General features: G+C 37.7%; 1 protein-coding gene across 1 annotated transcript; it reads left to right on the plus strand.

Annotated features, from left to right (window-relative positions):
• Positions 1-24,180: 24,180 nt before the first annotated feature.
• Positions 24,181-104,122, plus strand: STARD3NL (STARD3 N-terminal like; the record flags this gene model as incomplete). The annotated part of the gene is made up of 8 exons (XM_090286889.1): positions 24,181-24,375; positions 68,760-68,837; positions 71,467-71,544; positions 73,336-73,389; positions 73,504-73,621; positions 75,424-75,519; positions 101,958-102,030; positions 103,660-104,122. Coding segments are annotated over 7 exons (675 nt in total), but the record flags the coding sequence as incomplete, so codon positions are not given.
• Positions 104,123-108,778: the final 4,656 nt, after the last annotated feature.

Here is a 108,778-nt window from a genome sequence, read left to right on the forward strand (position 1 = left end):
TTTGTATCCTGCTACTTTACTGAATTCATTTTTCTCTTTTAGTAGTTTTTTGGTGGATTTTTAAAGGATTCTCTATGTACAATATCATGTCAACTGTAAATAATGACAGTTTTACTTCTTCCTTTTTAATTTGGATGCCTCTTATTTCTTCTTCTTGTCTGATTGCTGTGGCAAGGACTTCTAGTACTATGTAGAATAAGAATGGTGAAGTAGATATTCCTGTCTTGTATCTGTCTTAGTTTTTCCTAGTTAAGTAGAATGTAAGCTGTCTCTGTCATATATGACCTTTGTCATATGTTACATTGCCATATGTTCTCTTTATTCCCAATTTGCTGAGTTTTTAAAAACTTATAACTGGGTTTTGGATTTTAGTTAAATACTTCATCCTCATATATTGGCATGATTATATGATTTTTATTCATCATTTTGTTTATAAGGTATATCACATTAATTGATTTCTGTATGTACTACCAATGTTACATCACAGGAATACTCATAAATACCACTTGATCATGGTATGTGATCTTTTTACTGTTGCTAGATACAGTTTGCTAATATTTTGTTGAGGATATTTGCATCTATGTTCATCAGGGATATTAGTCTGTAAGTTTCTCCCTTTGTATTGTCTTTATCTAGTTTGGAATTACAATAATTCTGATCTTGTAAAATGAGCCTAGGAGACATCCCTTCAATTTTTTTAAAAAAAGATTTTATTTATTTATTTTAGAGAGAGGGGAAGAGAGGGAGAAAGAGAGGGAAAGAAACATCGATTGGTTGCCTCTCACATGCCCTCAACTGGGGACCTGGCCAGCAACCCAGGCATATACCCTGACTGGGAATCAAACCAGCATCCTTTTGGTTCACAGATCAGCGCTCAATCCACTGAGCCACACCAGTCAGGGCTTCTCTTCAATTTTTTGAAATAGCTTGAAAAGGTTAAATGTTAGTTCTTTTTTGATTATTTGGTAAAATTCACCTGTGAAGCCATCTGGTCTAGGACTTTTGTTTGTTGGGAGTGTTTTGATTACTGCTTTGATTTTATTGGTTATAATTAATATGTTCAGATTTTTATTTCTTTTTAATTAATTAGTTAATGTTTCCAGAAATTTATCCATTTCTTCCATATTGTCTTATTAGTTAGCATATAGTTATCTGTAATATTTTCTTATAATCTCCTATTTTTTTTTTCCCTGTGGTTTCAGTTGTTACTTCATCTTTTTCATTCCTGATATTGCTTGTTTGGGTGCTCTCTCTCTCTCTCTCTCTCCCTCTCTTTTTTTAAATTGATGAGTCTGGTTTAAAATTTGTGAATCTCATTTAATTTTTCAAAGAACCAACTCTTGTTTCCATTATTATTTTCTATTGATTTTTAGACTCTATTTTATTGATTTCTGCTCTGATCTTTATTTCTTTCCTTCTAGTATCTTTGGGTTTTGCTTGTTGTTCTTTAAGCATATTTTATTGATTAGGTTGTTACAGTAGTTCCAATTTTTTCCCCTTTGCTCCCCTCTGCCCAGCACCCTCCTTCCCTCCAGCAATCCCACCCCCCTTAGTTCATGTCCATGGGTCATGCGTATAAGTTCTTTGGCTTCACCCTTTCCTATATTATTCTTAACTTCCCCCTATATATTTTGTAGCAACTGATTATGCTTCTTAGTCCCTGCACCATATCCCTATTTCTCCCACTCCTCCCTTCCAGCTGATAACCCTCCAAATGATCCTCATACCTATGATTCTGTTCCTATTCTGGTTTGCTTAGTTGGATTTTCTTTATCTTTTTTAGATTCAGTTGTTGATAGTTGTGAGTTTGTTGTCATTTTAATGTTCATAGTTTTGATCTTCTTTTTCTTAAGTCCCTTTGACATTTCCTATAATAATGACTTTGTGATGATAAACTCCTTTAGCTTTACCTTGTGTTGGAAGCACTTCATCTGCCCTTCCATTATAAATGATAGCTTTCTGTATAGAGTAATCCTGGTTGCAGGTTGCCTTTCCTCACATTGAATACTGCTTTCCAGTCCCTTTCTGCCTGGAAAGTGTCCTCTGAGAAATCAGCTGATGGTCCTATAGGCACCCCCCACCCCCGTAGGCAACTCTCTGCCTCTCTCTTGCTGCTCCCAGGACTCTGTCTTTATCTTCACCTTTGGCATCTCAACCATGATTCATCCTGGTGTGGTCCCATCTGGGTCCAGCTTGCCTGGACCCCCCGTGCTTCCCAGACCTGTATGTCCATCTCCTTCGCAAAATTTGGCAATTTCTCATTTTTTTCAATTCTTGCTTCCTTATTCTGCAATGGTTGACTGTTTTTTTCTTCCTTATGTTTCAAATCATTGATTTGAACCCTGCTTTCCTTCCCTTCACCATTGGTTTAGTGTGGATTTTCCTTCGTTTCACTTAGCATAGCCTTCACTTATTCTCTTATGCATTTGCTGTACTCAAACATATCTGTCAAGGCTGTGAGCATCTTTATCACCAGTGTTTGGAATTCTGAATCTGTTAGGTTGTCTATCTCCTCATTGTTTAGTTCTCCCACTGGAACCTTGATCTGTTCCCTCTTTTGGGCCATACTTCTCTGTCTCCTCATTCTGCCAGGCTCCTGTTTTGTTTGCCTCCGCATCCCAGGTAGAACTGTCGCTCCTGTTACATTCTAAGGGGCGAAGCCTTAGGGATTCATCAGTACAGGGCGACCTGTTTCACCACATTGTGGCACTGTATGTGAGGGAGGGGTCCGAGAGATAACAATGCCTCCTGCCCAGCTCTCGCCCCTTTTCCAGGCATCTCTCCCACTTCCACACCAGACTGGAGCCCCTCTAGCTGCTGCCCTGGCCATCATTCCCTGAGTGGGTGGGTCTGTGGACATTCTAGAACTTTGGGGGTCCTTTAAACAAGCGGACTCCGCTGAGAGACAGGCAGTTTCTGCCTCCACCTCAACCCCCAGTGGTCTGGACAGTCAGTAGCAATGAGGCTTGATTGTCCCCAGTGCTGGGACCATGAGCTGTGAGGTTTGGTGAGGAGCTGGGAATGCTCCCCAGATGTCCCTCCTGACTTTTTAAAATGTGTTACTGCGCTTTCTGCTGGCCTGCCGCTGCCACCACTGCTGCCACCCCCACACCACGTCCTCTCTGTCCCCGCTCTGCCCCTCCTACCTGTCTGGGTGAGTATTTCTTCTATATATCTTTGTTTACTGGACTTCCATGCAGTTTGATTTTCTGGAACTTCTGGTTGTTTTTAGTTTTGAGGTAGTTGTATTCTTTCTTTGTTGTGGAGGGAGATGCAGTGTGTCTGTCTACTCCTCCATCTTGGCCAGAAGTCTTTTTTTTTCTGATTTCTTCAGGTACAATGTTAGATTGTTTATTTGAGATTGCTTTTGTTTTTTGAGGTAGACTTATTGCTGTGAATTTTTTTTTTGGAATGCTTTCACTGTGTCTCATAAATTTGGGGTTGTTTGTTTTCATTTTCATTTATCTCAAGGTATCTTTTGATATCTTTCTTGATTTAATTTTTAACCCTTTTTTTGTTTAGTAACATACTATTTCGCTTCCATGGGTTTGTGTGTTTTTCTGTTACTTTTTTTCTAATTGATTTCTAGTTTTATATCATTGTGTTTGGATTAGATGTTAGATATGATTTCATTACTTAAAAAAATTTTGAGACTTGTTTTGTGTCCTAACATGTGGTCTATCTTGGAATATGTTTCATGTGCAGTTGAAAATAATGTATATTATGCTACTTTTGTGTGAAAAGCCCTGAAAATATCACTGAAATCCATCTGGTTTAGTGTGTCATTTAAGGCCACTGTTTTCTCTTTGATTTTTTATCTGAAAGGTCTACCCATTGGTGTCCATGGAGTGTTAAACTCTTCTACTATGACTGTAATTCTGTTGATGCCTCCCTTTGTGTCCTTCAAGATTTTCTTTATGTATTTAGGTGCTCTTATGCTGAATTCATAAATGTTTACAAGGATTACATCTTCTTGCTGGATTGATTCCTTTATCATTATGTAATGTTTCTCTTTGTCACTTATTATAGCCTTTTTTTCAAGTTTATTTTGTCTGATATTAAGAATGGCAACCCCAGCTTTTTAAAAATTTTATTCACATGAAGTATGTTTTCTCCCTTTACTTTTAGACATTGTGTATCTTTTGTTCTGTGGTGGATCTCTGGCAGACAGCAAGTATATAGGTCTTGTTTTCAATCCATTTAACTACCCTATGTCTTTTTATTGGAGCATTTAAGCCATTTATATTTAAAGTAATTATTTTTTGTAATTGCAATGTATTTTTTAATTGAACCTTTGTTGTATTTTTTTCCATTACTATTTTTCCTCTTATACTACTCTCCCCCAGCAACTGCCACACTGTTGTCCATGTCCATGAGTCCTTTTTTTCTTTTTTACACAGTCTTTCCACCCCCTAACCTCCCCCCACAACCAGCTGACATCCTGCTTTCCATCTATGAGTCTGTCCCATTTTCCTTGTTAGTTCAGTTTATTCATTAGATTCCACATATGAGTGAAATCATATAGTATTTGTCTTTAACTTAGTGGCTTATTTCCCTTAGCATAATGTTCTCCATGTCCATCCATAGTGTCACAAAGGGTAAAATTTTCTTCTTTTATATGGCCAAGTAGTACTTCATTGTGTAAATAACCCATAGTTGTTTTATATACTCATCTACTGATGGACACTTGGGCTGCTTCCATATCTTGGTGATTGTAAACGATACTGCAATTAACATAGAGGTACTTATGTTCTTTTGAATTAATTTTTGGATTCCTTCAGATATACTCTTAGAAGTGGGATCACTGGGCCTAAATGCAGATTCACTTTTAGTTTTTGAGGTATCTCCATACTGCTTTCCCAGTGACTGCACCAGTCTGCTTCCCCACAATAGTGCAAAAAGGTTCTCCTTTCTCAACATCCTCGCCAGAAATTGTTGTTTGTTGATTTATCGATGATAGCCATTATGGGGAGCCAGGGTGCTTGGTGGTGGCAAATGTAGCTCAGTCCCAGATTTGGAAAACCACTGAGAGTGTGGCAGCACACAGGACCCACTCCACACACCGGTTCTCCCATGGGGAACCAGGCCTGCGCTTCTATAGTATAAAAGCTTGCTTTCTGCTAAATGACTCCCTCATCCTGGGCTGAGAAGAACAGATGTTCAAGGTATAACCTTGAAGCAGGTTCTTAGGGCCTATTCTGGGCTGATTTTTAAGAACAGGATGAGGCTAGACGAGTTATCCTTATCATCCATGTATGTGTAACGTTCTTTTCTCTGTTATATAAAAGTAATAATCATAAGGCAATAATTGGCACAATGATTCATAACTTTCTTGGATGTAATCCACCTAAAGAATTCATAAAAGGCTGTTAAACAGGGGCAAACTGCGCTTTCTCCTTTAGAAAGTGTCCAGTTTTGTCCCCTCTTCTCCACATGATTCTTGCAGTCCATTTGCATTTTTTCATTTCATTCACAATGCCGTGGACCCTGCTGGTCAGAGGTCCAGGATAAGCCATACTGACAGGTTGAAGATAATATTTCATTGTGGTTTTAATTTGCATTTCTCTGATGGTTAGTGACATTGAGCATCTCTTCATAGACTTATTGGCCAACTGTGTGTCTTCATTAGAAAATTTCTATTTAGGTCCTTTGCCCATTTTTTAATTAGGTTGTTGATTTTTTTGATCTTGAGTTTTGTAAGTTCTTTATTAATTTTAGATATTAACCCCTTATCAGATGTATTGGTGAATATGTTCTCTCCTTCTGTGGGTTGTCTTTCATTTTGTTGATGATTCCCCTTGCTGTGCAAAAATATTTTAGTTTGATGTAGTCTATTTATTTTTTCTTTGGTTCACCTAGCCTATAGAGATATATTCTATAAATTATTGATTACTAGAAGCAATGTCTGAGATTTTGCTGTCTATGTTTTCTTCTAGGATTTTTACGGTTTGAAGATTAACGTTTAAGTCTTTAATTCATTTTAAATTTATTCTTTTTTAAAATCTTTTAAAATTGTTTTTCAATTACAGTTGTCCCATTTTTCCCCCATTGCTCACCACCACTCAGTCCAGCCCTTCCCCCATAGTAATTTCCCACCCCGTTGTTCATGTCCATGTGTGATTTACACATGTTCTTTGACTAGACAGTTCCCCTACTTAACCCCCTTCTCTCTCACCCTCCTCCCCCCTGATAACTGTTATTCTGTTCCTTGTTCAATTTTGTACATTTGTTTGTGTTGTTCATTAGTCTCCTATATTAGGTGATATCATATGGTATTTTTCTTTCATTGCTTGGCTTATTTCACTAAGCATAATTCTCTCTACTTCCATCCATGTTGTCCCAAAACGCAGGAGTTCCTTCTTTCTTTCTGCTGCATAGTATTCCATTGTGTAAATGTATCACAGTTTTTTAATCAACTCATCTATAGATGGGCACATAGGCTGTTTCCAGCACTTGGCTATTGTAAATGGTGCTGCTATGAACATAGGGGTGCATAAGTTCTTTTGAATTGGGGTTTCAGGATTCTTTGGGTATAATCCTAGCAGTGGAATCTCTGGTTAAAAAGGCAGTTCCATTTTTAGTTTTCTGAGGTAATTCCATACTGTTTTCCATAGTGTCTGCACCAGTCTGCATTTCCACCAACAGTGCAGTAGGGTTCCCGTTTCTCCACATCCTCACCAGCACTTGTTTGTTGACTTGTTGATGATGGTCATTCTGACTGGTGTAAAGTGGTATCTCATTGTGGTTTTTATTTGCATCTCTCTGATGGCTAGTGATGCTGAGCATTCTTTTATGTGTTTATGGGCCCTCTGTGTATCCTCCTCGGAGAAGTGTTTGTTCAGGTCCTTATCCCATTTTTAAATTAGGCTGTCTGTCTTCTTGGTGTTGAGATATGTAAGTTCTTCATATATTTTGGAGATCAATCCCTTCTCTGAGGTATCATTGGAAAATATGTTTTCCCATATAGTTGGTTTCCTTTTCATCTTGCTGATGTTTTCTTTTATGAGCAGAAACTCTTTAGTTTGATGTAGTCCCTCTTGTTTATTCTTTCCTTTATTTTCCTTGTCTTAGGAGATGAATCGGTGAAAATATTGCTACATGGGATATCTGAAATTTTCCTGCCTATGTTTTCCTCTAGGACTTTTATGTTGTCACAGCTTACATTTAAGTCTTTGATCCATCTTGAGTTTACTCTGATATGTGGTGTAAGTTGGTGGTCTAGTTTCATTTTTTGCACATCCCTGTCCAGTTCTCCCAGCATTATTTGTTGAAGACTCTCTTCTCACTCCTTTTTATGGTCCTTCACCCTTTGTCAAATATTAGTTGACCATGTGGACCTGAGTTTATTTCTGGGCTCTCTATTCTGTTCCATTGATCTGTATGTCTGTTCTTATGCCAGTACCAGACTGTTTTGATCACAGTGGCTTTGTGGTATAGTTTTATGTCTGGTATTATTATTTCTCCTGTTGTGTTCGTCTGTCTCAATATTGTTTTGGCTATTAGGGGTCTTTTTGGCTCCATATAAATTTTTGAAGTATTTGTTCTAGGCCTGGGAAATATGTCTTTGGTATTTTAATAGGGATTGTGTTGAACCTATAAATTGCTTTGGGTAGTACGGACATTTTAATGATGTTGATTCTTCCCATCCATGAACATTGTATATGCTTCCATTTATTTGTATCTCCCTTAATTTCTTTCTCCAGTGTTATGTAGTTTTACAAGTAGAGGTCTTTTATCTCTTTGGTTAAATTTATTCCTAGGTACTTTTATTTTTTGTTGTTGCTATAGTATATGTGATTTCTTTTTATAGTTTCTATCTCTGATATTTAATTGTTGGTATACAGAAATTCCTTCAATTTCTGTATATTGGCTTCGTACCCTGCTATTTTGTCAAATTCACTTATTACATTGAGTAGTTTTTTGGTGGTGTCTATAGGGTTTTTTTATGTACACTATCGTGTCACCAGCAAATAATGACAGTTTTGCTTCCTCTTTTCCAATTTGGATGCCTTTTACTTCTCTTTCTTGCTGTGGCTAGACTTTCCAATACACTGTTGAATAGGAGTGGAGAGAGCAGACATCCTTGTCTTGTTCCTGATCTCAGAGGGAATGCTTTCAGTTTTTTTTCATTGAGTATGATGTTGGCTTCAGGTTTCTTGTATATGGCCTTTATTATGTTGTGGTATGCTTCCTCTATTCCCATTTTGCTGAGTGTTTTCATCATAAATGGGTGTTGTACTTTATCTAACGCTTTCTGCATCTATTGATATGAACATGTGGTTTTTGTCTTTCATTTTGTTTATGTGGCGTATTACATTTATTGATCCGTGGGTATTAAACCATCCTTGCAACCTTGGGATGAATCCCACTTGATCATGATGTATGATCTTTTTAATGTGTTGCTGGATTCTGTTTACCAATATTTTGTTGAGGATTTTAGCATCTATATTCATCAGAGATATTGGTCTGTAGTTTTCTTTCTTTGATGTGTCTTGACCTGGTTTTGGAATTAGGGTAATACTGGCTTCATAAAAAGAGTTTGAGAGTCTTCCTTCTTCTTGGAGTTTTTGGAATAGTTTGAGAAGTGTAGGCGTTAGTTCTTTCCTAAATGTTTTGCAAAATTCAGCAGTGAAGCCATCTGCTCCAGGGCTTTTGTGTGTCGGGAGATTTTTTTATTTTTTATTGTTGCTTCACTTTCACTCTTTGTTATCAGTCTGCTCAGGTTTTTTACTTCTTCTTGATTCAGTTTTGGAAAATTATGTTTCTAGAAATTTGTCCATTTCATTTAAGTTGTCAAGTTTCTTGCCATAGAGTTGTTTGTAGTAATTTCTCACAGTCCTTTGTATTTATGTGATATCAGTCATGATTTCTCCTTTCATTTCTGATTTTGTTTATTTGGGCCCTCTCTTATCTTGATGAGCTTGGATAAAGGTTTTTAGATTTTCTTTATCTTTTTAAATAACCAGCTCCTACTCTCATTGATCTTTTGAATTGTTTGTTTAGTCCCTACGTTTTTTAATTATGCTCTGATCTTGATGATTTCCTTCCTTCTACTCGCTCTGGGCTTTGTTTGTTGTTGTCGTTGTTCTAGTTCTTGTAGCTGTAGGGTTAGATTTTTTATTTTGGATTCTGCTATCCTTTTCAGGTATTTCTGTATTGCTATGAACTTTTCTCTCAGGACTGCTTTTGCTGTGTCCCATAGGTTTTGGGCTGTTGTGTGTTCATTATCATTAGTTTCCAGAAACTTTGTGATTTCTTCTTTGATGTCATTTTTAAACCATTCATTATTTAATATCATGTTATTCATTCTCCATGAGTTTGAATGTCTTTCAGATTTTTCCTTGAGTTTGATTTCTAGTTTCAAGGCATTATGGTCTGAGAAGATGCTTAATATAAGTTCAGTTTTCTTGAATTTGTTAAGGCTAGTTTTGTGTCCTATTATGTGGTCTATATTTGAAAATGTTTCATGTGCCTTTGAAAAGAATGTATATTTTGTTTCTTTGGGATGAAAATTTCTGTATATATATCAGTTAAGTCCATTTGATGTAGTGAGCTGTTCAATGCCTCAATATCCTTGGTGTTCCTTTGCTTCTAAGTTCCGCCTATTGTTGATATTGGGGTATTAAAGTTCCCTACTATGAGTGCATCACTGTTGATATCCTTCTTGTAGTCTTCTAGTATTTTCCTTATATATTTAGGTGCTCCTATGTTGGGTGCATATATGTTTACCAAGGTTATATCTTCTTGATTAATGGTTTCCTTCAGTATTATGAAATGTTCTTCTTTGTCTGTTTTTATGGCCTTTGCTGTGAAATCTTTTCTATCTGATATAAGTATTGCTACCCCACCTTTCTTTTCATGTCCATTTGCTGGAATACTCTTTTCCATCCCTTCACTTTCAGTCTGTGTAGATCTTTTGTTCTGAGGCATGTCTCTTGTAGACAGCATATATGTGGGTCATGCTTTCTAATCGATTCAGCTACCCTATGTCTCTTGATTGGAGCATTTAATACATTTACATTTAAATATATTGTTGACAGGTACTTATTCATTTCCTTTTGTACCTCTGTTCCTCTCCCTCTCTTTTTTCCTCCTTTTTCTTAAAACATTCCCTTTATCATCTCTTGCAATGCTGGTTTAGTGGAATGTATACTTTTAGTTTTCCTTTGTCTGGGAAACTCCTTATTTCACCTTCCATTTTGAAGGAGAGCCTTGCTGGGTAGAGTAGTCTTGGTTGTAGGCCTTTGTTTTTCATTGCTTGTAATATATTTTGCCATTCCCTTCTGGATTGTAGTGTTTCTGTTGAGAAATCAGCTGATAGCTTTATTGGAGCTCCCTTGTATGTTATTTGCTGTTTTCCTCTTGCTGCTTTTAGGATTCTCTGTTTGTCTTTTAATGTTGCCATTTTAATTATGATGTGCCTTGGAGTGGGCCTTTTTGGGTTCATCTACATTGGGGCCCTCTGTGCTTCCTGAGCTAGCATGACTTTTTCTCTCATATAGTTAAGAAAATTTTCTGTCATTACTTTTTCAATCAGGTTTTCTAACCTGTGCTCCTCTTCTTCTCCTTCTTGTATTCCTATGATTCTTATGTTGTTTCATCTCATGTTGTCCTGCGGCTATCTTAAACCCTCTTCATTCTTTTTTAGTCTTTTTTAATTTTGTTGTATTGTCTGGGAATTTTTTTCTACATTGTCCTCTACCTCACTGATCCAAACCTTTGCTTCATGTAGCCTGCTTTTAATTGATTCTACTGTCTTATTCAGTTCAAAAATTCTACTCTTACTTTTTTTCTAGTTCTTATTGATAGTTTTTATGTCCCTTTTATGCCTGTGTAGCTCTCCACAAGTTCCTTGTAGCTTCCCTGGATTTCTTTGTAGTTTCCCTAGAGTTATTTGTAATTCCCCTAGAATTTGTTGTAGTTTCTTTGAGTTTTTCAACTTCTTTGAGCTTCCTTATAACCATTCTTTTCAATTCCGTGTCTGATAGTTGGCTTACGACTGTTCCATCTTTCTCTCTTTCTGGAGATTCCTCTTTTTCTTTCATTGGAAGGTTGTTTCTGTGTCTCCTTATTTTGGATTGTTCTTGTTTATTTTTCTTAGATTTGTCTGCTTTGATTTCCCACCTTTGTGGTATGAGATTCTGTGTAGGAGCCCTGGGGGATTCAGTGGTGCAATCTCTTTGGTCTCCTGAGCCTCATGCTCTTGGGATGTCCTTTATGTTGTTTGTTTAAGCTGTCTGGTTGTATTTCAGTTACTCTTTGGTAGATCCTTTCCACTGCCTAGTTGACTGAGAGTCACTTTGCCCACTTTGTCTTGAGTTCTTTTGTGGAGGTGTTGTTAAACATAAACACACAATCCAGGCAAGAAACCCACATCCTTCAAAATATCCCCCACCCACAATCACACTGTCAGCAGCAAAGGAGCCAGTATTAATATAAATGTAAAGAGGTTAAGACTATTATACTATAGGACTAACAGATAAATGTTGTTTTAAATGAGATAAAGATAATTTTTGAGAGGAAATATGATAGAATAATAATGGTAGCAAGTAGGGTCAAGGCTATGTGAGACAGTAAGTAATATTTACATTGTATGTTGAAACAGGGAGGGAAGAATGCAGAATGAAGTGAGAAAGTGAAAGTGTATGGTATTAGGTTTGTATAGCAGCTATATGCTATATGTTTAGTGTGAGATGGAGAATAAACAAAACAGACAAACAAACAACAACCAAAAATTAAAGAAAAACAGGAGGGAGAGAAGTTATGAAACAGACTAAAGAAAGAGTTTTTCCCCAGTACAACCTTTGGGTGCTGTCTTCTTTTTCTGGTTCCACCCCTGGTCAAATTTCTGTGGGTTTCAAATCTTTTCTGGCTGGCTGACTGTGAGGAGATCTAGTTCAATTATAGAGTTGTTATTCTCTCACTCATGGGCCTGCTGCCATTCTGCTGTGAGCCACAATTAGTTGAGTCCCTTCCCCCCTGTTCATGTGGCACCCTCAGCCCTCATCAGGCTTGTCTAGCAATGGCTGTTCTGCTGGAGGGCTAACACGGACATGCCAATAATCTTCCCAGCCTCAAATCCTGTCTCCGCTCCTCCAACAAAGTCTCTGTGTTGCCTCCAAGCTGCAGCACCGGCCTGCATCCCTGCCTGTACACCTGTGTGAGCCATGTGCCTGCCTGGGGTCCCTACTGAGTTTGCAGTTCCGTTGCAGCTTTCCCATATGGGCCACTCTCCCCAGCTTAGTTCTGCTTTTTTGTTTGGTGGAGCCTTGTTGTGAGTGCCAGGGACACAGAGCTGTCACCCAGGGTTGCCAGTCAAGGGAGTCCCCACCTAGACTCAGTTCATACAATTTCTCACAGTGTGGGCTATTCACTGTCATCCCACACCTCCAGCTGTTTCAACCAAACCTTCCCACTGACTCCATCCAGGACTTTGCTGGTCAGTGCACTTATGGCAGGGATGCAGATGCAGTGGAGGTGCCCGGCTGAGAGGCCCTGCAACTCTGCTTGGAGAGCATGGGCTGAGTTTTCTGCCCTCTTTCACACTGCTCCCACACTCCCGTCCCTGTTCGCGCTATCTGAAATCTGCACTCATTCACTCCTCTCCGTGTTTGTACTCCAAGTTCTTCCATGATGGGAGCAACAGATAACACTGCTACCTACTCCATTGCCATCTTTTCTCCTCCTCTCTTCAAATAGTTTATCTGTCCCTTTCTCTCTCTCTTCTCCTTCCAGTGGCCCTAAATGCAGCTGTTATTATGCTTGATATTTTTCTAAAGTATGTTAAACTATGATCAATAAAAAAATTTTTTTCTGCTTTTATTGGATATTTTCTGCTACCTTGTCTTACAAATCACTGACTTCATTCTCTCCTCCATGTAATCTGCTGTTGATTCCTTCTAGTTTATTCTTCATTTTGTATATTTTACTCTTAATTTTGGACTGGTTCCTTTTTTTATGGGTTCTATGTCCTTTTCATGCTTACTATCTTTTGTTTAAGTTCATCTATTCTTCTTCTTAGTTCCTTGAACATCCTTAATATTGTTGTTTTGAGTTTCGTATCTGGTAGATTGCTTACCTCCATTTTATTTAGTTGTTTTCCTAGGGATTTCTCCTGTTCTTTCATTGAAACATGTGTCTTTGCCTCCCCACTTAGCTGTGTCTCTGTATTTGTTTCTGTGTATTGGGTAATTTGCTATGTCTCCCAGTCTTGGTATGGTGGCCTCATTTAGTAGGTTTCTTGGGTTTAGTGGTGTAGTCGTCCTGATCACCTGCACTAGGTGCTCCAGGGGTGTCTCTTGTGTAGTTTAGGTGAGTTCACCTATTATGGTTGTGTCTTGATTGCTGTTGGCCCATCTGTGGGTAAGGTTGACTCTCAGTTGTGCTTACTATGAGGATTGACCCAAACACAGTGAATGAGTTGCTGTGTGTGGGCTAATTTTATGAAGTGGAAATCACCCCAGCAGGGTCTTGTGCTTATCAAGATCTCTTTTTAGATATACTGTTTGTGGAGCTAATGGGTGGTAGTACTCTGATGTGGTTTGATGTCCATGATCTGGTATGTTAGTTATGGAGCCCTTTGCAAGGGATTCCAGTGCAGGTTAATCAATGTCAGGCTATGAACTATCTGTTTGGAGCTACACAGCAATTCAGTTTGTGGCTGCCTTTCCTGGGCTTGGGTATGTGTGTGTGAGGGGCTGGCCACAATTTGTACTGACACTGGCTTTCACCAGCACTGAGCACAGGGGTAGGACAGCAAAATGCTAAATCACCCAGAGATCTGCTTCTCTACCTGCTGCCTGTTAGGCTTAGTCACTGAAAGAACCTCTGGCAGTATATGAATTGCATTAGTTCTCAGTGATCATCAGGTAGGGACAAGTGGTGTTCACCAGCATGATACAGATTCAAACTTGACTCTAGTATTGGGTCTATGACCACTCAGCAAAAGTCTCAGGGAATGCCAAGGCCAATCTCACCTCTCAGGGGCCTGAAAACATTTGCATTGGGTGGGTCCTCAGGGAGTCCTCAGGGTGAGCTCAGCAGAGTTCATCAGGACAAAATAGTCTAAAATTTGGCTGTTTGAAGAGAGGACTCTGCATAGGGTTGATATTGCCAGTCGGGCATGCAAGGGGAAAATGGCCACCACCCTAGAGCCAACAACTCTATCTCTAGATCCTCTATACCATCTTGAGTTTGCCTAGACCTCATGGAGAGTATTCCAAGAAAGTGTGCACTATGGGCCCTGCTGTCCACAACCAGCACACTCCTCTTAATTTCATAGCATTGCTACCAGTGCTCCAGGATGGGAGCCCTATGTTAGGTTGAGACCCTTCGCTCCTAAGGGGGAATATTTGCAGCTGAGATATTCCTCTGGTTTCTCAACTGCCAGCCCTTTATCTGTCTCACCCTTCCTATCAGTCTCAATGTGACTTCTTCTGTAAATCCTTGGATTAAGACTTCTGTTCAGCTAGTCTTCAGTTGGTTATTCAGATTGATCTATAATTCAGTTGTAATTTTGTTTTGGTTTTGGGAGGAAGTGAGTGTAATTTCTACTATGGTACCATCTTGGATATCTTCTCAACAAATATTTGTTAGCACCTGATCTAAGGAAGAAATGGAAATTGGGAGGATGAGTGACACATGAGTTGGGCATACAGTAATAAAATTTTCCTTATTAATTCCTAGTTTTACATTTACCTAGCTTAAATAAGACATTGCAAATATATTTCATGTAATTTAGGCAAATCTTTCATATTTAGAATATCTATAGGTCTCCCCACTATCCATAAAAGTTTGGGGAGGAAAATAAATCTCTTTTGAACATTTTTTGGAGGGGGTGAGTCATTGGATTGTTAGTTTTTAATTGAAGAAGTGAAATTCACATAACATAAATATAATCATTTTAAAGTGAACAATTTCATGGTGTTTATTTAGTGCATTCCAAATGTTGAGCAGACATCATCTCTATAAAGTTCTAAAACATTATTACTCCCCAATAAAAAACCTTTTATCCCTTAAATCTTTGCTCTCTTCCTCCTCCTCCCCCAGAAAAGTACCAGTGTGCATTCAGGGACTTCATGGATTTACCTATTCTTGATATTTCATATAAATGGCATCATACAACATATAACCCTTTGTGTCTAACTTCTTTCACTTAGCATAATGCTTCAGTACTCTATTCCTTTTCCTGGATGAATGATATTCCATTGCATGTATATACTACATTTTGTTTATCTATTCATTGATTCATGGATGTTTTGACTGTTTCCATATTTTTGTTATGGTGCATATTTCTGTATATTTTGACTACCTATTTTTAATTATTTGTGTATACACCTATAAGTGGAAATACTTCATCATACTATGTATAACTTTTTGAGAAATTAATAAATTGTTTTCCATGGCAACTGCACCTTTTACATATTTTATACTAGCATCAACAATGGACAAATGTTCAAATTTCTCCATATCCTTGCTAACACTTTTTATTTTCCTTTGGCGAGGGGGTGGTGTTTCTACTTTTTTTTTTTTCCATTTAGTGAGGGTGAAGCTGTATTCCATTGTGTTTTAATTTTAATTTCCTTAATAACAAATGATGCTGAGCATATCTTCATGTCTTAATGTCCATTTGTGTATGTTCTTTGAATTTTAAAATTTATTTGATAGTCTCTTGTTGTGGGAGTTCTTTATATAATGTGGATACTAGATTCTTATCAGATATATGATTTGCAAACATTTTCTCTCATTCTGTAGGTTGTTCTTCACTTTCTTGATATTATTCTTTGATTCAAAAAGTTTTTAATTTTGATGTACAGTAGTCCCTCTCTATATCGTGGTTCACTTATTGCAGCCTCACTATATCGCAGGATTTTTTAAAATATTGTATTTAATTATTTATTGCAGAGTTTTTGCTATATCGCGGGATTTTGCAGTACTGTATATGTATGTTGTTAAAGTTACATAGGTGTAAGAATATAGAATAAGTGTAAAGTTCCTACTTTGCGCGGGTGTGTGTCTAGAATGTAATACCTATTGTCCAATTTATCTGTTTTAATTGTTGTTTGTGTTTTTGTTGTCATATCTAAGAATCCATTGCCAAATCCAAGGACATGAAGATTTATACCAATGTTTTCTTCTAAGAGTTTTATGGTTTTAGCTGTTATATTTAAGCTGTTGACATCTTTTGAGAAAACTTTTGTATATGGAGGTAAGTAGGATTCTAATTTCATTAATTTGCATATATATGTCCAGTAGTCTTAGTATCATTCATTGAAGAGACTATTTTTACTTCATCAAATGGTTTTTGCATCTTTGTTGAAAATCAGTTGGCCATAGATGTTTGGGTTTATTTCTGGACTCTCAATACTATTCCGTTGATCTATATGTTTCTTTATTCCAGTACCATACTGGCTTGATTATTGTAGTTTTGTTGTAAGTTTTAAAATCAGGAAATATGAATCTTCCAATTTTGCTCTTCTTTTCAAGATTGTTTTTGGTTTTGGGGGGCACCTTATAATCCCATATTGTAGGGGCACCAAATGGTCCCTGTAAAAAGTTTCAATATGTAAGTATGTAAGGGCTTTAAATGTTCTTTGTAAGAAGTAGCAAGGACTTGCTAAAAGGCCTTGGAAAAAGGAATGTAAGAAGGAGTGTTATAGCAATTAGTGATTTACAACCTAAAAGGACCTCAGCCTCTATCACCTTCCATTTACTTGTGTCTGGTTTATAACATTTGTGAGGGTTGTGCTTTGCAGAATGTTTAGCCCTTTGAAAATAAATTGCTTCACAGGGAGTTTGTTGCTGGGTGAAGTTATGCTGCCGCCGCCAGAGAAAACCGTATAGCCTTGCGAATATCTGTTTCTGTTACTGCCAAGACATTCCTGCAGTCCTACCCAGCCCCCTCTTCCTAAGGCTGTTTCCCGCCAAAGAAGAAACAAAGAGACTGCACCAGTATAAAAACCCAGCGTTTAGACTCCATTGTAGGTTGGAGCATGTTAGAGACCAGCTCAGGGTCTGCCGAACTCCTGGCCATGACTAAAAATCCTTTGCTTACTTTATACACCGCTTCAGAGTGTTTAATATCGCCTATGTAGCTGTAACAATATGAATTTGAGAATCAGCTTTTCCCTTTCTGAGAACAAGGCTATCGAATAAGGCATTTAATCTGTAGATGACTTTGAGAAGTATTGCCATGTTAACAATATTAAGATTCTCAATCTATGAACATGGGATGTCTTTTCATTTGTTTAGGTCCTCTTAAATTTCTTTCAGAATATATTATAGTTTTGAGTATAAAGGTCTTTCATATCATTGGTTAAATTTATTTCTAGGGGTTTTTTAATGCTAATGTAAATTGATTTGCCTTTCTTAATTCCATTTGTATATTTTCATTGCTGGTATATAGAAATAAAACTGATTTTTTTGTGTTGATTTTATACCTGCAACTTTGTTAAATTTATTTGTTAGCTCGGAGATATTTTTTTAGATCATTCAAGATTTTTCTACATATAAAGTCATACTATTTGTGAATACATATAATTTTTATTTTTATTTTTGTTCCCATTTGGATATCTTTTATTTCTTCTCTGTTTCATCCAACTCAGGGACCAGGGCCCCATACTGGAAACACAGGCTGCCATCTTCAAGATTGTTGCAGAGCCTAAGACGGGATTTGTCAAGGGCAAGTAAAAACACCCCAGCTCTTCTACCATTATAAAGTTGCCTTTTTATTGATTCAACACTTTCTTGGTTGTGGTAAGCCTTTGTCTGTTTTCCAGTCCTCTCATGAAGTTGATTCTGACAGTGTCTGCTTAATTTTTTGGTGTTTCTGTGGAGGGATTAGTTATTAGAACTGCCTACTCCATTATTTTCAAAGATGCAACTCCAAACTTTTTTCTTGTAGTGCACAGCATTATTCTAGGCTAAGGGATACTAAAATAATGTTATTCACACCTTTTAACATGCTCGATTCATTCTGAGCTATACTTTAATATCTAGTATCAGACCAACTTCCCAATAACCACAATACTTGATTAAATTTGAAAAGGAAACAGTTTCATCTGAGAGTATCGAGTGCAAGCAGGGAAGATAGCTAAGTATCTCATCTTGGATAGTCTGGTAGAGATTTCTCTCACCAGTTGATATGCTCTAAAACTTAATAAAGAATGAAATGATTTCAAATGTAATCCCAGAAATGCAAAAAGGAAAAGCAAATTAAACCATTAGTATATGAATATGTGTAAATAAATACTGTCTATATAAAAATAAAATATTTTATTTGGTTTTAAAATAGTCAGGGAGAATTAAAATACATGACAACAATTGCGCAAAAGTCAGGAGTTGGGTAAATGAAGTTAAAGTGTTGTAAAGTCCTTGTTTTGTCCAGAAACTAGAAATAGTATTAATTTGTAGTAGACTCTAATAAGTCAAAATTCATTTTGCAATGAAAAAGTAAGCCACAGAGTAAGAAAAATATCTATAATACATATATATGACAAAACAATCAGACCAAAAATATAGAAAAATCTAGAAATCAATGAGATGTATAACCTAATTTTAAAATGGGCAAAATATTTGAACAGGCATTTCACAAGAGGATATCCAAATGACATGTGAACATATGAAAAAGAGTGAAACTCTTTTTGTCATCTGTGAAATACAAATTAAATTCTCACGTGATACCCCTATATATGCATCAAAAGGTGTAACAAACAAAACAAAACAAAACAAAACAAAACCTCCTTTCTCTTTTTCATAGTTGCTGCACCATTTCATATTATCACCTACTATGATACAAGAGTTATAATATCTCTACATTCTTGCCAACACTTGTTTTTTGTTACTGTCTTCTGAACTGTGTGAAGTGATAGCTATCTCATGGTGGTTTTAATTTACATTTTTCTGATTATTAGTGATATTAAGCATTTTTTTATATATCTGTCAGCCATTTGTATGTCTTCTTTGGAGAAACGTCTATTCAAGCCAGTCCTTTGCCCATTTTTTAAATCAGGTGATTTGTTTGATTTTTGTTGAAGAATTGTATCAGTTCCTTACATTGTTTGGAAGTTAGGTTTGCAAATATTTTCTCACATTTTTAGGTTCCATTTTCGCTCTTGTTGATTTTTTTTTAACTAAGATTTTTAGATTGATGTGATCCTGCTTGTTTTTCTCTTGTTATCATATTCATTAGATCATTGCCAGGATTAATGTCATGAAGCTTTTCTTATTTTCTTTGAGAAGTTTTGTAGTTTCAAGTCTTACATTTAAACCTTTAACCCATTCTGAGTTACATTTTGTGTATGTTGTGAGATAGAGGTCTATTTTCATCTTTTTACATGTAGATAACCAGTTTTCCCAACACCACTTATTGAAGAGACTATTTTTAGCATTGCTGTTGAAGATCAGTTCCCTTTGTATGTGCAAGTTTATTTTTGAACTTTCTACTCTGTTCTATCAGTCTGTCTTTCTGTCTTGATGCCAGTATCATATTGCTTTTACTATGGTAGCTTTGTAATATATTTTGAAATCAGGAAGTGTGATGCTTCTATCTTTGATCTTCTTTCTCAAGATTGCTTGGGCCATTCTGTATCTTTTGCAGGTCTATATAAATTTTAGGATTGTTTTTCTATTTCTGTAAAAAAAAAATGGGAATAGCATTAAATATATAGATTGCTTTGAGTAGTATGGACAGTTTAATAATATTAAGTCTTCTAATATATGACAGATTTTTTTTCCATTTATTTGTTTTCTTTAATTCCTCTCATCAGTGTATTGTAGTGTTTAGTGTATAAATCTTTCATTTCCTTGTTTAAATTTATTCCTAAATGTTTTATTGGTTTTGGTACCATTGTAGATGAGACTGTTTTCCTGATTTTTGGAGGTAGTTCATTTTTAGTGTATGGAAATGCACCTGTTTTTTGTATGTTGACTTTGTATTCTGTAACTTTTCTGAATTTGTTTATTTATTCTAATAGATGTGTGTGTGTGTGTGAATGTAATTTTTAGGATTTTTGTTTACACAAGATCATGTCACCTGCAAACACAGACAATTTTATTTTTTCACTTCCAATTTGGATGCCTTTTTTTATTTTTTTGCCTAATTGCTCAGGTTGGGACTTCCAATACTATGGTGAATAGAAGTGGTAAGAGTTCGCATCCTTGCTTTGTTCCTTACCTTAGAGGAAAAGTTCATTTTTCACCATTTGGTATGATGTTAACAATGAGCTTGTCATATATAGTCTTTGTTATGTTCAAGTACATTCTCTCCATACCGAATTTGTGCAGAGCTTTTATCATGATGTTGAATATTTTCAAGGGAAGTTGCATCTATTGAAATGACGATATAATTTTTATCTTTCATTCTGTTAATGTGGTGTATAACATTTATTGATTTGCATATTTTGAACCATCTTGGCATCCCAGGGACATATTACATTTGATCACGGTTTATGATCCCTTTAATGTGATGTTGAATTCTGCTTGCTATAATTTTTGTCACAGAGTTCTGCATTTACATTCATCAAAGATATAGACCTACAAATTTCTTTTCTTGTAGTGCCATTTTCTGGTTGTTATCAGGGTAATATAGGCCTTTAAAATGAGTTTGGAAATGTTGCCTTCTCCTCAATTTTTTTGAAGTTTGAGGAGTTCTGGTGTTAAGTCTTCTTTCAATGTTTGGTAGAATTCACTAGCAAAACCATCGGGTCCTGGGCTTTTCTTTGCTGGGAGGTTTTTCATTACCGATTCATTTTTTGTGTTATTGATAATTTTACTTCTCAGTATATATCCAAAAGGATTAAAATCAATATCTCAAAGAGATATCTATTTTTTCATGTTTGTTGCATGATTCACAATAGTCAAAATTTGGAACCAATCCAAATTTTCATTAACAGAAAAATGGATAAAATAATGTGGTATATTGATACAATAGAATGCAATTCAGCCTAAAAGAAGAAAGAAGTCATTGTATTTGTGACATCATGGACCAGGAAAACATTACACATTTTTTAAGCATTTAAACAGTAGAGGTGAATATTATCAATACGTAAATATTTTATCAAAATTCTTTTCTCAGTTTAAACATCATTTTATTTAAATAATAATTGATTGCATTCACTGATTCAAAAGCTAAAGCGCTAAACCATGCATTTCTGGCGTTTCAAAATTAATTGGGTGACAAATGACTGCATTATCTAATTCAAATTGCTTAAAAGGCATGTGAGAGATCAGTTGCACAACCAGAGACATTTTCTTACTCTAACATTGCTTCACTTGTTTCAATTATTATTTTTTATTTACAGTATCTCTCTTGTATGGATAATTCCTAGGGATTTCTGAATACAAAATTCAGGGCAAAAACTTCTCTATGACCACCTGGGCATCAGTGGGGACCTAGAGCCTGCACCTGAATGGGTTAGAGTTTATGGGTTCAGGTGATAGACCTAGGGGAGTTAATGTGAAGGCTGGATCAGGCTGCATGATGGGGTAGGGAGAGGATGACCCACAGTCCCAGTGGTGTCTCTTACCTACCTGTGGCCCATTGATGGCACTGACCATCTGAAGGGCAGACACAGGAAGCCAGCCTAACCTGAGGCTTCCAAGGGGTTTGAAGGAAGAAGGAGCCAGAGTCACTGTGTGCCCATGGAAAACATTATGCCTGGAAATAAGTCAGTTATAGGACTAATATTGCATGATTCCACATATATGAAGTATCTAAAATAATCAAACTCATATATACAAAGATCAAAATGGTGGTTGCCAGAGGATGAAGGAGGGGAAATGAGGATTTTTTTCAATGGTGATAAAGTTATAGTCATATACAAGATAAGTACGTTCTAGAGATCTGCTGTACAACATATAGCCCATAGTTAATAGGGTGTTGTGCACTTAAAAGCTGGTTAAGAAGGTAGATCTCATGCTATGTGCTCTTGCACCAAACATTTTGTAAAAAACAAAGAAAAAGCAATGAAACACAAGAAATCTTCTGGTGATGATGGATATGTTCATTACCTTATTTGTGGTAATGGTGTCACAGGTGTATGCATATGTTCAAACTCATTAAAATCTACACACTAACTACAAGCAACTTTTTGTATATTCTGTTTGATCCAAAAGGTGAAAACAAAAAACAAAACAAAAAGGAAGAGAAACATAAAAAAATGAGAATATCAGTATTGGCAAAGATATGGATCAACTGGAATTTTCATTCACTGCTACTGAGTTATAAATTGGCAAAGTAAAAAACTATTCGGCAGTGTTTACTAATACTGAATATAGGTATATCATGTGGCACAGTAATACTACTAGTAGGTATATATCAAAATCAAATCTGTAACTATGTGCATCAACAGACTGGTACAAAAAATATCCATAGCAGCATCATTTATAGCCATTCCAAACTTTAAACAACCCAATTTCAAGCAATATTAGAATAAATAAAGAAGTATTGAGATTATATACAAACATGAAAATGAATAAAGTACTACTACGTTTTTTAATATGGCCCAATTTTACAAATATATTACTGAGTAAAAGGGCCACACAGAGTCCATTTATAAGCTTTCAAAAACAGACACAACTAATTTGGTGGTAAAATTCAGAACAGTGGCTATTTTTGTGTAGGCGTACAATGACTAAGGAGCACGAGAGCTTCTATATTGGTAGAAAACATTTAAAATCTTGATCTAGGATGTGGTTACACAAGTTCATTCACTTTGTTACTAAGATAGTCATGATTATTGCAGTTCTTTTGTACATGTTACCCCTTAAAAATTTTTCACACCCATCGATTCAGAAAATTTTAAATATTGTTATTTTATCAGTTTTGGTGAGGGTTCATGTATTAGGGATAGGAATGTAAACTGAATAGCTACTTAGAGGAGCAAGTGGAGGAAATCTACTAAGATTTAAAATATGCATACTGAGCAGGATACTAGTCTAATTTGTAATGTTTTTGTTTATGGTTATGTGTAATTTAAAATTAATAACAGCACTTAGAATGCCTGGAAGAATATCAAAGATGTCAGCAACAGTATTTTCCTCTAGTAGGTGAACTGAGTGCCTGAGGAATTAAATGCAGAGGAGAATTTTCACTAAATAACTCTCTATTTCTTTAAATATTTGAAGGGTGTAAGTGTAGTTATCTATTGGTGAAAAGGTTTAAATAAAATACAGTATTCCTTCACTTATTGCGGGTATTTCGTTCTAGACCCCCCCTGCAATAGGTGAAAATCCGTGAAATAGGAACCTTACATTTATTTTAGTATTTATATATATCTTAAGGCTTTATAAACCCTTCCCACACATTTATAAACTGTTCCCAGTCCCTTATTGACCATTCCCTCTCCCTTATTAACCTTTTCCACAGTTTTATAAACACTTATGTTCTTAAACATATTCTACACCATTAAACCTATGTAACTTTTAACAACATACGTATACAGTACCACAAAAACCGGCGATACAGCGAAAAATCTGCGATAATTAAATATAATATTTTAAAAAATCCCGCGATACAGTGAGGCCACAATAAGTGAACCACAATATAGAGAGGGACTACTGTATGTAAATAACTTTAATTAAAACAATAATGAAAAGACGGCCTAACTCATGGGAAAATAGACACAAATACAATTAAGTGTGACTATGAGGAAGATCGAGGTGTCAGTTATGAGATAGGAGCTCAGAGAAAGCATCTCCTAGGTAGATATGGAGGCCTTGAAAAGAAGTCAAAACAGAGGTGAGCCTTGAACAGAGAGAAAGGCACTGTCCCACTTTTTCATTGCTGGATAGCTTAGTGAGAGGAGCCCAGGGGCCTTGAAATCCAGTCCCATTATTATTTTCCACGAGCTGGAGCCTAAATCCCCATCAAGAGGCCAGAGAAAGGCGGAAGAAACAAAATTGTCCACGAAGGGGAAGAAGCCGCTTTATTAAACTTAGGGGGACCAGTTTCAGGAAACTACAACCAGCTCCGCGGCGTCAAAGTACGAGTTCCAAATTCCCACCCTCTTCAAGGAAAGGCCAGCCCGCCCTCTCTTGCCTTTCCGCCTTGCTTACCGGGCAGTGGATGATTGACAGATACCCTCACCAATGAGTGAGTCTGCTAAGGCACTAAGGCACCAGGCAGATCTTTGGTAGCCTAAGGCGAGATGCAGACTCGGTTCGTATACGCCAGCGTGCTGACGTCACGGGCCGGGTAGTCGAAGAGGTTCGGGGAGGCTATCTGCAAGCCGTGGGCTGCGCCTCTCTGCTGGGCTGGAAACCGGGTCCTACCTCGCCGATCCCGCCCCTCCGCTCGCGGGGCCTCCCGCGGGCGCGACCACGGAGTTGCTGTTCCCTGGCCAGAGTGGGGCGGCCAGCCCGGAACCAGCCTATGAGGTAGGGCGGGTTTTTAGTCATCCTGTTTGACACATTGGAAAACTGACTCACCCAGGGTCAGATGACTTTTCCGAGGCTCACTGGAGATCTGTCAACGGGGGCCAGATCCGAAGCATTCGGTTGTTTTCTGAGCCCTGAGGCGTCCTTTGGAGAGGAAGAAAGTGGGCTAACCAAGGCTGTGTTTATAAAAGACATACAGAAGTGTAGTTGCAAATGCTTAGCCTGTTCTCACTCAGAGCTTGGGCTGGGAGTCGGGATGTTTGCCCGAGTGAGGTCTCTCTTCCTGCACCCTGCAGACCCCGAGGAGTCCTCAGTGGGACCCAGCCGCAGGCTAGTGCCCTGGCTTTCCAGAGCGACCAAGATTAGTGACTGGGATGATGTGTGGGTAATGCAGACAAGTGTAACCGACATCTTTTATTCATTAATAAAAGCTGTGTTCAAAACAAATTTAAAAAATTAAAGCACCAATCATGAATATGCTGGCTGTGGTTTTAGTTAACTGCTTTACCCACTTAGGGGCACCAAGCCATATTTTGAAATCTCAGTAGCAGGCTTACTTTGGTTTAGGATTAGAAAGAGATTTTTTTCTCTCTTTTAATTCAAACATTGGTTAACACTGAACTTTTCTCACCATTCCTTTAATGTGCCAATTGTTCACCATGTCATTTGTTTTTATTTCACAGATGCAATCACTGAATTCATCACTTCACTCAGTAATAGTTTGGATAAGTTTAGCAAGGTAACAGAGTAACAGGTTTAACCTCTCAAATATATTGGGATTAATTCAATTTGTTTATTTCATAATTCTTTTTTGAAAAGCTTCTGAAAGATACGCCCTCTTTCTAGAAACAGGATCTCACAAAAAAAAAAAAACAAACAAAAAACAACTTATGGTACTGTTGGTTTATTCATAAAGTAAAAATGTATATTGTATAATTATACATATATATATTGTCTATTATCTTGAAGAATTCATTCTCTTTAAATCTTGCTGTCTTGATCATTGACCTTTAAAGGCTGCATTATTGCATAAAACTGCATTAAAGAAATGAAACTAAAGCCGCTGCCAGGGGCTTTTCCTAACTTATGTTCGAAGAAGGATGGTAATTATTATCAACTGAATTTATCTTCAGATGAGTTTATTTATTGAGTGTATCATCTGTGCCACACTTTGTTTTAGGTGTTGGGGACTGACTGCTGAAAAATTTAGATAAGGTTTCTGCCCTCAAAGACCTTTTATTTTGGCAGAGATATAAAAAACATGTAAACAAAAATGACAGCTTTAGATAATGATAAGTGCTAGAAAAAATATTACAGGTAAGAGACTAGAGAGTGACTGGGATGTGGGGAGAAATTTAGGTATGGTGGTCAGCGAAGACTTCCTTGAAGAAGTGACAGTTTAAGTGAGACCTGAATATTTAGAATGAGTCAGCCATGGGAAGATCTGCTAGCAGTTTTCAGGCACACATACAAAAGAGCTAAAGGAAAAATGCACTTGGCATGTTCCAGGGATAGAAGAGAAGCCATGTGACTGGAATGGAGTGAGCCAAGGGGCGAGTGAAGTTGGGGGACAGTGATAGGAGATGACACTCAGTAGGTGAGCAGGAGCGGGATCATTTGAAAACCATGTAAGAATTGCAAACAGGCAAAGGAAATAGGATTTGTTTATTGCCAAATAATAAATAAATTTGTTTACTTTAGTGACACTCGCAGACTCTAACCAGCTCTCTGCTTTATTTTGGTTATGAAATCATTGCAATAATATAGTTTTTTTTTATCAGGAGTCTTCTTCTTAATGGAAAAATGTCTTCTTCCCTCAATACTGTGTCCCATGTTTCTTCCTTGTTCAATGTTATTGTGTGCAGGACCCTAAGCCTCTGTTTACCTTCAACTTCCTGGTTTTATTCTTTGTACTTCCAACCAATGAGCCCTCTCCAGTAGCATTTTTATGTGTCTTCCCTTTGGAAAGAACTGGAAGTCAATCCCTGCTCTCCTCCAAGCTGAAATCTAGAAACTGCACTTGGAAGTGAAAAACCATTTACTATTTTATTACTAACCAGAGACTTAATGTCTGCCTTTATTTAGTGCCTGCGGTATGCCAGGTGCATTACATACATTTTAATCCTTCCAACATATTGCAAAGGTAAATATTATCTCTTCTTGATGGAAAAGGAAACTTACTCTTAAAGCCACCAGCTAGTACTGAGGGAGTCTAGATTTGAACACTCCAATTAGCCCATCTGCAAAGCCTAATCAGTGCTGCTTCACTGCTTCCCTGAGTATATAATAGCAGCTACAAATCCCTATTATTTCACATCATAGTTTATGAAACGGCATTTAAAGATGATGATTCAGTACTCTCAGTTGAAAGCTGCAGCTATGGAGACCCATAGATGTTCAGTGATTTTCAAAATATAACTGACATCAAATTCTCTCCCTTCTGATTCTCAGCCTAGTATTTTTTGAAAGTTTCATCCCAGAGGATTTCTGTAAATATTAACATAGAGCATTCAACTATGAAAACTTATACAAGGTAATTTTTAAAAGATTAAACAGTGCTGCTTTGGGGACTAAAATAATCCTTTGTTTTATTTATTTTCCCTTTTCTAAGCATTAAACAAGTGTATATTTTCTGGGTGAAGTTTTGGTTTCTGTTAGTAGAAAGTGGTTTTAAAATAACTTTAAAATTTAAGTTTTATTTCTCAAATCTTTGGAAGGGAGTTTAAAGTTGTTACTGTTTTACAAGCTTTAACCTTATGCTTACAAGTGTGTGAATCTTTCATTAGTTATATTAGAATAATGTTAATGGAATCAGCATGTTCTTTCTTAAATGTTAGAAGATACTTAAATTTAACCAAAAGAGAGCTTTTGATCTTTAAGCCATCTACTGTATATTTCAACCTAGTATCTGTCCTTTAAGGTAGTTCATGCAGCTGAATCTACATTCTGATGATCCAGGCTGTCATGATTTGGTTTCAAATCATAGTTTCCCCCTTCCACCATGAACCCAGCACCCCAAACTGGACTCTTAGCCTTTCCAACTTAAGTGCCATTGCTAGTACGCTGCTCGCAGCCTGGAATGCCTTCTAGATGGACAAATCTAGCTAGTCAAAAGTTCTACCTCTCCCTCTGCATCCATCTGTTCTGGTCTCTCAATGAGACATTTCCTGTGTGACCCTAACGGGAGCCTTCCCTTTCACAACACTTTTGGGAGTCTTTCTCTGTGATGCAGGTTACCAATCTTGTTATTTTTGGTAATGCACTATTTTATTCATGGGTATTTAAATAGACATTGGCTCGAGCTTAAAAGAGACTTAATTCATGTTATACATGCACAGTTTTTTGTAGATTGTAATGCCCTCTAGTTTTATTTATGCTTTTATTACCTAATCCTTGAGAGAAGCTCTGGTATGCTTTTCCTGGCTTTGATTCAACAGAACTCTTCCCTGTTTCAGTTAAGGGTCTGACCTCTACAGTTTCCAAGAAGTCCCTTGGGAGGAACTTGAATCTTGGGGTTGTAAGATTATTGCAAATAAAAATCAATGTTCTCTGTGTTTATGGTGTCAGAAAAAAAATAACAGCAATCAATTCCACTTTTTAGTATTAAAGATAAGAAAACCAAGGCCCAAAGAGACTAGCCAGGAGCTCTTGCAATGTTGGGTTAAGAAGCCTGGTCAGTACCCCTGGTTCACAGCAGCAGGAGCTTGTGTAGGCCATTGTTGGTTCGTATGTCCTACATCAGAAGTCCTGAAAGCCTCTCCCAAGTGAATTAGCACAAGTCAGTCATTTCTTGTGAGTTGTCCTGGATTGAGAAGATCTTGGTGACTCAAGATCAAAGCAGGACCTCTAACCAAGGATCCCCTACTGAACGATTTAATTTAAGCCTCAGGATCTTCCTGGGCAGACATAGAATGATATCATGTTTGGTAGGCTCTTTAATTTAAAACCCTCTTTTCTACTTTCTCTCTAGTTACAATTTTCCAGAAAAACGTATCTTGGGACTGGAATTTGGAAGATTTTGGCCTAGTCTCTTATAAGTTGTAATCACAGGTTTCTGTTTCCTCTATTTTCCAGAACATTATACTTTTCAAATATTGTGCATTATTGCTTGCCAAAGTATATTCTTCTTTTAAAAAAATATTTTATTTATTTATTTTTAGAGAGAGGGGAAGGGAGGGAGAAAAAGAGGGAGGGAAAAATCAATGTGTGGTTGCCTCTCATGTGCCCCCAGCCGGGGACCTGGCCTGCAACCTAGGCATGTGTCCTGACTGGGAATCAAACCTGTGACTCTGGTTTGCGGACCAGTGCCCAGTCCACTGAGCCACACCAGCCAGGGCTAATAAACCAAAGTATATTCTTGTTTGCTTTTTGTTTCAGGGAAATAAATTTTCATAATTATTTCTCGAATTAATCACTTGCTTTTTGAATTAATGATGTGGAACCAGAGAATTTTAAGTATATTTCCTTATTTGTATGATAGTTAGATTTGTCAAAGGTAACACAAGGAGCTCTTGAACCATTAGATGTTTCTTTAGATGTTTCTTCAGCTGAGGTTGAAACATCAGCCAGGACTTGCTTTTGTCATTATTGATAATAACTAACACAGAGGGTTTCCTCTGTGCCAGGTGCTTTTCTAAATGCTTTTATGTCCAGATTTCTCTTCCTTGATACTTTAACATTTTGGACTGGATGCTTCTTTGTTGTGGGGGCTGTTCTGTGTATTATAGAATGTTTAACAGCATCCAACAGCATCCTTTGCTTTTACCCACTAGATGTCAGCAGCGCCTCCCAAATTGTGACATCCAAAAATGTCTCTCCAGCCGCTGACATTTTGAGAGCCCCTGCTTTATATAAACTAATTTATTCCAACAACACTCTGAGGTAAGTTGTATTACTATTGTCTTCATTTCATAAAAAGAGAAGCTGAGTCACAGAGAATTAAGTAACTTGTCTAAAGTTCCACAACTAGTAAGCAGTAGAACTAAAACTGAAACTAGGTAGCGTCCTTTGTTAAGTCTGGCCTAAGAGCAACCAGCTCAAACTGGGCACCAACTATTAGGATCCAAATACCCGTGTATGTAAACAGGAAACAAAACAAATGCCAACAGGAACCATGCAAGACTGTAAGTGAGGTGGCTGGGTGGCAAATGGGGGCATATTGCCAGAATTACCTGTTCCTAGAAATCTGAATTTTATTTGTGTGAAAAACTCATCTTTTAATATAGGCAAATAATTTGATGTTTAGAAGACAATTTAAGCTAACAAACACTGTCACCTATAGACAGAGAACATTTGACTCCAGGCCATCAGTTTACACTTTTTTTCTGTATAGACTTCACCACAATGTAACATTATAGAGAAAGGTACATTCATTTTATTCTGTGTGGAGGGCACGAGTTTCCCTTCTTTGAAACCTCTGGAAATGAGGGTGGCTGGGGTAGGGCTTCTAGACCAGAAGTGCTTTCTTTTAAGCCAAAGGAGTGTGAGAATTTAAGCTGGTCATCCACCACACTGAACTTGCATGCTCTGCTGCTCAGTGCAGACTCAGTTTGAGAGTTCTGTACTTTTACATCCTTCAGCAGCATCATGCCTAACTATTTCTTTCATGACCTCTACTTGTCCAGATGTTAAATATTTCATAGAGCATTGAGAAGACATAAATTCTGGAATTCAATGGCTATATCCTGCAAAAATGAACCGCAACCATACTTTACTTTGAGGACAGTCAGTAAGTAGACAGCTGAGTCTGGGTTTAACTCTCTTTGAATGACCGGGCTCTCTGCCTACATTTTAGTAGCAGGACTCCTGATGGCCTTTGAAGTGCTTTCCCTGTCCTCAGAACCTGCCTCTTTAGTTGAGCCTGTGTGCTATCATGCCCCTGGCCTTGGTGTGAAAAATGAACTCATGCTCACATGCTGACTTTCCATGGCCCTTGTAATTTGTCCACACATGTCTGTCCAGCCACGCTGTAGAGCCTCCCCCCTGTGTAGCCTTGGGCAGACTGTCAGTGGCTCACTGCTCCAGGACACGTTCCTGCTCCTCCCCTGTTTTCAGTTTACTCTAGCCTACCTTTTCCTTTTAATATATTACCCTTTCATGCCTTTCAAAGTCATACATTTTCTCTTTGGCAAGCTTTTTCTGGTCACAAAAACCTAAAATTCAATCTTCTGCGTATTGTAATTATCTTAAGCTTTGATTTCTAATTATTTGTATAATAATTTTACCTCCTTTAAAACTTGATTCTATTTGAGGATACAGAGTCTTTTCTCTCTTCTCTCTACAGCTGCTACCATAGTCTTTTACTTCCGATAGATACTTAATGCACATCTGTCCACTCATATAGAGGTTTCTTTCTCTTTTTCCATATATTTGTATCAGCTTATGTAGTTTGATATCAGAGTAAATTCTCTGAATAGCATTCATTATGTGTCAGAAAAAATATGACCAAATTAATTAATTTAAGGAGGTTGGGCATTTTTATTATTTCTGTTGTCATTTATAGTAATCAGAGGTGAAATATTCTTGGTTTATATAATATTATGACACTCCGGACATGTGTAAACTTGCCTAACTTTAGTCAGCAAGTACCCAGACTCCATACATTTATGCAGTGGTATTTGTATACATTTATATGATGATAATTCATTAATTTTGCAAACAAATTGAATGCCTCACAAACACATGGCCAGACATTTTCCTAGGTGCTAAGGCTATAGAAGTACCTTATAGGAACATTTGTTATACTACTGAGAAAAATACATGTATGTGAAATATAGGTGAAAGGTTGCAGGTGCTGTTAAAGATATATGAAATATATATATCTATATATATACCTATATATATAGATATATATATCGGCATTTTTCAACCTTTTTCAGCTCATGGCACACATAACCTAATTACTAAAATTCTGCATTATACCAAAAAATATATTTTTGCTCATCTGACCAAAAAAATAGGTATAATTTTGATTCATTCACACTGGATGGCTATTGTGTTGACTGTTGTCATTTTTCTTTTTAATTTGACAATCTAAGGGAAAAGAGGTAAGGTGTTACATGTTTTAAAAATTCTTGTGGCACATCAGTTGAAAATCTGTTTTATACCAATGGGGTCAGAAGTTTCATTGAGGAAGAGATACTTAAGCTTCCTTGAACAATGAATAGGCAGGTTTATTTTTGCTAATTGTTTGGTGGTTGGGGGAAAGGACACTCCAGGCAGAGGAAATGTTAGTACGAAGGCATGGATGGAGAAGCCTCCTCCTATACAAGGGAACTAGAAATAGGTTAGTACAGCTAGAGCACTGGGTGTGCAGGATATGGAGTTTTTAGTAGAGCGATGAAATGATGCATTAAAGTTTCCATCTTAGAAAAACTAGCATGATAACAGTATGGAGAATGGTTTGGAGATGAATGAAATTGAATCACTGGAGTAATGTGAGTAAAAGATGATTGATAAAACCATGGAAAGACCAATGAGAGATATTAGGGGGAATGACGTGGTCACAGGTTTGGCATGTTTGGAAGATGGAGTCAGCAGCAGAACCAACTTTAACACTGCCTTAATGATAAAAGCTGTAAATAAGATCTTAATAGGTTATTATTGGTTAATCTTACCTTAACCATTTTGAAGTATAGATAGGTAGTATATATATTATATATCAGTACCTGTATTTTTAAGTCATTTATTATTCCCTTTTTAGTTTTGTAATTGCTTATCTCTTACTAAATAATGGAAGCAATTTTTTTGAGAGTAGAGCTAGTTTCAAACCTTCATTGAGAATCTTGTGATCTTAAAGAGATCCTACTACTTTTGTGATATCCTCTGCTTCTGTAACATGTGCTCTGAGCCTTTTCTCAGATTTATTAGGCTATAAGTAATAACCTATTTTCTGGATATATTAGCCTGTAGTTGCACTGAGTTTTAGATTTATATGATTTTGTTTCTGAAGCATGAGCTAGGTTGATAAAGGCATCCAATGCTGATCTATTGAGTGTCTGGTTTCTTGTGTGACCACCTGAGAAGTCTGATGAAAAAAAGACAAGGATACTGATGTTTTTAACTTGGGCATCAAGATTTTGAGATTTTCTTATTTGTCACGTGTACCAAGCTTTGGACCTCAAACCTTCATTCATGGTAGAGATTAGTAATTTTTTTATGAACTCGAGGTCATCCTTGTATATAGGATATAATATAGGTAACTTCTGCCTTTTGGAAGATATTCCTGGGCAAAGGTGTGAATAGCATTCACTTTTATTGACTTGCTCTAGGTTGTGTAGTAAGAAGTTGGCCTCAGAAGACTCCAGGGGCAATTGATGTTAATCTAACCTAATGTTGCTATTAGTGTGCCACTGCTATCAACCATAGAGCCACTACAGGAGCAGTGAGTGAAAGGTGGCTCTGTCAAACTAGAGTGTCACTTGCAGGCTCCCTTCTCTCTCCAGAGAAGAAGTCTTGTGTTGTTGAATTAAAGGAAACCCAGTTTGACTCTTGAATAGGCTTTGCTATCTACTTGTCAACTGGCTACTTGGAATTTAGCTCCTGTTTACTCCAGAGAGAAGATGGGCCTGGGGAAGGAAGCTTTGAAGAATGTGAGATGAACACATTTTTAATTCTGGTCTTTAAGATGTAGAAAGTAGTTACTAAAAGAAATGTATACTTTTAGCCACCTTCCTCTTCCTAGGAGAGCAGTGAGCTCACTGCCTTGATATATCACCAGTTCTGTCCTTAGAATTAGGAGTATTTGTTTGAAAATTGCTTGTAAGTACTGAAGAAGTGGTGTTACATGGTAAAGAGATATCCTCATGTGCATTAGAAAATATTTCAAGTTCCCTAGTTAAGGGACCTTCATCTGTCTAGATAGTAATATGATTGTTGACTCCATCACTGCTAAAGCTGGCAACACACATCTAAGAGGAAGCTTTAAATATTCATGAGAACATGTGCACCAAGAAGCAAAGTGATTCCTCTGTATTACCATCTGCTGATGGGTGACAGTGTTAATGAGGTAAAAATTGGGAATAGTAACCATTAGGTATTTTATAACTTATTTATTGCAATTTTTTTAAAAAGAAAAGCTAAGAGTAGATTTTGTTCTGTGGGGATAGGAAAAAGTTTTGGAAAATGATGGGTCGTCAACAACCAGAAAAATCAACCATCTTTTACACTTGTAGAAATTTATTTGTTGGCCATGGAGATACAGTATTGGAGTATAGACATTGGTGCTGAAGCTAAGAAAGAGAAAAAAGATGCAAAATCAACTCGAGCACTAGAAGAAATCTAGGATGACATTCAGAGATTGGAGAGAGACAGTAGAAGCTTAGAAGCTGAAGGAAGGAAGCATAATAACCCTGTGTTCCCAGCAGCTTCTGAAGAAGATGAGAAGCAAATAAAAGAATATTCTTGTTTTCCAATGCCTATCTTGAGAGAGATTTCTTGAGTAGCACTATACCATGCCAGCCCTCTGACTCAGTGCTGGATGGTGACACGACTAGCTACCAAGTTACCGACCCCTGCAGGGGTGGTGAGTTACAAACATATACCACCCAACATGACTTTGGTCACTCCATGGCATGCTGCCATTTTGTCAACCTGGAAGAACAAATACACATTGTCAGATGTCTGTCCTCTATCCAGCTGGCTCATCTTCCCGTGGACTGACAACATCCAGGTGGCATAGTTATTGTCAAGAGATACACTTGATTTCTTTCCCCTCTCTTCAGTCACTCCTTTGTACTATTTCTCTTCCCCAGTAGATGGAAATTCTGCCAAGAGCATGGGAACTCTTGCATTCCCTTTGAATCCTTTTGGATATCTTCTTGGGGTTTTACATTTTGTAGATGTTCAATGCTTATTATTTAATAAAATAGTGAACTTAAAGAGGGCCCACCTCGTAATTATTTTTGTTCTACAAATAAATGCATTTTCTTTGTGTTTTTTCCTCCTCTTTCATAGAGAGAAGGGAGAACATTCAAATTTCTATTATAGCTTAAGGCTTTGACTTTCTTATTTGTTGTTGACTCCCAAATTTCTCTCTCTAGCTCAGGCCTCTTCCCTAAACTCCTGACTTATATTCAACTACTTACTTTATCTCTACTTGAATATTAATAAGCATCACCTACTACATATTTCCAAACTAAACTGATATTCTTTAAAGTTGCTTCTCCTCTCTCTTCTCCATTTCAGCAATTAACTCCATCCTTCCATTTCTTCAGGCTATAAATCTGGCAATTTTCCTTCAGTCCTTTGTTTATCGCATACTACATGCCCATTCCATCAGCAAATGCTTTTGGCTCTGTATGTAGATCCAATCAATTCTCACCACCTGCACTAGCACCACTCAAGTCTACTAAGTCAATATGTCATCTCTTTTCTTGAGTTATTGCCATAGTCTCCTAACTTGTCTCAGTGCCTCTAAAGTTCTTAGCTGGAGGGTCTCTTAAAGCTATAGCTAGATCATGTTTCTCTTCTACTGAAAACCTTCCAATGACTTTCCATCTCATTCAGAATCTTTATCATGGAGTATAAAGTCCCTTCCTCTTGCTGTCTGCTTTGTTTTGTTCTGCTACTGCTCTCCCACTCTGACTTAGCTCAGCAGAGCTGAAAGCTGGTAACCTGGTTGAAGTCCTACATGGCCAATTCTACCTCTCTTCAGAGCATTGCCCTTACCCTTTACTTGTGGTCTTTCTCCTCATACATAGCATTTCTCTCTTAACTCCTGCTAGTCTTTGCTCTACCTTCTTGGTGAGGCCATTCTGACCACTCACTTTAAAATTACAATGCTCCTTTATTGATCCTCTGTCCCCTTACTTTACAAAGGAAGTTCTGTGAGGGTAGGAAATTTCTTTAGTTTTATTTATTACTACATTCCCCAGTGGTCAGAGGAAGACCTAAAACATTCTTGGTGCTCAGAACATATTCATGGAGTAAATAAGATATAGTATATTCTTGGCAAGCATTAAATTTTCAGAAATTATCAAGTGCAATTCTTAAATCTTGTAGTATACATCCAGATTCAGTTTCTCAATATATGTTTTAGTTTGCCTCATAAACTATGAAAACATTGGTGTGCATTTACTCAACCATCTTTACATTTTAATATTTCTGTTATATGTCAAAAGTTCACTAACATTTTAAATATTGCTAAAGAAATATGTCACTTAGAAATTCAGTTGCTATAAAAACAGGTTTGGGCTTGGAAGACAAATTAGTGTCTGTTAGAAGAGTGACTTAAGACAGCACAATATATTTGTTTTTCCCTTTAATTTTTCCAAGTCTTTGATAATAATTAAGCAAATAAGAGTCTTGAAGCAGATTGTCAAAAGGTTAAATTCTGTTTATGGGCAGTTACTTTCATCTGCTGATATTAGTAGAAATTAGTGGATGAGATAGGACTGTAAGAAATGACACAGAACTTTAATAGAGAGCCTTTAATATGTGGGAGGAAGAGGGCATAATGCATAGCAGAGAAGAGTGAGCAAATTTATCAAACTGAAATAAAAGCTTTAATTATATCCCAAACAAATGTAAACAACACTAGAAAATATGAGATATAGAAAATAGATATTTGGAATAAAACCACTGGAAATAATATGTAGAAATATATCATTATGTACTTGGACTTCTAAATTCTTAAAGCAAAGTAAGAGAAAGAAAATAAGGAAAAGTTGTTGAAATGCAGGTACCAGTGTAGTAAATCAGCTGCATGAATAAAATAACACAAGGTATGCCCAAGCCTTGATGGGTGATGGTTTGGTTTTTTAATCCTCACCCAATGACTTGCTTATTATTTTAGAAAGAGAAGAAGGGAGGGAGAGAGAGGGGGAGAGAAACATCAATGTGAGAAACAGCAATTGGTTGCCTCTCGAACACACCCTGACCGGGGGCCTAACCTGCAACCCTAGGTCTGTGCCCTGAGTGGGTATTGAACCTGCTTGTTTATGAGATGATGCTCCAACCAGCTGAGCCACACCTGTGGGGGCAATGGGTGATGCTTTGTAAAAATTCTGTTTCCCTAAGTGTCTGGGAAGAGGCCTAATGTATGGAACAAAGGAAGGACAAATTTGGCTTTTAAATGCTTAAAGTGATATCTTGTATACATTTTTACTAAGGAACTGAGGAAACTAGACCTCAGACTGATGCAAAATGTACACCTCACTGTTTCGTTTAAGCCTTACAACACTAATGAAAAGACCTTAGGTACTTGCGGGTGGCTCAAGATTCAGACAGAATGACTGCTATCTGCAATCACAAACACTTTAAAAGTCTTTAACTTATACGCTTAAATATCCATTGTGTCTAGGTGATTTAATAGCCATATAACAGGTAGAATGATTTGGATACCCAGAAATCTTACATAGGTTTTCGTTTTAATCTGTCATGGCATCCCAAACTGTTGTGAACAGAAGAATTGTTATACAGAGACATATATATAACCCATGTCCTTTCTATTTTATAGAACATAAGAGGTTTTCTAGGATAATGCTGGTTCTTTGCTCTGTGCTTTTATGAGCTCATACTCATAACACAGTTAATGAATTTTTTTGCAATGAAAATCTGCCTTTACTCTCTGATAATCTATATATACTACATATGCATGTGTATACTGTTAACCAAATAAGAGATCCAGGCTGTTATAAAGAGCAAAAGGCTCTTTTTATTTTTATTTTATTTTTTTAGCAAAAGGATTGTAGTGCAGGAGATGAAGATTCAGTTAGCAACCCAAAATGTTCTCTTGACAGACAAAGAAAGGGTTTGTAAAAACAGAAACCACAAAAATGTAATTCTTTCAGAAAATGAAAGATTGCTTGCTAGGTTAACAGGGATTGATTAGTTCCAATATGCAAAAAACGGAGGTGAAAACTACAAGAAAGAAAGTGAATTCCATATATATCCATAAAACCGTTGTTGTTCAAGGATGTTTATGGCTTTGCCTTGAGCTGAGTTTAGCAAAAGCTTTAGCAACTTAATGGCAGCTCTAGGAACTGAGGCACAATGTATACATAGGCCCCACTTCCTAAATAGCCTCCTGACTTTTTTAAGTGACTCTCTTAACAGAATTTCTTCCATTTTATTTTCTCCATTATCAATACTATGTATACATTATGTTTAAATATATTCATTTTGTATATATGTGGATGAATAGATGGATGGACCAAGTGAACAACTCCATTCCAAAACATCCATATGTCATTAGGTGTTTCTGAACTATTCATAAGTTAAGTTCTACACATCATGGCACTTACCACTTAGTACTCCAGCATTCATCTCCTAAGGATAAAGGCATTCTCCTGTATAACCAGGATTCTAACCTATAATCAACTTCTCCTTTGCCATTTGTAGCTTTTTCTTTTTTTTTTAAATTCAAGATTCAGTTTTGGTTTGTGCATTGCATTTGATGCTCATGTCTATTTATGCTTTTCTAAGTTTGAAGAGCATCTGTACCACATTTCCTTCTTTTTGTTTTTGTTTGCTTTTGACCCCATTGACTTCTCTTAAGAGTACATGATGGTTGTCTCATAGAATGTCCCATGTATTGTGTTTTTATGATTATTTCTTTATGACTCAATTCAGATTAAACACTTCTGGTAAGGGTATATCATAATTGATCATTGATATCATGTACTTATTGCATTACATGAAAAGGTACATAATGTCAGCTTGTTTTGGGATTGGTGATACTGTTCCATTATTTGGTAGAAGTAGTGAATGCCAGATCCCTCCACTTAAGGTATATTATCCCTTAATGAAATTAAGTAATCTGAGGGATAATACTTGGAGATATAAAGATTCTATTCCCTAACAACCTTTTAATAATTTTTAGCATCTATTAAAAATCTTTGCCATAAATCAGCGACTTCTACTGGGGGGTACAAACTGTTGATTTTTCTAATTTTATTACATATCCTGCCGTTTTTATCGGACACTTTTTGTGTAAAGGAGAACTTCTACTCCATCTCACTTTTTTACAAAATTACTGGCAGCCAATACAATTTTTTTTTTCTGATGAATATGGCTTTTTGTGTCTTCTATAAGAAATCTTTGCCTTCATAAGGGCTGTAAAAGTACATATACTCCTGCACAGTCTTTATTTTTTGGATGGTGTGAGTTAGTGTTCTTTTTATTTAATTTGTTTTTTTCAATTTTGATATCTGGTTAACCCGACATCATTTATTGAAAACAAATTTTGTCTTCATCATTGGATTGTTTTGACATCTATGTTAAAAGTCCAGTGGTCATATTAATGCTGGTCTAATTCTAGGCTCTCCATTATGTTCCATTGATTTATTTGTTGACTTTTATGTTAGTTTCACACTATTTTCGTTATTGAAGTTTTATAGAAAGTCTTTAAGTTAGATAGTGTGAGTTCCAGTTTTGTTCTTTTTCAAGATTGCTTTGGCTATTCTCATTTCTTTGCATTTCTATATACATTTTAGAATTACCTTGTCAATTCTACAAAAGACTTGATGGAATTATGATTAGGATTGAGTTGGATCTCTAGATCAATTTGGGGAGAATTGAAATGTTAACAATATGCATTCTTCATATCCATAAACACAGTATATCCATTTATTTTTATATTCTTTTATTTCTCTAAGCAGCGTTTTGTAGTTTTCAGTGTTAGGACCTTGCACGTTTTTGTTAAACTTATTTCTTAGTGTGTTATATTGTAACTGAACAAAAATGGGAGTTCAGCTGCCTTTCACCACAAAAACCAAACTCACGAGGCAGATGCTGGTGAAAAAGGAAAGAGATTTTATTTAGGTTCTGTGCCATCTGGGAGAATGGAGAACTCCTGTCTCAGAGCCCATTCCTTCAATAAGCCCAAGACAAAAGCCAGTGTCTGGAGCTTATTCTCCAATTTAAAGTAGTCCTTTGGAGCATGCACGTGGCTGCTAGGTCATCTTAGTCTCCATCCTGGTAGCTTAGCTTATTCCTGGCTACTATTCATTTCACGCTTCCTATTGGAACCTGCGTGTGGAGGTCATATGGCCATGGGCCATGTAGCTGCCAGGCTGCAAAGTTGCATACTCCTGGGCAAGAGAGCACACAAGTACACAAGCCAGTGCATAACCTGGTGGGCAAAAGAGAGAAGGGCTCCCTACTGGATGCCATGAGTCACATGGCCCATGGAGAGAATAGGTGAATGCACCAACTGAGCGCAGATTGCTAGCAGGAACAGCCTTTTTGTTCCCCGGGGATTATATTAGCTTGGGTGTGGAAACCAGGTGGTTTCTTCACATGATGAATTAACTTTCCAAACCTTTGTGCAATTCAGGTGAGTTTAGCTCCCAACCAATCTCTTCTTTCCCCAGGCTAGACTGACAAACCACTTTGGTCCTCCCCTGCACCATGTGCCTGCCCTCCAATCTGGTAAGGGGAAGGCGAGGTATTTTTTTCTATCCAATTATCTTGCTAGGGCCCTTTCCAATGATATTTCTAGTTTTCCACATGCCCAGCATAAGAATCTCCCCCTTCCATCATCTTGGCCAATGGGGTAGACTCCCCAGTATTTTTTATAGTATTTTAAATGTCCCCACCCCCTTTTGTCTCTAGTGTCTTCCCACTTCCAGAATGAAACTCATAAGGAACTGGCCAGTAAGTGAATCCTAAGTGAGCTGTTGCTTTTTTAAAGAAAATATGTAGAGCAAAAATAATCTTGATGTTGCATAATAGAAGTCATTATAGAGGTCTGTGTACACTCTTCTCTGATAGGTGTAGAAAAAATAGGAGAAGGAAGCAAAAGCTTCCATAAGAAAGTGACCTTTGAGTTAGGCTTGTAGGAAGAGTAAGAGCCATAGAGATAAGGAGAGTAGCACTCCATGTAGAGAGAAAAATACAAACAGGTTCCAGAGAATGTAATTTTTTTTTTCTTTAAGGAAACTGCTTTTGATTTTTAGCATGGTGAAGTGGTACTAGAGAAGTACAGAGAAGTGGGCCACGTGCTGGATTAGGCAAGATTAAGGAGTTTGAGGTCTGCTGAAAGTCTCAGGAAACTAATACGTGATTTGACAAATTTAATTTGCTTCTCTAAAAAACCAGTGTTGGGTGAGAATGTTTTTTGTCTTATCAATACATATATTTTTCTTGCGTGCCATGTCACTTTTTGCTCATTTTTCTTATTGAGTTTTAAGGATTTCATTGTGTCTTTTATCATTTTTAAGTTTTTACTTTTTCAGTTTTTTTGAGATAGAGGAGTTTTGACTTTTATATATCAGCTCAGTTTCCCTTTGTATATTTTCTTAGAACTTCCTCATCCTAAAATCATCTTTTCTTTTATCTACAGTTTCTTGTATTACATAGCAAATGGTTGCTTTATTAACTTAGAGAAAAACTTCAGTATAGTTTGATGTGTAGATTTCTTTCTTCATGTAGTAGAATTGTTACAGAACCCCTGGGCTGCTCCAGTTGAAAACAAACCCACGGGCTCTTTAGTTAGGGGCCCGATTGCCCGCCGCCAAAATTATAACTCTCAATACCAGAGTTTGGTGAAAAGAAAAAGAATTGTTTATTTAACAGTTATATAGATTTAGTTATTTGCGGATTTCTGTTGTTAAGTCTTATGCTCTTTAAAATACCCACAAACACATATCCTTGCCTCCCCCCTTCCAAACCAGGCTAGTTTTAGGAAAGTCAGGGAAACCGTTTCCCTACTTTCCAAACACAGTTCAGCTTTACCAGCAGCTGCCAATCATTCAATCTGATTGGGGAGGTCCTTTCTGTGCTGTGGTGCCCTCCAGCTCTCAATGCAGAACCACCTGGATTCTCAGCCTCCTTGCAAACTGCCTTCTTCCTGCAAACCACGTGGATCTCCTCTCCTCAAAACCGCATGGCGAGAGCCTCTTAAAGCAGCGTGGAGACCCCTTCTCCAAGCCACATGGAGAAGGCCCCTTCACCAAGCCACGTGGAGGGAGCGAGAGAGCGAGAGCGAGAGAGCCCGAGAGCTAGAGTGAGAGCCCGAGTCAGAGCGCCAGAGCGAGAGCGCGAGCCAGAGAGCGAGAGTCCCAGAGTGAGAGCACGAGCGAGAGCCAGAGAGAGTCTCAGAGCGAGAGTCTGAGAGAGTCTGAGCTAAAATGTCTGCAGCTGCTTATATATCCCTGACTGCGTCATCTGACGCAGTGGGCGTTGCAAACAGTTCTGACCATTCACGGGTCCTTATGTAGGCTCTGTGTGCTTTCTCCATACTGTCCCCTGGTTCAAGACTCCTCCCATCTGCCTGAGGCTTTGGATGCATTAAAGCCATTTGCATAAGAAAGACACTAGCCACCAGCCTCAGGCATGTGGAGGCATTCTAAAAGCTGCTTCCTTCTCCCCATCCCCCAGCTGCAAGCTCTGGGGATTTTTGGACTCCCCTGTTTCTGTAACAGAATGACTAATAATTTTGTTCCTTTGCAACTGAGTTTTGATGACATCTTTATCATTTGTAGATATTTTTTGGTTTACCCAAGTTTTTCTTTGCAGAAATCCTTAGAAAAGTAAAGGTTAGATGGTGATTTTTAAGTAATGAGTTTTCCTTGATCTTCACTCCTTTTATTTTTTTATATTCAATTAATGCTTGATGTTTGGTAAATTACAGTTTAGATTTCTGGCTTATACTGATAAACCAATAGGGTGTCTGTGTCCACACAGACGGCCCCTGAAGATCCCACACACTCCTTTCCTATTTGCCTTCAGTTCCTTGTATCCCAAGGCTGATTGTCAGTTGCCAATTTTCTTTCAGCTTACACTGTTTTTCTTATACTGTGTTATCAATGTATTTCCCTATGTCTCTTTCTAAACATGGAGGTTGAGAAACTTGAGCAACACACATTTTAAGAAAAGTGGGAGATAGTAGATATCTAGCTAGTACCCCCAATTTAAAAACCAGCCAAAATGTAATAATTTCAAAGCTTTTTGTCCTAAGTGAATTGTAAGTTCATGCATGCTTTTGAAATGCAATGAAACATTTTAATGGCTAAACAAAAATATCTGCCTCCTTGTTACGTCTAGTTTTTATTTACATGATTTTGACTTATTTATATGATGTTTCAGGAATATATTCTAGTATACAGGTCCTGCTTGTGAGAGCTGTGGTGAGACTTAAATATGTAATAAATGTATGTTAAGTATTCAGCATTGTGCCTGACTCAGTCTTGGTGTAAAAAACTGTTGATATTTTTCATTATGTTATTATCATATATAGTAATAAGTTAATGAGTGAGACTCTGGGTCCCTTGGAGTGGATGAAGAAACTACTCAGACACTCTCCATCTGAGGAAGGAAGGGAGGGGGTTTTCTCTAGTGGAAAATTGCCCCTGTTTCTTTATTAGCCAGGGTTTTTATCCACTTTCCACATGCGGAAGTAATTAAGGAAAATATGCATCACTTCCCCAAATGGTAGGGAGTGAAAGGGATGTGCAGATCAATACAGGATTGAAACATCCAGGTATTTTACACAAGGTCAAAAGCACTTCCTCTTACTTAATCGTTCTGTTCTTCACATTTTACTGACAAGGATTTGAGGCTTTACAGAGAAAAACAGAGCAGGTTCCCTTTTCCTTAAAAGCCACTTTGGATTTCTATTCTATCTTTAAAATCCCCAGGAGAGTGGGATTCAGAGCAGGTCTAAGAGACAGCCTACTAGCCTAGCTGGGGGCGGCACCGCACAGCGGTCAGAGTCTCTTAAACCAAGCCTGTTGGCTTCCCACATCTCCCCATGTCTGTCTGTCCCCCATAAGTTAATAGGTGGGATTAATTTATACTTGTGTTCTCGGTCAGATAATGTTAGTATTATGCTACCTTTATTTAATGACAGGGTAGCTATTTAATGTTCTGGAACAGTCTATAGGATTTTATTTATCTTTTATTTCAAATTTTGAAATATCTATCAAAGTGTCTGACTCTAGTTCCTTTGCTAGGTAATTCTTAGTCAACTTTTCCCTTTTCTCTTTGGTATGGATCATTCTATTCAGACCGTCTGCATCTTGCAGAATATTGACTTTATGATTCCCAAATGTAATTAATGTAAAGTGTCACATGCATTTTGAAAAATAAACTTTACTGTGTTGGTACTTGCATTCCTTTCTTGATTTCTTCCTCCTCAGTTTAGGTTTTCCTTTTTACTGTTTTAAAAGACTGATTCTTGGGTTTATTCGTATATTTTAAACTTGGGGAAATGTTTATCTATGTACAAAAATAGAGTTTATATAATGAATCACATCTTCCTTATATTCCAGCTTGGAAAAAAGATCATCCAACTTTTGGATTTATTTATTAACTATAGTCATATTTTTTATTTTTTATATTTTCCCCCACTGGATAGTTGTAGTTTTTATAATTATTATTTAAATGCACACTTCTTTAATTTTACTCTTTATTTAAAATAATTTTAAAGAGTAATTAAAGTACTTTTAAAAAGTGAATTTGATGAGAAGTTCAATTTTGACAGCTTTCCACTATTTTTCCTGTCACTATTTTCTATAGATTACTTAATTTTTAAATATATTTAAACATGTTATTTTAAATATTACAGATTTATTTATTTATTTATCATTTTATTATTACAGTTGTCCCACTTTTTCCCCATTGCTCCGCACCCACCCACCTCACCCCTTTGTCATGTCCATGGGTCATTTATACTAGTTCCTTGACTAGACCCTTCCCCTACTTATCCCTCTTCTCTCCTTCCCCCCATTGACCCTGGTAACTGTTAGTTTGCTCCCTGTTTACATGCCTCTGGTTCGATTTGCTCATTTGTTTGTGTTGTTCATTAGTTTCCAATATTAGGTGATATCATATGGTATTTGTTTTTCATTGTCTGGCTTATTTCACTAAAAATAATTCTCTCTAGTTCCATTCATGTTGTTGCAAATGGTAGGAGTTGCTTCTTTCTTTCTGCTGCATAGTATTCCATTGTGTAAATGTACCACAGTTTTTTGGTCCACTCATCTACAGATGGGCACATAGGCTGTTTCCAACACTTTGCTACTGTAAACAGTGCTGCTATGAAAATAGTGGTGCATAGGCTTTTTTTAAATTGGTGTTTCAAGATTCTTCAGGTGTAATCTTAGAACAGGAATTGCTGGATGAAAAGGCGGTTCCATTTTTAGTTTTTTGAGGTAATTCCATACTGTTTTCCATAGTGGCTGCACCAGTCTGCATTCCCACCAACAGTGCACTAGGGTTCCCTTTTCTCCACATTTTCGTCAGCACTTGTTTGTTGATTTGTTGATGATGGCCATTCTGACTATTGGGAAATGGTATCTCATTGTGGTTTTTATTTGCATCTCTCTGATGGCTAGTGATGTTGAGTATTCTTTCATATGCCTATGGGCCCTCTGTATGTTCTCTTTGGAGAAATGTTTGTTCAGGTCCTTTGTCCGTTTTTTAATTGGGTTGTCCGTCTTCTTGGGGTTGAGTCATATAAGTTCCTTATATATTTTGTAGATCAAACCTGTGTCTGAGGTATCATTGGCAAATATGTTTTCCCATATGGTTGGTTTCCTTTTCATCTTGCTGATGTTTTCTTTTGCTGGGCAGAAACTCTTTAGTTTGATGTAGTACCGTTTGTTTATTCTTTCCTTTATTTCCTTTGTCTTAGGAGAGATATCAGCGAAAATATTGCTATGTGGGTATCTGAAATTTTCATGCCTATGTTTTCTTCTAGGACTTTTATGGTGTCATGGCTTACATTTAAGTCTGATCCATCTTGAGTTTATTCTCATGTGTGGTGTAATTTGGTGGTCTAGTTTCATTTTTTTTGCACGTCCCTGCCAGTTCTTCCAGCATCATTTGTTGAAGAGACTCTTCTCATTCCATTTTATATTCCTTCCCTCTTCATTGAATATTGCTTGACCATATAGACCTGAGTTTATTTCTGGGCTCTCTATTCTGTTCCATTGATCTATATGTCTGTTCTTATGCCAGTACCAGACTGTTTTGATTACAGTGGCCTTGTAGTGTAGTTTGATGTCAGGTACTGTAATTCCTCCTACTGTGTTCTTCTGTCTCAAGCTCTTTGGCTCTTTGGGGTCTTTTTGGTTCCATGTACATTTTTGAATTATTTGTTCTAGGTCTGTGAAATATGTCACTAGTATTTTAATAGAGATTGCATTGAATCTATAAATTGCTTTGCGTGGTATAGACATTTTAATGATGATGATTCTTCTCATCCGTGAACATGGTATATGCTTCCATTTATTTGTACCTTCCTTAATTTCTTTCTTCAGCAATATGTAGTTTTCTGAGTAAATATCTCTTATCTCTTTGGTTAAATTTATTCCTAGGTACTTTATTTTTCTTGTTGCTATAGTAAATGGGATTTCTTTTCTAGTTTCTAGTTCTGATATTTTATTGTTGGTGTACAGAAATGACTTAGATTTCTGAATATTGACTTTGTACCCTGCTATTTTTTCAGATTCACTTATTAGGTAGAGTAGGTTTTTTGTGGAGTCTTTAGGGTTTTCTGTGTACACTATCTGCAAATAATAACCGTTTTACTTCCTCTTTTCCAATTTGGATGCCTTTTATTTCTTTTTCTTGTCTGATGGCTGTGGCTAGAACTTCCAAGACTATATTGAATAGGAGTGGAGAGAGTGGACATCCTTGTCTTGTTCCTGATCTCAGGGGGAATGCTTTTAGTTTTTGTTCACTGAGTATGATGTTGGCTTCATGTTTCTTGTTCATGGCCTTTATTATGTTGAAGTATTCTCCCTCTATTCCCATTTTGCAGAGTATTTCCATCATAAATGGGTGTTGTACTTTATCAAATGCTTTTTCAGCATCTATTGATATGATCATGTGATTTTTATCTTTCACTTTGTTTATGTAATATATTATGCTTATTTATTTGGGAATATTAAACCATCCTTGCAACCCTGGGATGAATCCCTCTTGATCATGGTGTATGGTCTTTTTAATGTGTTGCTGGATCCAGTTTACCAATATCTTGTTGAGGATTTTAGCATCTATATTCCTAAGCAACATTGGCCTGTAGTTTTCTTTTTTTATTGTGTCTTGACCTGGTTTTGGAATTAGGATAATACTGGCTTAGAAACAGTTTGGGAGTCTTCCCTCTTCTTGGATTTTTTGGAATAGTTTGAGAAGGGTAGGCATCAGTTCTTCTCTAAATGTTTTGTAAAATTGGCCCGTGAGGCCATCTGCTCCAGGGCTTTTGTGTTCTGGGAGTTTTTTTATTACTGTTTCAATTTCACCCTTTGTTATTGGTCTGTTCAGTCTTCCTGCTTCTTCTTGATTAAGTTTTAGAAGATTATATGTTTTTAGAAATTTGTCCGTTTCATCTAGGTTGTCAAGTTTCTTGCCATACAGTTGTTCATCATAATTTCTTACAGTTCTTTGTATTTCTGTGATATCGGTTGTGATTTTTCCTCTTTTGTTTCTGATTTTATTTATTTAGGTCCCCTCTTTTTTCCTTGATTAGCCTGGTTAAAGGCTTGTTGATTTTGTTATCTTTTCAAAGAACCAGCTACTACTTTTGTTGATCTTTTGAGTTGTTTGTTTAGTCTCTGTGTCATTTAATTCTGCTCTGGTCCTGATGATTTCCTTCCTTTTATTCGCTCTGGTTTTTGTTTGTTGTTGTTGTTCTAGTTCTTGTAGCTGTAGTGTTAGGTTTTTTATTTGGGATTCTTCTATTCTCTTTATGTAGGCCTGTATTGCTATGAACTTTCCTCTCAGGACTGCTTTTAATGTGTCCCATAGTTTTTGGTGTGTTGTGCATTTATTATCATTTGTTTCCAAAAACTTCTTGTTTTCTTCCTTGATGTCATTGTTAACCCATTCATTATTTAATATCATGTTATTTATTCTCCATGAGTTAGAATGTCTTTGAGTTTTTTCTTCGAGGTTGACTTCCAATTTCAAGGCTTTGTGATCTGGGAAGATGCTTTATATAATTTCCATCTTCTTGAACTTGTTGAGACTTGTTTTGTGTCCAGTCAAATGCTATATCTTTGAAAATATTCCATGGGTACTTGAAAAGAATGTATATTTTGCTTCTTTGCGGTGAAAAGTTCTATATATGTCAACTAAGACCATTTGATCTAGAGTATTGTTCAATGCCTCAATATCATTGGTGTTTCTTTGCTTCAAAGATCTGTCCATTGTTTACAGTGGGGTGTTAATTTCTCCTACTATGAGTGTATTGCTGTGATATCCTTCTTGTAGTCTTTCAAAATTTTCCTTATATATTGGTTGCTCCTATGTTGGGTGCATATATATTTACCAGGATTATATCTTCCTGATTGATTGTTCCCTTAAGTATTATGAAATGTCCTTTGTCTTGTTTTATGGCCTTTGCTGTGAAATTTGTTTTGTCTGATATAAGTATTGCTACCCTTTCTTTTTTTTTTATGTCTATTTGCTTGGAATACCTTTTTCCATCCCTTCACTTTCAGTCTGTGTATATCTTTTGTTTTGAGGCATATCTCTTGTAGACAGCATATATATGTGTCATGTTTTTGTATCCATTTTGCTACCCTATGTCTTTTGATTGGAGTATTTAATCCATTTACATTTAAGGTTGTTATTGACAGGTATTTATTCATTTCTCTTTATACCTGTATTCCTCTCCCTCTCCTTTTTCTTAAAGCAGGCTGTTTACCATCTCTTGTAATGCTGATTTGGTGGAGATGTATTCTTTTAGTCTTCCTTTGTCTGGGAAACTCCTTATTTCACCTTCCATTTTGAATGAGAGCATTGCTGGGTAGAGTATTCTTGGTTGTAGGCCTTTGTTTTTCATTGCTTGGAATATTTTTTGCTGTTCCCTTCTGGCTTGTAGTGCTTCTGTTGAGAAATCAGTTAATAGCCTTATCGGAGCTTCCTTGTATGTTATTTGCTGTTTTTCTCTTACTGCCTTTAGGGTTCTCTCTTTGTCTTTGAATGTTGCCATTTTAATTATGATGTGTCTTGAAGTGGGCCTGTTGAAGTTCATCTTCTTTGGGACTCTCTGTGCTTCCTGTACTTGTGAGACTTTTTCTCTCCTTATGTCAGGCATTTTTCTGTCATTACTTTCTCAATCGGATTTTCTAACCCTTGCTCCTTTTCTTCTCTTTCTGGTATCCCTATGGTACAGATATTATTACATTTCATGTTGTCTGTAGCTCTCTTAAGCCCTTTTCATTTTTTTTTCAGTCTTTTCATTTTGTTGCACTGTGTGGGAATTTTTTTCTATGTTGTCTTCTTACTCACTGATCCAATCCTCTGCTTCATCTAGTCTGCTGTTGATTCCTTCTTCTGTGTTCTCCAGCTCAGAAAGTGTGTTCTTCATTTCTTCCTGGCTCTTATTGATAGTTTCTATGTCCTTTTTCTTCCTGGTGTAGTTCTCATTAAGGTCCTTGTAGCTTCCCTGGAGTTCTTTGTTGTTTCCCTGGAGTTCTTTGTAGTTTCCCTTGAGTTCTTTGTAGTTCCCCTGGAGTTTGTGTAGTTTTCTCTGAGTGTGATGAGTTCATTGAGGTTCCTAATTACCGTTGTTTTGAATTCCATGTCTGGTAGTTTGCTTACCTCTCTTTTATCTATTCCCTCCTTCTGAGAATTCCACCTTTCCTTTTGATGGGGTGTGGTTTCTTCTTTTCCCCAATTTTGGTCATGGTTCTTGTTTATTTCTGCTTCTTAGATGATCTGCTTTTATTTTCTGCCATTAGGGTGTGACCTTCTTGTAGATAGTTGTTGAGTTGCTGCCCCTGGCTGATGCTACTTGGAGGGGCATAGTCTGCTTAAGAGATTTTCCCCATAGCACTAGGTATGATTCTAAACTGGGATCTAGTGCACTGCCCCCTCCCCCCAGCCCTTTCTCCAGAAACAGTGCCCAAAACTTTTACAAAACCCCCTAGTTCACTTCACCCTCCTTTGGCCACAGCCAGGGGCGAGCATGCTCCCTTGTGCAATCCCCGGGTGGGCGGGCCTAAGTCACTCCAGCACGCATGTCCAAGGCAGGCTGTGGTCTGGGATGTTGGGCTACAGGTGGTCAGGTTGCTTGCCGGGTCTGGCAGACCACAGGTGGTCCGCTGTCATGCCAGGCGTGGCGGATGAGGTGCTACTGAGCTCACAACTTGGGGCCGGGTGAGCAGTTGCATTTCTGTGCGTGTGCTCCTTAAGATTCTCACCCTGCCTTTAGCCTTTCCACCTCAATCCTCAAAAAACGATCAAAAGAAAACACACACACACACACATACACAATGATAATAATATGGTGCTCCTTTTTCTCAGAGCCAGATGCCACCTGGCTTACTCCTGGCTCTGCCAGCGGGCAGGGACTCACTTTACACCCCCAGTTCCTCTCAGGAGAGACCCAGGGGCACTAAAAAACCTTTGTGCACTGCCAGCCACAGCTGGAGATGCCAAGCCAGCCAGAACTGACATCTCGCCCCTTTTCCTCTGTGATCCTCACCAGACAGGTTGCTCTGAGACGGTCTCCTCTGCCGCCAGCAGCGCCAAGGCTCAACTCCTGCCAGTATCCAGATGTTAACTGAGGTGCTCTGTCCACAATTAGCCTAAACTACAGACAGGTCTCCGGAGCAAGCAAGCACAACCTCCCCTCACCACTCCACCGTCTTTCCTCCATTTAGTGTGTTTTAAAATTTTCTATTTTGAGCACTGTTGGTTCTGTATACAGTTCCTACTTTCAAGACTTTTACATATTTTTAGTAGTCTGGTTTTATGATCAGTTTTGTAGACACGACATACTTTATCCTCAAATAGCATATAGTCTGTGATTATATGATTAAGAAAATAATTATCAGTCTTCAAAAAAATTTAGTATTTGAATAATCTACTGTCAACCAATGGTAATTTGGATCAATTCAGCACCAACAGGAATCCCCAATTAGGGCGAAGAGAAGAAGGAAACTTTATTCAGTGCAAAACAGCTCAATTGTGATACACCACGTCTATGACTGTGAACTGGCTTTGGGGCCAGACCCCTCTCTAGCTAGACAGCTCTGCTCTGCTCCATGCCAGTCTACTTTGCATTTTGCTGCTCTTCTCTGCTGTGCTTTACTTTATTCTGCTCCATTCTGTGCCAGTCTGCTTCCTCAGCCAAGAAAACTCCATCTTCAGTCTTACATTGAAAGGGAAAGTATGCTCCCCAAGCCAGAGGGGAGCTGGCTTATATAGACAGAAACCCCACCACCTGGTCTCTAATTGGTTTATCATCTTGAAATATCTCTTAGATGAGTACATCCCTGTAATCCACATATGGCCTCAGCTTTTTTTTTTTTTAATTTGTAAGCAAACATTTACTTTATAGGCAAAAATAACTTTGATAACAACGGTGAAGAAGAGAGCCTTGAAACAACAGGATGAGAGACAGTCTTCAGGTGTTAATGCATTTTTTTGCCTGTAAAACAAAGGAGTGGCAATAGATCAGAGTGGAAAACTCAAATGCCTTCAGCCTACATCAAGATTAAGGCCAATGCATGCTCTATCTGAGGTCAGCAGAGTCTTGACTTTTTTATCATGGTAAGGAAATGCAGACCTGGTGATTCTATATCTTCTAACTTTTCAAGAAAAGGTGAAGATCTGTTGTTTTTTTGTTTTTATATGAAAATTCACTATTTAAAATGTTAGCAATTAGTCTGAGATTTTTAGAAACCTTGTATAAGACCAAGCAAAACATGTCTGTAAGCCAAATCTGCTCCCTATGCCTTTGGATAAGATAATGACTGAGGTCTTCCAGAATTAAATATTTTTAATGCCTGTCGTTCTGACACTCTTTCAGAGGAGAACATACACTGTCATGGCTGTTGCCAAAAATAGTATGAAGAAGGCTGATTGTTTGGGTTGAGATACTTGGTTTGGCTCTCTTTACTCCTCCTAGGAAGGTACAAGAAACTGTGGAACGCTGTAGAACACTAGCAGTGGTAGCTACTGCTCCAAAGCAGCTGCTATTTACCATCTATGTAGTATCAATTCTGAGTTAAATCAGCAGTAGCTAAAGTTTTGGTCCAGCTTTGCTAACTATACAGTCTCCACTGGAACAATTTATCTCTGCCATCTTAGTGTGAAAGCATCCATAGTGTGGTGATGTTCTAATAAAACTCAGTGTTCTAAAACAGGCAGCAGGCCATATTTAATCTGCAGGCTGTAGTTTGTCAACCCCTGATTTTGAACATCTATAGCTGTGCCAAATTGGAATGTTAATCAACAAATATTCACTTATCTATGCTTTTTCTTTGGGTAGAGTGTACATCCTAGCTCTACTGCCTTTGGGTTTGACCTTGAGACATATTTTGGCCAATAGACTGTGAGCAGAGATTTTAAATGTGTTTACATAGTCTAGTTACTCAAATGTGCTCTTGCCAATTGTCATAAAAAGAACATGCCCTAGGCAGTCCTGATCCAAGAAGGAAGACAGATGTAGAAAGAAGAGCTAGACCCACCCACCCAACATAGTTTGCAGCCAAATTCTACTAAGCACAACATGTAGCAGAGTTGCCCAGCTGAGCTCAGACTAGATCAGCTGAATTTAAGGCAGCCTGCAGACCTGTGAGCCTGAGAATAAATGTAGATGGTTTTAAGCCATTAAGTTATGTGATAGTTTGTTAATACAGCATAATTGTGGAAGTAGCTGGCTAATATTATAGTACAGTGGAAGCTAGTTATCCATTTAGATAAAACAGTAACTATATGAATCTCACTTTTAAAAACCTTAACAACAAAATAGGATTCTCATCTTCTCACATAAATTTGAGAAAAATATAAGGGAATTTTTAAATTTTATTTTCTTATTCTCTACCCCACTCCTCATTCCCCATGATTTCCCCATGGTTGGAATAAATCTTGAATTGTAGATGTGTTTCTCCATGTACAGCTGTTCAATACTTAAGAGAGGCATGGATTTCCTTAAGCCAACCCCAGAGAGGACCTCAGTGTTCCTGAACAAAAGTGAGGTTTGACACAGACTTAAGACAATTGGTGGGGAAAGAAAAATGTCTATTGTGATGTACCATTTGGGGGAACTAGGGATTCCCTGTCTCCAGGCTCCTCTATTCTGCAAAACACAGGGAAGAAAAAAAAAGACCTGTTTATTCTCAAAAAGACTAAAACCCAGAACCATGCCCAGAAATCCCACTCCATTCTTATCTTCCCCTCAGAGAACAAAGCTGCTTAGTGGGCAGCTCTCTGGCTCCAGTCTCCCTGGAGTTTGTGCATGGCCTGGGCCACTATAGCCATGCCACAGCTTCCCACGCTGGAGGCCCAGGGCTGCTGGCAACCACTGCAGCCGCCTGTGTAGGGGCTCCATCCATGGGGCCCATTGCCTGTCGCTTGGCCATGCAGTTCCCAAGGCCTACCAGGTCCCACAGCCATGCGTGGATTCCAGGGGAAGAGAAGAGGTGAGTCTCTGCCCTTCCTCCATTTTAATCTCCTAGCTCAAAATTCTGTGTGCTCTGGAAAGGTTCAGTTCCCCAGCTAATCCTGTTCTTTTCCCAGGCTCTACTGGCATGTCAGCACCTCCCCCTGCAACCATATTAATCTCTATGGTACATGTGCCACTGTGACTTCTAGTTTCCCCTTCAATCAGGAACTAAAAGGGAGTAGGAGGGCTTTTCTCTTCCTCCATTACACTGTAGTCCTGTGCATACTTTGTGCAAGGCTTCCTCCTGCCACAATTCTGCCAGGGGCAAGGAAATCTGTCATCACTTTCAGTGCTATGTTGGTTACTGGGGCATCATGATGCTGCCTTGCTAGCTTGTTTACCCAGGGAACACACCCTCTCCTGCCACCTTGGGGCCCTTCCCCTCTGCCCAGCAATCTGGCCTGATCAACCTGTTTCAATAGTACTAGGAACTAAATATTTAATATTTAAGTTATATATTGGAAAATATCCAAGCTATTTCTCAGAAACAATCAGTTTGGCAGAGAATTTTGAGATCGTGCTCTGTGCTAGCCTCTGTATTAACATCTGGTAGCCAGAATTTATTCAGTCAATGTTTGTTTTGTTCCTGCTATGTTCTGTGTACTGTGATAGTTCCTGGGGGCACAGAGGAATATAAATAAAAATTCAGGGCATTCAAGGACCATACCCTCTAGCAGCAGAGATGGGCAAGTAAATGGATAATTATGGCACAGTGTAGAAAGCAGCATAGGTGGCATGTCCACAGTCCTAGGGAATGTGGGAGGAGGTACACTTGACTGCCTGGGGATTGGAATGTGGGGAGCATTTCAAGGAAGTGTTCCTGAAGAAATTGACACTTGAAATGACTCTTTCTGAAGTGTATGTTATGGAGCAAAAAGAGGTTGTAAGAAGTACATATTCTTCTCTTTACACATTAAAGGGAAGCCTTTCTCTCACTTTTAAAATTTTGTACAGTCAGGCTGCTCAGAGCAATCCCTACTTTGGGCAACTTCATTATTTAAGCTATGCAAGCATCTATAAATTCTAGCTAATTAGCAGTGATATTTTTATATGATACTAATTTCCCAAGGCAGATGTATACCATTGTATGATGTCAGTTTTTAGTCTGAAATAGCCTCAGATTCCTAGGGTTAGTGATTTGATTTGTTATTTTTTATTCATGAGAAATGGGTCCAGGGAAGGAGAAATGAATGAGACTAAGGGAATGACCTAATTACCTTGGGAATGATTTTCTTCCTCAAATAGTCCTGAGTTTAAATTGTGACTTTGTTGAATTTTCTGTACAGTTAGTGGATTTAGGTATTTAAATTAATTTTTTAATCCTCACCCAAGGATTATTTATAATTTTATAGAGAAAGGGAGACAGAGAAACATCTATGTGAGAGAGAAACAGAACAAAACATTGACCAGTTACCTCCTATATGTACCCAACTGGGCATCAAACCTGCAACTTAGGTATGTGCCCTGACTGGGAATAGAACCCACAACCATTTGATGTATGGGATGACACTCCAACCAACTGAGCCACCCAGCCAGGGCTTAAATTAATTTTGGGGGGGTACCAAATTACTTTATTTGAAAGAATGGTACATAAGTGGTTGATTTGGCACAAATTACAGAAAAGGTAAATGTAACTTCAACATGCACATACCCCTTTGATGACCAGGGAGGTCACTCTTCTCCCATGTCTGTGGGAAGGCAACCAAAGGCTTAGCTCTCTTTATTCTCTCTGAAAGTGTGCTTGTCAAGGAGATACTCTGCCGTGCCTGATTCAGGGCTCCCCAAACTGCACAGGTTGGTTACTTGGTCACCCATTTCTTTGATGGATTCACCTTCTTATCCAGGTAATGAGTCTCAATGAAGTCACACAAATGAGCGTCATCTTTTTCATTGGCCTGTTTCAGCAAGTCTAGTAGTGACTGATTCACACTTTTTTCCAGTGTAATGCACACTGCTTTGCATTCAGCCCATTCTCCTAGTCATCATGGTCTGGTTTTTGATATACTGAAGGAAGGTTTAGCCCCCTTGTTGGTTCTGCAGCTTCATCAGTTTCTCAGTATGCTCCCTCTCCTCATGAGATTGATGAGGAAAATACTTGGCAAAGTTCTTCAAAGCCACATCATCTCAGTCTAATTAGTAAGACATGGATAGGTAAACGTAGGAAGCATGGAGTTCCAGGTTGATCTGGCAGTCTGTGGTGGCCTCAGTCCTGGTGGTAGTTCTGGCACACCTGCAAGGTGGACATGGTCACCATGATGAGCAGCCGTGGACAGACAGCTTCGCGGCACTGAGTTGGTGGCGGGGGCCTGCTTTGAGGCAGCCTGAGGGCACTGTGAGGAGGTGGCAGAAGGATGGATCTGGGTGGCTGGCTGGGATAAGGGTCAAGTGCCAGGTTCCTTTCAAGCATTGTTGAAACAGGAAACCACGGCAACTCTCAGCAAAGACTTTAAAAATTAATTTTTAAATATAGTTGCTAATAGATTATTAGACTGTCTTAAAAATTATCTGAATTTCTTTTTCTCAGTGCAGCATGTATTGTTGCAGAAATATGTCCGCTGTCATCCAGGTTAGTTTTAAAGAATAGCTCAGCCATCTTTTTCCATTCTGAAATGTGTATTTCATTACAGAAAATATATTGTTTACTTTCATTTTTACTTTTTGCTTTAGAATTAACTTTTAAGTCTGGCTGATAAACTTAGTATTTTGTAATCTTTGTTTTAAGAGCAAATGTTTTAGGGAATATGCTATTGGTATTCCTTTTACCAGGATGGTATTGATTCATTGAGATAGAAATTGTGTAGAAATAACTTCAATTTTTGGAACTTTATATTTTCTTTTACAAAGTACTGAAGTGGACTTCTGTTGAGCTTTTCAAACAACGTTGCTGACTTGCTGACTCTGAGGAGGCAAATTGAATGACCAAGATGCTGTTATCTATTGTTGCCCAAATGGGTTGAAAAGGGAGGGAAAAACCTAATAAAGTCTTGGGACATCTTTCCAGATTGCTAAAAAAAGTATATTTGAATTTTAGTTCCTCCTGTTCTGAATATAATATGTGCAAAATAAGAAATTTTAAAAAAATAGAAAAAGTGAAAAGGGTAAAATGTAATCTTATCAGTCATACATAATCAGTATTAATATCCGATTCATTTTATAGGTACATTCTTTTAAAAATATGGTTTTGATATTTCACAGAGCTGTGAACATACTATGTATATGTGTGTATTCCATTTAGTATCCAGATTTTAATCTAGTTACCATCATAATACATGTGTTTTTCATGTTGTTATGAATGTTTTATAAGAATATTTTAATGACGGTACTGTAACTATACCATGACTTACCTAATTATTCCCCTATTGTTAGATATTTAGGTTGTTTTCTAAATGGGATTATTATAGATATATTATGATAAAGCATTTTGATAGAGATTTTTATTGAAAGAACACATGCAATTCATGTATGTGTATATGTACATAAATGTATAGCATTTGAATTTTTCACAAGTAAGCACACCACTGAAACTACTGCCTGTGTCAATTAATTTTTACTTAAGTGAGCACAACCTTGTAGCACTATTCAGGTCGGGAAATAGAACTTGACCAAGCTTATACCTCTAGTTACTCTTCCCTCCATCTAGGCAAAATTTGATCTATGTCATTAGAGGTGGGGTCTACATTTAATTTCCTTTAGATTTCCAAAAGAAGATTACTAGATCAAGAAGTATTAATATTTTAAGGTGTCTTAATTCATATAACCAATTTGCTTTCAAAATGTCATGTCATTTTATCACTGCATTGTATGAAAATAGGGAAAGGACTTTTTTTTAATAAGTATATTTTATTGATTATATTGTTACAATAATTTCAATTTTACCCCTTTGCTCCCCTCCGCCCAGAACCCCCCCTCCCCCAACAATCTCCCTCCCCAAGTCCATGCCCATGGGTTGTACATACAAGCTCTCCTGCCTCACACTTTCATATATTCTTCTTCTTCTTTTTTTTAAAAATAATTAATTAATTATTTTAACAATAAAAAACAATCCCTCCCTCTCAGACTTAAGACCCTTAATAATCTTATAAAGGACATTGGGCGAAGGTCTCGAACTCCTCTAGATGCTTCAAGCTGGACATGGTCATCGTCCTACCTACCCTTGGGTCCAGAAATCCCTAATAAGAGTGGGGGTGTGGAGGTGGGGGTGGCCTTCCCACATGGGGAAGGATCATGCAGACTCCAAGTTGGTTGGCTGTCCCCGGACAACGGCATGCTTGATTTAACAGGCTGGCATCCTTGTTGTATTCTGGAGGCAACAGATTTGGCAACAGGGTTAAAAGACATCATTCAATCCATAACCACTAGATGACAAAGGCAGGGATTAATTTTTCAATGTCCCACATTAGAAAAAAGAAGCGCTTCTTTGGGGGAAGGTGTGCCAGGTACATCTCACCTGTCCAAAATCCTTTTGCCCATTATACTTAGTTTGGGCTGAGGGAAATATTTTAGGTTTCCCCCCTCTCAGACCTCTGGGCTCTTTCTGTCCAAGACATTAGGACAGAAAAGAGAAACCAGTTTTAAAGTGAAGCCCACAGACCACCCCATTCTTACCAACCCAGCCACTTAGTTCAGCCAAACCATTGAGTCTCAGGAGGCAGCAATGCAGACAGGATTAAGTGAGGCCTATAAGTACAGACAATCACTCAGGTAATGAGATCATAGGCTTATGCACTTTGAAAACAGAAAACATATGTTAATTTATGTAACATAACCCATATACAAGTCTCTAAATCTGTAGGACTGTCTTATCAGAAAGACATCCAGTTGCAAGGCATTTGACATTCTTCTTGCCTGTAAATTAAACATCTTTGATAATACCACAGACATATTTTAATTTTCAAATGAAAACAAACTTTAAATGAAGATAAACTTTAAAGACGGTTATCTGCACTCCTTTATAGTCTACCACTGAGCATTTTGATTTTCCTTGAATCACGATTTTTCTCCCTAAGATTACCCTCTTGGACATTAAAGGGACTGCATTAAATCCGTTTTTAATTTATCCTGTTCATTTGCATAAACTCAACAAGAGCAGAAAATGATCACTTCTGATCTTTAGTTCTGCTTTGCTGAAACTTATGCAAGGAACGTTTAGAGTGACCTTCAGTCTGCCCTTCAGGGGACAGAAGCAGAACCACATACCTGGCATTCAGCCTTGCCTGTAAACACCTGTCTTTTCCAAGTCCTTTTGGTTTTCCATTGTGCCTTAAGGTTCCTTCTAGCCATATTTCATGAAAACAACCTTTATTCCTTCCGTGGAAAGATTGCCATGGACCGCACATCTAACCAAGGTACCAGGCCTATTATCTCATGGGCTTTTATTACCTTTGAAAGTCAATGCCAGTTTGGTAACAACCAGAGCCCAAGCATGTCTCCTTTAGGCATGACATTCCAGTCAAAGTCTTAGTCAAATAAACTTCTATTAACAACTGGTCTTATTAGTTTTATGCAAAGAAACTTATGTCATTACTCACTTGTTTAGAATGCCAAACTCTGGAGGGATTGGATGGGGAGAAAAATATACAGTTTGAAGGAAAATCCTTGTCCTTCTAATATTCACTGAACTTGCATTTCCATTCTTTATATTTTTATTTTTCCCCCCACTAAAATTTTGTTTGTTTTCCCATTACAGTTGTTGCACTTTTCCCCCCCTCTTGCTTCCCTGCACCCTGCCCCCACTTCTCCCACATTCAGTCCCCACCCAGTTGTTCATGTCCATGGGTCATTTATACATGTTCTTTGACTAGACTTCCCCTTCTTACCCTCTTCTCTCCCTCCCATCTCCCCCTTTGTTACTGTTAGCTTATTCCTTTTTTACATACCTTTGGTTCAATTTTGCTCTTTTGTTTGTGTTGTTCATTAGTTTCCCATAATAGGTGATAGCATAAGGTATTTTTCTTTTGTTGCCTGGCTTATTTCACTAAGTATTATTCTCTTTAGTTCCATCCATGTTGTTGCAAATGGTAGAAGTTCCTTCTTTCTTTCAGTACTTATTCACTGCCATTTTCCCCTTTGTACTCGTGTTCTTCTCTGTCTGTCTCTGTTTCTTCATCTTCTTAAAGCAGACCCTTTAGCGTCTCTTGCAATGCTGGTTTGGTGGAGATGTATTCTTTTAGCCTTCTTTTGTCTTGGAAACTCCTTATTTCACCTTCCATTTTGAATGAGAGCCTTGTTGGGTAGAGTATTCTTGGTTGTAGGCCTTTGTTTTTCATTGCTTGGAATATTTTTTGCCATTCCCTTCTGGCTTGTAGTGTTTCTGCTGAGAAATCTGATGATAGCCTTATTGGAGCTCCCTTGTATGTTATTAGTTGTTTCTCTCTTGCTGCTTTTAGGACTCTCTCTTTGTCTTTGAATGTTGCCATTTTAATTATGATGTGTCTTGAAGTGGACCTGTTGGGGTTCATCTTCATTGGGACCCTTTGTGCTTCCTGGACTTGCGTGACTCTTTCTCTCCTCATGTTAGGGAAGTTTTCTGTCATTAGTTTTTCAAAGAGGTTTTCTATCCCTGGCTTTTCTTCTTCTCCTTCTGGAATTCCTGTGATACGGATATTATTACATTTCATGTTGTCCTGCAGCTGTCTTAGAGCCTCTTCAGTCTTGTTCAGTCTTTTTTCATTTTGTTGCACTGTCTGGGAGTTTTTGTCTACATTGTCTTCCAGCTCACTGATTTGATCTTCTGCTTCCTCTAGCCTGCTTTTAATTCCTTCTAATGTGGTCTTCAATTCAGAGATCGTATTCTTCATTTCCTCCTGGCTCTTATTGATAGCTCCTATGTCCTTTTTCATGCTGGTGTAATTCCCAGTAAGTTCCTTGTAGTTTTTCTGGAGTTCCTTGTAGTTTCCCTGGAGTTCTTTGTAGTTTCCTCTGAGCTCATTGAGCTTCTCCATAATCCATGCTTTCAATTCCATATCTGATAGTTGGCTCCCCTCTATTTCATTTAGCACTCTTTCTGGGGATTCTACCTTTTCTTTCGATGGGGGGTTGTTTCTCTGTCTCCCCATTTTTGTGACTCCTATTGTTTGTTGGTGCTTCTTAGAATGATCTGCACTTCCTGGATCTGCCCCTGGTGGCATCAGATCCTGTACCAGTCTGGGCCTAGGCAGCCTGTTGGAGACTTCCAGGGATCTACTGCCTTCGTCTGACTTCTTTAGTCGTTAATCTATTCAATCTGTGATTAGCTGTCAGGTTTAAGGATCATGGGTGTGGCAGCTTAATTCCTGTAAGCTGGGCTTTTGCTTCCCCTCAGGCTGACGCCACTTGGAATGGTTTGCCTGCAGTATTGGGGATAAGTCAGCACTGGGACCTGGTCGGCTGCTTCCCCAGTTCTCCCCTCAAAGCCACCACACCAAACTCTCCCCAAGCATTTCTAGTCCTCTCTGCCTTCCCTCCACTCGAGCCCAGGGTAAGTGGGGGCCAAAATATTTTTGTATGTGATCTGCTTAAGAGCTCTTTTTCTCCAGCTGTTTCTCTCTGGCTAGCAAGAAACCCTGTGGCTTTTCTCTTTTCACAGCTGGATACTTTCCACTCTGTTGCTGTAGGCTGGGAAGCTCATCTGGGGGTTTAGACGCTGCCCTTCTCAGGGGGAACCCCCGGCTGTTGAGCTGTTTCTCAGTTTCTTCAGCTGCCACCCATGTGAGCCCAGCCAGCCCTTCCGCGTCTCCGCACTCCCTACTGGTCACATTGTGATGTAGCGGCCTTTTCTGTCTCTCCATGGTTATAAGACTTCTCTCCAGCTGGTGTTCGGTTGGTTATTCCAGATGATTTCCAAAATTAAGTTTTAAATCCAGACTAGTTCTGGGAGGAGGTTAGTGTAGCTTCCACTTACTCTTCTGCCATCTTTTTTCTCCTCTCCTTGTTAATGGCCAGGAAAGGACTTTTGTTTCTGAGTGTGGGAAAAGAGAGAAATGAGGGTCAAGTGTAAGGAGACACACTTCTGGACCATGAATAGTACCAAATGGGATCATACTACTTTAGGGAAATTCCAGCAGCGTTTTGAAATTTTATTTTACCCATCTTGAAAATGCTCTTATGGTCTTCTTTCCGGACATTGCTAGTTATTGTGGCAGAAACAAAACAACCTGATGAGCCATGCACTTGTTCATAAGATCTGGGCTCAAGTGATACACAAACTTCTACCCACATTACATGGGCCAAAGAATGGCACATGCTTTCATTAGAGTCAGGTGTATATAATATAACCCTCCCACAGTGAGAGGTACTATAGGGAAGGAAACTGGAATGTTTGGCAAATAAAAATACTAACTGCCATACATTCTATTTGATGACTTTGCCTCATCCATGAGGGGATCAGATCATTTATATTACTAAATCTTTTAATATAGAAGCACATCCTGGCCTTGGGGGTTGGGGAAAGGTTCTGCAACTCCATATAGGAGTGTAACTACTCTAATGATCAGCGGGGCGTTTGCCTGTTGCTGAACTTTTTGCAGTGTGCATACTTTTTTTCATAAGAAGAGGCCCAGAAACATGCATGTTCATTAAGAGGGATGGGGAAATGCTAAATTTGGTTTATTAGATACCTTTGGGGAAAGCAATTCCTCTTTAGGAAACAAATTTTTATAGTTGGTTTACACATACTGGTTACATGCTCTTTGGAAAGCTATTCAGTCCATGTTTTCCTAGTCCCTAGGCAATGACAGAGTTGTAGAGATTTTCTCCTTGGCACAGCAAGAGAATTGGCTTGGCTTGTTCACCAAGAGGCCTCCACGTTATCAGGCACACCTTTTTGTTATGGTTAACATCATGTTCCTTATCCTTTACTGCTATAAGTTTGCATTCTTCTCTATTGCCATTCTTTTGCATATAGCTATTTTGTAGTATAATACTAATTCTTAACATTAAGAATTGCTTCTCATTTCACTTTCTTTGTGTCTTCAGTTAAGACTCATGCTCAGAAACAGTTGCATGGTGGTGGGGGTAATGCTGTAGTGTGAGGTGAGCTTTGATTTAACCTAGTGTCTCTTTTATTCCCCCAAGATCTCTTCTCTCTCGGGATGGTGAAGTTGGGAAAAGGCTCCTGTAACTCCCCTCCAGAATGAACTCCCTGCCAGAAGACATGGAGAACACTCTCACAGGGAGCCAGACTTCTCATGCTTCCTTGTGCGATGTCCATTCCATCAACCCTACACAACTCATGGCCAGGATTGAGTCCTATGAAGGAAGGGGAAAAAAAGGCATATCTGATGTCAGGAGGACTTTCTGTTTGTTTGTCACCTTTGACCTCTTATTTGTAACATTACTGTGGATAATAGAGTTAAATGTAAGTGTTTTTTTTTTTTCCCCAATGACTGTATAAGAATCGTTTCCAGAGTCAAAACATAATTTTCTTATTTATTTATTTCATCCTTACCTGAAGACATTTTTTCATTGCTTTTAGATAGAGAGGGAGGGAGGATGAGAGGGAGGAAGGGAGGGAGAGAAGGAGGGAGGGAGGGAGAGAGAGAGAGAGAGAAAGAGAGAGATTTGTCACTTTCTTGTACATGCCTCAACCAGGGATTAAACCTGCAACCTGGTTATATGCCCTGACTAGGAATTAAACCCATAACCCTTCAGTCTGCGGGACAATGCTCCAACCAACTGAGCCACACCAGCCAGGCTCTTATTATTATTATTAGTTTTTTTATCATTTCTGTCTCAGTTAGTAAATTTCATTTTTTTCTAATTGAGGCAACATTGGTCTTCTCCAGCTGAGTTGGACATTTTTTTTCTTTACTGTTATTCTTAAACCAAACCTAGTTATTTTAAAACTCATTTTGTCTGGGATTTTAGCATTTGATTTCATGGTGTTTTGCCCTATAACAAGAGTTGACACACTACAGCCTGTGGGTCAATTTCAGCTGGACTGCTTTTATAAAAAAGTTTTATTGGAACACAGCCCTGCACATATTGTCTATGGCTGGCTTTAATGCTGAGTGGTTAAGTTGAGTAGTTGTGACAGAGCTGCTCTGTCCACAAAGGCAAAAATGCTTATTCTCTGTCCCTTTCTGGAAAGAGATTGCTGATCCTCCAAAAAAAAAATTGTAGCTTGCTTCTGGAATCTGTTTTAGATGTTACATCTACTTTTCTAATTCCCACATTTAAAAATTTGCATATATTTACTCTTTACCCTTTTGCAAAGAGAGTATTAATTTATATTTTACCAAAAAATGTTCTAGAAACATTTGGAGGTTTATCTATATTTTGTCAGGTTTATACAGTTATATTGCTAAATAATTGTCTAGACCAGCGATTTGCAACCTTTTTCATCTCATGGCACACATAAACTGATTACTAAATTTCTGTGGCACACCAAAAGTATATATTTTGCCGATTTGACCAAAAAATAGGTATAATTTTGATTCATTCACACCAGATGACTATTGTTGTGTTGGCTGTTGTCATTTTTAAATTTGACAGTCTAAGGGAAAAGAGGTCAGTACCTCTGACTAAATAGGTGTTGCATGCTTTAAAAATTTTGTGGCACACCAGTTGAAAATCGCTGGTCTAGATGAGTTATGCAAACTTCATGTGTTATTTCAAGTTCTCTAGCTGCTACATTTATTTAATAAAACTAAAGGTAAACAGGTGAAATTTATTTAATATATTTTATTTAACCCAACATATCTGTTTTCTCCCAAAGCCTTGGTTTTCTGTTTATATTTCTTACCAACAATCATAGGTAAACTCTTCCAAAATGCTTTTCTTCCAGGCAAAAGTGATCTGCTCCCTTCATTTTCAATAGTTCATTTATTTTCAAGAGATATTTGCTAAGTCCTAGGTAGTAATAGTTATTAGCTCTTGTTTTCTATTAAGAGCTTACTGTTGGCTAGATATAGTGCTAAGTGCTTTATAAGAAATTTATTATAATAGAAAAATATATGAAAGATGCTGAGATTCTTGTTTGAAATGATTTTTTAATTTTACCTTTTTATATAAAGAGTCAACATCTTAATCTAAACTTCGGTATTCTGATTCATAACAGCAATTTTAGTTCTAGACTCTAGACTCTTAGAAATTAGCTTTATTGGACTCATTGAGTTTTATCCTAATAGAGGAATAAAACTCTTAATAGAAGCAGATACTTATATTAGGAAATAAGACTTATTTAAGAATCACGGTAATATGCAACATAAATCTATTAAGTTTCTGTTTACAGAGTTTTCTTCTGTTAATCTAGCACTGTAGATATGCCTTATTTTTGTTTAAAACCAACAAACCAGTGATATGACAGTAGTTTCATATCTCTTTTACTATATGTTCCATATATCCACTTTTTTTTTTGACATAAAATCAACTTTAAGACAAATTTTTCAATTTATTTTCTTCCCAATATTTCAGTGTTACCACAAATCACGGAAAACAAAATCACAAATTCTTAACATTCCAGACAGAATAAATGAGTGATAGGATTCAAGTTTTATTATTTTAACCACTCCCAATTCGTTTGAGTAGTGTGTTTAGAGTTACTGCTCAAGTAAAAATTCCATCAGTAAAAATTATATTTGTTCAAGATTTAATTGGGTAAAAGAATAAAATCATAGTTATATAATGAGGTAAGACAGTTCAATCCTGATAGGATAAGTAAAACTTTTTAAAAGAAGAATCATTGTTTTTTTAAATTTATTGTTTATTTATTTTTATTGTTTTTCAATTACAGTTGTCCCATTTTCCCCCTACTGCTTCCCCCCACCCAGCCCACCCCTTCTCCCACAGTCATATCCCACACCGTCTATGTCCATGAGTCATTTATACATGTTCTTTGATTAAACCCTTCCCTTACTTATGACCCTTCTCTCCCTCCCCCTTCCCCTCTGATAACTGTTATTCTGTTCCTTGTTCAATTTTGTTCACTTGTTTGTGTTGTTCCTTAGTCTTCTATATTAGGTGATATCATTCAGTATTTTTCTTTCATTGCCTGGCTTATTTCACTAAGCATAATTCTCTCTAGTTCCATCCATTTTGTTGCAAATGGCAGGAGTTCCTTCTTTCTTTCTGCTGCATAGTACTCCATTGTGTAAATGTACCACAGTTTTTTGATCCACTCATCTACAGATGGGCACTTAGGCTGTTTCCAGCACTTAGATATTGTAAACAGTGCTGCTATGAGCATAGGGGTGCATAAGTGCTTTTGAATTGGGGTTTCAAGATTTTTCGGGTATAATCCTAGCAGTGGAATCGCTGGTTCAAAAGGCAGTTCCATTTTTAGTTTTTTGAGATAATTCCATACTGTTTCCCAGAGTGGCTGCACCAGTCTGCATTCCCACCAACAGTGCAGTAGGGTTCCTGTTTCTCCACATTCTCGCCAGCACTTGTTGTTTGTTGATTTGTTGATGATGGCCATTCTGACTGGTGTAAAGTGGTATCTCATTGTGGTTTTTATTTGCATCTCTCTGCTGGCTAATGATGTTGAGCATTCTTTCATGTGTCTCCTCCTTGGAGAAGTGTTTGTTCAGGTCTTTCGCCCATTTTTTAATTGGGCTATCTGTCTGCTTGGTGTTGAGATGTGTAAGTTCTTTATATATTTTGGAGATCAATCCCCTGTCTGTGATATCATTGGCAAATATGTTTTTCCATATGGTTGGTTTCCTTTTCATCTTGCTAATGTTTTCTTTTGCTGAGCAGAAACTCTTTAGTTTGATGTAATCCCATTTGTTTATTTTTTCCTTTATTTCCCTTGCCTTAGGAGATGAATCGGTGAAAATATTGCTATGTGGATATCTGAAATTTTCCTGCCTATGTTTTCCTCTAGGACTTCTGTGGTGTCAGGGCTTACATTTAAGTCTTTGATCCATCTTGAGATTATTCTGGTGTGTGGTGTAAGTTGGTGGTCTAGTTTCATTTTTTTACATGTCCCTGTCCAGTTCTCGCAGCACCATTTGTTGAAGAGGCTCTTCTCACTCCATTTTATGCTCCTTCCCCCTTTGCCAAATATTAGTTGACCATATAGTCCTGGGTTTATTTCACATATATCCACTGTAAAGAAAGTATTTAAATCAATGTATATTTAAAGAATAATATATTTTCAAAACTTAAAGCAATATAATGAGAGCTAAAATAGAAATGCACCTTTTAACAGGAAAGCATAGCAGCAGTTTTAAGGGAGCACAGTTAAAAATTGTAGTGACAGCATAAAATCAAGGAATTCATTGATTTACCACTAATATCACTACATGCCTTTAAGTGACGGAGGCCAGGGACAGAGCTGTGGTGGGTTCACAGGATCACACTTCTCACTTCTCTCCTTTTTTATTGCTTAAAAAAATTGCACTAGAAGTGAGGTGAGCTGCACTTGGTCTTGATCATCAGAAGTGGTCTGTTTATATTTATATAATGTTTTTAAATGAGGTCTAAAAATTAAGAAATGTGTTTTTATCTTCACTTTTCCACTGACTTCAGTTTTCCCGGTTATAAAATTAAGATCACACAAGAGTACATGATCTTTAAGAAAGTACATCATGACTTTTTTAGCAAGTCTTTTCTTAAACATTCAAATTCTAGTTCTGTTTGATTTGAATTGTCAATTCTGACTTGGGTTTTTCACTACACACTTTACCATCCATTTTCTTTTGTTGTCTCTCCCTCTAAATCTCTAATTGCTCAAGTTAATTTTTAATAATGACTATAGATTAACTGAGTATCAGGATACAGGCTACTGATGCAGGTGTTGCAGGTTCCACAGAAAACTACATGAGGTAAAGTTTAGCTGAGGAGATATACGGTAGTGCTGGTCTTAAAAAAAAAAAAGAAATAACGTAAAGGGTGCATAGTTCTTCAGAAGCATATGGGGACTGAACTGTCCTAAGCAATCATAACAATACCATAGTACTCTGCCTTTATATATGACTTCAGCTGAGCCACTTTTCTTCCTTGCTCCAGGGAATTGACTGGCACTGACCCAGCCTGGAATGCAGGGACTGGCAGGCCTAGAGAAACCTTATACTATACACTGTGGTTCAATTTCCGCTGGAAGCCTGTAGGGCAGCTGATGTTTTCAGCCAGTTGAAGGGATGGTTCTGATTCTGTATAGGTCCTCCTAGTACACCCCTGAGTTAAACTGATTGCCTGAATTGGATCTGGAATTCACCATGGCTTGAGTTTCTCTAGGACTCTTTTCTCTCCAGGCTCTGCTCCCCCAGGCTCCGTAGACAGAGAAGGACAGGGATCCAAAAGGCAGTAGAAGTGAAGTTGTTTTGTTGTTGTTTTGTTTTTGATTTTTTAGCTTTTGACACTTCGATAGAGATTATGGTTCAAAAAATGCCTTTATCACTGCTTATTGCTCATTTTATTATTTTCTAACTGGTGTACTAGAAAGTGTCAGAATGCTTCTAATTTGACCAAGAGCTATCACAACCAGTTCTGTGGCCTGAAAAGGCAAGCCATTTAAGTTCTCTAGGTTTTGGTTTCTCAATCAGTTAGCTGAACTTGTCTTGTCTTCCTTGTGAATTCCTCTGAGGATCAAATGAAAAGATATCCTATACAGCAGTCCCTTGCAGTTATAAAATTTCACAATTATGGGTTATGTAATTTATTATTAACTGAAATAAATTTACCTTGAAAGAGCAAAAATGTCAATTATTATTCTCTCACTATTGTTACATTTGTGTTTCAAGTACTTATTACACTCCTTTATTTGATTCTGATTTTATTATCCACTGTCACTATGTTCTGTATAATTACACTGTGATGACCAATGATAACAGCAATTCAGATTGGGGGAGGTCAGTGAGTTGGAATTATCTGAGGAGTAGATGGAGAAGATGGACTGAACTGGATGTGGAAGGATAGGTGGAATTTGGTATAGAAGAATGAACTGGAATTAGATTGTGGGAGCAGTAGAGAAAGGGTTTGGGGATCAAGGTGAGCAGAAGCACTGAGGCAGGAGTGTGTGTTTGTGCTTTGTGTGTGTGTGTGGGAGGAGATAGGGACAGAGGCAGAGAAAATATTAGCCCAGCTAGAAAGTGTCTATATGGAAAATGCCTATAGAAAAATGAACTTGCATAGGTAAGCTGGTTCTAGACTACTAAAATTCTATGTAGAAATGTTGGACTTACTGTCACAGTGAGCTTTTACAGGTTCTAGAGCAGACTAGAAGACATGGTTTTGAGATATTTGAGAAGTTAGTGACCTCCAGTTGGATGTTTAACTTAACATGGTCTCCCCCAGCACACACCCATCCCTGCTTTTCACTTTCTTCTTTCTTTTTAATTTTTATTTATTTGTTTGTTTGCTTATTATACTTTTAGAGAGAGGGGAAAGGAGAAAGAGAGGGAAAGGAACATCACTGTGTGGTTACCTCTCACTCGTGCCCCCAACTGGGGACCTAACGTGCAACCTAGTCATATGCCCTGACTGGGAATCGAACCAGCGACACTTGGCTCGCAGGCTGACGCTCAATTCACTGAGCCACAGCAGCCAGGGCCCGCCCTTCTTCATCAGCAAACTAGACCTAGATGCTCAGGCCACAGATGTAGTCTCATCCTTGATTGATTTGCTTGTTTTGTATTTCTCACACTCCATATCCAGTCTAAAAGTAAATTCTGTCAAATTTACTTCCAAGACATAAAATAATAGAGAGTGATCAGAAGTGAGGGAAGCCCTAGATAAATGTGAATTGTCTTCTTTCAAAGAATATGCTTCTAGGATTTTAAGCTTGGGCTAAGTTTTTTTCTTTTCTAAGATAAAGTTTGGGGTTTTTTTGTTTTGTTTTGTTTTCTTAGTTTAAAATTTTAGTTTGCCGAAATACGAACTACAGAAACTGTAGCATTGTTTTTCATTATACATTTATTTGTTGAATAAATTCAGAATTAAGTGGGGAATGCTATTCAACATTTTCTATTTAGAAGTATAAAGATTCTATATTTTAGTGTTTCTGGATTCTGAGAAGGTAGGCAGAAAAGTGTATATGAAACCTTACTTGTATGTTCCTTGTATCACTTTCACATGTAAATCTCTTTTTATTTTTACTTTTTCCTTTCCTTCCTAGGTGAATGGAGGCATTGAGAACACGTTAGAGAAGGAGGTGGTACGCTATGACTTCTACTCTTCTTATTTTGATATATTTGTAAGTATTTTCTGTTGTATATTTTATTTCAGATATAATGAATTAACCAAAAGGCAAATATCCTCTCAGTAGACTTCAAATTCTAAGTAGTTCTATTTGTTTTCTCCCTTGAACACGACCTTTCTTTTTTCCTTTAGTTACGGGCCCATTCTGTGTTCTATTTCCCTCTTTCTAAGGAATTGTCTGTTCATCTCAAGGATAAAATAATGAGAGATGAGGGAGGCAGCAAAAGCCATTCTGATTTTCTTGGAGAAAAACCGTTTTTCTTTTAGATGGCTGAAATAGAAGCCATTGACTACTAATCATTAAAAGGAAAAGTTATCTCTTTATATAACAACATCATGAAAATACAGTTTCTTTTCTGTCTCAACATAGATTTCAGTGTATTTTTAATAACAAGTCTGTGTTTCATTTTTCTCTGATAGAATTTGAGGCAAGATATATATTGGTAATTGTGGACAACTTTACCCAGTTGTAGAATTATGTAGATGCATTTATCTGTAGGCAGGCATTTTAGTCAAGTGAATGCTGGCAGTGTCTTTCTAGGAAACACTGTGACTCTGGGTTTGATACATCTCGATGGTATCTCTTTATAGTGTAAGTAAATCAGAGTCTAACGTGTTAGACACAGCATAGCCAATTAAAATTCACAGTGAATTCCCCCAAATTCATTTTAACTAAAGTCAGAAGAACATGGGTTTGATTCACAATATGATTACTAGTTTTATATCTTTGAATAGATTAGGTCTAAGTTTCAGTTTCCTCAGTATTTAAAATGAGATCATTATCATTCTGAAAAGTCAGTGAAATAATACAAGGAATACACTTAACCCAATGACAGATATATCCTAGAAACTCAGAGAACCACCTGCAATCACTGTCATCATAATTTATGGTTGAGAATTCTAATAATTCTATTTTCTAATGGTTTTAAAACAGCTCTGAAAAGTCTGTTTTGTTTTTGAAGGGGCCTGCAGAAGTGTGTATGGGGAAAGAAGTGGAATCCCAATAAGTAGAGTTCAGGATTCCTTATCATTACCCCCTTGCAACCTAACTAGTTCCATTTTTATCTGCATAGTGTGTTAAGGTTTGTTTTTTATCTGTATGGTATTTTAAGGTTCATTTTTATCTGTATAGTATGTTAGGATTCATTCTTATCTGTTTTGTGTATTAAGATTCTTTATAGTACGTAAAGAAGAAAAAGTATTTGGCCGCTACAGAATATTTGGAAAATCACTACTATAATTTAATACCCTTAGTTTTCCAAATGAAGAAATTAAGCTTTATGGTTCAGTGTCTTGACCTACCCTAGGTCATTGAATTTGGTGACAGAACATGTTATATTCCAAATCTCTTGGTATTTATTTCTTTTGAAATTATTGGCATGTAAACAACAAAATTGGTTTTTCTCTTTTTCCCCTTATTTCCCTTGCTGAATTTATCTTAAAATAGCCTGAGTCAGGAATTGCCAGGAAACCAGATTAATCCACTGGTCAGATCTCTATTGGCTGTCTGTACTCCAGGCTTAAGGAGTTACTGGACAAATAGATAGGGCCTCTTAGCTTAAACAGGAAAACTGTCATGCATGGGCAAGGAAATGGGCACAGCCTCCAAGAAACCTTGGGTTCTGGGAGACTGCAAGATAGAGACTTATCCTTTTGCCAAGTCCAGACGCAGAGATAGAGTTTGGAATGAGTAGAGAAACTAAATTGTTAGGAGATTGTTGGAAAACACATATTTAATGGAAGCAGCAAATTAAAACAAATACAACTTGTGAACTTCATTCATGTAAATGGATCTTAAATGAGGTTATCTAATCAAAAGCAGCAAAAAATTTAGCCTCCAGCCTTTCAGCAGTTTTGATTAGTGAGGAACTATTGGCAAACTCTGACCCTGAGTCTCAAAAGTCAGCCTGACCTCTCCCAACTCCAAATGAGCATGTTTTCCAAGTAAAATTGATAAATTTTATTCTATGTTTACTGCATAGTAGATGAGAGTTGCTAAGACAGCTATAGTATAGTGGTTAAAAGCCTGGTCAGGCAGCCTGGATTCAAATCCTGGCTTCCTCACTGAGAAGTTATATGGTTTTGGACAATTTTTCTATCCATCTTACCTGTGTAATAGGTTTGATATCATTTGACTCGTGTGGTTGTCGCGGTGGGGATTATGTGGGTTACTAATACACTAAAGGGTTTCACAAAAGTCCTGAATCACCCTACATAATCAGATAGTACCTACTGGCATAGTACCCCAGTACCTCAGAGCTTTATAGTGGGCTTTACTAAAAACCTGGTATCTTTCAAAAGTGAGCATTTGTACCTGAAGTGGATCAACTTTCAGAACATATTTTCCAGTCTTAAAAGCATATCAGAAATATATGTGGACTCAAATAGAAAGGAAAAACAAACATTTAATTTATATCTTTTTGTTGAGAATGGGAAGTTTATTTGAATACTTATTTGGGTGGTATTACATAAATTCTAGAGATCTTAAATGCTATAGACCAATGCTAGTCTGTGGCAGTCTTCAGCTAAATCAGAATAATGAAGGCACTTTGGTGGGTTTCTCATAAAACTAAACTACTTACCTTTTGTATATATTTTTAAAAACTTGTCTTTTTTCAATATAGCTTTTGGCAGTTTTTCGATTCAAAGTGTTAATACTTGCCTATGCTGTATGCAGACTGCGCCATTGGTGGGCAATAGCGGTGAGTATCCCTGGTGTAATGGTTCATCTCCTTCACTGCTGGTGGCTAGGGCCTGCTCACAACAGGGCTGACCTGGAAGAAGAGGAGGTTTTCATCTAGGTTGAATTCTAGTTTTTCCTGAGTCCCCTTTCCTCCACACTTTGACAGGTTTAATTCTCCAGGGCTTCTTTCCAATGGTAATGACTGACTAGGTTTGTCTGTATGGATACTGAACCAAATGAGAACGCTAGAGGCCCGACAGGATTATTGGCCAAGCAGCAGCCCACCCTCTACCTCATTTTACAGTGAGAGGTAAGATCAGTACCTCTGTCACACAGATGCTTAGAAAATTTCCCCATTGGTTGAAACAGCTTGGTGATTTTTTTCATGATTTGCTCTCTGCTTATTTTGATAATTGCCTTCCTCCCTATTTTATTCCTTCTCCTCCAATTTTAAAAGGAAAAGTTCTCATGCTCCTTTTTATTGTCTTTAGGCAATGGCCTTTTTACTCATTTGTTTCCTTGCATCTAGCATATTTGACACATGCTTTTCACTCTTAATAAATATTTATTGATTGAAAGAATTATAAGCAATACTGTTACTGCCATTTCCATAGACATCTGAGCACTCACCTTTTTGAAAGTTCTAATAAGTCAGGTTTATGAGGGGAATGCTGCTTTTGGAGTGTGAGACCATGGCGTTTGTGTGGGTTGGCACAGGCTCGTCCAGCACTCCTGAGATTGAGTACACCAGGGGCCACCTTTGCCTGGGGCCATCTCTTCTGAGCATCCACACAGCCGTTAGAGTATCCGTTGGGTCCAAGCTCACATTTCATGGATGTGAGCTAACAGGTTTAGCCAGCTTGACTCCCTGTCTTGAATACGCTTTTGCCAATACCAAATAGCTGCAATGACTGTCCCTTACCAATTTTCTATAATAGTCCCTATTTGAGTCTCTTTAACATGCAACATGCACTAGTATTTGTCACTCCATCTGTCTCAGTGTTGTTTTTTTTTACAGAAAAGTGGTTGACAATCTAGGGGAGTTTTAAGAAAGTTATCTTCAGTATCTAATTATAAATTATCAAAATGACAGCCAGATTAGCACATTCATTTTATTGTTTCTGATTTTTACTTTTAAAAATATTTGTAGAGAGGGTCCATGCAACTGAAAGAAGTCAGCTGGTACCTAAAGATCACTTAGTCTAGCCTATAAAGAATGTAAAATGCTTCCTCTCCCAAGTGGCTGACTCTGGCTGGTGTTTGAGTGTATGCATGTGCTCATGTGCTAGCTGGTTGTGTTTTGCTAACAAATACTGACTCTGTAACTTTGTTAGTACTTACTGAGCAAGACTCCTGGTATTCTCTGATCTCCATTCTGTCAGTCAAGACTCTTGTTTGGCATTCACTTTGGTTGGGTTTCATATTGCTACAAATCTTAGAGGATGGAGTGACACTGGCAGATCCTGTGGGATAATCCCAACCCCTAGGGGGAACCCTGTCTCTGTATTTCACTGCCCCTTCTTCTGTGGTGATAGTGTCTTTGGATGAAACTTAGTTTCCCAACACACCTGCTGAAATGTGGGAGAAAGGAAGCCATGAGAGCTGGCCTGGGATTGTGTGCCACGTGGAAGCCCACTTTGCCCCATTCTGGATTTAGGGAATAGAGATGAAGTGATGTGGGAAGGAGCCAGGCTGGGCATAGGTTTCTCAGGCATTATGTGTTTCTGGCTCATGTGGGTTTCGTGTGAGGAAGGTACCTCTAGAATGTACAATGTCTAATTTGAGTGGTGCTGAATTATGTGTCTTTCAGTTGACGACAGCAGTGACCAGTGCCTTTTTACTGGCAAAAGTGATTCTCTCAAAGGTATGATCTACTACTTTTTCTGATACTTTGTCACCTATAATGACAAAGCCTCTTTTTCCATTGTGAGCTCATGGTAACTGTGTTTCCCTCTGCTGGTCACATCTGTTCTTCCAGCTTTTCTCTCAAGGAGCTTTTGGTTATGTGCTGCCCATTATTTCATTCATCCTTGCCTGGATCGAGACATGGTTCCTGGATTTCAAAGTGTTACCTCAAGAAGCAGAAGAAGAAAACAGTAAGTTTGTCTCAAAGTTAGCCTCCTGAGACTGGCTAGATACTGAGCTGGATTTGAATGGAGCTGCATGTGGGTGAGTTAGGCAGATTTTGGTGTCTCCTTCTTCAATGGGTATAGCAGAAATTACAAGAAATGTTGGATGAAAGGATAGTGACAGAATGTGGCTCTTTTCTCCAGCAGCAGACCTGGGTTCCTTAGAAGAAGATGGACTCTGGTGAGATGTAAAACAGTTTCAGGGGAACTGAGTCAGCAATTCTAAAAGTTAGTGATTCCCCAGAGTTCCACATGGCTATCCATACAGCTCGTGGCTTTGGATGGGCCACAATTAGAACAATTGAGTGCCTAGATATAACTGTTGATAGATTAATAATAAAGATGGAGTTCAGGAAGAGGAAATAGCAAGCCAAGGAAATGCTCAGCCATCTCAGGCTCTCACTATCTTTCTCTTGAGTAGCTGAGTGATAGTCAGCATTGTGGAATCACAGGTCCTGCCAAAGCTGTTGTAGTCTCCCTGTGTGGCTCTGAGTATCCCTGGGTTGACTGGGAAGGCCAAGTGAGCTTTATGATTGATTATGCGGCTGGACTTGTTTTCCAAATGATGGCCTTAGTAGAAGCCCACATACTCCACCCACCCTCTTTGAGGTGACATGATTCAAGTTCAACACAAAGACCCAGACAGAATTAAGACATGCTGTTTTTATGTTGTCAGTCATCTATTTGTCTTGCCTAATAGAAAAAAAAAAAGTCTCGTGTCTTATTTAAATTTAAGCATGATTATAACCTCAAGGAGCAGCAAAGGAAAAGTAACCTTGCAAATGGTTTTCTCTTGGAAAATCTCATTTACAGAAAAGAAATCTACAAGAAAAGAATTATTCAAGAGGAGGTTTTAAAATACATTAATCAGACCAAGCTGTATCCATGTTGTGCCTTCTTTTCCTTAATGAAAACATTGTGGGGAAGGGACCAATAAAGTTAATGGGAGTCATTTTTTAATTACATATAAGGATCAAATTGTACTTGATTAAAAACAGAACAACTGTTAATGTGATGGAGGCCTGAATGCTTATATGATTAAACTAAGTGCAAAGTAACTAATAAAGCAAAACACAAGTAATGAAAAATTTTACAGTAGCATTTATTTTCACTATCTGTAGCATATTTTACACACATACCGGATACCTTTTATTTGGCCTGGTGCTTCGTCTATCTTTTTCTCATTGTTAACTCACATTCAGTCAAGAGAACTCATTTTTGATGGCCTCTCTCACCATGTGTTCGTGTTCTTGAGCTATCCACGTCATGCTTCCTTTTCTTCTCTCTCCTTTTTTAATACCTTTCTTGTTTGAGGACCTTTTTAATGGATAAATATTTCTTCATCTTAATTACTCTTTTTATATTTATAAAAGTCTGTTCATTTATTATGTTCCACATCTGACATTTCTCCAACCAAATGCAGACAACAGGCCATTTGTATTAGCTGACTAAATTTTCTATTTTGCTTTGTGTTTTGATTTTGATGTTATTTCTGTAAGGAGGAGGTAATCTCTAGGGAAGATGCTATAAATACTGAATCAAAGAATCACATAAGTCATGGGGCAATTTAAAAAAACTAGTTGGAATCTCTCACAGGTTCAGAGTTTATTAATAAAACATTTTTGATTAAAAGATTTTCTAAGTACCTCTTTTTGCGAAGAGTGGTTTTTTAAAATATGATATTAACATCATTTTATTGTGGGCAATCTTGCATAGAAGCTACCAGAACAATGACCTCATTCCAAGCATCTGAATTTATTCTCTTCCAGGACTCCTGATAGTTCATGATGCATCAGAGAGGGCAGCCCTTATCCCCGGTGGTCTTTCTGATGGTCAGTTTTATTCTCCTCCTGAATCTGAAGCAGGTAAAAAAATTTAATTAACATTTGTGTTTTTGTTCATTATTCAAAAGCTCAGCTTGTCCTCTTCCCCTCTCCTTCTATTTATCAGAACAGTTAGTGAACATTTAACATACCAGGTATTTGGGATATGAGAATAACTGAGAAACGGTCTTGATATGTGATCAGTGGTGAGACACAGAAATGTAAAATTAAATGGAGTAGAGTGCCAGAGACACTGTGTCTTGTTATCTGCATGTTAGAAGACAAGCAGGCAGAAATAGGGGTCCTGATGCTCTCTTCTAAACTGACCCTCCTTCAGGTTCTCCCATGTCTAAGAATTTCCCAAGTTAGAAACCAGAGCCTCACTGGGGACACCACCCATTTCTTGGCTCACATCCCATCATTAACCAGGCCATTTTGATCTTCTTTATTTCTGCCTCCTTTATCACATTCAAATTGTACCACTTAGTTTTATCTTGAACTTCCATACAGCATTTCTTGATTCAGTTTCTGCAGCAGCCCGTCTCCCTGCCTTAGTTGCCTTCTGATAACCAGCCACCAGAGTGCAGTGTTAAAACTAGCAATTGCATTGTTGTGTTTCTCATAACCACCCTGATGTAAAAGTCTCATTATCTCTATTTTAGAGATAAAGATATTGAGGCACAGAGAGGTGAAGTAATTTGTCCAACATTATACGAAGAATAAAGGTGGTGCTAGGATTTGAAAGCTGGCTCTAGTGCTAGAGTCCACACTCATAGCTAATAAATATACAGCTTTTTAATATTAATAAAAATTTAAAATTGCTTATATTATTACCTGGCCCAAAAATGTTCAGTGTCATCAAGGATTTAAAAAAATCACGAATCCTTAGCCTGGCAGAACGCACTTCTGTGACCACCCCTACCCATTCATTCCCCATCCTCTCTGCTAGTCACTTCCCTTGTGTTCTGTTCTTAGTTCTTCTGAAAATGCTCTGTGCCCAAACCCTCTCAAGCCATTGTTCATCTTGCACATTTTTCTACCCTTAACACCACATCTCTGCAATCCTAGTCTCCACTCACATGTTCAGAAGGCTTCTCCTCATCCCCAACCTACCCCTGGCTCCTGGCAGTCTGGGTAATACATCCTTGTCCTTTGCCTGTTCTTTGGAACCTGTTCCACAACCCTGTTATCCTATGTAGTATGCACTGTCTTTAGCAGTGACTTGCCCTGTTTCTGTCACTGAGATGTAAATGTGAGTTGGTGACTGCGTTATTTTATTCCCAGCATTAGTCTTAGTAAATATTTTAAACACACACACACACACACACGCAATATAGTAAAACAGACTCCAAGCCATGTGAAGATCAAAGGTACAGCAATGAGAGATAGAATGTATTATGAGAACTTGAAGTAACTTGATATTCTGGACTATTGGTGTTGGATCCAAAGCAATATAAAACATAAAAGCAAAGAGTCAGATGGTATAAATATATGAATTAGCAGAAAAGCTATTTCTCAGCCAGCAAAAACTATTACAGTAAGTATTAAACTTTTCATTACCTCATTATAAGCATTATTTCATTGAAACTTTTACATATCATAGGATTCATTCCTTTAAAAAAGTAGGAATTTTGCACTATAATTCATGCTTTTGTATAGCTTTTATTTTTCTAAAACTAATAAAATTCCTCAGCACTAATGTATTTTCTTAATTAGTTCTGAATTACTAATTAAGATAATAATGTGAGGAATACCTCTCAAATATTCTTCAGTAAGCAAGCCTGTGACTTTTATCACCGCCTAGTGGTAGTTGGGAATATCACTTCATTGGCCAAAGGTACTAAACAAGAACAGTAAATACTTTCACAGGGTTCTCCTGGGGAGCTGCTTTGTCTAAGACAAAATGCAGATTCGTAGTGGCCAGAGAAGGAGTGTTAAGAATGGATTACTTTATTGTATTATATTGTATGTCATAGTGTGTTGTATTATTTTTATTGTCTGAATGTTCAGTTTAAGAAAAAATTAAAAACTATTATTGAAATTGATGTGCCTAGAAAAATGGATTTTACTCTCAAGTTTTCTCATGAGGACAGTGGCTAAATATTAAACAGTCTCTCAGCAGCAGAAGTTATAAGCTTCTGTTGTCCTGATACAGACCTGTTTTGCCCCTAGAGGTAAGAGGGCACCTGGGCCTGCCTTGCCTTTCCTTGTCTTGCTTTCTCCAGCACCTAGTACAGTGCCTGGCACATAGTAAACTTCTAGTTGTTGAAGGAACAAATGAAAATAAGAGAAAAAGGTATTGCAGGCACTAAAAATGGAAATGTTAGCATTTTTCTTTGTAAAGGAGTGACTTGAATTTTAGTATCACAAAGATTTGGACTATTAGTACATTTTAGTAGATATATATTTAAAGGACATAAAGGTGGTTTATTTGCAGGTTTGCTTTTGGTCTAGCCATTTCCTTTTTTTTGGGTATTAAATGAAAAGAATAAGAAAGCACAGTCCTCTCTCAGGTGATAGTGTTGAAGTTGTTATATGTGGTTAGACAGCTTAAATGAAGTAAGTAGTTGTGATGCTAAGGACAAGGTACTGCATTACCTTCTAAATCACTGAAAGACTTAACTTAAATGAAGAATAGCTCAATTGCATAATACAGGGTGGGGCAAAAGTAGGTTCACAATTGTTCATATGGACAATAATACAAAAATTAATAAATAATAATACAAGAGTAAATTTTTTCGTGAACACAGCTGTAAACCTGCTTTTGCCCCACCCTGTATAATGTGTGATGAAAAAATTTAGAAGAAAGCATTAAATTTGAATTTAACACCTACTAGAAGTAACTATACATCTTGTTTTGCCTGTGACATTCTTGGCTTACCCTGTGGTCACATGTGATCATTATTAGAATTCCTTTTATCTCTCAGAAGGTTCTTAATTACATGATCAATTATATAGACATCCCATATAGAGCAATAAATTTGAAATGCCGTTTTTTCACTTTTTCATTAAAATTTTGGAAATTATTAAAAAATCATAGTTGGAGATACTAGGTAACATTCAGTTTTAAATATATATTTATTTTTAATTGAATTAATGGGGTTACTGATTTCAAATGTACAACACCACAAAATATCTGCATACTACATCATGCACCCACGCCCCAAGGAAAGTCTCTTTCCAGCCCCATTTCACCCCACTTTGTCCACCTCCACTCAGCCCTCTTTCCCTCTGGCAATAACTATACTGTTGTGTGTGTCTGTGTATTATGTATATATCTATATATTATATTTATATCTATGTCTATAGATATATTTATTTATCTTATCTATCTATGCTTTTTGCTTAATCCCTTCACATTCTTTCATCCAAGTCCCCCAGCACCTTCCCCTCTCACAGCTGTCAGTCTGTTCCATCTATCTATGCCTCTGTTTCTATTATCTTGACAGTTTATTTTGTTTATTAGATTCAACACTTAAGTGAGAAAATATGGTATTCGTCTTTTACTGACTGCTTTATTTCACTTAGCATAATACTCTCCAGGTCCATTCATACTGTCACAAAAGGTAAGATCTTTTATTTTTGATGGCAGAATAGTATTCCATTGTGTAAATGTACCACAGCTTTTTTATCCACTTATCTACTGATGGGCACTTGAGCTATTTTCAGGTCTTGTATATTATAAATTAGGCTGAAAAGAACATAAGAGTGCATATATTCTTCTGAATTAGTGTTTTGGGTTTCTTCAGATATACTCCCAGAAGCAGAATCGCTGGGTAAAAAGGCAGTTCCATTTTTAATTTTTTGAGGAAATTCCATACTGTTCCACAGTGGATGTACCAGTCTGCATTCCCACCAGTAGCGCATAAGGGGCCCCTTTTCTTCACTTCCTCGCCAGCAGGTGTTGTTTCTTGATTTATTGATAATAGCCATTCTGATAGGCTAAGGTGATACCTCATTGTGTTTTAATTGAATCTCTGATGATTAGTGATGTTGAGCATCTTTTCATGTCTTTTGGCCATCTGTATGTCCTCTTTGGAGAAGTGTCTATTCAGGTCCTTTGCCTCACTTTTAATTGGGTTGTTTGTCTTCCTGATATTGAGTTGTACAAGTTCTATATATATTATGGAAGTTAACCCCTTATCAGATGTATCACTGGCAAATATGTTCTCCCATTCAATGGGTTCCCTTTTCTTTTTGTTGGATTCTTTGCTGTGCAAAAGCTTTTTAGTTTTATATAGTCCCATTTGTTTTTTATTTTTTTTCTTTGTTTCCCTTCCCTAGGAGATATATCAGAAAAAGATACTGCTCTGAGAGGTGTCTGAGATGTCACTGCCTATATTTTCTTCTAAGATTTTTATGGTTTCACAAATTACATAGGTATTTTACCCATTTTGAGTTTATTCTTGTGTATGGTGACCTGGTTTCATTTTTTTACATGTACTTGTCCAGTTTTCCCAATGCCATTTATCAAAACAGTTGTCTTCACTCCATTGTCTGCTCTTGCCTCCTTTCTCAAATACTAATTAACCATATAGGCATGGGTTGATTTTTGGGCTCTGTTCTGTTCCATTGATCTTTTCGCTTGTTCTTATGCCACTACTAGGCTGTTTTGCATACAATGGCCTTGTAGTATAGTTTGATATCAGGTATAGTGATACCTCTAACTTTGTTCTTCTTTCTCAGATTACTGAAGCTATGGAGAGTCTTTTGTGGTTCCATTACATTTTTGGAATATTTGTTCCCAATTTCTTTCTTCATTATCCTATAGTTTCCTGAGTATAGTTTTTTTTTTTTTTTTTGTCACCATGGTTAAATTTATTCCTGGGTACCTTTTTGTTGTTGTTGTTGCAGTAGTAAATGAGATTGTTTTCTCTTAGTTTCTCTTTCTGATAATTAATTATTGTTGTATAGGAATGCCACCAAATTCAGAATATTAATTTTGTATCCTACTACTTTGCTGAATTCGTTTATCAGAACTAGTAGTTTTTTGGTGGAGTCTTTAGGGTTTTCTATGAACAATATCATGTGGTCTGCAAATAATGACAGTTTTCCTTCCTCCTTTTCAATTTGGATGCCTTTTATGTTTTCTTCTTGTGTGATTGCTGTGGCTAGAATTTCCAGTACTATGTTGAATAAAGGCGATGAAAGTGGACATCCCTGTCTTGTTCCTGATCTTAGGAAAAACGTTTTTAGTTTTTGTCCATTGAGTATAACATCAGCACTTGATTTGTTTTATATGGCCTTTATTATGTTGAGGTATGATTCCTTGATTCCCACTTTGCTGAGTGTTTTTATCATAAATAGATGCTTGATGTTATCAAATGCTTTTTCTGCACTTACTGATACAATCATGTAATATTTATACTTCTTTTTGTTATGTGGTGTATTACATTTATTTATTTTTATTTTTGGTAAGAAATGTATTGTATTTGATCAAATCTAAGCCACTATTAATTCTAAGACATTATTTTAGGTGCCACAGTGAAAAAAATTAAATTGTAAATTAAACTACACATATCATTGATTATAAGCTATGTTCTCACTTCATTGTAAAATGCTAAAATGTTGCGTTTTACAATCAGTGAAATACACTATTATCTTTGTTTAACTAAATAGGACTAGCTGTGTGTTTGATGTCATTTGCTTTCTTATTTTTTAAAAATTTATTTGTTTCTTTTCTATTACAGTTGTCCCACTTTTTCCCCTGTTGCTCACCCCTATCCTGCCCACCCCTTCTCCCACAGTCAGTCCTCATCCCATTGTTCGTGTACATTGGTCATTTATACTAGTTCCTTGAATAGACCCTTCCCCTTCTTACCTCCTTTTTCCTCTTGCCCCCTCCCCGAAGTCACTGTCAGTCTGTTTCTTGTTTACCTGCTTCTTATTCTATTTTGCTTGTTTGTTTGTGTTGTTCATTAGTTTCCTGTATTAGGTGATATCATATGGTATTTGCCTTTCCCTGCCTGGCTTATTTCACTAAGCATAATGTTCTTCAGTTCCATCCATGCTGTTGTAAATGGTAGGAGTTCCTTCTTTCTTTCTGCTGCGTAGTATTCCATGGTGTAAACATACCACAGTTTTTTGATCCACTCATCTACAGATGGGCATTTAGGCTGTTACCTGCACTTGGCTATTGTAAATAATGCTGATATGAACATAGAGGTGCATAGTTCTTTTGAATTGATGTTTCAGGATTCTTTAGGTATAATCCTAGCAATAGAAACACTGGATCAAAAGGCAGTTACATTTTTAGTTTCTTACGGAAGTTTCATACTGTTTTCCATAATGGCTGCACCAGTCTACATTCCCACCAACAGTGCACTAGGATTCCCTTTTTCTCGGCATGCTTACCAGCACTTGTTATTTCTTGATTTTGTTGATGATGGCCATTCTGACCTGTGTGAGATGGTATCTCCTTGTGGTTTTTATTTGCATCTCTCTGATGGCTAGTGATGTTGAGTATTCTTTTATATGCCTATGGGTCCTCTGTATGTCCTCCTTGGAGAAATGTTTGTTCAGGTCCTTTGCCCATTTTTAATTGGATTGTCTGTCTTCTTGGTGTTGAAATGTATAAGTTCTTTGTATATTTAGTAGATCAAACATGTGTCTGAGGTATCATTGGCAAATATGTTTTCCCATATGGTTGATTCACTTTTCATCTTGCTGGTTTTTCTTTTGCTGAGAAGAAACTCTAGTTTGATGTAATCCCACTTGTTTACTTTTTTCTTTATTTCCCTTGCCCCAGGAGATATATCAGCAAATATATTGCTATGTGGAATATCTGAAATTTTACTCCCTATGCTTTCCTCAGTGATTTTTATGGTTTCACAGCTTACATTTAAGTCTTTGATCTATCTTGAGTTTATTCTTGTGTATGGTGTAAGTTGGTGGTCTAGTTCCTTTATTTATTTATTTATTTTCATGGCACTGTCCAGTTCTCCCAACACCATTTATTGAAGAGGCTCTTTTTACTCCATTTTATCTTCCTTCCCCCTTTGTTGAATATTATTTGACCATAGATACCTGGGTTTATTTCTGGGCTCTCTATTCTGTTTCATTGATCTATATGTCTGTTCTTATGCCAGTACCAGACTGTTTTGATTACAGTGGCCTTGTATCATTTCATATCAGGTATTGTGATTCCTCCTACTGTATTCTTTTTCCTCATGATTCAGCTTTCTCTTTTTGGTTCCATATAAATTTCTGAAGTATTTGTTCTAGGTCTAGATATTTTAGTAGGAATTGGATTGAACCTATAAATTGCTTTGGATGGTATGGACATTTTAATGATGTTGATTCTTCCCATCCATGAACATGGTTATTTCCTTCCATTTTTTTGTTTATTTCTTAATTTCTTTCTTCAGTGTTCTGTAGTTTCCTGAGTAAAGGGTCTTTTATCCCCTTGGTTAAGTTTATTTCTAAATATTTTTGTTGTTGTTGATGTAGTAAATGGAATTTTTTTTTTAGTTTCTATCTCTGGTATTTTATTGTTGGTGTACAGAAATGCCTCTGATTTCTGAATGTTGACTTTGTATCCTGCTATTTTGTCAAATTCACTTATTAGGAACCATAGTTTTTTAGTGGAGTCTGTAGGGTTTTCTGTTTACACTATTATGTCATCTGCAAGTAATGACAATTTTACTTCCTTAATCCAATTTGGATAACTTTTATTTCTTTTTCTTGTCTGATGACTGTGGCTAGAACTTCCAATACTATGTTGAATAGGAGTGGAGAGAGTGGACATCCTTTTCTTGTTCCTGATCTCAGGGAGAATGCTTTCAGTTTTTGCTCATTGAGTATGATGTTGGCTTCAGGTTTCTCGTGTATGACCTTTATTATGTTGAAGTATCCTCCCTCTGTTCCCATTTTGCTGAGTGTTTTCATCATAAATGGGTGTTGTATTTTATCAAATGCATTTTCAGCATATATTGATATGATCATGTGATCTCTTTTTGTTTATGTGGTGTATTACGTGTATTGATTTGCAATCATTAAACCATCCTTGTATCCCTGGGATGAATCCTACTTGATCGTGGTGTATGATCTTTTTAATGTGTTGCTGGATCCAGTTTGCCAATATTTTGTTGAGCATTTTAGCATCTATGTTCATCAGCAATATTAGCCTGTAGTTTTCTTTTTTTGTTGTGTCTTGACCTGATTTTGGAAGAATAACTCTGACCTCATAGAAAGAGTTTGGGAGTCTTCCCTCTTCTTGGATTTTTTGGAATAGTTTGAGAAGAATAAGCATTAGCTCTTCCCTAAATGATAAAATCGCTTATGAAGATATTCGATCCAGGGTTTTGTGTGCTGGGAGTTTTTTGATTACTGCTTCAATTTAATTCGTTGTTATTGGTCTATTCAGGCTTTCTGCTTCTTCTAGATTCAGTTTTGGAAGATTATGTTTCCAGAAATTTGTCCATTTCATGCAGGTTGTCAAATTTCTTGTTATATAGTTATTTGTAGTAATTTCTTATAAGCCTTTGTATTTCTGTGGTATTGGTTGTGATTTCTCCTCTTTTGTTTCTGATTTTATTTATTTGGATTCTCTCTTTTTTTCTTGATGAGCCTGGTTAAAGGCTTGTCTATTTTGTTTATCTTTTCAAAGAACAAGCGCCTGGTTTTATTGATCTTTTGAATTGTTTGTTTAGTCTCCCTGTCATTTATTTTTGCTCTGATCTTGATGATTTCCGTCCTTCTACTTGCTCTGGGCTTTATTTTTTGTTGCTCCTCTAGTTCCCGTACCTATCAGGTTAGATTTTTTTATTTGAGATTCTTCTACTCTTTTTAGATAGGCCTGTATTGTTATTAACCTCCCTCTCATGACTGCCTTCACTGTATCCCATAGGTTTTGGGAAGTTGTATATTCATTATAATTTGTTTCCAGAAACTTTTTGATTTTTTCCTTGATACCATTGTTAACCCATTCATTATTTAATGGTGTGTCATTCAGTCTTAATGAATTTGAATGTTTTTGAGTTTTTTCCTTGAGGTTGGTTTCCAGTTTCAAGTCTTTGTGATCTGAGAAGATACTTGATATAATTTCAGTTTTCTTGAATTGGTTGAGGCTTGTTTTCTGTCCTACCATGTGGTCTATTTTTGAGAATGTTCCATGTGCACTTGAAAAGAATGTATATTTTACTTCTTTGGGGTGAAAGGTTCTATATATATCAATTAAGTCCATTTGATCTAGAGTGTTGTTCAATGCCTCAGTATCCTTGGTGTTTCTTTGCTTTGAAGATCTGTCCATTGTTGACAATGGGGAATTAAAGTTCCCTATTCTGAGTAAGTTGCTGTTGACATCCTTCTTGTAGTCTTCCAAGATTTTCCTTATATATTTGGTTGCTCCTATGTTGGGTGCATATATGTTTACCAGGTTATATCTTCTTGATGAATTGTTCTCTTAAGTATTATGAGATGTCCTTCTTTGTCTCTTTTTATGGCCTTTCTTGTGAAATCTATTTTGTGTGACACTGGTATTGCTACCCCAGCTTTTTTTTTCCTGTCTGTATGCTTGAAATTCTTTTTTTCATCCCTTCACTTTAAGCCTGTGTAGATCTTTTGTTTTGAGGTGTGTCTCTTGTAGACAGCATATATGTTGGTCATGTTTTAATATTCATTCTGCTACCCTATGTCTTTTGATTGGAGTATTTAATCCATTTACATTTAAGGTTATTATTGACAGGTATTTGTTCACTTCCTTTTGTACCTGTGTTTCTCTCCCTCTCTTTTTCTTTTTCTAAAGTGTTTCCTTTATCATGTCTTGTTGCATTGCTGGTTTGGTGGAGATGTATTCTTTTAGTCTTCCTTTGGGAAACTCCTTATTTCACCTTCCATTTTGAAAGAGAGCCTTTCTGGATAGAGTAATTTTGGCTGTGGGCCTTTGTTTTTTATTGCTTGAAATATATTTTGCCATTCCCTTCTGGCTTGTAGTGTTTCTGTTGAGAAATCAGCTTGTAGCCTTATTGGAGTTCCCTTGTATGTTATTTGCCAATTTTCTCTTGCTGCCTTTCAGATTCTCTCTTTGTCTTTGAATGCTGCCATTTTAATTATGATGTCCTTGGAGTGGGCCTCTTGGGCTCATCTTCACTGGGACCCTCTATGCTTCTTGTACTGGTGAGACTTTTTCTCTCCTCGTGTTGTGGTAGTTTTCTGTCTTTATTTTTTCAGTCAGGTTTTCTATCCCTTGCTCTTCTTCTTCTCCTTCTGGTATCCCTATGATATGGATATTATTGCACTTCAAATTGTCCTGCAGCTCTCTTAAAACCTCTTCATTCTTTTTCAGCCTTTTTTCATATTGTTGCAGTGTTTCTGGGAATATTTTTCTACGTTGTCCTCTAGCTCACTGATCCGTTCATCTGCATCATTTATCCTGCTTTTTAATCCTTCTGCTATGTTCTTCAGTTCAGAATTTGTATTCTTCATTTCTTCTGACTCTTATTTATAGTATCTATGTCTTTTTAATGCTGATTTATTTCTCAGGAAGTTCCTTGCAATTTCCCTGGAGTTCTTTGTAGTTCCCCTGGAGTTCATTGTAGTTTTCTCTGAGTTTATTGAGTTCATTGCGCTTCCTTATTACCATTGTTTTTAATTCCATGTCTCATAGTTTGCTTCCTTTTATTTCATCTATTCCTCCTGGGAATTCCTCCTTTCCTTTTGATGGGGTGTTGTTTCTTCATTTCTTCATTTTATGTGGTTCTTCCTGTTTGTTTCTGCTTCTCAGATTGATCTGCTTTGACTTCCTGTTTTCGTACTGTGACTTTCTGTGGTATGAGTCCCATGGGTTTCAGTGGTGCAGACTCCTTGTTCTTCTGAACTTGATGTTCTTGGAATGCCATTTATTCCATTTATTTGTACTGTTAGGTAGTATTTTGGATTTGGTTGTTTTTGTGTTGCTCTTTGGTGTGTCCTTCCCTCCAGCTAGCTGACTGAGTGTCACTCCACCCACATTGTCTTGAAACAGTTGTTGCTAAAACAAAGCCACCTGTCCAGGCAAGAATCCCACAGCCACAAAGATATCCCCCACCCTCAATCACTATATAAACTGCAAATGAGACAGTATTAATAAGGATGTAAAGAGATTAAGACTATTATAATAAAGGAGAAGCAAGTAAGAGTTGACTAACTGAAAGAAAAATGATTTTTGAGAGGAAAGGAGGAGGAGCAATAATAATATTGAGTATGGACAAGGCTATGAGAGAAAGAAAGTAAAATTTTTATCATATATAAAAAAGGGAGGGAAGAAGGTGGAATGAATTAAGAGGAGAAACATGTAGTATTAGGTTTAAACAGAAGTTGTAAAAATTAAAAAAAAACATATATATATATATATATATATAGTGTGAGAGAACACATACACACACACAAAAAAAAAAATAAGGAAAATGAATAAGCAGGAAATATAGGCACCAAATTAGAGAAAAAGTTTCACCACAGCACTATCAATCACCTGTGAGTTAATATTAATATAGATGGAATGAAAGTAAGACGTAAAATTGAAAGAAAGAGAAGCTTAAGAGATTCCTGGAGGAAAGGGAAGTGTTTTGAGATGATAGAAGGAGGAGGAATACTTAGTGAGGCATGAAAACCAGGTTAAGGCAGGAACAATTCAAATCTAAAATGAAAGAAGGAAAGGGCTGGAGGAAGGTACAAATGAACTAGGAGAGGGGAACAATAAGATTTGAGGTTTGAAATACCAGAATAGTGAAGATCTATGAATAAAGTTGCAGGAATGTCACTGATCAAAGTAGAGAGAGAATAATGTATTTTATGATGGGAAAAAGAATGTTAGGTGACTTTTGACAAGAAAAATGGTATGGAGAGGCTGGAAAGGTGAGAAATAATGAGTGCAGATTGGAAATGAGTTGTAGCAAGAGAGAAGATAGAATTAAAACAAAAATAAGAGGAGGAAATCAGATGCAGGAGACCGCTATAGCTCCTGTAGATCACAGCAGAATTTGTCTCCATAGTATCTGAATTTTTCCACTTTCTTCTTTTCTGGGTCTGCCTCTGTTCATGTCAGCTTGTGTCCAAGTCTGGATCTAGGAAGCCTGATCTCAATTCAGTACTTCTCTACCTATACCTGTGTCTCTTTCTCTTTTTACTCTAGTCCCTCTGTAATGTACAGTCAGGCTTAATCACCAGCGGGTGGGGCCGAGTACTTTCTTCAGGTGAGGCTACTGCTTCCCTCTAGCTGTTGCCACTTGGAGGGGAGTGATCTGCTTAAAGGATTTTTTTCTGCAGCACTGGGGATGAGTCTGCACTGAGGTCTGTTCTGCTGTCCCCCAGATCTCTTTTCCTGATACCACCACCCTAATCTCTCCTGAAGTGTCTCTAGTCCACTTCACCCTACCTCTCCCGAATCCCGGGACAAGTGCACACTCCCGCGCTCCTATGCGCGCACTCTCCTTAAGAATCTTGTGCCTCCAGCCATTACTCCTGGGTCAGTGAAAAATAACAAACAAAAATGTTGCTTTGCCCCTCTTATAGCCAGATCGCACCTGCCTTACTCTCAGCTCTGCCAGCAGGCCCAGCCTGAGTTTCAGCCACCAAACCTCTTAAGGGGAATCTTCCAGGCACTTTAAAATCTCTAGGCACACTGAGCTGCTGTCCCTGGGTGCCAAGCCAGCACTTGGAGGACTCCCCCCAACGTCTCTCCCATGATCCGCACCGGATAGGTCGCTATGAAGCCGCCTCCTGCAACTACCTGCAGCTACAAGGCTTAACTCCAGCCAATGTCCAGTTGCATCGTACATATGATTTCTCAATAATTAATCCAGTCTTCCAGACCTGGGAGGAGGCCAGCCCATCTTTTCACTGAGTCCCTCCCAGATATCTTGGACAGGGTGCCCATGGTGGAAGTACAACTTCCAAGCCTCTGCACTTCCCTGGCCTTCACTCTTCATCTCCATAGATCCCACCTATTGAGTTGGTCTGCCAGCATCTTTTCCTGGTGCAGCCGATGTGCTGAACTGGGGTGGGGGCCAAGAGACTACCCTTAGAAAGTGCAGGCAACAATTTTTTCACTCTCCCAAGCTGTTCCCTCGCTCCTGTCTCTGCCCTATCTGAAAGCCGCTCTCACCCACTTTCTGCTCTCTGCTTGTCCTCCAAGTCCCCTCCACAATGGGAGAAAAACCACCAGGCGGCTAACTATCTGCCGCTATCTTCCCACCATTTGTTGTCACTTTAATGTGCATAGTTTTGATCTCTTTCTTAAATAAGTACCTTTAACATTTCATAATAATAGCTTGGTGATGATGAACTCCTTTAGCTTTACCTTGTCTGGGAAACACTTTATCTGATCTTCCATTCTAAATGATAGCTTTACTGGAGAGAGTAATCTTGGTTGTAAGTCCTTGCTTTTCATCACTTTGAATACTTCTTGCCATTTTTTTCTTGCCTGCAAAGTTTCTTTTGAGAAATCAGCTGATAGCCTTATGGGAACTCCCTTTATAGGTAACTCTCTGCTTTTCTTTTACTGTTTTTAAGATTCTCTCTTTACTTTAACCTTTGGCATTTTAATTATGATGTGTCTTGGTTTGATTCCTCTTTGGGTCCAACTTGTTTGGGACTCTGTGCTTTCTGGACTTGAATGTCTATTTCCTTCACCAAATTAGGGAAGTTTTCTTTCATTATTTTTTCAAATAACTTTTCAATTTCTTGCTTTTCCTCTTCTCCTTCTGGCACCCCTATTATTGAGATGTTGGCACTTTTGGAGATGTCCCAGAATCTTCTTATTCTCTCCTCATTTTTTTGAATTCTTATTTCTTCATTCTGTAATGGTTAACTGTTTATTTCTCCCTTCTGTTCCAATTCATTTATTTGAACCCCAGCTTCCTTCCCTTCATTATTGGTTCCCTTTGATTTTTTCTTTATTTTACTTAGTGTAGCCTTCGTTTCTTCCCTTATGTGTTTGCCATACTCAGTGAGTTCTCTGAGCATCCTTATCACCAGTGTTTTGAACTCTCCATCTGATATTTTGGCTATCTCCGTTTCACTTAGTTCTTTTTCTTTAGTTTTGATCTGTTCTATCATTTGGGCCATATTTCTTTGTCTCTTCAATTTGGCAGCCTCCCTGTGTTTGTTTCTATGTACTAGGTAGAGCTGCTTTGACTCCCTGTCTTGGTACACCTGTTACATTATAAGGAACAGAGCCTTAGGTATTCGTCTTTGCTGGGCAACCTGCTTCACCATTTTGTGGTGCTGTATGTGGAGGAAGGGTCAGAGAGGGAATAATGCTAATAATGCTGCTTGCTTCGCACTTGCCCATTTTCCAGTCACTTCATCCACTTCCTGCATTTGACTGGCACCTCTTTAGCTGCTACCCTGGTGGTGGTTCCTAGAGTGGGTGGGCTTCCATATGTTCTAGGATAATGGGGTCCTCTAAACAGAATCCCTGAGATATGAAGTTTCTTCCACTGCCCCAACACTCACTGGTTTTCAGAGCCAGAAGCTATGAGGCTTTATTTTCCTGGCACTTGAACCCTGGGCTACGCTGTCTGGCCTGGGGCTGGGATTGCTTCCCAGATGTCCTTCCCACTGCATGTGAACATGGGACCTCCTGTTCTGCCAGGCACCACTGCTGCCTGTTCGGCACCACTTTCCCACCGCCACACTGTGTCCTCTCTGCTACTATGTTGGGTGCATACTACTATATGATTACAAGGATTATATAATATTCTCATATTGGATTGATCCCTTTAGTATTATGTAGTGACCTTCTTTGTCTCTTATTATGGCCTTTGTTTTGAAGTCTTTTTTTTTTCCTAATCTAAGTATTTTGCCCCAGCTTTTTTGTCTCGTTTCTATCTCTTCAATTTCAATCTGTATCTTTTGTTCTGAAGTTTTCTTCTCCATTCTGCTATGCTATATCTTTTTATTAGAGCATTTAATCCACTTACATTTAAGGTTATTATTGATAGGTAATTACTTATTGCCATCTTATTCTTTATACCCATGTTCTTCTATCTCTAATTCTTCTTACAGCAGGCCCTTTAACATTTCTTGCAATCCTGGTTTGGTGGTAATGAAGTCCTTCAGTTTTTTGTTTGTTTTTAGTTTGGGATGCTCTTTATCTTGCCTTCAATTTTTAATGATAGCCTTGCTGGATACAGTAGTCTTGGTTGTAGGTTCTTGCTTTTCATCACTTTGAGTATTTCATGCTAGTCTCTTCTGACTTGAAGTTTTTCCTGTTAACATATCAGCTAACAGCCTTATGGGAGCTCTCATCAGTAACTCTCCCTTGCTACTTTTAAGATTCTCTCTTTGTCTTTAATCTTTTCCCTTTAATTATGATGTGTCTTGGTGTGGGCCTTTTTGGATTCATCTTGCTTGGGACTCTGTGTGTTTCCTGAACTTGTTTGACTTTTTACTTCACCAGGTTAAGGAAGTTTTCAGCTATTACTTCTTCAAACAGGTTCTCTGTCCCATGCTCACTCTTTTCTTCTGGAATACCTATGATACAGATGTTGTTATGCTTGATGTTGTCCCAGAAGTCCCTTAATCTTCCCTCGGCTTTTTAAATTCTCTTTTCTTTTTTATGCTCTGGTTGTGTGCTTACTGTTATATTGTTCTCTAAACTGCCAATTTGACCCTCTGCTTCATCTAACCTGCTGTCGATTCTTTCTAGTGTATTCTTCTGTTTATTTCTTTTTTTATGATTTCTATGCCCTTTTTAATGCTTACTCTTTCTTTGTTTAGTTCTCACTGAGATCATCTATTCTTACCCTAAGGTCCTTAAATAGCTTTATAACCATTGTTTAAAAAAAAAAAACTCTGCATCTGGTATTTTGGTTGCTTCCCTTACATTTAACTCTTTCTGGGCTCTTTTCTTGTTCTTTTATTTGGAACATATTATTTGTTTCCCCATTTTGTCTACTTTTTGTGTTTGTCTCTGTATTATTAGGTAGATCTGCTATGACTTCAAGCTTGTTATGAGGGCTTTTTCATGTAGGTTCCTTGTGGGTTTCAGTGGAGCAGTCTTTCAGATAACCTGAGCTAAGTGCTCCAGAAATGATTTTTTTGTGGGTTATGTGCCCTTTCCTGTAGTAGTTGAATCTTGAATGCTGTTTGTCTGTTTGTGGAAAGAGTTAATCCTGAGGATGGCTTACTATAAAGATATACCTCATTCACCGTGTACGAGTCACTTTTCAGGGGCTATCTCTGAGGCAGAGTAGGTCTGCCAGAGTCTCCTTTTGGCTGTGCTATTTGTGTGGCTAGTTGGGTCGAGTTCTGGTGTCATTGAAGCCCACAACTGATTGTGTTTGTCTTGAGCCCTGTTGGGCCAGGGTTCCAGTGCAGTTCAATGTCAGATATTGTGTGTAACCAGCCTTTAGCTGCCCCACCTGGAGCTCCTGTGCTATCCACTGTTTGTGGCTGCATCTACTGGGCCTGGGTGTCTGTGGGAAGGACCAGGCTGTGTACCAGGACTGGCTTCCAGAAGCTCTGAGCCAGGGGCAGGTCAATAAGCATCCAAGTCTCCCTGAATTTGATATCCACCTGTTGGCTACTCCACTCTCCCCTCCCACTGAGATTGCCTGGACTTCCTCCAGAGTCTTATGAAGAAAGGCTGTAGTGTGGGCCCAAGCTGGCCACACCCCACTGACCCATCTACAGGACTTAAGCTCAGTAGAGTATGGTGACCAGGTTGGGAGGACAGGGCTAGTGGGCTTCCTATTTGGGGCATCATGGTCAAGCACTCGATCAGGAGAACATGGCCTCTACTCCAGACCATACCTTTCAGGCTCTTATGGAGTCTTCAACTCTAGCTCTCCTAGGAGGAGCACAGCACAGGTTCAGGTTGTGTGCATCCAGCTGTTGCTACTGCAGGAGCAAGCTCAGCTGGATAGGGCCAGTAGGACTTGGGCAAACAAATTAAGAAAGCCTTCTATTGGGGATGACACTAGCTGGGCTGTAGGAGATATGCAGAACTGCACTCATCTCTTTAGCTCTGTATCCATGCTTGCTCCAGCCCCAGACTGGAACCTCTGAGGGGGATGCATTCGGAATGTCCTAGCTCTTAGATGAGGCACCTTCCCCCCACAGCATGGGGTCAGGGGGACTTGGAGGAGCAAATCAAGGCAGCCCTTCACTGGTGGTGGTACCAGCCCTCAAGAGGCAAGTGAGCTCTACACCTTCCCTAGCTCTGCAGCCATGCTTCCAGAGACCCTAAAAGGGGGCCCTGAGCTTAGCAGGATGGATCCAGAAGGATTTGAGAATGGGGTTGGCACGGGCCCACAGGAGGGGAGCACGCTGTACACTTCTCCTTGGCTCCATAGCCATGCTTCCAGAGACCCTGATAAGGGAGTCTTTTGTTGGGGATGACATCTGCCCAACCCAGGAGAGGTGGGAAATATTGGCTCTTGTTCCAAAGCCACAGAGTCCAATGACCATCCGAGAGTCTGCCTACAGTTTCTCCAGAAAAGAGCTCACCTCAGGTCCCCTGTTTGGTGCAGCCAACAGTCCTTTCTGCTGGACTTGAGCTTGGCAGGGTGGTGGTGTTGGTATTTGGAGGACCATGTTAATGCAGTACCCCAACTGGTGGTGTAATAAATAGGAGTGCCCAAACCTGGAAGATGGTGCTTGGGGTGGTGTAGGATGTTGCCTCAGGATCAGGAACTCAGTAGGCAACCCTCCAGATTTCTCTCCAGAGCTACACCACCCAGATTTTCTCATTGTGGTTTACATATGCTCTGAGTTGCTTTCCCTCTACCAGAGCCTGAGTGAGTGCCCAAGACTGAGCTCCTGTACAATGGCCCCTTAGGAGAGCACCTGGATTCCAGCAGACTCCCTCTTCTTTCCAGTGGACAGTTTCTGCTGTCCACATGCCATGCAGGCTCCTCTTCATGGCCCTGGTGCTCTGGTTTTAAGGTCCTGGCATGAGGTTGAGATTTCATGCTTTTCAGGGGCAACTTTTTGTTCTGAGATATCCCTCTGGCTTCTCAGATGCAGTATCTGGGTACCGGTACCAGCCCTCTCTGCATCTTGTCCCTTCTTAATGGTCTCTGTGTAACTTCTCCTATAAATCCTGGGATGTAATACTCCTGTTCAGCTGGTCATTCAGGTTCATTGCACTATAATTTAGCTGTAAATCTGATTTGGCACCAGGGGAGGTGTGTGTAGCCTCTACCTACTCTGCAGCCATCTTGGATCTCCAACATTCATTTCTTTAAAAAACAGCTTTAATAAGGTAAAATTTACATATCATAAAATTCATACATTTTACATGTACAATTACATGATTTTTAGCAAATTAAAGTTTTTCAATCAGTATTACAATATAATTTTAGAGCATTTTTATTATCTAAAAAAAGTTCCTTTAATTGCAGTTATTCCCCACTCCTACATCCAGTCTTAGGTAAAACACTGATCTCCTTTCTGTTGAAAATTTTCCCTTTTTGAACATCTAACATAAATGTAATCATACAATATGTAATTTTTTGCATCTGAGGTCATCATGTTGTAGCATGTGCCAGTAGCTTGCTCCTCTATATGGCTGAATACTATTCCATTATGTGGATATACAACATTTTGTTTTTATACATTGTTGGACGTTTAGGTTGTTTCCAAGTTTTGGCTATTGTGAGTAATCCTGCTGCAAATATTTAATGTACATATGTCTTTGTGGGGACATAGGTTTTTAATTTTTTTTTTTTTTTTTTTTTTGTTAGATAGCTTCCTAGGAGAGGATTTGCTGAGTGATGTGGTGTGTTTCTATTTAACTTTTTAAATAATTGCAAACTGTTCTCCAGAATTGCTGTACCATTTTACATCCCCTCCAGCAGTATGTAAGAGTTTGTTTTCCATATACTCACCAATACTTGATATTGGCTGCCATTTTGAGAGCCACTCTAACAGGTGTCAAGTGGCATCTCCTTATGGTTTTAATTTGCACGCCCATAATAATGAATGATGTTGAGAACCTGTCATGGGCCTATTGGCTATTCACATATCTTCTTTGGAGAAATGTCTATTTTAAGTCTTTTACCATTTATTTTTTTAGTTATGTTGTTTGTCTGCTTATTGAGTTGATAGAGTTCTTTGTGAATTCTAGATAAAGGTCCTTTTTCAAATATATGATTTGAAAATATTTTCTTCCATCTGTCATCTTTTCATTTTCTTCCTGAAGATATTTGAAGCATAATGCTTTAATTTTGATGATGTTGTTTTTCAAAATTTATTCTTTTATGGATAATGTGTTTCAGGTTATGTCTAAGAACTCTTATCTAACCACTATGTCGTGAAGATTTTCCCTGACATTTCCTTCTGGAAGATTTTATAGTTTCAGCTCTTTCAATTTAAGTTTATGAACCATTTTTAAGTAATTTTTGTGTATGAATGTAAGGAAATAAATTCATTCTCTTGCTTGTAAATATCTAGTTGTCACAGCATCATTTGTTGAAAAGACTAAACTTTCCCCATTGAAGTGACTCAGCACATTTGTCAAAAGCCTGTTGACCTTACATTTAAGGGCTTATTTATTTCTGGACTCAATTCTCTTTGACCTGTATACTCTCTTTGCACTAGTGCCACAATGGCATCATTACTGTTATTTTATTTTTATATACGCTTTAAAATTAGATGCTATAAGGCCTTGCTTGAAAGACCTGCCCTACTGTCCCCAGAAACTTCAATTTTGTAACTAATAAACTCTCTCTGCATGTGGCAACATCAGCTTGCACATCCAAGTCAAATTTTGGGTGACTTCCCACCCACACACTGCTTATGCAGGGTGACCACTGCAGTCTTCCAACTTTATTCTTTTTTCGATATTACTTATAATATCCTATGTCTTTTGTATTTTCATGTAAATTTTAGAATGTTTGTTAATTTTTGCCCGAAAAGCATGCCGCATTGTATTTATAGATCAATGTGGGAAAGATTGCCATCCTGAAAATATTAAATATTCTAATCCATGAATGTAGATTCTCTACACTTTAGATATTCTTCAATTTTTCTTCACATTGTTTTGTAGTTTTCCACATACACAATTTGTTCTTTTGTTAATTTGATTCCTAAATATTTTATTCTTTTGGTTCTATTTTAAATGAAAATGTTTTCTTACTTTCATTTTCAAATTGTTCATTGCTAGTGTATGGAAACACAATTGGTATTTTGTGCATTGAACTTGTATCTTGTGCACTTAGTAAACCTGTTCTAGTTTTGGTTTTGTGTGTATATAGATTCCATGAAATTTTTTACATACAGGATCCTGTCATCTGTGGATAAAGACTGTTTTACTTTTTATTTTCAATCTGCTGGAATCTTTAATTTTGTTTTCCTCCTGTTGCAGTGTCTAGAGCTTCCAATACAAAGTTGAATAGAAGTGGCAAGAGCAAATGTACTTGTCTTACTCCTGGTCTTTGAGGAAAAGTATTTGGTTTTTCAGCATTATGTATGGGACGGTTTCACAGATGCCCTTTATTAGGTTGAGGAAGCTCCATTTTATTCTTAGTGTGTTGAATGTTTTTATAATGAATGAGCATTGGATTTTACAAATGTTTTTTATGCGTCTTTTGAGATAATCATGTGTCTTTGTCTTGTTTCAATTAATATGGTGTATTAATTAATTTTAGGTGTTAAATAAACTGTTTACATCTGGGATAAATCCCACTTGGTCATGTTGTGTAATGTTTTATGTAGGTTTGTGGTTTTTATTTGCTAATACTTTTGGAGGATTTTTGTACCTAAAGCTGTATAGTTTTCTTATTATATCTTTGTCTTTGATAGCAGAGTAAGGCTGGCTTCATAGACCACTTGGGAAGTGTTCCCAATTCTGTATTCTGAATGAATCCTTTTTGTGAAGGATCAATATTATTCCTTCTTAAATTTTTGATAGGTTCTCCAATGAAACCCTCTAGGTCAGGAATTTTCTTTTCTTCTTCTTCTTTTTTTTTTTTTTTTACCATTTAAAAAAATACATGTTTTATTGATTATGCTGTTACAATTGTCCCAATTTCTTTTCCCTCTGCTCCCCTAAACCTAGTGACCCCCCTCCATCTAGTTGCCTCCCCCTTAGTCCCATGGCTATTGGTTGTGCATATAGTTCTTTTCACCATCTTCCTGTCTACTTCATTCTCTCCTACTATGCTTCTTAATTCCTGCATCATCTCCCTCCCTTTTCCCCCTACCTATCATTCTTTTTCCACTCTCGTTGCCTACTTAGGTTGCCTATTTTTTGATTCCCTAGCTTCTGTTGTTGGTTGTTGTGATACAATTTTCATTTTAATGTTCATAGTTTTGATCCTCTTTCTTCTAAACAAGTCCCTTTAACATCTCATCTAACAGTGGTTTGGATCTAATGAACTCCTTCCATTTTATTTTGTCCTGGAAGCACTTTCTCTGCCCTTCTATTCTGAATTACAGCTTCACTGGATAGAGTAATCATGGCTGCAGGTTTTTGATTTTCATTACTTTGAATATTTCTTTCCAGTCCCTTCTTGCCTGCAGAGCTTCCTTTGAGAAATCAGCTGATAGTCTAATTGGGACCCCTTTGTACATAATTCTTTTCTTCTCTCTTGCTGCTTTTAAGATTCTCTCTTTATCTTTAATTTTTGACATTTTGATTATAATGTGTCTTGGTGTGGTTCTCCCTGGGCCTAGTTTTTCTGGAAATCTCTGTGCTTCCTGGACTTGTAAGTCCATTTCCTTCCCCAAGTTAGGGAAGTTCTGCTTCATTATTTTTTCACATAATTTCTCAATTTCTAGTTCTTCTTCACCTTCTGGCAATCCTATAATTCAGATGTTCGTTTGCTTATAGCTGTCCTAGAGGTTTCTGAGCCTCTCCTCATATTCCTCACTTTTTGTTTCCTCTTTCTGCACTGGTTGACTGTTTGATCCCTCCCTATGTTACGATTTGCTGATTTGAGCCCTGATTTTCCTTTCCTCACCACTTGTCTCATATGTGTTTTTGTTCATTTCAGGATGACTAGCCTTCATTCCTTCCCGTCTTGTTCAATATCTTTTGTTAATTCTGTAAGCTGCCTTATGACTATAGCTCTGAACTGAGCCTCAGAAAGATTATCTGTTTGTTCATCAGTTAATTCATGTATTTGCTTTTTGGTCAGATGCGTGATTGGTATTTCAATTATGATTCCTACCATCCTGACCATTTTCATTTATCTTTCCTTCTTGGGCAGGGCTGTCACCCCTCCTATGCTATCAGGGGCAGAGCCCTGTGTATTTGTCACTACCAGGCGACACTTCTCACTGCACCATGGCGCTTTGTGTGGGGGTGGGGGTCCAAGATGGATTCCTGCCATTACTCTCCACTGAGAGACCGGGAGGCTCCTCCTCCATCCCCACACCCTCTGGGCCTCACAGTCCAAGGCAGTGGGGTCTGCCTTCCCCAGCCTTGGAATCACAAGCTAATGGGTCTGGACTGCAGCCAAGGGTGCTCCCCTGGCGCTTCTCGCCTCCCCTTAAATACGGGTATCTGTGCTTATCGCAGTCCCGCTGCTCATCGCCACTGCTGCCGCCACCAGCACAGCTTGATCTCTCTGCCCTGGCTTCACCCCTCTTACCCGTCTGAATGAGCACCACTTATTTATAACTTCATATGTTGGACTTCCATGTAGCTTTATTTTCTGGAACTTCTGGTTATTTCTGGTTTTGCAGTAGTTGTAGTCCCTCTTAGTTGTGGAGGGAGACAGAGCATGTCAATCTAAGCCTCCATCTTGGCCAGAAGTCAAGAATTTTATTTGTGGAAAGATTTTTAATTACTAATTAAATTTCTTGTTATATATGGGTCTATTCATATTATTTATTCTTGAGTCCATTTCTATAATTTTTGTTATTCTAAGAATTTATCCCTTTCATCTAAATGACCTAGTTTTTTGACATAAATTATTTATAATATTCCCTTTAATCCTTGTTTACTTCTGTAGGATTAGCAATAATCTTTTTTCTTGATTTTGGTAGTCTGTGCTTTTTTGTTTCTTCGTCATAATTCTAGCTTGAGGTTTGTCAAATTAATTTATATTTTCAGAGAACTGACTTGTTTTCCTGGATGTTTCTGTCTTGTATTTCAGTTTTTCATTTTAATTATTTCCATTCCCATTTTTATTATTTCATTTATTTTGCTTGGGTTGAGTTTAGTTTGCTCTTCTTTTTCATAGTTGATTTTAAATCTCCTTTTCTCATAGAGGCGTTTAAAGCCATAGATTACCCCACGGGATTGCTTTAGCAGTATCTTACAAATTTTCGTGTATTGTATTTCATGCATCCATGGTTTTCAGCTGGTTGCTTATAAAATATATTGTAGCAACTACAAGTGGATCTCTCAGTATTTGTTTAGCTTATTAAGTGTATAAATGAACATATCTCAACAATTGGAGGAGTTTGGGGCACAATTTTTTCAAATGTTTTTCCTGAATCTTTCTTTTTCCCTCCTCTATATTAGGGAGTCCCAGTACATGTATGTTGGTATGCTTGATGTTATCTCATAGGTCTCTGAGCTTGTGCAATTTTTCTTCAGTTGTTTTCTCTTTGTTATTCAGGTTGGGTAACTTCTATTGCTCTGTCATCACGTTTACAGATTCTGTCTTTTGTCAACTTGAATATTCTCTCTACCCCTCTCTAGTGAATATTTCACTATAGTTATATTTTTCTACTCCAGATTTTATTTTATCTGATCATTTTGTAATTTCGGTATCCTTGATTGATAATCTCTATTTGTTGATTTGTAGCTGTGTGGATTTGTACTTTCCTCTAATTCTTTAACCATGGTTTTCTACTGTTATTTGAATATGTATATCTATAAATTCCCATTTTTAAATATAAATACTATATTTACAATAGCTACTTCGAAGTCAAGGTCTGCTAAATAAAATGTCTGGACATACTCAGCGACAGTTTGTATTCAGTTGTAGTTTTTGTTTTATTTTGTGTTCCAAGAAAAGTCTCACTTTTGTTACTCTTTGCTTGTCTTGTAATTTTTATTGAAGAATATGGTTTTGAAAATATACTGTGTCAAATGTAGATTCTGATTTTTCTACAAAAGGTTGCTATTGTTAATGTCTGATTGCTTGAAAAATTACCTGGGCTAAATCTGTGAAATTATGTTCCCTCTGGTGTGTGGCTGCAGATATGTCTTTTAGTATTTTATTTTCTTTTTAATGCTTTTATTTTTAAGCATAGATTCATGGGTTCACCCCTTTGTCTACATAGCTTAGTGGTAGCCAATGACAGACAGAGATTGTGGTCAGCATGTTGATTAAATCTCCCATCTTCTGTCAAATGGATATGGATATGGATATGTACTGGGTAGCACATTTAAATTTCAGGCTATTTCTAGTCTTCCCCAGCTTGTACTTTCTTGTAAGTCTTTTCCTATGTCTTCTGCATATACTCATAGCCTCAGGGTTGAACAGCAGTGTTTGGCCAGCCTGGGTCTTTTGAGTTCACTTAGCACGAGCACAGCTTCAACCAAGCATTTGTTTACTGAAGCCATGACCACAACCTCAAACCAGCAGAGCCTCTGTTCCTTCCTGTTCACACACAACTGATTTTTGTCAGTTCACCATTGCATTACTCCCCCACCCCAAAATAAGTGAGCTCCCTTCAACTACATAAGTTTACTGCCAGTCCTCATGGTCTGCCCCAGCCTGGAAGAACCTTCATGCCCATCAAGCAAGGTGTTGGGAGGTGGAGGAATTGGAAGAGTTCCAGGCAAGAATACCACTATTGATCCCAGAATTCTGTTTTCCCAGCATTAACACTTCTCTGGTTGTTGTATGTCTTTGGTCATTTCCTGAGTGCTGAAGCAGTTAGTCTTATTCATCTAGTCCCGTTTTATAGTTGTTTTACAAGGAGATTTATTGACACTTCACTTCACTATAACCAAAAGTCCTTTCTTACATTCACTTTTAAATTATGAAGAGCACAAATGTTATCTTGTTGATTAAAAGTTTGTCTTTATAGGATTCCCAAGTAATTCCAAGACATATCAGGCTGTGACTCAAATGCCATTAGCCTGACAGGGGAAAGGGAGTGCAGAACCAGCAAGTTGGTATGACTGTCTTCCTTGCACTCCTTTCAGAGTGAGAGAAGGCAGATAAACCAGCCCACTGCCCACATGCTTTATAGCAGCTTAACAGGCTGGAAAGTGAAGCCTGAATCTCTTTATTTTATCACAGACTTAACCTTAACTATCTGACATTTATGAAGTTAAGACACAATCTTTTCTTAACAATCTTGGCTTTTCATTGTCCTGTAGCAGCAGACTTATTTTAGGCTATAATCCAGGCAGGCACTCTCATAAGAAACTTGCAGTATCTGACAAGAGTTCAGAGGCAGTGTGAGGCAGGCTGCATTTGTGAGTGAATATACTATATCTCTAATTACGGTCTTTGTCTTCTCACTGCTCCTTTTGTTTTTTTGTGTGTGTGTGCCTGATTATGAGAGTAATGCATGCCTTTTATAAAAATGTGTGAAGAACAAAATAAAAGATTACCTGTTCTTCAAATTATTCAGCAACATCACTGTTGACCATTTGTTTAATTTATTTTTTTCTAGTTTTATGTTTATAATTTATGTAATTGTGGCCATACTGCCTATATTTTTTATATCTATTTCAAAAATTATAATGTTAGTTTAGCTTTATTGTAGAAATGTTGGAAATCCAGAAATATATATGTCACTTGTTTTTAGCTTCTTGTCTTTCTGATTTTCACACATATGTTTAGTTTTTTATTTTTATTAAATATGATCTTATAACATATACAGTTTTTCATTACATATTTGTTTTTACATTATAACACATTTGCCATGTTATAACCTTTATAAACAATTTTAAATGGATGCATGATAATCATGGAAATGTAATAATTTTTAAATTCTGCTCTCAGACTTAGACTTTGTTTTTATTTTTTAGAGGGAAATCTACATAATGAAGAACAAGTACTGTTTCCTCAGGGACACAGCCTAAAGAAATAATTCAAGAGTGGAATGATTGGGTCAAATGCACAACTAATATGAGGCTTACTGGACATTGACCCTGAATGTTTATAACAGTGGTCACTGGCAACAACACATGAGAGTGATTCTGGCATCACCTTTGGCATTAGGAAGCCTTCACTGCTTTCCCACTGGGACAGTGATTTTTTAAAATATGTAGAATAAGTTATTTGTAACCAAAGCTCAAAGTTATTTGCACTTGAAAAACATAAACAGTCTTGTCAGCAAGGAGGTGGAGGATGAGTAGCCTGGATAATAATTGTTTTGTATGAACATTTTAATAGAACATAAGTAAAATTCTCTTTGACAGACTAGTGCAAGCGGTATTCTATTTTACAGGTTTTTCTCCCATAAAAAATAATGTAAAACTTTATTTTACTGTTACAGTTTTGTTCATCTAAATCTTGAGAATTAAACATGTATCTCTCCTTTAAAACGTTATGTGTATATATTATAATTTTAAAGAAATTATTTGTCACATTAATGGAAAGCAATACTTTTTCTCCTTCCCCTCTCTTACAATGTAGGATCTGAAGAAGCCGAAGAAAAGCAGGACAGTGAAAAACCACTATTAGAGCTATGAGCACTACTTTTGTTAAAGTAAGTCTTTGAAAATGAAACTGTAGCAACAAAGTGCTGAAATAGGGGGCATTTCTTCCAGTGGATTGAGAGTAAAATTCAAAGAATATGAGTGTTCATGTGTAGCCAGGTTTGTCCTATTTACATGAGTTTCTCAGTCACATTTTAATTTCTGTAAAATGTCTTAATATTTTCAGTATGGGAATAAATTGGTGAGGTATGAAAAATACCTCCTACTCTTACATTTCTCAGTAGGATGTATTAAGTTTTGTTTACTTAGCCAGAAGGTCTCTGTGTCAGCCATTTATGTGTGCTGTGAGGGTAACAGCACCACACCTAGTAGGTGTGGTACTGGTATTGTCTGCATTTACACTTTAGGCAGGTGAGACTAAGGATGGGAGAATAACTTGTTTAAGGTCACACAGCTAGCAAGTGGCGGAGCCAGGACACAGGCCCTCCTGTCTGGTACCAATATTTGCTCTGACCCTGCACCAAAATGTCTCTCAAGTTGTTGGAGCTTCTGAGATAAAAGATGTAATCCAGTCAGTCAAAACAGTAGTTCTTGATGTACTTCAAGGTGGAGCACATTGCTAAATCCCATCAAATCATCAAAGGAAAACATTTCAACCTCAGAAATACAAAAAGATAAACATAAATTGTGGTAGTAGCAACTTTGTTGAATTATTTAAACATAAAAGTGAAAGAGTAGATCTTAAAAGTTCTCATCACAAGAAATAAACAATTTTGTAACTTTGTATGGTGTTACCTAGACTTGTGGTGACCATTTTGTAATATACACTATTCCCTCACTTATAGCGGGTATTACATTCTAGACGCCCCCACAATAGATGAAAATCCGTGAAGTAGGAACCTTACATTTATTTATTTTAGTATTTATATATATTTTAAGGCTTTATAAACCCTTTCCACACACTTACAAACCGTTCCCAGTCCCTTATTAACCTTTCCCACTACCTTATTAATCTTTTCCACACTTTTATAAATACTACTTAAGTTCTTAAACATATTCTACACTCTTAAACCTATGTAACTTTAACAACACATGTATACAGTACCGCAAAATCCCATAAAATAGCAAAAAATTAGTGATAAATAATTAAATATAATATTTTTAAAAATCCCATGATACAGTGAGGCTGTGATAAGTGAACCGCGATATAGAGAGGGACTACTATATACAAATATTGAATTTTTATGTTGTAAACTTGAAACTAACCGTGTTAAATATCAATTATATCTGAACAAAAGAATAATAAAATTTCAGAGAGGAAGGGAAAAGTGATAGGCATATTCAGCACAGTTGGGATGGCAGTGTAGAGGCAGGTGAGCCAGCAGAGGCAGCTAGATCCTGGCAGGTGGGGGCTCTGTACCTGCATCAGCAGCACCCAACACTCTTCAGTCCCTTCTTTCCACAACAATGATTGAGACAAAGGAAAAATGTGGGCATGTGAAGAATTGACCTTTCTTAAAATGCTTTGAAACAAATTCTTATGTGACCACACCAAATATCTTTAATTGTCTATATCACAGCCCATCTTTGGTTCACAGACTTTGTTATAAAAACATAAGGCAAAATGTAGCATTTCGAACACAGCTTCTCAAATATTTTTGTGTTTCTCTTTTTCAAAGTGTGAAAAACTCATTGAAAGTGACTGGAGGGCAAAAAGGACTGGAGATGGGATCTCACTATGGAGAGTTGAAGTGGTGAATTCCACTGCTGACTTGATTGATTGGCAAATAAAGAATCTATTTATTGTAATGCTTCACTGTACCATCTTCACATAACGTTACCTTACCTGTGGCAGGTAGGGTAATGTAATGATCCATCCTATATTGAGTGAGTCTGAGTCTGATCTGTAATGAATATTTGCACGAAGGTCTTCTGCTATGTTCCTAATCAACAGACATCTTAATGTAGCAGAATAACACCTTTTTAATAAGCAAAATATCTTTTATTTGGATTCACAAAATGGAATTGTTTTGTTTCATGTGTCAGATTTCTTTTTTAATGTCCTACATTTTCTTTGTGTTTTTTAACTTGTGCTCTTTGTAGAATTTTAAAAAGTAATAAAATCCCACTTATCAAAATTACTACTTTTATTTTTCTTGTTTTGCATTATGTATTTGGCCAAAAGTATTACAATTACCCAGGGGGTACAAGAAGAGATTATAAATACATATAGAATGTCAGCAGACATTTTGTATGTTTCTCATAGCAGACTGGCATACACATGCCCAAGCCCCAGGCTCAATCTCTGCAGTCCTAGGGGAAGTATACCGCTATTGTGCAGATCAACGCTTCAGGCTTCCATAGTTTGACTTCACAAGACATTCATTTTCTCTGTGTTTAGCTAATTTGAATTAAAGTAAACTTAATTGTATTTGAGCTATTCTTTATTGTTATTCTTTTACAGTTGTCCCAGTTTTTTTCCCTTGGCCTTCATCTGTCCATCTCCCCTCACCCCCCACTCCCACAGTCAATTCCCACCTTGTTGTCCATGTCCATGGGTCATTCACACAAGTTCTTTGTCTAGTCCCTTCCCCTTTCCACCATTCTCCCCCTTCCCCCTCCCCTCTGGTCGCTTTCAATCTGTTACATGTTTCCATGTGACTTGTTACCTTAATGCTTCATAGGAAGGCAGCATATCTATTTGTTTTCTTTCATTCATGTGTCATTTAAGAAAAACTCAATTATGTGTCATGGTAATGGTGCTTGGTTTGGGTGGGAACTGGCCATTTGTGCAGATCAGATGAACTCCATCTGTGCTCGTTCTAAGAATGGACCAAATAACAGAAATGCCACCCGGAGGCTCAATGAGGGGCTAGAACCTAACAAGGAAGAGCTTCCTATGGTGGGGAAAAGGTGATGGAAAGCTCCAGGGTCAGACCTTGGGACTTAAACCTTAGGAGCTCAATGGTATTATCACAACGATAATGCCTTGTCTTGGGGGAGTGGACTCACATATACACCAAGTGCTTGGATCATGCCTAAGCCAGATGTAATTGTATTAATTTAACCTGAGAAATACCTCTCACTCAGTCACTGGGCTGAAACAGCAGGATACAGCCAAGTGTCATAAAAAGCTAAGCTTCCCAGAAGTTGCCTCTCAGAGCACAGACCAAGAAGAATGAAGTATCTGATATGAATGTGTCATGAAATCAAACTGTGGAAGCCTGAAGCATTGATCTGCACAATAGAGCTATACTTTCCCCATGACTGCAGAGATTGAGCCTGGGACCTGGGCACCCACACTGTACCATGCTTGGGTGGGAACATTTGGCCTCTGTTCACATTGCTGAACAGTCCTCTTCTACTTAACCCCAAACACACTTAACTGCTGTTTATATCCTCTATCAAGCTTTCCTCAGGTTGCCTCTGAAGTTTTTTTGTCCTTTGAGAGGGACCTACATGGTTCAGTGTATGACATTCACTGACACAGTTGAACTTAGGGCTTTGCTGTCTCTGTGTTCCTGTGAAGGAAAGAGCTCATCACTGTTGCTCCCATCTATGATCTGTTGATACCATGAGGTTCACAGCCACGGGTCTTATGTCACCCGTTCTACACTGAGAAGATGAAACACAAGGTGCAAGCCTCAGTAAAACAAATTCCATGGAAAAGCACAGCTATTTGGTGTAATGTTCAGGATTATCTTAGTGCTGTTTGCTCTTCCCTCAAACAGGCTCATGTTCGACTGAAGGTGCAGCATCTGAACAGTCCTGGACATAAGATTTCCAGCTCACATAGTAGCTAATTGGAGTAAACTTATAAAAAGTGGGGTACCTCTTCCCCTGCTTAAGACTATGTTTGGTAATAACTGCCTGCATGTGTATGTAGATGGTTGTTTTCCTTACCTTACTTGTGGTCTCTTGAAAGTGAGCTAAGTTGATTGTGGTTTAACTGCCCTTATTTTATCTTATAACACCCAAGCCACTGCTTGCACAGACCTAACTAGTAGGGGCTGAGTTGACTTTGAGCATTTTCCACGAATCAACCACATTAGCCAGAGCATGCAGATAAAAAAAAGCCTGAGAAACTAAAACACCATCAGCCACAGCAACACACTGCCACCACCCACACTGTCTCCTCCACCACCTTCACTCTCCCTCCTTCACTGCCCATCTCAGGGCATCCCAGGTTGAGCTGATGAACGAAGTTGCTAAGAAGTTTGGTGCCACAGGAGTTGCTGCCTAGTAGTGCTCAGCTGTGAAATTGGCCGCACAAAGTGTTCAGTAATTTTCAAGTGTCTTCTACTGTCCTACCTTTCCCAAGGCAGTAGTTTCAATTTTGTAAATCAACAGTTTTCAACCTTTTTCATCTCATGGCACATATAAACTATTAAAATTCTGTGGCACACCAGAAAAAAATTTTTTCCTGATCTGACAGAAATAAGTATAATTTTGATTGATTTACAAAAAAAAACATATAACAGTAATTGCCTACTCTTTTTGCTGCAAGTGACTCAGATGAGGATTTCTGGTACCATGACTTAACCAATCAGACACAATCATATTATGTGATGTGACTAATAAGATGCAAGTCTATTATCTGACCTATATATTTTTGGTTCAAGACAGAGCATTCACACCAGAGGGCTATTGTGTTGGCTGTTGCCTTTTTTTTTTTTTAATTTGACAACCTAAGGGAAAAGAGCTCAGTGCCCCTGACTAAATAGTCAGGTATTGCGTATTTCAAAATTCTTGCAGCACACCACTTGAAAATCATTGCTCTAAGAAGAGGGCTGATATTTGGCCTATGGAGTTCTGACCAAATTAATGAGAATCAAAGAGTAGATCTAATCTTCCTGGTAACTGTTTGGTCTTATTTGTTTCCAAATAGGAACCTCTACTTGACTTCCAAAGAACCTGTTTCCCAGATCCTGAAGCTGATTGGAATCAAACAAAATCTTCCCAGTTCTAAATGAAACATTGTTTTAATTCTAATGTATAAAAGTTTTCACTCCTAAAAGATTCACTAGAGAATATAAAAATATATACAATCTCTTACTTTTTTACCCATCTACCATACATTGAACATTTTGTTTTATGCCTTTGCCCTTAAACATGCACAGACACATGTGTTAGTATTGTTAATAGAAAAGTGGTCAAAGGACATGAACAAAGAGTTCACAGAAAAAGAAATATAAATATACTTTAATATATGAAAAGTTTGTCCTCAATCATAAGAGAAAAGCAAAGTAAAGCCATGCTGAGACTATTTTTCTCTCATCTTGTTAGCCAAGTCCTGACATTTGACAGCACACTCGGCATTCACCTACATTGTGGTAGAAATGACCAACGCATGCATTCAAAATGACTAAACACTATTATTTATTTCAATAAGTTTATAATTGCACAGGGTTGGAAATAAGTCAACAGTCTATCATTGAGAATGGTTTTATAAACTATTGTATATTCACCAGTGACATATGCAGCTAAGTGTTCTTATGTACTGACATAAGAGCTCTAGGATGGGTAAGTAAAATGAGTAGTGCAGAATAATGTATATTGTATATTACCTTTGTGTACTAGGGGAGGAAATTAGAATATATAGACACATGTATATGTATTTACATATGTGCGACGTCTGTCCAGAAAATGTCCAACCATTGTAAAAGTAATGAGAATGGTTTGTGTGACATTGATGTAACCTGGCAGTCCAGGAGAGTGGACTGAAACATGCGTGAGTGAACAATGATGACTTCACTGTACTTAGAGGGATGGTAGATGCTGTTGAGTGACCATATATAGTGTGTCTGGTGCATTCAATATGAGCAAGCAGAACAAAGAATATGCCTCAAATTTTGGATTAAGCTTGTACATTTTTCCCCAGAAACCATTAACATGATTCAGAAGGCCGCAGTTGTGGGCAACTGGTAATTGACAGCTTTATCACAATAATGCACCGGCTCATGTGTCACATCTCCTGCAAATTTTTTTGGAGAAACATCAAATTAGCCATTTGACTGAGACCCCTTACAGCTCAGATTTGGCGCCCTGTGACTTCTGGCTTTTCCCAAAACTAAAATCACCTTTGAAAGGGAAGAGATTTCAGAACATCAATGACATTCAAGAAAATACGACAGGGCAGCTGATGGCAATCAAGAGAACTGTGTGAGGTCCCAAGGTGCCTACTTTGAAGGGGACTGAGGTGTCATTGTCCTATGTACAATATTTCTTGTATCTTTTATCTTCAATAAATGTCTCTTTTTCATAGTACTGGCTGGATACTTTCTGGACATACCTCGTACATCATAGCTACATAATAAAAACTAGAAGGATGCTCAAGAAACAAAAGTATAACCTGTAAGAGATTGAGGAGGTAGAGAAAAATATTAAAGAAAGATTTCTTAATTCAGTTTTTAGAATCTTTTGATTTTTGAGACACATGAAGGTGTTATCTAACAATTTTAGTAGGGTTCTGCTATGCATATTGTTTTTAAACAAAACTTCCTGATTGGTATTTCATTTCTTAAAATAATCTGTTTTTTTTTTTGAAGATGTAATCTGTCATATAACATGCTTTTGTTTGTTCTTTTATTTCTTCTTGAACATTCGGGTTAATTTGGGGCTGCTATAAACAGGCTGCGGTGAATGAACATCCTTGCACATACATCTTAGTCCATCCCTTCTCTTTCTTTAGGAAATTGATGGGTTGATCATAACTTTGCAGACTGCAGCACCTTCTGCCCCTGTGGGATGGACTCTGTGATGGCTCCTCGCTGCCTGAGAGCTGAGAGAGCAGCACCG

This window comes from Furipterus horrens, unplaced genomic scaffold (genome assembly GCF_987537825.1).
Source record: "Furipterus horrens unplaced genomic scaffold, mFurHor1.1.pri manual_scaffold_9, whole genome shotgun sequence".
Classification (NCBI taxonomy): domain Eukaryota; kingdom Metazoa; phylum Chordata; class Mammalia; order Chiroptera; family Furipteridae; genus Furipterus; species Furipterus horrens.